Here is a 110,837-nt window from a genome sequence, read left to right on the forward strand (position 1 = left end):
CGTAGGAGGGGTGGATGGGTGGATTGGAAGATGTACTGTACGGCAATGATGAGAAGACTTGTTGGCAATAAGAAAGAGTGATAGCATGAAGGGATAATGAATGGCAACCTTTGTGGGACGAACAATAAAGAAGAAAACATTGAAATCAGACACCAGGACCCTAAAAGTGTTTTCCTACTTGTAGATGTCAATTTTTACATTTTTGTTAATTACGATCAGAATTACCTTTCCCACTCATTGCTCAGTCACATTAGCAGCAAGTCTGTCCTGTGGAAACAATGTGGAGAGAAAGACAGAGATTAAGGAAATTATAAAGTGGAGATTTTATATCACACTCTGAGACAGGCAATGTGGAGATATTATATCACACAGAGAGAGGGGGAATGGGGAGATATTATATCACAGAGAAAGGGAATGAGAAGGTATATCTTAGAGATATTGTATTACCGAGAAAGAGAGGAAATGTGGAGAAATATCAAACAGAGAGAAGGAATGTGTGAAAATATATTATGAGAGAAAGGGAATGAGGAGATATATCACACTCAAATAGAGGGAATGTGGAGACATTATATCATATTGAGAATGAGATAGAGGGAATGAGGAGATATTATACCACATAGAGAGGGCTAATTGGAGATATAATATCACAGAAAGAGAGAGAGAGGGGGAACATGGAGCTATTATATCAGAGAGAGATATATCACTCAGAGAGGGAATGTGGAGATATTATGTCAGAGAGAGAGAGGGAATGTGGAGATGCATCAGAGAGAAAGAGAATGAGGAGTATTATATCACATTGAGAGGGGGAATACGGAAATATATCAAAGTGGAGCTATTATATCACTCAGAGAAAGGGAATGTGGAGATATATTACTCAGAGGGGGAGTGTGGAGATATTATATCTCACAGAGAAAGGAATGAGGAGATATATCACACAGAGTGTGGGAATGTAGAAATATATCACAGACAGTGGGAATGTGGAGATGTATCAGAGAGAAAGAGAATGAGAAGATATTATGTCACACAAAACGAGATTAAGGAAATTATAATGTGGAGATTTTATATCACACTCAGACAGGGAACGTGGAGATATATCACACAGAGAGAGAGCTGAAACACAGAGCGGCAACAATTTAAAGAGCGGGAACACAGCGTGGAGACAGTTGGGAGTTTGGGTGGTGAGGATGGCAGTTAGGGAGTTCAATGATCCTCTTGCAGAATGTGGGAGATAAGGGTCACTATTAGTGACCCTGCTGACTTCATGTGTGGGCGGTGCACCCAGCTCCAGCTCCAGCTTCTCACAGACCGCCTTAGGGAATTGGAGCTGGAACCGGATGAACTTCGGATCATTCAGGACACAGGGGGGTGATAGATAGCAGTTATCAGGAAGTAGTAACACCTAAAAACGAAGCTAGCTGGGTGACCGTCAGGAGAGAGAGGAGGGGAGGAAGCAGTCAGTGCAGGGACCCCCTGTGGTTGTTCCCCTCCAAAATAAGTATACCATTTTGGATACTGTGGGAGGGGATGACCTTCCAGGGGTAAGCCACGGTGACCAGGTCTCTGGCACGGAATCAGGCTCTGTGGCTTAGAAGGGAAAGGAGGAGAATAGGAGAGCAATAGTAGTGGGGAACTCAATGTTAGAGGCACAGACTGGCGGTTCTGTGGGCACAAACAAGACTTCATGATGGTAGTCTGCCTCCCTGGTACCAGGGTCCTGGATGTCTCTGAGTGGGTAGAAAGCATCCTAAAAAATGAGGGGAATCAGATAGACATCATTGTCCACATTGGTACAAATGTTGTAGGCAGAAAGAACAGGGAGGTCCTGCAAGAGCAATTTAGGGAGTTAGGTAGAAGGTTAAAAAGCAGGACCTCTAGGGGAGCAATCTCTGGATTGCTCCCTGTGCCACGTGCTAGTGAGGCTAAGAACAGGGAGATTGTGCAGCTGAACACGTGGCTAAAAGACTGGTGCAGGAGGGAGGGTTTCAGATTCAGATAACTGGGAAGTCTTCCGGGGAAGACTTTGTGCTATACAATAAATGGCAGAATCATCAGGTGTATAGACACACAGAGGGATCTGGGTGTGCAAGTCCTTAAAGATCCTTAAAGGTGGCAGCACAGGTGGAAAAGGTGGTGAAGAAGGCATATGGTATGCTTGTCTTTATTGGATGGGGCATAGAGTATAAAAGTTGGCATGTGATGTTGCAGTTATATAGAACGTTGGTTAGGCCACATCTGGAATACTGTGTCTAGTGCTGGTTGCCACACTACCGGAAGGACGTGGAGGCTTTGGAGAGAGTGCAGAAGAGATTTACCAGGATGTTGCCTGGTATGGAGGGTATTAGCTATGAGGTGAGATTGAACTAGGGTTCAACTAAGGTTGTTCTCCTTGGAAAGATGGAAGTTGAGGGGCGACCTAATAGAAGTTTATAAAATTATGGAGGGCATAGATAGGGTGAACAGTTGGAAGCTTTTTCCCAGCTCAGAAATGACAAATACCAGGGGATCACAAGTTCAAGGTAATGGGGGGCAAGGTTCAATACAGATATGCGGGGGACACATTTTATACAGAAGATGGTGGGGGCCTGGAATGCACTACCAATTAAGGTGGTTGAGGCAGACATGCTAGGATCATTTAAGACTTATTTAGTTAGCCACATGAACAGACTGGGAATAGGGGGATACAAATGGATGGTCTAGTTAAGAACACATGATTGGTGCAGGCTTGGAGGGCCGAAGGGCCTGTTCCTGTGCTGTATTATTCTTTGTTCTTTATATTATATCAGAGAGAGGGAATGTGGAGATATATCAGAGAGAGAGGGAATGAGGAAACTATCACACAGAGTGTGGGAATTGGAGATATTGTATTAGAGAGATAGAGAGAGGGAATGTGGAGATATTATATCACAATGAGAAAGGGGGAATGTGGAGATATTACATCACATTGAGAGAGAGCAAATATGGAGACATTACATCACAGAAAGAGAGCAAATATGGAGACATTACATCACACAGAAAGAGAAGGAATTGGAGAGGGGGAATTGGAGATATTATTATCACAGAGAGAGAGAGGGCATGTGAAGATATTATATCACACTGGGAGAGAGAATGAATGTGCAGATATATCACACTGGGAGAGAGAATGAATGTGCAGATATTATAGCACAGAGAGAGAGTCTGTTGAACCTTTGTTGCATTTCTTCTATAGCAAAGATAACCTTTTCAATCTAAGGGGAGCAAAATTGCACTCTGTGTGGTCTAACCAAGCTTCTCTACAATTGAAGCAAGACTTCACTATTCCTGTATTCAAATCCTCTTGCAATAAAGGCTAACAGTTCATTAGCCTTCCTAATAGCTTGCTACACCTGTATCAGTCTTCAGTGATTTATGGACAAGGACATCCAGGTCTTTTTTGTACATTTACACTTTCTAATTTCTTAAGTTATTAAATGCTCTATACAGCTGTTCCTCTTACCAAAGTGGATTAACTCACATTTTTCCACATTAGGACATCACGGTGGCACAGTAGATAGCACTGTTGCCTCACAGCACCAAGGAACCAGATTCAATTCTGGCCTCAGGTGACTGTGTGGAGTTTGCACATTCTTCCTGGGGGTTTCCTCCCTCACTCCAAAGATGTGTGGGTTAGGTTGATTGGCTATGCTATATTGCCCCTTACTGTTAGGAGAATTTGCCGGGTTACGTGGGTTTATGGGGATAGGGTCTGTGTGGGATTGTTGTTGGTGCAGACTCAATGGGCCATTTGGCCTCCTTTTGCATAGGGTTATTAGTAGACAATTGGGACACTCCAAAACAGGAGGATTGAGGAAAATTTGCCACCATTTATAAGGGGTAAATCATAAATCAAAACTTATCTTTCTGCTAAATGGGTGGAGAATGGAGAAATCTGAGTTATTCTAAATTAACGCCCATCCCATTCCTCTCCAAATCAGTGGCTTCACTTCCCATTCCAGAACCATTAACATTGGAATCCTCCCCATGATTTGGCCTTGGTACCTTCCTATTAGATGTTAACTTTTGACAACATCATCTGCAGATATTGAATCACCTTCTGCAAGTATATTGACAAAACCTGGCTCATCAGAATTGTTCAGTATTCAATTTCCTCCCATCAGACATTGACAAGGCTGATACCACCGCCTTTGATCTTTACCATAATCTCTATTCCACAGCCATCGATACCAAACCCCTCCACAACCTCTGACTCAGTTGAAGCCATGATGTGGAGATGCCGGTGTTGGACTGGGGTAAGCACAATAAGAAGTCTCAACACCAGGTTAAAGCCCAACAGGTTTATTTGGTAAAAGTTTTCAGAGCATCGCCCCTTCATTGTGGCTTGTGCTACCAAATAAACCGGTTGGGCTTTAACCTGGTGTGAGACTCCTTACTCAGGTTGAAGCAGCATGACCACAATTGCAGAACATTCAAACATCTAAGGCTTGGTATATATAGGGTTAATGCAGGTCTGAGTACAGTACTACCCACACAATATGTAAGGCGGGCACATGGCTCAGAGCCAGGGTCAGTTTAAAGGTGGACAGAAAGGGGTGAAGATCTAGGATGTGATTGGGGTGGGGGGTGGAGGAATTGTTCCTGTAAGCAAAACCGGGCTCAGCCCCCCGTCCCAGAGCTGGAGAAGGATTAGACTGGCTGCCTCTTTCCCGACCAGCGCAGACACGATGGGCCAAATACCGCCCGCCACCCCAGGTAGTTCCTATAGATGATGCTCAAGGCGCTACATCAGTGTAGGTGATTGTTGTTGGGGCCGTTTTCTTTTCTTGTAAGAAGGTGCAAGTAGTCCTTACTGCTAATCCCGGTATTTAAAGCGGAGTTGAACCAGTTTGAGGAGGATCTGGGGAGAAGCTGCACAGAACCATCCTGTTGCTGCTGCTGCTGACTTTGAAGCAGTTTTACCCGAAACCTCCCCAGCGGAGCCATCCCCCCGAGCACATCCACACACACACACACAGCGAAATGTTTCAAACTACATCGTGGATCTCTTCTTTCGGCTTTATCCGCAGCCAATTCGGGATCAGCTCACTAACCTGTCCCGGAATCAGCTCCAAATGTTCCCCAGAAACTCCGGCTGCCGATGTGGAAATAAGCTGCTCGGATCAGGAAGTGAAGTACCCAGAGTTGTAAAAACGAAATGGAAGGAGGCAAAGGCTCCTATGAACCTACCAGCGGCCAAGACTGAGTAACAAAGTCATTAAGGAACAGATAAAAGGAAAAGGTGACAGATAGCAAGTAAGAAGTCTGACAACACCAGGTTTAAGTCCAACCGATTTATTTGATAGTAAACTCACAAGCTTTCGAGGTTAACCCTAACTCGAAAGCTTGTGAGTTTACTATCAAATAAATCGGTTGGACTTAAACCTGGTGTTGTGAGACTTCTTACTGTGTTTACCCCAGTCCAACGCCGGCATCTCCACATCATGACTACTACAGATAGCAAGTAACAGAGGTACAGAGTGAGAAAAAAAGAGAGCCAATGTGACAATAACAAAGGAGCAGCGACACGGTGAGTGAAGTGACAGGGAGAGTGACAGTGATAAGGTAAGAACAAGTCTTTAAAATGTATTTATTAGTATCACAAGTAGGTTTACATTTATAACGCAATGAAGTTACTGTGAAAATCCCCTAGTTGCCACACTCCAACGCCTGTTCAGGTACACTGAGGGAGAATTGGCCAATGTACCTAATCAGCACACCTTTCAAACTGTGGGAGGAAACCAGAGCACCCAGAGGAAACCCACGCAGACACAGGGAGAACATGCAGACTCCACACAGTGGGAATCGATCCTGGATCCTTGGCACTGTGAGGCAGCAGTGCCAACCACTGTCACCGTGCTACCGCACAAATGAAGACAGGAATAGATAGGCTGGGCGAATGGGCCAGGAAATGGCAAATGGAATTTAATGTTGGCAAGTGCGAGGTGGTCCACTTTGGTAGGAATAATGGTAGGAAGGATTATTACTTACATGGAGAAAAACTGCAGCAGGCGACGGTGCAGCGGGACCTCGGGGTCCTTGTGCATGAGTCGCAAAAACCCAGCTTGCAGGTGCAGCAGGTGGTCAGGAAGGCGAATGGGATGCTGGCCTTCATCGCGAGGGGGATTGAATATAAAAGTAGGGAGGTCTTGCTGTGGCTGTATAGGGCATTGGTGAGGCCGCAGCTGGAGTACTGTGTGCAGTTTTGGGCGCCGTACTTACGCAAGGATATTGTGGCCTTGGAGGGAGTGCAGAGGAGGTTTACTAGGCTGATGCTGGAGTTGAGGGGGTTGAGCTATGAGGAGAGGCTGAATAGATTAGGCTTGTACTCGTTAGAGTTTAGAAGAATGAGAGGAGATCTCATTGAGACGTATAAGATGATGAATGGGATGGATAGGATAGAGGTGGAGAGACTCTTCCCACTCAGAAAGGATAGTAGGACTAGGGGGCACAGCCTCAAGATAAAGGGCGGGGGGGGGGGCGGTTTAGAAGAGTTGAGGAGGAACTTCTTCACTCAAAGGGTGGTGAATCTCTGGAATTCTCTGCCCGTTGAAGTGGTGGAGGCTGCCTCGCTAAATATTTTTAAGACACGGGTTGATGGGTTTTTGATAAGAGAGGGGATTAAGGGTTATGGGGAGAAGGCGGGAATGTGGAACTGAGCCACGACAGATCAGCCATGATCTTATTAAATGGCGGGGCAGGCTCGAAGGGCTAGTTGGCCTACTCCTACTCCTATTTCTTATGTTCTTATGAATAAGGAAGGAGTGACGAGGCAAGAGTAATAGAGAGACAGAGCAAGAGCGACAAAGGGAGATAGAGTGAAAGTGACAAAGGGGGAAAGAGAGAAACAGAGTCAGAGCAAAAGGGGAAAGACAGAGTGACAGGGAAAGACAGAGTGACAGGGAGAAACAGGAACCCGTAAGCTAACTTGGCATTTACTAGACAAGTAATTTGGTTGAAGTAATAATCAGACCAGCCATGACCATATTGAATGACCAGAGAAGGGTTGAATGACCTATTGCTACTTTGATTTAAGAATATCAGAAATAAAGTTTTACTATTTGTTGTACCGTGGGCTATATTGAGAATTACATTATGCAGAGGTAATGAGTTTGAGAGCAGAAAGTGCATCAAATCTTTGCTGTTGCATTTACCAGTTAATTGCTAAAATGTACTGCGAGCTGTGGCAACATCTTTGGAATCGGTTGCTTTATGGTTGCAGATCTTTCACAATATTATGACCAGAGAGGTTTTGTGGCATAGAGGGTAGCATCCCTACTCGAGTCAGAAACTCAAGGACTCGATTGCCAAGGAAGATGCGTTCGTAATGCGGCCAAACAGTCCAAGTATCAACCTGTAAATCCTTCCAACACATGGCAAGCGATAAGAATGGGCGACATTCCTGGTCAGCTATGTGATGGAAAGAAAGTTGGAGCCTGTACCATCAACATCCATAGCTCCAGGCTACAGCATGCATCTAAAAGTGTATGTTACACAGCAACTCAGATTCCCAGAGAATGAATCAACATCACCACCACATTCACATCATTCACGTGCAATTTCTGATCAAAATTGAATGGTGTGCATTGGAAATTGTTCAGCAAGGCAGGTTAACAATAAAAATAGCAGCAGGAGACAGCCATCCAACCACTCCAGCCTGCACTATTCAGTACAATCACAGCAGAACTTTCACTTCAATTCACTTTCTCGCACTTTTCTCATTTTCCTTTGATCTATTTATTAACATAGAACACTACAACACAAACAGGCCTTTCAGCCCACAAGTTGCGCTGATCACAACTATACCTACCAAGCCATAGAACTATCTGTAACTCCCAATCCCATTAGATCCCATATACTCATCCAGAAGTCTTTTAAAAGACCCCAGCGAGTTCGCCTCTACCACCACCGACGGCAGCCGATTCCACTCACTCAGCACCCTCTGAGTGAAAAACTTACCCCTAACATCTCTGTACTTGCTTTCCAGAACCTTAAACCTGTGTCTTCTCGTAGTGACCATTTCAGCCCTGGGAAATAGCCTCCGAGAATCCACCCTATCTATTCCTCTCAACATTTTATAAATCTCTATCAGATCGCCTCTCAACCTTTGTCTCTCCAGAAGAGACCCAGCTCCCTCAACCTATCTTCATAAGGCATACCTCCCAATCCAGGCAACATCCTTGTAAATCTCCTCTGCACCCTCTCAATAGCTTCCTGTAGTGAGGTGACCAGAACTGCGCACAGTACTCCAAGTGGGGGCTGACAAGGGTCTTATAAAGTTGCAGCATTACCTCCCGACTCCTAAACGCAATCCCTCAGTTAATGAAGGCCAGTACACCATACGCCTTCTTGACCACATCTTCCACCTGCGAGGCCGATTTAAGAGTCCTATGGACCCGGACCCCAAGATCCTTCTGCTCTTCAACATAGCTAAGACTCCTACCCTTGATGTTGTATTCCTTCATCCCATTGGTCCTGCCAAAATGGACCACTACACATTTATCCGCGTTGAAGTCCATCTACCACTTCTCCGCCCAGTCTTGCATCCTATCTATGTCACGCTGCAACTTCTGACATCCCTCCAGACTATCCACAACACCACCAACCTTCGTATCGTCGGCGAACTTACTAACCTATCCCTCCACTTCCTCATCCAGGTCATTTATGAAAATGACAAACAGCAAGGGTCCTAGAACAGATCCATGGAGCACTCCATTGGTGACCGACCTCCATGCAGAAAAAGACCCATCCACAACCATTCTCTGCCTTCTGCAGGCAAGCCAGTTCTGGATCCACAAGGCCAAAGCCCCTTGGATACCATGTCCTCCCACCTTCTCAAGAAGTCTTGCATGGGGGACCTTATCAAACGCCTTGCTGAAGTCCATGTAAACCACATCCACTGCTCTTCCTTCGTCAATGTGTTCAATCATGTTTTCAAAGAACTCAACTCGTAAGGCACGAACTGCCCTTGACAAAGCCGTGCTGACTATTTCTGATCATACTAAGCTTCTCTAAATGCTCATAAATCTTGTCCCTCAGAAGCCTCTCCATCAGCTTACCAACCACTGAGGTCACACTCACCAGTCAGTAATTTCCCAGGCTATTCCTGTTCCCTTTCTTGAAAATAGGAACCACATCCGCAATCCTCCAATCCTCCGGAAACTCTCCCGTCTCCATCAACGAAGCAAAGATCATTGCCAGGGGCTCTGCAATCACTGTTTTGAAAGAAACCCAATAACTGAACATCTGCAGCTCTTTGTGAATCTTTGGAATTCTCTTCCAACATTTGAATTGAAGAAACGTCTCCTCATCTCAGTCCCAAATCGCTGACATGTCAAAAGAATAGAATTTCTGTTCAAAATATCCTTTCCAAACTCCATTCTCAACACCAAAGGAGGCAATCTTTCACACAAAAGTAAGGGAACACAATACCTCAAATTTGCACACAACACTAAGCTGGGTGCCAGTGAGTGTTGGGAGGCTGCGAGGTGACTTGGACAAGTTGATTGAGTGGGCAAATGCAATCTAATGTGGATAAATGTGAGGTTATCTATTTCAGTGGCATAAACAGGAAAGAAGATTTCTTAAAGTGTCACCGCCATTTAGATAAAGAATCAGTCCAACATGGCCTGGGTGTCATGGTGGAACAGTCACTGACAATGCTGTATCATGCAGGTACAGCAGGCAGTGAGAAAAGCTAATGGCATGCTGGCCTTCATAGCAAGAGGATTTGAGGACAGAAGTAAGGATATCTTGCTGCAGTTATACAGGGCCTTGGCGAGGCCACACTTTGAGTATTGTGTGCATTTTTGGTCTCCTAGTCTAAGGAAGGACATTGTTGCTATTGAGGGAGTCCAGTGAAGGTTCACCAGACTAATTCATGGAATGGCATGACTTATTAAGAGAGAGACTGGATCGGCTGGGCTTGTACTCGCTGGAATTTAGAACAAGAAGGGATTTCATAGAAACATAAAATCCTGATGGGACTGGACAGGTTCATTGAATCATAGAAACCTTACAGTGCAGGAGGCCATTCAGCCCATTGAGTCTGCACTGACTATAATCCCACCCAGGCCCTCCTCCCATATGCCTACATATTTACCTGCTAATCCCTCTAACCTGCGCATCTTAGGACTCTAAGGGGCAATTTTTAGTATGGCCAATCAACCTAACCTGCACATCTTTAGATGTGGGAAGAATGTTTCTGATGTTAGAGAAGTCAAGAACTAGGGCTCACAGTATAAGAATGAGTAAGCCTACCAGGACTGAAATGAGGAACAACTTCTTCACTCAGAGTTGTGAACCTGTGGAATTATCTACCACAGAAAGCTGTTGGGGGCTGTTCATTAGATATGTTCAGGAGAGAGCTGGACATAGCCCTTGCGGCTAAAGGAATCAAGGGGTTTGTAAGGGGAAGTGGGATACTGGAAGTGCATGATCAGCTAAGATCATATTCAAAGGTGGTGCAGGCTCAAAGGGCTGAATGACCTACTGCTGCATCTATTTTTTGTGTCTCTATGTTTATGCAAGGCTTGGTCTTTTGGACAAGGTTTTAAACTAAGGTCCCACCTTCTCTTTCAGGTGAATGTAAAAGATCAGTTTTGAAGAGCAGGCAAGGTTTCCCAGATATCCTGGCCAATACTATTACAATGCAATACTCCTGGCCTTCAACACTATTATTCCCACGAAACTCATCTCCAAACTCCATGGCCTGGGCCTCGGCACTTCCCTCTGTGACTGGATCCTGAACTTCCTAACTCTCAGACCACAATCAGTAAGAATTTGCAACAACACCTCTTCCACGATAATCCTCAACACTGGTGCTCCACAAGGTTGTGTTCTCAGTCCCCTACTATACTCCTTGTTCACCTATGACTGTGCAGACAAACTCCCCACCAATTTGATTTTCAAGTTTGCTGACAGCACCACCATAGTGGGTTGGATCTCAAACAATCTGGCGAACTGGTGTGGCAGCAATAAGAACATAACATAAGAACATAAGAAATAGGAGCAGGAGTAGGCCATCTAGCCCTTCGAGCCTGCCCCGCCATTCAATATAACCTCTCCCTCAGATTCTCATCGACTCAAGGAAGTGTAAAGAAGAATATGCCACTGTCTACACCAATGGGGACGAGACAGAAAGGGTCAAGAAGTTCAAGTTTTTAGGTGTCCAGATCACCAACAACCTGTCCTGGTTCCCCAATGCCGACACTATAGCCGAGAAAGCCCACTTATGCCTCTACTTTCTCAGAAGACTAAGGAAATTTGACATGTCAGCTACGACTCACCAGTTTTTACAGATGCACCGTAGAAAGCATTCTTTCTGGTTGTATCACAGCTTGGTATGGCTCCTACTCTGCCCAAGACCACAAGAAACTACAAAAAATCGTGAATGTAGCCCAATCCATCTCACAAACCAGCCTCCCATCCACTGACTCTGTCTACACTTTCCACTGCCTCGGCAAAGCAGCCAACATAATTAAGGACCCCACGCACTCTGGACATTCTCTCTTACACCTTCTTCCTTTGGGAAAAAGATACAAAAGTCTGAGGTACATACCAACCGACTCAAGAACAGCTTCTTCTCTGCTGCTGTCAGACTTTTGAATGGACTTACTTTGCATTAAGTTGATCTTCCTCTACACCCTAGCTATGACTGTAACACTACATTCTGCACTCGCTCGTTTCCTTCTCTGTGAACAGTATGTTTTGTCTATAGGGCGCAAGAAATAATACTTTTTACTGTATGTTAATACGTGATAATAATAAATCAAATCAAAAATCAATATTTAGACCTCAACCACCAATTGTTCGGCCTTGATCACTTGGTTGTTACAGATCCTTGATGTGCAAAATCAGTTCCAGATTTCCTGCAACTGTGAATACACTTCAAAAGTATGCCATTGGCTATAAAATACTTTGGGTCATTCAGAGATCATGAAAGACACTGTCAGCTGTGTGCTTATCCATCTCTGACCCAGGACACAGGCGCTGTTAGCCTGTGTGCTTATCCATCTCCATATTCTTGCAACTCGGCTAACGTTGTCTACCTAATACGCTGCAGGAAAGGATGTCCCGAAGCATGGTACATTGGGGAGACCGTGCAGACGCTACAGCAACGGATGAATGAACATCACTCGTCAATCACCAGGCAAGACTGTTCCCTTCCTGTTGGCGAACACTTCAGTGGTCATGGGCATTTGGCCTCTGATCTTCAGGTAAGCATTCTCCAAGGTGGCCTTCACAACACACAACAGCTCAGAGTCGCTGAACAGAGACTGATAGCCAAGTTCCGCACATGAGGACGGTCTCAACAGGGATCTTGGATTCATGTCACACTATCTGTAACCCCCATGACTTGCCTGGGTTTGCTAAACCTCACTTACTGTCCTGTCTGGAGACAATACACATCTCTTTAACCTGGGCTTAATGCTCCTTCCACTCACATTGTTGGCCACTTTAAGACTTGAATAGCAGGTTAGGTGTAAAGATTCGCATTCTAATCAGTAATCTGTAAACTGTCTGTGTTGTTATATGCTCTGTCTGAGGCCAGAACTCTCCATTCGCCTGACGAGGCAAGCCCCAAAAGCTTGCGAGTTTACTATCAAATAAATCGGTTGGACTTAAACCTGGTGTTGTCAGACTTCTTACTGTGTTCACCCCAGTTCAACGCCAGCATCTCCACATCATGCTAATCCACCTCTGACCCAGGACACAGGCGCTGTTAGCCAGAGTGTTAATCCACCTCTGACTCAGGGCACAGGCATTGTTAGCTTGCATTAATCCCCCTCTGGCCCGTTGTACAGGCGTTGTTAGCCTGTATGTTAATCCACCTCTGAACCAGGGCACAGGCCCTGTTAACTTGTATGTTAATCTACCTCTGACTCTGGATACAGGCACTGTTAGCCTGTGTGCTAATCCACCTCTGATCCAGGGCACATGCTCTGCTAGCTTGTGTGTTAATCCACCTCTGACCCAGGGCAAAGGCAGTTAGTCTGTGTGCTAATCCACCTCTGACCCTGGATACAGACGCTGTTAGTCTGTGTGCTAATCCACCTCTGACCCAGGGGACAGGTCCTGTTAGCCAGAGTGTTAATCCACCTCTGCTCTCAGGGTTGTTTGGATTATAGAAATGCAGTCTCTAGTAATGAAATGCAAAACTTTTATTGTTACGTGATTATAAAGAATAAAAAAACGCCCCAAACTGCAATTATACAGTTGACTTTTCTATTCTGCAGCATGCGACAAACCAGAGTAAAATAAATCCTCAAAACAATTGTTCTTTAAAATACACTCATTCCCAACAGGAAACATTTCAAAGTTTCACAATGCACTGACCTCAGGTCAAAACCCAACTTTCAAGTGCTGACTCCCCAAGACCTGAGCACAGATCAAACTGGAGCAAGACACAGCAAAGTTCAAAAGCACATTTTTAACAAGTTTGCTGTTGTTAAAACCACAAACGGAAGGCATCCCAATTAACTGGAACCTTCCCGTCTGACTCATCTTCTGTGACCCTTGCTGCACCTCAGACATGGTGAACACTCCACTCTGCTAAGGTGCATCTTTTCCAACGTTTGTAGGCCGGATTCTACTGGGCAGCCTGCATGAGGCAGTTCCTCGTGTCCTCACTCACTGAGGCCCTGGTTTCACTGGGGAAGAAAAATAAATTTACATAAAAGGAAAACATTCAACACGGAACAAAGAAAATAACAACCTTACAGGAAATAAAAGTGCAATAAGAACAACTTGCATTTATATAATACCAATAATCCAAGGTGCTACACCAAGTGTGAAATTAAACAAATTTGATACTGGGTCTTATCTGTCTTTTCCTCAATTACTCCACATGCTAGTGAATTCCACATTCTTACCACTGGTTAAAAGATGTTTCTCCTGAATTCTTTACTTAATTTATTAGCAATCATTTTTGATTCAAGATCCCTAGTTTTAGCCACCCAATCCCTCCTTCACACGTGGATACACTTCTACATCTACCCTAAAATACTGTCAACTTTAAAAAGCCTCAACCTTCTCTTTTCTAGAGAAAAAGATGGCAAACTGATCTGTTTTTTCCTGAGTTATAATCTTGGTAATCTTTGTTAATTTTTTGGTACTTTATTCAAGTGCCCTTTTGGGTGAAATGCCTGAAGGAGCTTTGTGGAATCCTGCTCCGATACGAGGCAACGCCTCCATGAGCACTGGCAAAAATAAAAGACCTCAGCAATTTCCACCATCACTTTTTGAACTCATTCATGGGATGTGGGCATCACTAGCTAGACCAGCATTTATTGCGCATCCCCAGTGAGCCGCCTTCTTGAACCACAGAATACTTTCTAATGGTTTGACATAAAGGAGTGTCTAGCTTGGCTATTTCAGAGAGCAGGTAAGTGTCAGCCCCGTCGCCGTGAAGTCACATGCAGGCCATACTGGGTAAAGATGCAGATTTCCTTCCCTAAAGGACATCAGTGAACCAGATGGGTTTTTATGACAATTGAGTCATGGTCATCATTAGATTTTTAATTCCAGATTTTTATTGATTGAATTCAAATTCCACCATCTGCCATGGTGAGATTTGAACCCAGGTCTCCAGATCACTAATTCAGTGGCAATACCACTACACCACCACCTCCCCTCATAACCTTGAATGAAACACAGTTAAAAAAACCTTACCATGAGATCTCTGGCTGCTGAAGCACTTGTTCAGGATTCTGTCAACTTCAGATGCTCTCCTGTCCAATCTCCCATTGTCCCGCCTTTGTAAACTTGAGCTCATCAAATCTCTGCTGCCCGTCACCTCATTCTCCCCAAGTCCTAGCTACCCATCATTTTTATGCTCACTGACCTACTTGGCTCCCAGTCTGACAACGCCTCCACTTTGAAATTTACCCCCATTGTGTTCAAATCCCTCCGTGGTCTCACCCCTCACTATCACTGTCACCTCTTCCTGCCCACAATTGCTGTAATCTTCCAATTCCAATCTCTTCTGCCTCCCTGACTTTATTTTCCCACCATTGCTTACGTTTCTAACTCCCGACACTAACCTATCCCTTTCAGTATGCTTGTTGTCAGTCACCTGACCTATCAGTGACATGGTTGCATCAATTCTTTACCCAATTTTGGCAGGCACCTTTACATATTTTTCCTACCTTAAAGGCACGATGTAAATGTCGTCTGTTGTCAGTGTAGAAGTTAAAACAGAGGACACATATCAAACAAGAACTTTAAACTTTCACTCTTGGGGAAGTGGCTTGTAAAGGTTTGGTTTGGGGCTCTCTATATTAATATTCGACAATATATCCTTGTTGAGGTGCAGGATCCAAAACTGAATACCAACACTCTCAGTAAGATCAATCCAAGACTCTACAGCTGAAGCATAACCTGCAACTCTTTATGTTTCAGCCCTCTTGAAATAAACATACCATTCAAGAAGTGATCAAGAAGGAGAATGGAATGTTGGCCTTCATAACAAGGGGGATAGAATATAAAAGCAGGGAGGTCTTGCTGCAACTGTACAGGGCACTGGTGAGGCCACAGCTGGAGTACTGTGTGCAGTTTTGGTCCCCTTATTTGCGAAAGGATATAATGGCCTTGGAGGGAGTGCAGAGAAGCTTCACCAGGCTGATACCGGAGATGAGGGGGTTGGACTATGAAGAGAGATTGAACAGACTGGGTCTGTACTCGTTGGAGTTTAGAAGGCTGAGGGGGGATCTTATAGAGACGTATAAGATAATGAAGGGGCTAGATAGGGTAGAGGTAGAGAGATTCTTCCTGCTTAGAAAGGATAGCAGGACTAGAGGGCACAGCCTCAAGATAAGGGGAGGGCAGTTTAGAACGGAGTTGAGGAGGAACTTCTTCAAAGGATGGTGAATCTCTGGAATTCTCTGCCCATTGAAGTGGTGGAGGAGGCTACCTTGCTGAATATATTTAAGTCACGGGTAGATAGGTTTCTGATAGACAGGGGAATTAAGGGTTATGGGGAGAAAGTGGGAAAGTGGAACTGATTCACTTCAGATTAGGCACGATCTTACTGAATGGCGGGGCAGGCTTGAGGGGCTAGATGGCCTACTCCTGCTCCTACTTCTTATGTTCTTATTAGCTTCTTCATTGATTTTTGCAACAGCAGCTGTTTCATTTAGAAATGTATGTACTTAGATCTGTAAATCTTTTGGGTCTTCTCAAGTTCCTGGTGATAATGAAACTGGCTCAGTTCTGTTTTCCACATTATAAAAAGTCTCACAGCACCAGGTTAAAGTCCAACAGGTTTATTTGGTAGCTCAAGCTTTCGGAGCACTGCTCCTTCACCTGGTGAGTGAAGAGTTGGGTTCACAAACAGGGGACATATAGGCATAGGCTTAATTGGTTCTGTGCCTATATGTCCCCTGTTTGTGAACCCAACTCTTCACTCACTTGATGAAGGAACAGCGCTCCGAAAGTTTGTGCTACCAAATAAACCTGTTGGACTTCAACTTGGAGTTCAGAGACTTCTTACTGAGTCTACCCCAGTCCAACGCCAACATCTCCACAACATTATAAAAAAGAAAGAGGAAATCATTGGAGAGGGGCAGGAAAGTTTTACTAAAGCCAAAACTAGATGGGAACCACAATTGATTTTTCTCCATTCCAACCATTCCTAAACCTTTTGCACTGCCACCCAGACTACCAGTTAAGAGATTGGAGCAATTCTCTATTTGTTTTGGAACATGAGCATTATTGTCCGGCCAGCAGTTATTGCCCATGTTTTAACTGCCCTTGAGAAGATGGTGGTGAACCACTGCTTTAAACTGCTGCAGGTGTGGGTACACCCACAGTGCTATTAGGGAGGGAGTTCCAGTAACATTAAAGGAATGGCGATATATTTCCAAGTTAGTATGATGAGTGGCTGCTGTCACTGTGTCAGTAATGCAGGAAGTGAATGTTTAAAGTGGATTGGATGGGATGCCAATCCAGCACCTACTTTGTCCTGGATTTTGTCGAGCTTCCTCAGTGTTGTTGGTCAATTCATCCAAGTAAGTGGAGAGTATTCTATCATACACCTTGTGCCTTATGGATGGTGGACAGGCTTTGAGGAGTCAGGGAGTTGATGTTTGAATCTTCCTCGACTCAGGTATACACAAAAAGGTCCATTTAATGGCACTGAACTCCTTAAGTGTCAGCTTGCTCCTTAACTATCATATACTGTCATGTCCTACCGTGTTGGGCACTGATCGTGGAGTGCTTTGGTGATGACCCCTTGCTGATGGCAATGGTCCACAAACTGTTTCAGAGTGCTGTAAGAGTTTGGTACATCTAGACTGATATCCTGAATGGTATCAAACACTCGCATGAATCCCTGTGGAAAACAGAGAGAGAGAGAGAGAAAGTGGAAAGAAAGATGGTGTTTTTAATAAGTCAAACATGGAAAGAGTCCATTTTCAGAATCTCAGGACATTCCAAAGCACTTGACAGCCAATGAAAATTCACTGTTACGATACATAAAATGCAGCAGCCAATTTCTGCAAAGCAAGATCCCACAATCAACAATGTGACTCAATCAGATCATCTGTTCTAATGATGTTGTTTGAAGGATGATAAGGAATACAAGGATAAGGTAAGGGAGAACTTCCCTGCTCTTCTTCAAAGAGGCAGCATACAATATTTTACATCCACCCAAGAGAGCAGATGGCTTAACATCTAATTGATAAGACAGCATCTCCTCAGTACTGCTCCAGCAATGTCCATCTCTGAAAAAGAGCTCTGTCACTTCAGTAGTGGACGCCTCAGCTGTTATTTTCCAACAAGACTAGTCAGGTTTTAAAACCAATCTTAGCTTCAAGAGAAAGTCACCCTGCTTGCCTTTTTTTTATTCATTCGTGAGACATGGGCGTCGCTGGCTGGCCAGCATTTATTGCCTATCCCTTGTTGGGTAGTTGAGAGTCAACCACGTTGCCTTGGCTCTGGAGTCACATGTAGGCCAGACCAGGTAAGGACGGCAGATTTCCTTCCCTTCAGGACATTAATGAACCAGTCAGGTTTTTCCGACAATCGACAGGGGTTTCATGGTCATCAGTAAATTCTTAATTCTAGATTTTTTTTTTATTGAATTCAAATTCCACCATCTGCCATGGCGGGATTCAAACCCGGGTCCCAGAACATGAGCTGAGTTTCTGGATTAATAGTCTAGCGTTAATACCACTAGGCCGTCACCTCCCCTTAACACAACTTGCTGCAGCCAAATATGTTGTCAGGAACCTGCAGGCAGGAGAAAAAAGGAGATCACAAGGTTCACACAGAGAGAAATGAAGATTGAATAGGAGTGTTCAAAGTTATGAAGAGATCAATAGCGAAACTAGGGAGAAACAAAGGACACTATCTAAAAATACAATGGAAGCTGATTCAACCTCCAAACAGAGCTAGATAAATAATTGAAAACAGGAAATATGCCGTAGTATGGAGACAGACCAGGGGAGTGTGGGATTAACTGTAAACTTCTTTAAGAGGAGTACGACTGGCTCAATGTCATCTTCCTGTTTGTATGACTTTGAGGAGGTGGCTCAGAAGATACTTGAATGGTCTTTTGATTTGCAACTGACTTTCCTTCTGATGCTATTCCCCCCGCCAATGTGGGAAGCAGGATCACGAAGTGCTGAGCCGGATTCAGCAAACTCACCCGGTTCATCTGATCGAGGGTTACAAAGCCAGACTCCCAGAAACCCTTCAGGAGTTTTACAATCAGGTGAGAGGTGTTGCTGCTGGTGGATTCAAGAACCATCACCACGGCCTGCAAAGCAGAGTAGAGTTAATACAGTCACAGCGACATGGAGAATGACACAGAGGCACTAGGACTGAGGCAGAGACCATAAATTTCCTACAGTGCAGAAAGAGGTCACCCATCGAGTCTATACCTACTCTCTGAAACAGCATCCCACTCAGACCCTCCGCCCCCCACCCCCCTATCCCCGTAACCCCACGCATTCAGCATGGCCAGTCCACCTGACCCGCACATCTTTGGAGTGTGGGAGGAAACAGGAGCACCCGGAGGAAACCCATGCAGACTCCACACAGTCACCCAAGGCCGGAATTGAACCTGGACTCCTGGCACTGAGAGGCAGCAGTGCTAACCACTGAGCCACCCAAACAATGGCACCCTGCGTAGGCACTCAATGACTCGGAGTCGAGGGTGAGGTACTGGAACAACACATGGCAACCAGCACTCAACAGTAGACAAAATCATGCAGTTATGGAAACAGAAACATGTTCAAAGTAGCAAGGCAGGCAGAATCTGCAAAGAGAGAATCAGAATTTATGTTTCAAGCCAATGGTCTTTTATCATTCTGTAAGTGCTGCCAGACTAACTATTTTCTGAATTTGGTGTTTTTATTCCAGGTTTCTAGTAATTGCACTTTTTGCTTTTATATTTAAATGTGTGAGAGGCTGAGGGAATACAAAGAACAGAGTATTACGGTGCAGTACAGGCCCTTTGGCCCTCGATGTTGCACTGACCTGTGAAACCAATCTAAAGCCCATTTGACCTACACTATTCCAACATCATCCATATGTTTATCCAATGATCATTTAAATGCCCTTAATGTTGGCGAGTCCACTCCTATTGCAGGCAGGGCATTCCACGCAATTACTACTCTCTGAGTAAAGAACCTATCTTTGACACCTGTCCTATATCTATCACCCCTCAATTTAAAGCTATGTCCCCTTGTACTAGCCATCACCATCCGAGGAAAAAGGTTCACACTGTCCACCCTATCACATCCTCTGATCATCTTATATGCCTCTATTAAGTCACCATTTAACCTTCTTCTCTCTAATGAAAACAGCCTCAAGTCCCTCAGCCTTTCCTCATAAAACCTTCCCACCATACCATGCAATATCCTGGTAAATCTGCTCTGCAACCTTTCCAATGCTTCCCCATCCTTCCTTTAATGCAGCGACCAGAACTGTACGCAATACTCCAAGTGCGGCTGCACCAGAGTTTTGTACAGCTGCAACATGGCATCATGGCTCCGAAATTCAATCCCTCTACCAATAAAAGCTAACACACCGTACGCCTTCTTAACAACCCTATCAACCTGGGTGCCAACTTTCAGGGATCCATGCCCACGGACACCGAGATCTCTCTGCTCATCCACACTACCAAGTAACTTATCATTAGCCCAGTACTCTGTATTCCTGTTACTCCTTCCAAAGTGAATCACTTTACACTTTTCTGCATTAAACTCCATTTGCCACCTCTCAGCCCAGCCCTGCAGCTTATCTATGTCCCTCTGTAACCTGCAACATCCTTCCACACTGTCCACAACTCCACCAACTTTAGTGTCATCTGTAAATTTACTAACCCATCCTTCTTTGCCCTCATCCAGGTCATTTATAAAAATGACAAACAACTGTGGCCCCAAAACAGATCCCTGCAGTACACCACTAGTAACTGAACTCCAGGATGAACACGTCCCATCAACCACCACCCCCTGTCTTCTTTCAGCTAACGAATTTCTCATCCAAAGCGCAAAATCATCTTCAATCCCATGCCTCCGTATTTTCTGCAATAGCCCACCATGGGGAACCTTATCAAACGCTTTACTGAAATATACGTACACCACATCAACTACTTTACCCTCATCCACCTCTTTGGTCACCTTCAATGAACTCAGTAAGGTTTCTGAGGCATGACCTACCCTTCACAAAGCCGTGTTGACTATCCCTAATCAAATTGTCCCTTTCTAGATGATTTTAAAGCCTATCACTTATAATCCTTTCCAAAACTTTGCCCACAACAGAAGTAAGGCTCACTGGTCTACAATTATCAGGGTTGTCTCTACTCCTCTTCTTGAAAAAGGGGACATTTGCTATCCTCCAGTCTTCTGACACTATTCCTGTAGACAATGATGACATAAAGATCAAAGCCAAAGGTTCTGCAATTTCCTCCCTAGCTTCCCAGAGAATCCTAGGATAAATTGTTTGTCGGAGCAAGCAGAGAGGAGGAGCGATTTGTGGCGGGAGTGTGAAGGTAAGCGATTGACTTTTTTTCAGCTTTTCACGAGGTTTCTCTTTTTTACATGTTTCTTCCACAATAAAGCAGAAGTGGGCTGTGGGGTGACCTGGGGAGGGTTTTTTTTTAGCACGCGAGATTTAAAAAGCAAGCCGCACTATACAGCGGGCAGCGTCGGTAGCAGGCAGGGAGTGAGCAGGTAGCAGAGTGAGAGCTAAAGGGCTTTGGCTCAATGGGCTTAGACAGAAACGGGCGAGGCAAGGTAGGTTTATTTCTCAGTTCTTTTTCCTGCGGAATTTGAAGAAAGGGGAAATTATGAGCGTGAGGCCAGTTTGTTGTTTTCAGTGTTGGATGTGGGAGGTCCTGGAGTCTCCTGGCCTCCCAGACGTCCACATCTGTGCCAGGTGCATCGAGCTGCGGTTCCTAAGGGACCGTTTTAGGGAACTGGAACTGCTACTCGAAGACCTTCGTCTGGTCAGGAGAACGAGGTGGTGATGGAAAGGAGCTACTGGCAGGTGGTCACACCAGGGCCACGGGAGGCAGGCAGTTGGGTCACAGTTAGGAAGGGGAAAGCTCAGGTGCTACAGACCACCCCAGTGGATGTGCCCCTTCACAATAAGTACTGTTTGGGGGGGACAGCTCACCTGGGGGAAGCAGCAGTGGCCAAGTCTCTGGTGCAGAGACCGGCCCAGTAGCTCAGAAGGGTAAGGAAAGGAGAAGGAAGACAGTATTAATCGGGGACTCTACAGTGAGGGGACGGACAGTCAATTTTGTGGAGGCAGACGAGAAACTCAGATGGTAGTTTGCGTCCCTGGTGCTGGGATCCGGGATGTTTCCGGTCGCGTTCCAGAAACCCTAAAGTGGAAGGGAGAGGAGCCAGAGGTCATGGTACATATTGGTACCGCTGACATCGGTAGGAAAAGGGAAGGGGTCATGAAAAGAGAATATAGGGAGTTAGGTAGACAGTTGAGAAGGAGGACTGCAAAGGTAGTAATCTCGGATTGCTGGCGGGAAGGTTGGCTAAGGCTACTGGAGAGACTTTAATCTAGAATGGTTGGGGGGAGGGAATCGATATGAAGTGACTGGGAGTGAGGAGGTTAGCTCGCAAATAGAGAGGGATTGTCGACAATGTGAGAGGGAGAATAGGTAGGTGATGGAGGAGGAGAGCACTCAGGCCGAAAGTTTGAGATGTGTCTATTTTAACACAAGGAGTGTTGTGAACAAAGCGGGTGAGCTTACAGCGTGGATCACTACTTGGGAAAGTGATGTGGTGGCCATTACAGAGACTTGGATGGTTCAGGGACAGGACTGGATACTTCAAGTGCCAGGTTTCAGATGTTTCAGAAGGGGCAGAAAGGGAGGCAAAAGAGGTGGGGGAGTGGCACTGTTGATCAGGGATAGTGTCATGGCTGTAGAAAAGATGGACGCCGTGGAGGGACTGTCTACAGAGTCTCTGTGGGTGGAAGTTCGGGACAGGAAGGGGTCAATAACTTTACTGGGTGTTTTCTATAGGCCGCCCAATAGTAACAATGATGTTGAGGTGCAGATAGGGAAACAGATCCTGTAGAGATGTAATAATAACAGTTGTCATGATGGGAGACTTTAATTTCCCAAATATCGATTGGAATCTCCCTAGAGTAAGGAGTTTGGATGGGGAGGAGTTTGTTAGGTGTGGTCAGGATGGTTTCTTGACACAGTATATGGCGGCGCGGGCTCGTTGGGCCGAAGGGCCTGTTTCCCGTGCTGGGTTGTTCTTTGTTCTTTCTTTGTATGTGGATAAGCCTACAAGAGGAGAGGCTGTACTTGATTTGGTATTGGGTAATGAACCTGGACAGGTGTCAGATCTCTTGGTGGGAGAGCATTTTGGGGATAGTGATCATAATTCTATCTCCTTTATATTAGCATTGGAGAGAGATAGGATCAGGCAAGCAAGGAAAGTGTTTATCTGGAGTAAGGGGAATTATGAAGCCATCAGGCAGGAAATTAGAGGCATAAATTGGCAGGAGGTTTTCTCAGGGAAATGTACAAATGTAATGTGGCAGATTTTCAAGGAACATTTGTCTGGAGTTCTGCACAACGTTCCGATGAGACAGGGAAGTTTTGGTAGCTCATAGGAACCGTGGTGCACAAAAGCTGTAATGAATTTAGTCAAGAAGAAAAGAAAAGCATACAAAAGGGAGCTAAGTATTGCTAGGGATCTAGAGGAGTATACGACTTGTAGGAAGGAACTTAAGAAGGAAATTAGGAGAGCCAGACGGGGTCATGAGAAGGCCTTGGCAGGTAAGATTAAGGAAAACCCTAAGGTGTTCTACAAGTATGTGAAGAGTAAAAGGATGAGATGTGAAGGAATAGGACCTATCAAATGTGATGGTGGGAAAGTTTGTATAGAACCAGTAGAAATAGCAGAGGTACTCAATGAATACTTTACTTCAGTATTCACAGTGGAAAAGGATCTTGGTGGTTGTAGTGCAGGCTTGCAGTGGACTGAAATGCTTGAGTAAGTGGACATTAAGGAAGAGGATGTGTTGGAGCTTTTGAAAAGCATCAAGTTAGATAAGTTGCTGGGACCGGATGGGATGTACCCCAGGTTACTGTGGGAGGTGAGGGAAGAGATTGCAGAGCCTCTGGCGATGATCTTTACATCATCAATGGAGATGGGAGAGGTTCCGGAGGATTGGAGGATTGCGGATATTGTTCCTTTATTCAAGAAAGGAAGTAGAGATAGCCCAGGAAATTATAGACAGTGATTGGTAAGTTGATGGAGAAGATCCCGACAGGCAGGATTTATGAACATTTGGAGAGGTATAGGATGATCGAAAATAGTCAGCACGGCTTTGCCAAAGGCAGACCATGCCTTATGAGTCTTTTTTGATGACATGAATAAACACATTGACAAAGGAAGAGCAGTAGATGTGGTTTGTATGGACTTCAACAAGGCGTTCAATAAGGTCCCCCATGCAAGGCTTATTGAGAAAGTGAGGGGGCATGGGATCCAAGGGGACATTGCTTTGTGGATCCAGAACTGGCTTGCCCACAGAAGGCAAAGACTGGTTGTAGATGAGTCTTTTTCTGCATGGAGGTTGGTCACCACTGGAGTGCCCCAGGGATCTGTTCTGGGACCCTTGCTGTTTGTGACCTGGATGAGGAAGTGGAGGGATGGCTTGGTAAGTTTGCCGATGACACAAGGGTTGAAGGTGTTGTGGATAGTGTGGAGAGATGTCAGAAGTTGCAACGAGACATCGATAGGATGCAAGACTGGGCGGAGAAGTGGCAGATGGACTTCAACCCAGATAAGTGTGTGATGATTCATTTTGGCAGGTCAAATAAGATGACAGAATATAATATTAAGGGTAAGACTCTTGGCAGTGTGGAAGATCAGAAGGATCTTGGTCCGGGTTCGTAAGACTCTCAAATCAACTTCGCAGGTAGAGGATGTGGTTAAGAAGGCATATGGTGTACTGGCCTTTATCAATCAAGGAATTGAGTTTAGGAGTCGGGAGATAATGCTGCAGCTGTATAAGACCCTGGTCAGACCCCACTTGGAGTACTGTGCTCAGTTCTGGTCACCTCATTACAGGAAGGATGTGGAAACTCAGAAAGGGTTCAGAGGAGATTTACAAGGATGTTGCCTGGATTGGGTGGCATGCCTTATGAGGATAGGTTGAGAGAGCTCAGTCTTTTCTCCTTAGAGAGATGAAGGATGAGAGGTGACCTGATAAGATGATGAGAGGTATTGATCGAGTGGATTCTCAGAGGCTTTTTCCCAGGGCTGAAATGGCTGCCACAAGAGGACACAGGTGTAGGGTGCTGGGGAGTAGGTAGAGAGGAGATGTCAGGGGTAAGTTTTTTACTCAAGAGGGTGGTGGGTGCATGGAATCGGCTGCCGGCGGTGGTGGAGGCGGATTCGATAGGGCCTTTTAAGAGACTTTTGGATCAGTACATGGGACTTAGTAAGATGGAGGGTTATAGGTAAACCTAGTAGGTAGGGACATGTTCGGCACAACACTTGGGCCCAAGGGCCTGTTTGTGCTGTAGTTTTTCTATGTTCTATGTTCTAAATCCCATCCGGCCCCAGGGGACTTATCTATTTTCACACTTTCCAGAATTGCTAACACTTCCTCATGAACCTCAATCCCCTCTAGTCTAATAGCCTGTATCTCAGTATTCTCCTCGACAACACTGCCTTCTTCCTGTGTGAATACTGATGATAAATAATCATTTAGCGCCTCTCCTATCTCTTCAGACTCCACGCACAATTTGCCACTACTGTCCTTGACTGGCCCTAATCTTACCCTAGTCATTTTTTTATTCCTGACATACCTATAGAAAACTTTTGGGTTTTCCTTGTTCCTACCTGCCAAAGACTTCTCATGTCCCCTCCTGGCTCTTCTTAACTCTCTCTTTAGGTTCGTCCCGGTTAACTTGTAACTCTCCAGTGCCCTAACTGAGCCTTCACATCTCATCTTTACATAAGTCTCCTTCTTCCTCTTCACCAGAGATTCAACTTCTTTAGTAAACCACGGTTTCCTCGCTCAACCACGTTCTTCCTATCTGACAGGTACATAGTTCTCAAGGACACGTAAGTAGCTGTTCCTTGAACAAGCTCCACATTTCAATTGTGCCCAACCCCTGCAGATTTCTTCCCCATCCTATGCATCCTAAATCTCGCCTAATCACATCATAAGTTCCTTTCCCCCTGCGGAATATACCTCTCCCTTTCCATCGCTAAAGTAAACGTAACCGAACTGTGGTCACTATCACCAAAGTGCACACCTACCTCCAAATCTAACACCTCGTCTGGTTCATTACCCAGTACCAAATCCAATGTGGCCTCGCCTCTTATTGGCCTATCGACATATTGTGTCAGGAAACCTTCCTGCACACATTGGACAAAAACTAACCCATCTAAAGTACTCGAACTATAGCGTTTCCAGTCAATATTTGTGAAGTTAAAGTCCCCCGTAACAACTACCCTGTTACTTTCGCTCCTATCCAGAATCATCTTTGCAATCCTTTCCTCTACATCTCTGGAACTTTTCGGAGACCTATAGAAAACACCCAACAGGGTAACCTCTCCTTTCCTGTTTCTAACCTCAGCAGACGAGTCCTCATCAAACATCCTTTCTGTCACCATAATACTGTCTCTGACTAACAATGCCACACCTCCTCCTCTTTAACCACCTTCCCTGATCTTACTGAAAGATCCAAACCCTGGAACCCGCAACAACCATTCCTGTCCCTGCTCTATCCATGTCTCTGAAATGGCCACAACATCAAAGTCCCAGATACCAACACACACTGCAAGTTCATCCACCTTATTCCAGATATTCCTGGCGTTGAAGTAGATACACCTCAAAGCTGGAGTACTGTGTGCAGTTTTGGTCACCGCACTTACGCAAGGATATTTTGGCCTTGGAGGGAGTGCAGAGGAGGCTTACTAGGCTGATACCAGAGTTGAGGAGGTTGAACTATGAGGAGAGGCTGAATAAACTAGGCTTGTACTCATTAGAGTTTAGAAGAATGAGGAGAGATCTCATTGAGACATATAAGATGATGAATGGGATGGATAGGATAGAGGTGGAGAGGCTCTTCCCGCTCAGAAAAGACAGTAGGATAAGATAAGGGGGGGTAGTTTAGAACGGAGTTGAGGAGGAACTTCTTCACTCAAAGGGTGGTGAATCTCTGGAATTCTCTGCCCGTTGAAGTGGTGGAGGCTGCCTCGCTAAATATATTTAAGACGCGGGTTGATGGGTTTTTGATAAGCGAGGGGATTAAGGGTTATGGGGAGAAGGCGGGAAAGTGGAACTGAGCCACGACAGATCAGCCATGATCTTATTGAATGGCGGGGCAGGCTCGAAGGGCTAGATGGCCTACTCCTGCTCCTATTTCTTATGTTCTTATGTTATGTTCAAACCTGCTGGTACTCTCCTGCGACCTTGAAACCTTATTCATAACCTCACTACTCACATCCTCCTGTACACTAGAACAATCCAGGTTCCCATTCCCCTGCTGAATTAGTTTAAACCGTCCCAAAGAGCATTAGCAAATCTACCCCCCTAGATACTGGTACATATACAGCTGAACTCTGTGCTGAGACAGGAGATGGGTACACTGTCCAGTGAGGCAAAGGATGACATACCTCATAGACCAGCTCATGATGAAAGTGGGGAACCTCCAGGTGCTGCAGGCAGAGCCCAGCTTCAGCTGTGTCTGTAGACAGCAGATATTCCTTCAGCAACAGGTTCATCTGGTGAAGAGTTTAAAGGGTTACTGCTATTCCACCTCCTTCCGTTAGTGTATACAGCAGAGCTTCCACTTAAAACAGTGCATGCTCTAACAAAAGAAACATTTGCATTTATATAGCACCTTTCCTGACCTCAGAGCATCAAAGAATTTGCTGGTCACACTTGTAATGTAGGGAACATCGCAGCCAATTTGTGCACAGCAAGATCCCACAAACGACGAGACAACAACCTGAACATGTGTTTTGTTGATAGATAAATATTGGCTAGGGGACTGGGGAAAGCTCTCCTGCTTGAGGTTGTGCAATGGGATCTTTCACATTAACATGAAAGGGAAGATGGAACTCTAGATTTAACATCTCATTCTCCGAAATTGTCAGCCTAGATTTTATACTCAATTCCCTGGCGTGAGACTTGAACCCACAATTTCTGACTCAGATAGAATGTCACCAACTGAACCACGACCAACTGTGTACTGTACACAAGTGGGCTGCCATATTTAACCATGTTCCAACTGTAATGTCCTTTCAGTTTTTTTTAAGTTTATTTATTACTATTACATGTAGGCTTACATTAATACTAAAATGAAATTACTGTGAAAATCCCCCAGTCACCACATCCAACGCCTGTTTGGGTACACTGAGGGAAAATGTAGTATGTTTGAATCGTCTAACCAGCATGTCTTTTGGACTGTGGCAGGAAACCGGAGCACTAAGAAACCCACGCAGACTTTGCACAAACAGTGACCCAAATCAGAATCAAACCCAGGTCCCTGGCACTGTGAGGCAGCAGTGCTAACCACTACTTGTTGACCACAAAATGTATTCGTACATCTTTAGCATGTAGAAGCATTATATAAACACAAGACCTTTATTTCTAATGGATTTAACTAGTTACCGATGCAACAGGTTAGTGTGTAAACATTACAAATAACTTCTCTTAAGTTAGCCAATTTGACCCAAGAAGAATTTCTTCATAGAAGTTACCAGGTCGATGAAGTGACAATTGCTGCAGTGAGAAAGTTCCTCCCCCATAGGAAAGATCTGAAAATGGAATCAGAAACCATCAGTGATGGACCCAGCTCCATTGTGAAAAGGACTACTGATAGGTGTCTGGACAGATGCCTGCCACAAGGCCTCTTTTAATTTGGAAATCAGGCTCATGTGATGTAATTAGCACTTCATGTCGAGGTCAGAACATGTGCAGTGCACATTCTGACCATTTCCACTGGTGATGGAGCTCAGGTTAAGTGTTAAGGGTCTGCAAAAGTGTATTATATCTGGGCTGATGACTGATACAGAGGTTATGTAGTGACCTGTTTGATTGCCTTGTTGGAGGCAAAGGTGGGAGAAGCTTCTTTACAGCTGGAAAAGGAAATCCCATGAAGTCACGTCTCGCTACCTTTCCCTCTCCCCTCTGGCAACTCACTGCCTCAACCTTCCCACTTCCACTGACCTCTTACCTCTTTGACGAGCTGCTTCACAGGTCTCAGGCCACCTCCGACCCCCCACACATTGTCCAGACGCACACCTCGTTTCATGTTCAGCAGCAACGTGGCCTTGTCTAGCGCCACGCTAGTGAGAAACAGGCATAGAGATTAGTGTGGGGAAGTGGGGGGGGCGCATGGGAGGCGCAATCAATACTCTTGACTTAGGAGCCAATAATGAATTGTGCAAATGAATCCCTCAATCTCCTTGCTCCTTTACAATCCCTAGTGTTGTCAACATTAACAAACGTCCATTAAACTGAACAAAGAAACTCTCTCGGTTCAGGGTTCTGTATTATTAAATGATGGTACATTTGGAACAAAATAGTGGCGGGGGGTGGGGGGGGGGGGGGGGGGAGGTGGTGATGGGATGACAATACAGGGGTACTGATGGAGGTCTTTAAAATTGTCAAAGGCTTTAATAGGGTAAACGTAGAGAAAATGTTTCTGTCTATTGGTAGTCCAAATGTAATTGGTAGTCCAAATCAGAGTCACAAATGTAAGACAGTCCATAATAAATACAACAAGGATTTGAGGAGAAACACTTCTGTTATGCAAAGAGCGATGAGAATGTGCTATGCACTCTGGCTGAGGAAATTGTGGTGCAGTGGTAAAGTCGCAAGACTACTACACTAACCCAAAAGCCCACGCTAGAGCTCTGGGGACATGGGTTCAAATCCCACCACAGCAGCTGGTGAAATTTAAATTAAACTTTTAAAAAACCTGAAATTGAAAGTTGGTCTCAGTAGTCGTGAACACAAAACTATCAATTGTTGTTAAAAAAAATCATCTATTTCAATGGTGTTTTATAGGGAAGGAAATCTGCCATCCTGATCTTCTCTGGCCTACAGCAATGTGGTTGACTGCCCTCTGAAATGACCTAGTGAGCCACTCAGTTCAAGGCAATTAGTGGTGGGCAATAAATGCTGGCCTTCCAGTGACACACACATCCCATGAAAGAATAAATATATTTTAAAACACATGGTGCAGGTTAGACAAATAGTATAGGTGAATTTATGGGAAAGCTAAATAAATACATGAAAGAGAAAGGAAAAGTTAATAGGGTATAGCTGTGTGTAGATTCATTTTTTTATTACAATTCAATCCAATCAAGTCCAATTCAGAGTCTCAACAAGTTGAGACATTCCCGATCCAAGCGGACAAGAGGTGGAGATGCTGACATTGGACTGGAGTAAACACAGTAAGAAGTCTGACAACACCAGGTTTAAGTCCATTTATTTGAACTCACAAGTTTACTATCAAATAAATCAGTTGGACTCAAACCTGGTGTTGTCAGACTTCTTACCAAGCTGACAAGACAGGGCTCTCACCTCCTGTCTTGTGTTTGATCTACATGATCCAAGCTGATTGGGGTAGGCACAGCTCGTCTTCCAAGGCTTGATTTCATTTGCATCTTAGCTAAAAGGCCGAGATGCTGCTTTTAAAAATTTCTTCAAATGAAGCTAAAATGTAACCTAATGACTTCAACCAAGCACAGCATGTCGATACTACACTTGATCTTAGCCAAAAGGCTGAGAAGCAGCATTAACACCAGCACTGAGCAGTTGGGCCGAATGGCCTGTTTCTGTGCTGCATGTTCGATATATCAGAATGAAAATCTATAGTAAATGTCTGGAGGTCTTTGCTGAACCTCCTCCTATCACTGGAAGTGGGTTTGTGCTGCTGTTACAATGCCCAGCTAACACAAAGCAATCTAATGTAGGCTTCTGTGTTTGGGACTGGAGCCTCCAGTGTGGACAAAAACTCAAAGCTTTGTCCATTAGATCATAAGAAATAGGAGCAACAGGCCATTCAGCCCATTCAGCCTGTACTGTCATTCAATATGATCTTGGCTGATCTGACTATGGGCTTGACTTCACTTTCCTATCTATCCCTCATAATCCATGGCTCCTTTGTTGACCAAAAATCTTCTAACTTGGCCTTGAACACACCTGATGGCCCAGTCTCCACAGCTCTCTGTGGAAGAGAATTCCAAACTGAGTCTTTGAGGCAAGACATTCCTTATCTAACTGGGAGACCACTCGCCTTTAAACTGTGCTCTCAAGATCTAGACTCCTCATAAAGGGAAACTTTCACTTAGCATTTCCTGTGTCAAGCCCACTCAGAAACTTACGTGTTTCAATAAGATTACCTTGCATTAATTTAAACTCTATACCTCAATAGAGTGTAGGCCCAACCTGTTCAACATTTCCTCATGCAGTAATGTCCTCATCCCAGGAATTGGCCTAGAGAACCTTCTCTGAATTGTTTCCAATGCAAGTCTATTCCACTTTAAAAAAGGCAATCCAAACTGTACACAATACTCCAGGTGCAAGTTCACCAATATCCTGTTCAACACTAGCAAAACTTTCCTAGTTTTATAATGCTTCCTTTTGCAATAGCGAACCCCTACAATGCAGAAGGAGGCCATTCGATCCATCGAGCCTGCGCCAACAACAATCCCACTGAGGCCCTATCCCCGCAAACCCACATATCACCCTGCTAATCCCCCCAGCATTAAGCAACAATTTAGCACAGCCAATCAACCGAACCTGCACGTCTTGGGAGTGTGGAAGGAAACCCATGCAAACATGGAGAATGTACAGACAGTGACCCATGCTGGGAATTGAACCAGCTCCATAGCACCGTGAGGCAGCAGCACTAACCACTGTGCTACCATGCTGCTCCAGCCAACATTCCACTTGCCTTCCTAACTGTATTTGCTAACTATTTGAGATTTGTGTAAGACTCTATGCCTGGATCCCCCTTTACCACTTCATTCTGTGGTCTCTGTCCATTTTAATAATAATATTCTGTTTCTCTACTCTTCCAGCCAAAGTGGACACGCTCATTTTCTCATATTATATTTCAAACTCAGTGGCCGAACGAGTCACCACTGAGACTGTTACCCTCAGAAAGGGCAGGAGTGTGGGAGCAGAGGAGGGAGGCAGAAGATATCTACCACTGTCCTCCTCGAGCACATTACTTCCAACACAACGCCAACCCAGCCCCCTCCAACACAACGCCAACCCAGCCCCCTGCAACACAACGCCAACCCAGCCCCCTCCAACACAACGCCAACCCAGCCCCCTCCAACACAACGCCAACCCAGCCCCCTCCAACACAACGCCAACCCAGCCCCCTCCAACACAACGCCAACCCAGCCCCCTCCAACACAACGCCAACCCAGCCCCCTCCAACACGCCAACCCAACCCCCTCCAACACAACACCAACCCAGCCCCCTCCAACACAACACCAACCCAGCCCCCTCCAACACAACGCCAACCCAGCCCCCTCCAACACAACGCCAACCCAGCCCCCTCCAACACAATGCCAACCCAGCCCCCTCCAACACAACGCCAACCCAGCCTCCTCCAACATAACACCAATCCAGCCTCTGAGACTGACAGAAACAGACAGGGTTTCAACAGAAAATTCTGCAACAAGGGTCTTCTGGGTGCATCTGCCGGCCTGTTTGTGCTTACCGAGCCTGCTCGCATTCAACCTTTCCTTTGTAGCTGTTCAGGAAATCAGTAGGCAGGATGTGGTCGGCCATGGCACGAGCTATAAACTGGCCCAACATCTGCACACAAACACAAGCACATTACCCATTAACAAGGAAGGAACGGAGACATTTTCAAACCAACACAGAAACTCGGTACTGAATAAAAACCCAGCGCAACAACACCTCCCCCCTACACAGTATTCTGCGCAACTTTGCTTCCCATGCCTTGCCACCATGGCAAGGGATTCTTCTTCCACAACTTCACCACCCACCACCCCCCAACTCCCAAGCTACCTTTGGGGCTTCACCCAGTGCTGGTAATGAATAAATAAAGCAGGTTTGCCGATGTGCTTACTCTCACTGGGCCAGTGAAGCACACACTGCATCAAGATTCACATGTCATCCGGTTTTTGGCATGTGGATTTTCTTAAACGTTGGAGAAATGCAGAGATTAAAAATACTGACCAGAGTAAAATCATCCCTCTCAAACCAGCAAGAAGCTTTTTTTATTATTATTATCCATGCATGGGACATGGGCATCACTGGCTGGCCAGCATTTACAGCCCATCCCTACTTGCCCTTGAGAAGGCGGTGGTGAGCTGCCTTCTTGAATCACTGCAGTCCGGTGCCATGGGTTGACCCTCAATGCCATTAGGGAGGGAATTCCAGGATTTTGACCCAGCGACTGCAAAGGAATGACAATATATTTCCAAGTCAGGATGGTGAGTGACTTGGAGGGAAACTTGCAGGTGGTGGTGTTCCCATATATCTGTTGCCCTTGTCCTCGATGGAACTGGTTGTGGGTTTGGAAGGTGCTGTCTAAGGAACTTTGGTGAACTGCTGCAGCGAATCTTGTAGACAGTAGCAGCAGTGTCGGTGATGGAGGGAGTGGATGTTTGTAATGTGGTGCCAATCAAGCGGCCTGCTTTGACCTGGATGGTGTCAAGCTTCCTGAGGGTCTCTGCCCTCTCATTGCATGGCTGAGATCTAAATGCCAGCCGGAATGAAAGGAGCACAGATCGGACCTGGTTAAGGCTGGCTGCCTCTTAGGCCCACTAAATGCTCCCATTCCATTTGAGATACAAAGGCAATTTTTAACCAGAGGTTCCATATCACCGATACAGAAGGAAAAACAGAACAGAAAAGCAGCAAAAGCAATTTGAAAAAAGAGTTCCTCGTGCAGCGAGTGGATGTTACCTGAGCGTGTGGAGAACGGAGCTTCAATCAGAGCTTTCAAGTGGGTACTAAACAGTCATCTATAAGGAAGAACATGCAACTTATGGGCCTTATGACTTGTAGTGTGCTATGCTTGTGTACAGATGTTGGGCTAGTTTATAGCCTGTGCCATGGCAGCAGAATGGCACTAATACATTGCTCGTTCGGAGAGCTGTGCAGACATAATGGGCCGAACCTCCCTCTACATGAGTCAACGGCTACATTGGAAGTGCATATTTTCTCTAATTGCGGAGATGCAGAGAGGACCAATTATTGGTACGTACCTGAGGAGCCTCAGGAGTGTCCAGGACGAGGTCTGGCAAATTACGCAGTAGCTGGTCAAAGGCCAAAGCCACGTCTTCAACTGACAACCGCTTTCCTGTCAGGTCAGCCAGGAGACGAGACATCAACTCCCGGTGGCTGGCCTTGCCCTCCAGGGACATGGTCACGGACAGGAATGGGAGTTTGCTCTTTTTGCTGCCGAGGTTCAGCTGAGCCAGGAGGGTCTATGAAAAAAACAACATTGTTTAAAACCAGCACTGCGACCAACAGTGCACCCATTCCCAGAGTGTCAACACGTGATTACCATCTCCGACCCCTACTCATCCCATCTATCTTTCCCAGGTACACCCACTCCTGTCATTACCACAAAAGAATCAGCATCTCCGTCCACTCCTCCTGACTTGTGAAAATTCACCTTGTTTCTGATAGAGACTGTTGAAGAGTCAGGGGAAAACAAATTGGAAGCATGTCCAATAACAATAACGACATGCATTTACAGAAGCATCCCCAGTTCCTGACAGGAACATTACCAACAAAAATTGACACCGAACCATAGAGGTGATCTTAGGACGGTTAACCAAATGTTACGTTTTAGGCAATGACTTAAAACAGCAATCATATGAATATACGAAATAGGAGAATGAGACCATTCTGTCCCTCAAGCCTGCTCCACCATTCGAGAAGATCATGGCCGACTTGGTTATGTTTCAAATTCCATATTCCCATCTACCCCCAATAATCTTTGATTGCCTTGTCGAACAAGAATCTATCAACCTCCCTCTAAAAAGTATCCAATGACTCTGCCTCAGAGGGCAGTACAGGCAGAGAGTTCCAAAGCTGCACAACATTCTGATAAAATAAAAATTCTCCTCATCTCTGTCCTAAAAGGGCAAGCACTAATTTAACAGTGCCCCCTAGTCCTGGACTCTCACACACTCACCCTCTTTCCAAAGAGAACTGAAGGACTGCTGTGTGTTCTTATTTCAGAGAGACTGTGCCCTACAACCAGAGGGCTTCTCAATCCACCAAAAGGACCACACAGCAGCCTCCAGCAAAGCTAGGGGAGGTGAGGGGTCTGCCTTCTAATCAACACCTCTTGGTGCCTAGACATAGCTGCACTGGGTGAGTTTCTGCTCCCCGAACCTAAAATACCTGCTGCTAAAATGTCGCCCTTACAACCTTCTGCAGGAGTTCACCTCTGTTATCCTGACAGCAGTTTACATCCCACCCCATGCAGACATGAAGATTGCGCTGGACAAAATATACACCACCACAAATGGCCTAGTGATAAAACATCCCGCAGCTCATTGTGGCCGGGGACTTCAAACAGGCCAAGCTCAACAGCGTTCTACCAAGATATCACCAACAAGCCTCCTGTTCCACCAGAGGCCCAACCATCTTAGACCCACTGCCACACAAATACCAAACATGCCCATCACTGTATTGCCTACCCACATCTTGGCAAATCAGACCACGAGGCTGTGTTCCTGCCCCCTGCTTACAAGCAAGAACTGAAATGAGAGAATCCGTCAAAGAAAGTCGTGCAATGTTGGTCTGAAGAATCAGATCATCTCCTATGGGACTCTTAGAGTCAGTGGACTGATCAGTATTTAAAAACCCTGCGACCAGCCTGAACAAATACGCCACGGCAGTAACTGACTTCATTAGTAAGTGTGTAGAAGACTGTGTACCAAAGAAGCAAATCCACGTGTTTCCCAAACTGAAACCATGAATGAGCAGGTTATCCATTGCCTGCTGAAGTCCAGGTCTGAGGTGTTCATGTCAGGTGACCCTGATCTATACAAGAAAGCCAGATATGATCTACAGAGATCCATCTGAACTCTCACTGACTATAGCAAGGTCTGCAAGACACTGAAGGCTACAAGATGAAGGCACGTAAAATCGCCAACTCCAACCCACTCCTTCCCGATGAGCTCAACACATTCTGTGCTGTTTTAAGCAAGAGGTCAGCGAGAGCGTACCCTCCACCCTGGAAACCTCAGACGAACCTGTATCTGAGGTCACCATTGCTAATGTCTCCGCCTTCTCAAAAGTCAACCCACGGAAAGCAACTGGTCCAGATGGTGTACCCAGGCGAGCACTCAGGTCCTGTGCGGACCAGCTGGTGGGGATATTCACAGACATCTTCAACCTCTCTTTACAACAATCTGAAGTCCCTACCTGCTTAAAGAAGACAACCAAAGGAAAGATAAGCAGCTTGCCTTAATGACTATCATGCAGTGGCTGTAGTGGTTCGAAAGGTTAGTCATGGCGCAAATCAATTCCTGCCTTCCTGACTGCCTGGATCCACTACACTTGGTCTATCAGCGCAACAGGTCCACAGCAGATGCTATTTCCCTGGTCCTACACTCAACTCTGGAACACCTAGATAACAAAGACACCTATATCAGACACCTATTCACAAACTACAGCCTTTATTCCTACAAGACTCCTCTCCAAACTTCATGGCTGGGAGTTCGGCTCTCCTTTACAACTGGATCCTAGACTTCCTAATCCACAGACTGCAGTCAGTAAGGATAGGCAACAACACCTCCTCTACGATATCCTGAACAACAGCACTCTGCAAGGCTGTGTGTTCAGCCCCTTACTATACTCCTTATACATCTTTGACTGTGTGGCCAAATTCCCCTGTAACTTGATTTTCAAGTTTGCTGATGACACCACCATTGTGGTCGGATCTCAAACAATAACGAGACACAATGTGGAATTGCTGGCATTAGACTGGAGAAGGCAGAGTAAGTAGTCTCACCACACCAGGTTAAAATCCAACAGATTTATTTGGCAGTACGAGCTTTCAGAGCGCTGCTGACTCACCTGATGAAGGAGCATTGCTCCAAAAGCTCATTTTGTGAGTCTACCTACTGTGCTTATCCCAGTCCAATGCCAGCAACTCCACTTCAGGGCTACCACTGACACCGCAAACTGCTGGCTCAAAGTGGAGAGGATCTCCAAGCAGATTGCGCATATCGACACAGACATTCACCTGATGAAGGAGCGGCTCTCCGAAAGCTCGTGCTCCCAAATAAACCTGTTGGACTTTAACCTGGTGTTGTGAGACTTCTTACTGAACAAGACACGGTACAGGAAAGAGGTAGAGAATCTGGTGAACTGGTGTGACGACAATAATCTCTCCCTCAATATCAACAAAACAAAGGGGGTAGTCATCCACTTCAGGAAACGCAGTGGAGGGCATGCCCCTGTTTACACCATTAGGGACAAAGTAGAAATGGTCAAGTTTTTAGTTATCTGGATCGTCAAAAACCTGTCCTGGTCCCTCCAAGCAGACGCTGTAGTTAAGAAAGCCCACTAATGCCTCTACTTTCTCAGGAGACTAAGGAAATTTGGCATGTCCACTACAACTCTTACCAAATTCTACAGACGCACCATACGAAGCATTCTTTCTGGTTGTATCACAGCTTGGTATGGCTGCTGCTCTGTTCAAGACTGCAAAAAACTACAAAGGGTCATGAATGAAGTCCAGTCCATCACTCAAACCAGCCTTCCATCCATTGATTCCATTTACACTTCCTGCTGCTTTGGAAAAGCAGCCAACGAAATCAAAGACCCCACATACCCCAGACATACATACTCATTTCCATCGGGAAAAAGATACAAAAGTCTGAGGACATGTACCAACTGACTAAAGAACAACTTCTTTTCTGCTGCAATCAGACTTTTAAATGGACTTACCTCACATTAAGTTGATCTTTCTCTACACCTTGGCCCCCTCCAACCAACAAAAATACTTTCCTTCCATCTAAACTACCTGATCCCTTTAATACCTCGAAGACTTCAATCAAATCACTCCTCAGCCCTCTAAATTCCAAATCCTAATCTCTGTTAAAATTACTGTTCTATTCACTCAAAAGGCTAAAACATTTGTCCAGAACTGCTCACTGACTTTTGATGTGGCTTAGCCAGGCCTTTGTATACCTGAAACATGACTTCTACCCCCTAGGCCAGTATTAGAGTATTTGAATTGTTTTGTACTTTTTCATGACATTTTAATGATCGACAAACCTGGATCCCTAAGTCTCTTTAGACCGCCAGTATTGTTGGTATTTTTGACTACTTAGAAAGTATTCTATTCTGTTCATTTTTGGATCCAAAGTGGTTGACCTCACATTTGCCTACACTGAAACTTATTTGCTACAGTGCACATTCATTTTGAAAACCTTAACTTTTGTTGTCACAATCGTAGGTCAACATTTGTGCGGTCAGTTGTCACGCTGTGACTGCAGGTTTAGGTCACAACGTGTCTCTGTGGAGGGACGGTGGAAGCAGAGAAATGAAGGAGACAGAAAGGGGAGAGAAAAGGGATAGCAATGGGAATCTCACTTACAGAAACCTCCTTCGTGTCTCCATGCTGGAAGTATTCCTGGATGATTGGCGTCACTGCCTTTTCAAACTCGCAGTCGTCCAGTTCAGGAACAACCGTTTGGTAAACGGTCTCACCCTACAACAAGCCAAACATCAGTCATTGCCAGAGCTGTAAATCCATCACTCTCACAGCACACAAGCAGGCCAAAAGGAGGAATGTACCAAAATGGAGGAACACAGAAACAGGTAGAGGCCATTCAGCCTCTCGAGTCTGTCCCTGCTTTCATTTAAATCATGGCTGTCTGTATTTCAGTTCAATTCTCCCAACTTTACTCCATATCCTTTTATACTGTCAAACCTATTGCGTTCAATCTCAAACATTTCAGTTGAGTCAGAATTCACATCCATTTGGATGACAGTTCCTAATTTCCATTACACTTTGTGTGAAAAAATCCTTCCTGATTTCACTCCCGAGTGGCCTAGCTCGAACATGAAGATTGTGCTCCCTTTGGTGCAAGGCTGAGCACATATAGATTGTTAAACAGAATAAGCCAATAAAAAAGATACCTTTATATAGCACTTTTCACAACCAATAGATATCTCAAAGCACTTTACATCCAACCAAGTACTTTTTGAAGTGTAGTTGCTATTGTAATGTAGGAAACATAGCAGCCAATTTGAGCACAGCAAACTCCCACAAACAGCAAAAAATCTGTTTAACTGATATTAACTACATGATAAAAATCAGTCAGGACATCAGGGGACAGTCTGCGGCTCTTCTTGGGAATACTGCCATGGGATGTTTTTCACCTACCTGAGCAGGCAGATAGAGCCTCAGTTTAACGTCTCATCCAAATGACAGCACCTCCAGCATTGTACTGCTCCCTCGGTACTGCACTGGAGTGAGACGTGAACCTTGAACCTTGTGATTCAGAAGTAAGAGTATTACTAACTGAACCACGTCTATCTAACATGGGCATTATATAATATTGTTAGGTGAAAATGCATTGAATGTGACAGGCTTTTGTGACAGTGTGTAAAGTAGAAATTTCAATTATCAGTGTAGATAGAGGAAAATATGGGAAGAGATAAAGATGTCAAGTGCATATATAAGAAAGAGTAACAGCTAATAAATTAAATGATAATAACTGTGAATAGAATACACATGGGGATGTAGTGACATCATTATGATACATATATTTGTCCTATAGAAAGAAGGTAATGAAATATAAAGTTGCCAAAGTCTGAGATGACTATAGGATCTTGGTGATTTAACCTGAGATTACCACACATCAGGCGAGGGGCAAGGTTGAGAAGGCAACCTCATGAGTAACCTCAGCCAGTATGGGAATTGAAACAGCATTGTTGACACGGCTCTGCATGACAATCCAGCCAACTGAGCTAACTGACCCAATGAACCAACCGACCTAATGAAATATAAGATGACAAATACAGAAGCTCAAAAAAAAGCAAAGGTATTTTCTCCTGGAGTAAGAGAGTATTATTTGTACCTTTGGCCACTACCCATCAACATTACATGTGATGAGTTTATCATCTCATCAGGTTAATTTTATAAATTATCAACTACTCATTTTCAGTGTTCCCTTGTCAACAATTTCTTTAATCAAAGGTAATCTCCCAAAATATCGCTTAGAAGGACAATAGGTAAATATGCAAATGCCCTTTCATATCTCCAAATTATAGCCAGACCCTAAGGGGAATAAGGTTACACAACAATGCCCTGTATAAATCCAGAGTTACAGAGTTCTCTTCCAGGAGGATTGTTTCTCTGACTAGATCAAGTTATTGCAATATTTTAAAGGCTTCAAACAGATCACCCCGTGACTTTCTACATTTAAGAGCAAGCCACAAATACCTGTTTATCATCATCATAGTTGGGATCATGGATGTCAGGCTGCTCCACATCGTACACCTGAGCTGCAGCACCCCAGACGCCTTTGCCGCCAGCACCTCCTTCAAAACACACACAACATCTGCATGAGGTCAGGCCTCACATTCACTGACATGAATCTGTGCCACCTTTCAGCAGACACCATGTGAATGATAGAGAATACACACAGCACCAAAACAGTCCATTCGACGCAACAAGTCCACCTCACTGTTTATGTGCCGCTTAAATTTCTTCCCAGACTCCCTCAGCTTAACAAGTCTTTATTCCTTTCTCCTACAGCTGTTTACATTCTTGTTTTGTTGGTAGAGTATATTTTGCCTGGATTCTGTTCAACATTCTTTTAAATATTTCCTATTGCTGCGCTACATCATTTTCTAATATCGTTGTCCATTTTATTTTCCTCAGCTCTCAAAATATACTTTTCTCCAAAGTATTAATCCGGCCTTCATTATCTTTATCCTTCTCAAATATCTTAAACCATATTTCATATGATCACTGTTTCCTAATTGTTGCACTTTTTTATTCCTATTATTCATTCCCTGTTAAGAGATCCCAACAGCAAAGTCTCCAATGCTGAGTTTATTAAATAATGGATCAGAAAGGAGTCAAACACACATTGTAGAAACTCCATTCTTTTATCCCATTTACCAATCTCTTCAGGGCAATTATATTGTGAAGTCTCACAACACCAGCTTAAAGTCCAATAGGTTTATTTAGAATTACGAACTTTCACAGTGCTGCTCCATCATTCACCTGATGAAGGAGCAGCGCTCTGAAAGCTCGTGATTCCAAGTAAGTCTGTTGAACTTTAACCTGGTGTTGGGAGACTTCTTACTGTGTGCACCCTAGTCTGATGCCAGTATCTCCACCTCACAATTATATTAAGAGTATTTGAAAATCCAGCGTGATTATTATTCTATGCTTTTTACCAATTTCTCTAATTTGTCTGCATATTTTTTTCTTCCATTTCCCTGAATCACTTGCTATGCTGGGTACAGCGAAAGCAGATGCAGTGATTATAATAATATCCCTACAGTGCAGAGGTAGGCCATTTGAGTCTACACCGATAACAATCCCACCCAGGTCCTATTCCCATAACCCACATATTTACTGTTAATCCCTTGACACTAGATTCAATGTAGCGTGGCCAATCAACCAAACCCATACATCTTTGGACTGTGGGAAGAAACCAGAGAACCCAGAGGAAACCCACACAGATATGGGGAGAACATGCAAACTCCGCACAGTGACCCAAGGCCAGAACTGAGCCTTTTGGAAGGGCAGAATCCTTAGATTCCAGAAGTGGATTGGAAAATAGCCAATGTAACATCTTTATTCAAGATAGAAGCCAGCCAGAAAATAGGAAACTACAGGCCAATTAACCTAACATCGCTCAGATGGAAAATGCTAAAATCCACTATAAAGAAGATTATTAACAAGATACTTAGAAAATAATAATGTGATCAGCCAGAGTCAACACTCTAAATTCTCTTTAGTGTACCTGAACAGGCACCAGAATGTGGTGACGAGGGGATTTTCACAGTAACTTCATTGCGGTGTTAATGTAAGCCTACTTGTGACACTAATGAATAAACTTTAAATGTGACTTTGTGAAAGGGAAGTCATGTTTAACTCATTTATTCAAGTGAACTTGCTCAACAACCACAAGGGAGAGCTCCTTTACCCCCTCCTGATGCTTCACTGTTTGTGTGAAATTAACCCATTTGAATTATAAATAAAACAGAAAAGGAGGGATTAGACTGTAATGAAGGACATACATGGCCAGGAATAAATAAATTTTGGTACAAGATTTTCATAAAATGGTTAAAAATACAATGAATGAGACTGCTGTTAAAAATGAGATTAAACAGTTTGCAACGTACATAATGTCTGTCATAATTCAGTGGATTGGAGTTAATAATCCATAAATCTATTTATTCCTGGCTATGTATATCCTTCATTAGAGTCTAATCTGTCCTTCCCTGTTCCATTTATATTTCAAATGGGTTCATTTTACAGAGTGAAGTATCAGGGAAGGGTAAAGAAGCTCCCCCTGGTGGTTGCTTGAGCAAGCTCACCTGAATTGAAATAGTTTGTGCCAAAATGCTCCTGGCATTGGAACAACTTTTTTCTGTTTATATCCAACTCAATCCAATCAAAGTCCAATTCAAAGTTTTAGCAAGTGAGATATTCCAGATCCAAGCTGACAAGACAAGCATCCCACTTCTTGTGGTGGGCTTGATCTACATGATCCAAGCTGATTGGAGTAGGCATTGCACTTTCTCCAAGGCTTGATCTCATTTACTTTTTGGCTAAAAAGCTTAGGTGCCACTTTAAAAAATTGCTTCAAAGAAACTTCATGTAACCTTATGACTTCAACCAAGCGAAGGATGCCAAACCTACACTTGATCTGAGCCAAAAGGCCGAGAAGTGATAACTCCTTGGTTTAATCAAGGCTCCATTTGCACTGCTCCTCCCTATACCTTCACAACACAAGCTGCATTTAGAACCCTTTATGATACACATTTCTACCTCTGCATCCACGTTCATTGTCATTGGCCAAGTTAAGTGTCCAAGTGTAAAGGCCTTTACTAAGTTCTCTGTTAGAATATTGTGTATAGTATTGGACTCCACACCATAGCAAAGACGTTGAATCTTTAGGGTGGGTAAAATTCAGACACTGTGTGGTGCAACAAATAGAAATAGAAATACAAAGACAGACTTACAAGTTGCCCTCAGATTTCAACATCCTGCCCGCCCTTGCCTACCCCGGCCTGAACTCTTCCAATTACCTTTCTTAGGAAGTCCGCGGCCTTTCCCGGATCGTGATTTTTTGTCTCCCATTTTGCCTTTGGAGCCAGGAGCCTCTGCATTGTCAGAGAAGGACTCGCGGCTGGACTCAGAGTCACGCGACGAATTCTTCCTCAGCTTCCTCTTGGCTTTGGCACTGAGACGTGCTACTTGCAACTCCTCCTCTCGTGACACATGGCTCCCATCTTGCTCTGCTTTATTTCCATCTTTGGTCAGAGCGCAGTTGTCAGTTGCTGCAAAACACAACCACAAGAAATTACATTAATATATCATTGATAATGTGACCAAACCTCCCAATATGAAGAAAAATCCTACAGACATAAAGTGTTAACGATGTTTTTCTCTCTCCACAGATGCTGCCAGGATGCTGCGTTTTTCCAGCATTTTCTGCTTTTATCCCAATACGTTCAAAGGAATGTTATTAAGTAGAAGTTGACACTGAGGCAGAGAGAGAAATATTACGACAGGAGAACAAATTTTGGCCAATTAAATAAGCATTCATTTTTAGCACTTTTCAGAATCTTAAGATATCCCAAACTGCTGGATAGCCAATGAGGTACTTGCAAAGTATAGTCGCTATTGTAATCTTGGGAAATTTGCACATGGCAAGTTCCCACAAAAGTAATGTGATAAAAGACTAGGTACTCTGTTTCTGTGATGTTAGCCAAGGCACAAATATTGACTAGGACACAGGGAGATAACCTTCTTATTCTGCTTCACAATGCATCATGAGAAGGAAGACTCAGGTCAACCCCTCATTTAAAAGACAGCATCTTCAACAGAGCAGGACTCCCTCACAGGTTCTTTCCCTTTGAGGGAAAGTTAAGGACCAGGGGACGTAATCTCAGAGTAAGGGGTCACGCATTTAAAACAGAAATGAGGAGGAATTTCTTCTCTGAGAGTAGTAGTAAATCTGTGGAATTCTTCAATGCAGAAGCTAGGTCATTAAGTATGTTTAAGGCTGAGATAGACAGATTTCTAATCAGTAAGGGAATCAAGGGCTGTGGGGATAAGGCAGTAGAGTTGAGGATTATCATATCAGAATAGAGGAGCAGACTTGATGGGTTAAATGGCCTAATTCTGGTCCAACATCTTATGTTTCACCGACTGAAAAACCTGCTTTCATTCATCGTTCAAGCTCACTCTTGAAGGATAATCATATGGGTAACGCCCATGTAACTACATCACCAGAGGTGCAACAAAACTCAGGATGATCCCATACTCAAAGCTATGGTCAGAGTTGAGGCAAGGGAATAACTAAGCCATTGAAGTATGTCACAACTGTTTCTTAAAATTGGGTAACTTCAGGTTACTGTGACAGGCAGAATGTTAGTGGTGCCATATCTCCATAATATCAGCTGCTAAGTGGCATGTGTCAGCTCTGGTTTAGTAACACTCCTGGCTAAGATGCAAATGAGATCAAGCCTTGGAGGACGAACTATGCCTACTCCAATCAGCTTGGGGATCATGTAGATCAAGCCCAAGACAGGAGGTGAGAGCTGTCTTGTCAACTTGGATCGGGAATGTCCCAACTTGTTGGGACTCTGAATTGGATTTGATTTGATTGGATTGAATTGGAATAAAGCTGAAAAAAAACACTCCTGCCTTGTAGTCAGGGACTTTAGCACAGTAATATGGAAGTGCTGCACAGTCGGAGGCACTGACTTTCAGATTAAACATTAAACCGAGACCCTGTTTACATTCTCATGCGGACGTAAAAATTCCCACCACACAATTCAACAAAATGTCATAAAGTACAGCAATGAAATATTTTAAGTGTAAAGTAGGCAAAGTAACCAATTTGCACACATACAGGAACATAGAACTCGAGAGCAGGAGTAGGCCATTCAGTCTTTCGAACCTACTCACATTCAATAAGATTGTGGCTGATCTGGTTATTGTCTCAACACAGCAAGTTCCTACAAGCAGCAAAGAGGCAATGATCAGATACTCTGATTTTGAGTGAAGGTTAAACACCAGTCAGAGCACCATGAGGAACTCCACTTCAAATAACGGCTGAGGTCTTTTATATTCACCTGAAGGGAGACAGGGCCTCAATTTAATATCAAAATCAGGAGACCCAGATAAATCTCCTGGAATCCGATAGGATCATAGGTTCTAGTTTCTGAGATTCAGATAAGTTCAAATAAACGTTCAATGTTTATATTTTATTATAACGCTTTATTATTCTGTGAAAAGTTTGAACAAGAAATTTCATGTCCTTTACAGACAGAGCACAAAAGAGAGATTAAAACAGGATTCAAGAAGGAATTTGAGGAATCCTTCAAATGCCACAAGCAAGAAAGATTTCAGAGGGAGAATCCTGAAAGACAGGACACAGTGACTGAAAAGATGGCCACCAACATGAGGATGTAAAGTGTACAGGGCAGCCTGTGTGCGGGAGCAGCCCTTCTAGATTAAATTCCAGGTCAGACAGCTGCACATTCCCAGCCACTCCTTCACTTCCCTCCCCTCCCCTTCCAGCAGCCAACCCTCTCCTTCCACATCTCCACAAGAGCGACCGGCACACTTGTCACGGTGCTTGACCCTGGCAGATTCATCAAATCACGAGATCAAAACGGTCAGAGAACTTCAAAGCAAATGCAATTTGTGCAACGTGTTTGAGAACGTTTCGATATGATAAACTGCTTTCCAAATAATCTCACAGATTGGGGACGGGCCATGTTGCGGGGAGGGACGAGGGTGGATTCAATTGGATAGGGGCTCAAGCAAGCATCAGAGTTCCACACATCTGAGGAGGTTGCTTTTTGTTGACTAGCAACTGTTGTGTTGTCTGCCTATTGAAGAATGAAGTAAGAATCTCACAACACCAGGTTAAAGTCCAACAGGCTTATTTGGTAGTAACCATCACTAGCTTTTGGAATGCTGTTCCTTCGTCAGGTGAGTGGAGGGTTCTGATCACAAACAGGGCATATAAAGGTACACACAGTTTACAGAATAATCAGCATTCTAATCAGTAGTCTGTAAACTGTGTGTGCCTTTACATGCCCTGTTTGTGATCAGAATCCTCCATTCACCTGACGAAGGAACAGTGTTCCGAAAGCCAGTGGCATTTACTACCACATTGTGGCGGCTCTGGAGTCACATGTTGGACAGAGTAGGTAAGGATGGCAAATTTCCTTCCCTAAACGACATTAGTGAACCACTTGGGTTTTTTCCAACAATTGACAATGGTTTCATGGTCATCAGTAGATTCTTAATTCCAGATATTCTTTATTGAATTCAAATGCAACTATTTGCCAGGGTGGGATTCAAACCCAGGTCCCCAGAACATTAGCTGAGAAAAGCAACTGTTTTTGTTTTTTCAAATTTGCGTCTACGTTTTGAAATCCTCCAATGGCCTAGCCCATCCTTCTGTCAGAAATCTCAAAACCCACAACTCTGAGGATTGCTGTTGTTCCTGTGAAGACCCTTGAGATATTTCATTACATTAGTGGTGCCATATAAACAAAAGGAGGAAATGGTGAGCCAGAAGGAGGTTCCAGTGATAAAAAGAGGTGAGTCATGCATGGATTTGAACACAAAAATGAGAACTTTAAAATCATACCGACTTTTTTTATTCTTTCATGGGATATGGACATCACAGGCTGGAGCAGCATTTGTCGTTCATCCCTAATTTTCCTTGAACTGAGTGGTTGGCTGGACCATTTCAGAGGGCATTTAAGAGTTAACCACATTTCTGTGGGTCTGGAATCACATATAGACCAGACTGGGTAAGGATGGCAGATTTCCTTCCCTAAAGGACATTAGTGAACCAAATGGGTTTTCATGGTCATCATTAAACTTTTAATTCCAGATTTTCTTTTTAATTGAAGTCAAATTTCAGGATCTGCTGTGTTGGGATTTGAATCCAGATATCCCAGAGCTTTACCGTGGGTCTCAGGATTACCAGTTGAGCGACAATACAACCATCTCCGCCTTCCACCTATATAATCAATTCCCACCCCTGCCCCTCAGAACGTAGAAACATACAAATTAGGAACAGGAGAAGGCCATTCGGTCCCTCAAGCCTGCTCCACCATTCAATGGCTGATCTGCTCATAACTTCAATCCGACATTCCCGCCTTCCTGACAAAATCAAGGCACAGGTAGTGGATCAGCAAGCATTCAGATACTGAGTTTTAAAGTGAGTTAGGGTATGAGCAACAGAGCTTTGGGTGAGCTTGAGTTTATGGGGAGTGCATTGGTGACAAATACATGTGCCCATTATATACATTAGACAGTTACTATAAACCCTATAATGATCATATGGGGAACTGAAAGAAAATCCTTTCATACAAACTGATAAATAAACTATCATAACTCAAATGTGATGCACTGAAAACCAGTGTGGCATTTGAATACCACTTCAGACTGTGAAATCATCCATGATAGAATTCCTATGAATCATAGAATCCTGACAGTGCAGACGGAAGCCATTCAGCCCATCAAGTCTGTACTGACTCTGACACAGCTTACACAGGCCTAGCCCCCTGCCATATTGTGGTAACCCTGCATATTTACACCATTAATCCTCCTAACCTACACATCTTGGGACTGAGGGGAGAAACCAGAGCAAATGGCAGAAACCCAAACAGACACAAGGAGAACGTGCAAACTCCACACAGACAGCAATTAATTGAAGAAGAACCTCACTGGTGGCTGAAAACTGCCCCATTCACATAATAGATCACTGGGGTTCACAATTGCTTCAAATATTTTCATGCAGCACAAAAACATGTCGTGCACTAAAGATCCATATGGTTATTTCTGCTCCTTGTGAGGCCCCACGCACCTTACATCATCCACCTCTCCCTATTTAACTACGTGTCAGTTGATACTCACGATGCAGAGATGCCGGCGTTGGACTGGGGTAAACACAGTAATAAGTCTTGTGAGATTACTATCAAGTAAACTGGTTGGACTCTAACCTGGTGTTGTGAGACTTACTCAGTTGATACTAGTCAGGGGTGATTGAGTGTAATAGATAACTACATATTAACAAGATATCAAACACTCACTGTGCATCTCTTTCTACTTACGGGCACTGAGACATTCAGATGCGACATGTCTCAAATGAAAAGCATCAACTCCTTCAAGAATTCTCTCTCATCTTCAACTGAATGAATCAGTTTAACCTGCCTTTTTAAACTGACTGGACGAAACATCACTACTTAAAAGAGATCACAGCCCAAACATTAACAGAGCTGTTGAACATCGCTGACTTTACACAAGTGTAAGAGGAACAGGGTTATTGGCAGGAACGTGAAGAAACACGTTTCTGCCCAGCGACTCAAAGCCTCGCCCCCCCCCATGCCAACTTTCAAAATCTGTTCAACACAACATAACCAAGGCGCAATAAGGGAGGCGCGCTGTTACTTTAAGAAAAACAGAATATTACATTAACTGTACTGAGACCGTTCAATGCCCAAAGGACGAACTCAATGGACTGGCAGCTTTCCTCCCACTCCCTCTTCATTGATTAAATGTTCTGCCCCCGCCGTTTCTTAAATTCTGCAGAGTTTATACTTACCCAAATCTTGTTTCACCTCAGTCGCCATTGGCACCTTTACTTTTTGCTAATTTCTCTCTCCAGTTTTCGGGTTGCAAAAACACCCCCCTCCCTCCCTCCCTCCCTTCCTTCAATTACTCTGCTGTTTACTTTATCTCAGAGGACAATTTGGCTTGAAAACTTTCAGTTCTTCTTTTCGTCTTCACCCAACCTTTTCCTCCCCCTCTCGCCAGCTTTCAAAACAAAACTTAAAAATCTCCCACCCCCCCATTGAAAACTTTCCTTTTTTTCCACGTTTCAAATCACATGACCCTCCAGGCACCAATCCTCACTGGTTCAATGGGAGGGGCGAAGAGTATAGAATATTTTTAAATCAGAAATGTTTACTTGCTGATATTGGGGAGGGTGGGGTTTGGATTGCCTTTAGAGAGCAGGCAAAGTATGTGAGTCAAGGTAGAAGTTCACAGTGAAATGAATGTGGAATTTGCAGGCAGCCCGGGACCACCTTCAGATATAGACAGTCAGTTCATGAAACTGGTGCTATTGGGTGTCTGAAAACTCTCTGGAGAAACTGTAGAATTGTACAGGGTATGAGCTCCTCCCTCTTCATCTCTCACGCCATCCGCACAACCTCTTCTCCCTTATCTATTTTTCTAGTCTGCCCCTTTTAAATGTATGTATGATATTCACCTCAGTTATTGAGTTCCCAATTCTGAAATCAGTGTAAACTACCAGGTTTGGGGGAGGGGGGTGGCAGGCACCACCCCCCGTACTTTACATAGTGATTTGCGCGCACTTACAAATGTACACTTCCTTCTTCTGGTGCTCCGCTCTCATAGGTTGGGCAATACAACGCCCAGCTGCCTTCCAGCTCGCAGAGGGAAACCCCCTACCCCGGTTTTGAGGGCACAACACCTCCCTCCCAGCTCTCAGAAGGCAACCGCCCCCCCACCCCCGCCCTCTGAGAGCGCAACACACTCCCACCACAGCCCTGAGAGCACAACATCTCGGGGGGGGGGGGGGGGGAAAGGAAGGGGGGTGGGGGGAAAGGAAGGGGGGGTGGGGGGGAAAGAAAAGGAAGGGGGGGTGGGGGAGGCGCGGGGAAGGGGGTTCAGTGGTTTACTCTAGCGTGTGTTTTTTTGCTGTTTCTGATAGCAGTTGATTACATTCTACTTCCAGTAACCAATCCTCGGTGTAGTTTTTTTTCAGGGAAGGGTATATGGTTTCGGATGGTCAGCCTACTGCAATTTTATACAAAAAAATTGATATAAAAAATCAAATTGTCAGAGGCATTTGTTCAATTAAACGGCTACAGGGTGAATTCAAGTGAATTGACAGACAGGTTAAGAGGAGGTTAACTGCTGGCAATTAGGTGCCTTATGCTTGCACCCTGTCAGCAGATTGAAAAACAGCAGGACTCAAAATACATTACTGCCACGTGAGAGCTCTTATTACAGCACACTAATACTACAACCATGGTCGCAGCAACAGATAGGGTATTTAAAATGTTATGGGAGGTGGCCTCATGATGGATATCCTATCCTCATTGTGATTATATAGGATGTTAGTGAAATCCCATTTTTCTTTTAGGATTAGCTGATATTCTTTCTCTTCGGTTAACTTCAAATCTGCAGTCATCATCCATCTCTTAAAAATAAAAACTCCATTGTTCCTCCAAACTTCAACCCCTCTTTTCCCATCAAGGCCTTGATTGTTACCTCTCAAACCTGCATCACTCTTTCCCAGAATCCAATACAGGAGTCAAACAGTTCCCAAAGTCATAAATTACATCTTATGTGACTATGACAAAAGTACCCCTCCTCGTCTTTCTCAATGTCTCCACTTTCTCAGGAAATTCGGCATGACCACTACGACTCAACAACTTTTACGGATGGACCATAGAGAACATCCTTTCTGGTTGTATCACAGCTTGGTAGGGCTCCTGTTCTGATCAAGACTGCAAGAAACTTGGGTTGTGAACGAAGCCCCATCCATCACTCAAACCAGCCTCCCATCCATGTTATTTGTCTACACTTCCCACCGCCAGCATAATTAAGGACCTCACACACTCTGGATATTCTCTCTTCCACCTTCTTCCATCGGGAAAAAGATACAAAAGTCTTAGGTCACATATCAAGCTACTCGAGCTTTATCCCTGCTGCCACCAGATCTTTTAATGGATAACTTTATACTGATTTGATCTTTCTCTACATCCTAGCTATGACTGGAACACTACATCCTGCACTCTTCTTTTGTACTTATGAATGGTATGCTTTGTCTGTGTAGTGTGCAAGAAATAACACTTTTCATTGTATACCAACACATGACAATAAATCAAATCAAAAATCAACCTGTCTGCAGTGTTAGCACAGCACATCACTGTCCTCCAATGCTTCATTATCTGGTTGGCTGGGACTTCACTCATCTGATTCCATTTGTGTCTATTTGATCATAACCAAAGAATCACTGCAATGACTTCTCTTCCCTTGCACACTTACCTCTGATGGCTCTCTATTTTTTCATTTACATGCTGACCCTTAGGTGACATCCATTTCCAAATGCACACAGACACCCCCACCACCAATTGTTTCAGCCTGTTGCTGGTTCTAATTTCTTAAGACTCATTGCCTTACATCCAGTACTGGATGAGGATAAATTTTCAATTGGATAACAGAAGACCAAAGCCATATAAATACTGTGGCTACAAGAATAGGTCAGAGGCTGGAATCCTGCAGTAAGTAATTCACCACCTGACTCCCCAGAACCTATCTACAAGGCAGAAGTCAGGAGTGTGTGGGTATATCCCCTTGCCTAGACGAGTGTAGCTCCAACAACACAAGAACTTGACACCATCCAGGACAAAGCAGCCTGCTTGATTGGCACCCCCTCCACAAACATTACCTCCCACACCATCGACGCATAATAGCACCAGTATAAATCTGCAGGATACACAACAGGAACTCACCAAGGCTCCTTCAGCAGCATTTTCCAAACCCACGACAAATACCATCAGGGAAGATAAAGGTAGCATAAATACTGGAACACCTTAATTGGAAGTTCCCCTCCTAAAACGCACCATCCTGACTTAGAAATATATTACTGTCAGTCAGTCAAAATCCTGGAACATGCTCCATAACAGCACTTGGGTGTACCTACAACTCATGGACTGCAGCAGCTCAAAGCAGATCAGCATTACCTTCTCAAGGACAATTAGGGATGGGGAATAAGTGTTGGCCTAACCAGCAACTCCTATATCCAGTGAATGAATAAAAGAAATAAATTTCCCATTTCCCATTCTTCCAGTGTGCCCTTTCTCTTCCAGGTTTGCAGGAACATCTGTTCCCTCAGCTGCATCTCCCGGCACAGTGGGTTGAATGGCAAATGCCAGTGAATACTAGACTTTGAAGGAATTATAGTTTCCTCAAACACTGACTCGTGGCTCCCACAGGAGCCAATATGAAGAGCGGGAGAGAAGACTCTCGAAGATGCAGAGGGAAACAGGCAAGTGACAGGGACCCAGGTTCAATTCTGGCCTCGGGAATTTTCACCTTCTCCCCATGTCTACGTGGGTTTCCTCCAGGTACTCTGTTTTCCTTCCACACTCCAAAAATGTGCGAGTTAGGTGAATTGGCCATGCTAAAATTGTCAAGGGGATTAGCAGGGTAAATATGTGGTGTGATTGTGGTCAGTACAGATTCGATGGGCCAAATAACCTCTTTCTGCACTGCAGGATTCTGTAATACAATGGAACCTTTTCTGTACTTGCTGCTGTCAAGGAAATAGATTTATAAAATTGAGATATTGCTTTTTTGGGTGAGAAAGACTCCAGGCAAAAAGCAGTCATAAATTATTGTTGTTTAATTCTATCAGTAACCAACACACAAAGTTGCTCCTTACATTCCAGTTTACATTATTGTAACTATGTCACATGAATACAACTTGTGCTCTCCCCCAGTGACAGTAAACACCTTCAGATCCCATTATTTAGAATCTTCTATCCACAATCCAATTTGTGAAGCAATTGTGAACCACCCACCACTGAAGGCGCCATCAGGTTAAACGCAAAGCCTCCCTTTCCCACCACAGAATAGTGCAAAATTAAGAACACGTATTAGTTCTTCAAAAGCTGACCAGTCATTGATGGCTGTTGACAGACAAATAAAGCAGCTTGTGTCGATCCATGAAAACAGAGTCATTTTATATCCTTTCAACATAGTCTTGTGATGAGTTAGGATCTGCAGTTTTATTTAGACTGAGGTGATAAACCGAGGCCCACAGTTCACGACCCCACATTGAGGCTAAAAAGAGATGAGGTAAATCAGAAAGCAGTAGTTAGGTGCCAGTTAGGTGTCAGGCAATCATCAGAGAGAAGACTGCAGGAGGTGAGGAGTTCCACAGTTTTGAGGTCCTGGGCAAGGCAAGAGCAGGAGCTGATATGATGAGCCATAATTAGAAGACAGTGATGACGCAGCAAAAAGGAAGAGTGGACAGAAGAGCAGATGGAACTTTAGAAAAGGTACCAAGTTTACAGGAACACTGATATGATTGAGAGAGAGAGAGAAAGAAAAGGACATTTTCAAGAATACACCAAGCCTCGTGCACATCTCTTCCAACCATACCATTTCAAACTTTCCAACAAATAAGCACACAAAACCTCTCAAATCTGAAAGAACCTGCTGCAGTGCCCTAAATCACATACCCGGATCCACCCATATGGCATCTGACAGATTGGCAGGAGTGGTTCACAAATGCAATGAACCCGTCGCATGAGAGACAGCCTGCTTTCAACAGGCAATTCAGAGCTCAGCTGAAGTGAACACAAATCAAAGCAAAATTAAAAATAGAATCTCACAAACTATATCAGCTGCTCTCCAAAGATTGGGGTGCAGCTTGTAGACAGAGACAGAGAGAGACTTGGCAGAGTGTAGGAGAGTCAAAGAAGAGAAATGATGAGAAGTATGGTGTCACTTAAATATATAATCACACAGTATGAAAGAATATAGCATGTTTGAAAACTAGGAGGGTTCCATTAATAGAAGATTCAATTCAAACACGTTCAGCATCTTTAGCAAAATAACAGTTTCAAAATAACAAATTTATATGCATTTTCAACAAATGTATCTGTTTTTTAAAAAAGGAAACATGGCCCCTGTCTGGTACAAAGTGACAGGGGCAGGTGGCTGTGTGATATCCACTCACTCTGCTCCCTACTCATTGTCATCACCAGCCCCACATCATCTCATAGAAATATATGAAAATATTTTTGATCTCTATTCTCCTTCCTGGATATAAACACCTGTGTTGTACAAACCATCATGTAGAAAAAAAAAGCTTCACATTTTAAAGGCTCGATGTGATGGTTTCCATTCAATAAAACCGCTTATTGCGCTCTTGCCGCTTCTGGAAGACGACAGCTCCCACCATGCCGCATACAACGATCCCAAGCAACGCGCAGAGGAGGAGCAGGAAGATTTTCCAGCCTGTCATCGGCCCACTCCGAAAATTTCCCGTCGGATCATCGATGTTATCTAGGCGACAACGGAAAAAAAGGTCAGGATATTAAGTTTTAATACCACCTTTTAATACAGGAAGATGCTCTGAGGGGTGCTCTCTGATGGTAATTGTGCCATAGCTTAAGGAACTATCAGGCATGGGAGGGGGGTGACTCGTGCTTTGATTTGAAGGGGTTGGCTTTAAGAGCAGAAATGGAGCAAGTGGTGAGGACAGTGAAGGAAATTCTAAATGCTGTTAGCATTAGAAAGATAAAAAATGTTTAATTCTTTGGGCGAGGCCCTTCATTCTACTGATGGACCTCAGAACAAAATGCAAACCTAGCACTGAATTGTAGAATCGTACAGTACCTAGGGAGGCCCTTCAGCCCATTGAGTCTGTGTCAAATTTTTTGAAGAGCAACCAGCTGGTTCCCCTCTCTTCAGTCCCCTATTCTGCCATTTCCTCCCTATTTATCAACTCAAGTATTTATCCAATGCCTCACTGAAAGCTATTATGGAATCTGTAGCCAACTCCCTCTCAGGTATTCAGAATTCACTCCCTGCACAAAAAGCTTTTTCTCATGCCACCTCTTGTTTATTTGCTTAACCAGCTTAAACCTCTGCCCTTCAGCCTCTGGAAACAATTTCTCTTTATTGACTCGACCTAAACCCTTCACAATTTTAAACACTTGTATCAAATATCTTGGTCTTCTCTGCTTCAAGGAAAGCAACTGCAGCTTCAGTCTGTCACATAATCATAATCCCTCACCCTGGAACCATTTTAGGAAGTCTCTTTTGTATCCTCCTCAAGATCTTCATGTTCTTCCCAAAGTGCAGAGTCCAGAATCGAACCCGATACCACAGCTGGCACAAGCTAGTATTCTATTCCGAGTTTTTGTATCCTAAGCTTCTACGTATAAAGCCTAGGATCTTCAGACTGATATTAATCACTTCCTAACAGAGTCAAATGGCATGTTGCAAGGGGGATTGGAACTTTGGTCACAATACTGAAGGAAAGATATACTTGCATTGGAGGTGGTACAGTGAAAGTCACTGAAATGAGGAGTTGTCCTATGTTGAGAGGCTGAGTAAATAGAATCTGTATTCTCTGAAGAAGAATGAGGGATGGTCTCACTAAAGCAAACAAGATTCGGAAAGGGCTTAATAGGGTACACACAAGTTGTTTTCATTGGCTGGGGAATCTAGAATGCAAAGTCACATCATCAGGATAAGGAGTTTATTTAGGATCAGGATAAGGCACAATTTCTTCACTCAAAGAGTTGTAAATCTTTGTATTCAATGATGGATCATCCGCAACCCTCTGGGGTAGAGAATTCTATTTAAGGGTGGAATATAGATTTTTGATCCCACAGGGTTATAGAGAGTGGATGGGGAAAATGGAGTTGAAACCCAAGGCCAATCACAATTGTACTAAGTAATGGAGCAGGCTTGACAGATCATGCGGTCTACTCCTGCCCATATCTCGTGTTCTTTTGACACTTCCAAAGATATTAACACAAATACTCCAAGTCTCTGTTTTCTCACTCACTGTACGACTGCACACTTCATTTTATATTTTCTATCCTCATTCCTCCGACCAAAACTCATTGAACTTCATCTGCCATGTAACCATACATTCCAAACCATGAGCATATTTTTTAGCTTTCCTTCCGTTTATGTTGCTTTGTGATTTTTGCACAACAACAACTTGCATTTGGATAGCACCTTTAACATTGTAAAATATCACAAGGTGCTTCACAGGGACAAGAGGGACAAGATATCAGTTTAGGAAGGGGTGAAATCAGAGAGCGATTTGAACACAAGGACAAGTAGTTTAAATTGGAGTTTTGCCAAATTACAAATGTGAGGGAAGGTTGAATTTACCCTGTATTAACTCTTTAAAAGGATTAGCCACTTTCTGCTCTGATGCAGTAACAGGCAATGTATTTCACTATCAAAAAAAGTTTAAAGTTTATTAGTCACAAGTAAGGCTTACATTAACACTGCAATGAAATTCCCCTAGTCGCCTGCTCGGGTCAATGCATCTAACCAGCATGTCGTTCAGAACGTGGGAGGAAACAGGAACACCTGGAGGAAACCCACACAGACACAGGGAGAATGTGCAAACTCCACACAGTGACCCAAGCTGGGAATCGACCCCATGCTCCTAGGATTGTGAAGCAGCAGTGCTAACTACTGTGTTATTGTGCAGAATCCTGATTCAAAGCATGCAAAAGCACCAGAAAATACTTTTCCTTGCACCCAGATATCTTTGGCTTTCAATGCTGTCACCTCAAGGAAAAAAAACTCAGGACAGTTCATGAACCTTTTGGAGATTTCAGGAAACTGACACTGGGCTCAATTTTCGTCCAATCAATGTTCTCGTCTTCTGGTGAGTGTTCCACTGTCAGTTGGTAAAGTTTCATGGAGATAACATCATGGTTGTCTGAAAGAGAACAAACAATGGGAAACATGTATTCAGCGTTCACTGTCAAAGCCCCTCATGCTCGCGTTTCGATAAGATCACCTCTCATTCTATATTCCAATGGTTACAGGACCAACTTGTCTGACCTTTCCACTCAGCATAATCCCACGTCCCTGGAATCAGTCAAGTGAAGCTTTTCTGACCTGCTAATGACGCAGTTATGCCCTTTCTAGAATCGTAACAGTACAGCAGGAGGCCCTTTGGCTCATCGTGCCTGCACCAACAACACTCCCACCCAGGCCCTATATATTTCTGTAACCCCACTTACCTTGTTAATCACCCTATGGGGCAATTAACCGTGGCTAATCAAGCTAACCCGCACATCTTTGGACTCAAGTAAGGAGACCAAAACTGTACATTTTTCTCGATGTGGTCTCACCAAAGCCCTGAACAACTGTAGCAAAACATCCCTCCTTTAATATTCCATTCCACGACAATAAAAGTCAACATTCTATTTTACCTTCCGAATTACTTGCTGTACCTGCATAATAACTTTGTGATTCACGTATCACAACACCCAGATAACACTGTGCCTCCCTCTCCGTTTAAATAATAGATTGCTTCTTTGTTCTTCCTGCCAAAGTGAACGAATACACATTTTCCCACGTTACAATCTGCCAAATTTTTGCCCACTCAATTAATCAATGCTCCTTTGCAGACTTCTGACTTACTTTCCTACATACCACTGTGTCACCAGCAACCATGTATTGGGTCTCTTTATCCAAGTGATTAATATAGATTGTAAACACAAGGGTCCAGCATTTACAGTTGTTCCATCTTGTCGACCCAAAATTAACCCCTTTATGCCTACAAACTGTTATTTCCTACTGGCTAACCACATAGGCCCCACACTATGAGTGCTTATTTTGTGCAGTAACTTTGATGTGGCATCTTGTCAAATGCCATCTGGAAATTTTGGTTCAGCATATCCACAGATTCCCCTTTATACACATGCCAAAAACAGTCAAACACAATTTCTCCATTACAAAACCATGTTTTGATTTAAGATTAAGTACCCTGTTATAACCACAGTAGTAGATTCCAGCATTTTCCCCATGACACGTTTTAATTATGAGCCAAGACTAACAAGCAAAGCACAGGGAAATAAGAGGTATTCACTCTCACCCGACAGGTCTCCAGTTGCTGCAGACGCACCAAAGAAGTAACCAGTGGGAAGTCGGACTCCACTGATGTCAATACACTCTTTCCACTCATTCTTGTCCTCAACATCCGTCATCACCTGACATAACAGAAAGAACTGAGGAAATGGGCCACTTCCATCATACCAGAAGAAAATGTTAATTACTGTTGGGTCTTTGGCTGATAGCACACACTGCACAGGCACTTTGCAACTTTTTTGATTCAGTTTCACAACTGTGCTAGCCACCTACCAGAAAACCAGCTCAAAGGTCACCACCTACCCACTATTCTCCTTCACCCCAAGGGGCTCCTTTGAAGAATAGCAGAAAGTTAAACACATCAACTTCATTTCCACTGTTCTGAGCAAAATATAGCTGCAACAGCTATAGCTTTTGTGTGTCTAAATTTGTATATACATTGGATTTGTGTGTGTGTGTGTGTGTGGGGGGGGGCGCATCCAAACTGGGACAAATCACTTGTTAAGTTTCAAAGCTGCATGTTATTTAAAAGATCTCACCCACTTGCAGCTTGATAAAGCAAAGTTCTTCTCATAAGAACATAAGAAATAGGAGCAGGAGTAGGCCATCTAGCCCTTCGAGCCTGCCCCGCCATTCAACAAGATCATGGCTGATCTGCAGTGGCTCAGTTCCACTTTCCCGCTTTCTCCCCATAACCCTTAATCCCCCTGCCTACCAAAAACCTATCTACCCGCGTCTTAAATATATTTAGCGAGGTAGCCTCAACCACTACAACGGGCAGAGAATTCCAGAGATTCATCACCCTTTGAGTGAAGAAGTTCCTCCTCAACTCTGTTCTAAACTGTCCCCCCCGCTTATCTTGAGGCTGTGCCCCCTAGTCCTGCTGTCCTTTCTGAGAGGGAAGAACCTCTCCACCTCTATCCTATCCATCCCATTCATCATCTTATACATCTCAATGAGATCTCCCCTCATTCTTCTAAACTCTAACGAGGACAAGCCCAGTCCATTCAGCCTCTCCTCATAGCTCAACCCCCTCAACTCCGGTATCAGCCTAAGTGAACCTCCTCTGCACTCCCTCCAAGGCCAAAATATCCTTGCGCAAGTGCGGCAACCAAAACTGCACACAGTACTCCAGCTGCGGCCTCACCAGTGCCCTGTACAGTTGCAGCAAGACCTCCCTACTTTTACATTCAATCCCCCTCGCTATGAAGGCCAGCATCCCATTAGCCTTCCTGACCACCTGCTGCATCTGTAGGCTGGGTTTTTGCGACTCACGCACAAGGACCCCCAGGTCCCTCTGCACCGTAGCATGCTGCAGCTTTTCGCCCTGTAAGTAGTAGTCCTTCCTACCATCATTCCTACCAAAGTGGATAACCTCACACTTGCCAACATTGTATTCCATCTGCCAGGTCCTCGCCCACTCGCTCAGCCTATCTAGATCCCTCTGCAGACTTTCCACACCCTCCGCACAATTTGCCGTTCCACCTATCTTTGTGTCATCAGCAAATTTCGACACCTTACACTCGGTTCCCTCCTCCAGATCATCTATATAAATGGTAAATAGCTGAGGCCCCAGCACCGATCCCTGGGGCACTCCACTAGTCACCAACTGCCAATCCGAATAGCACCCATTGACACCCACTCTCTGCCTCCTATTTGACAGCCAATCCCCTATCCACGCTAACACCCTACCCCCAACTCCATGCCCCCAACCTTCTGCAACAACCTTTTGTGCGGCACCTTATCAAACGCCTTCTGAAAATCGAGAAACACCACATCCACCGGTTCCCCTCTATCCACCGCACTAGACGCATCCTCATAGAATTCCAATAAATTCATCAGACACGACTTCCCCTTAACGAAACCGTGCTGCGTCTGCTCATCTCAGTCGATTACTCAACTTGGGAATAAAGGAAAGGAAGTGAAAGATTACAATTTTCTTTCCTATTTACTCTCCATTGTTTGGATGCTGGATATATAGAAAATCTACCTTGGTAATGACATTACTTTCTTTGCCCTTATTATCCCATACTGCAGAAACTGGCCTTTCAGACTCTCATTAACAGTCATTTGAAGGGGGTATGAAAGGTTCTGTCACAGAACCAAGATTAGGAGATGGTGAATTAACCCATGGGATTTATATAGGCTAGGGATCCAAATATGCAAAAAAATATTGAACCATGGATTTACAAAGAGCATGGAGGACATTTACCAGAATGACACAAGAGATGATGGAATTCAGTTATGTGAGATTGAAGCAGTTAGGATTTGTGACATTAGAGTACAGAAGATTAAGGGGAAATTTAATTGAGTTGTTGAAAACTCAAAATGGAGTAAGACTGTTTTCACTGGCAGTGATCACTAACCAGAGTTCACAGATTTTAAATAATTGGCAATAGAACAAGGGGGAAAATTAGGAGCATGTTTTTTTTTTAAATGCAGCAAGTTGTGATTGGGATGTGCTGCCTGAAAGAGTGATGGAGACAATTTCAACTGTCATTTTTAGAAAGGAACAATTTATATATAGGGGCGGCATGCTGACTAGCACTGCTACCCAACAGCACCAGGGACATGGGTTCAATTACCAGCTCAGGTGACTGTTTGTATGGAGTACTTCTGTTTCCTCCCACAGTCCAAAAAACATGCTGGTTAGGTGTACTGGCAATGCTAAATTCATCCTCAGTGTATCCAAACAGGCGCCAGAGTGTGATGACTAGGGGATTTTCGCAGTAACTTCATTGCAGTGTTAATGTAAGCCTACTTGCAAAAATAAATAATGTATTTGAAAGGAAAACAATTGCAGGGCTACAAGCAAAGAGCTAAAACCTGGGACAAATTGGACAGCTTTTTCAAAAAACTAGCACAGGCATTAAAGGCCAAATGGCCTCTTCCTGTGATATTCGACATCACAGGTGGCAGCCAATTCCTTTGGGACTGTAATATTCCAAGTACCACAATCTGTTACTTACCGTTAACCTTCCTCTAGAGTAACGAATTGCCAAATACGTGTCGTGATCTACATTTCGGAGTTCTGCAGGGCATCCAGAAAGCTCAGAGCTGCGTCCATCTTTGCTGTGGTCATAAGGCACAGTTCCATTGTTGACCATCGCTGAGACATATGGAAAAACCCGCTGCAGAGAGAGAACCAGGAGATTTATAACAGTCACCAGCTTTTATATAGCACCATTAAAGCAGTGAGGGCCAAATTGTGTGACAGGGCAAAGGCAGTCAAAACTTTCCAGCAAAGCAAATCAGAAGACAAGTTAGAGGACAGGTGGCCAAAAAGTTGGTCAAAAATCCTCTTAAAGGAGGAGACAGAAAGAGAGATGGAGGAATTTATGAATAGAATTCCAAAGCCTTGGGCCTATTCATTTGAAGGCATTGCCTTCAAATTGCATTGTATTGCAGTGCTGGAAGGGGCTACAGTGATTAGACTGGTAGTGCAGGGTTGGTGGAGATAAAGTCTGGAAGAATTTGCAAATAAGTAAAAGAACTTTAAAATCAAAGTACTGCGGTACCAAAAGCCAACACAGTTCACCAAACACAGGGATAATGGATGAATAGGACTTGGTCTGTGTTAGCATATGTACAGCAGAGATTTGGATGAGCACAAGTTTATGGGTGATGGAAGATGGGAGGCCTTCAGGAGAGCATTAGAATAGTCAGCTTTGGATTGCACTGAAAAACAAAGAGATCAACTTCAATTACCAAAACATTAAGGGCAGTCTTGTTGCAAGACAACATATTGAGGTGGTGCAATCTGAAGCAGAAATGTCTGTCATGGAGCTCAAACTGAATGTCAATAACTGTAATGCCGTCTGTTTTACATGCTTTGCAACAGCTTTAAATCTGCATTTTTTTTTCAAACGGTAGGCAGATCCTCAAAGCCTGATTCTCGCTGCAGCAAAAACAGCTGTGAAAGGTTAGATGTTTTTTAAACAAAAAAACTCTGCAATTTAAAGACTTTACACCATATTCAGCCTCCCTTCCACACTGGCCTGCTCAGCAGCTGAAGGTCAGGCCTGTTGCTCAAATGTTATACCCCACAAATGTTCAGTCTGGAGTCACATGCTGTCCAGAGCACTAAATTGGGGTCCTGTATGGAAAAAGATTGGGAAGCAACACAAGTAAGGATTTGGATCAAGGAAATACTGAGGTCATGTGATTGAGGTCTTTAAAATTCTGAGGAGTTTGATCGGGTAGATTTGGAGAAGATATTTCTATCTGTGAGATTTCTAAACTAGCACTCAATACAAGACGGTTATAAATTTAATACGGAATTCAAGAGAAACATCTTCGTCCAGAGAATGGTTAGACTATCGAGTGGAGTGACTGAGACAAATTGTATAGATACAGTTAAGTGGAAGCTAGATCAACAAATGGAGGGAGAAAGCAATATAAAATATGTGCTTAGACAAAGAGTGCAAGGGTTCTCAATGGAAGATTTGCAACAAGGTGTTATGGTGTTGTTCCAAAAAATAACCAAAGAATGTGTTAAAAAAAGACTGATGCAAAAATGGATCAATCGTAATTGCAGTCAGGACAAGTGGCAACCGAGATCCTCAACAATCAAAGAATGATATCCAGTGTAGATCAGAGCTGTGGTCTGAAGAGGGATTAGAGGGAGAGGGAGAGGGAGAGAGAGAGAGAGAGGGTGGGGGGGGAGGCTTTAACACAATCCTACATCTAATTTTCCCCAGTGACAAGATTCAGTGTGCCAAATCAGTTAGCAAAATTCCATCTGTCTGTGTTTTGATCATGTTTGATTCCTGTTTAGTTCCATCCCAATGATGATGCCATTGATTTGACACAATAATCCAAATGAAGCCGAACCAATGGATTGTGATGTTTTGCAGAACTTCTACAAGTTTAAGACAATTTGACTAAAGGGCAGGGCATGGAATAAGACAATCAAGTTTGGGTATCACCTGTCACTCACATCAGCACTCTCATCATTGGGGTACGTATCTATGAACAGTCCTAAGCCATGGAACTTATCTTTGCTTCCAAACACAGTGCCTGCAAGAGAAAAATAGTAAAAAGGCATTAGTTACACACTTATCCTCACCACAAATGCCAAAATAGCTTATAATATGGTGTCTTCGTGGTAATCCAAGGGTGAGGCTATTGGAATTTGATGACAGAATTTGAATTCAGTTAATAAGTCTGGAATTGAAAGCCAGTCTCAGTAATGGTGACCATGAAACTAACAACTGTAAAAACCCGCACGGTTCACTAATATCCTTTAAGGACAGAAATACGTGCCATCCTTCTGCAGTCGGGCCTACATGTGGTTGACTCTTCACTGTTCAGCAATTAGGGATAAGCAGCAAATGCTGAACTTGCCAGTGACGCACATATCCCATGAAAGAATAAAGAAAAATAAACACAAACACAAACACCAGTCTTTAGTCAGAAATACTTTGCCCTGCAAAGAAAAGCAAAAATGAGTGAGGTGGGTGGATGGGTTCAAGAAATTGACAGACACAAGTGCACACACATGGCAACAAACAATAGGCTGAGCGACTGGATTCTTGTCACCCAGACTATTAGCTTTATTCTTTCATGTGGAAGGAAGGCTTTACACAATAACTATTTTACATAAAGATGTCATTGAAACCCAGCTGATCATGTGACTACAGGTCACAATGACCAGGCCCAGAAAACAAACTAAAACAACAGCTGAGTAACATTTAAAAGCTAACTGGCTTTCTGGAGTTCATCAAGCACATCATCCACAGAAACAGGCTTAGGGCACATAACCAGGTGAGGCAAGTGGATCATGAGGAAGACGACTGTGGGTTGGGGGTGGGGGGGGTGCACTGGAAGCAATTTAGGGAAGGGGGTTTGGGGCATGAGGTGGTCCAGGAGCAACATAGGGGACATGTAGGGGAATCCTGTGGCAGACCACAGGAGGAATACCAGAGCTTAGAGGTAGATGAAGACAAAGCTGCCAATGATGGAGCAATTAAAATTGGGAATGCTTAAGATGTCATAATTGGAGGAGCGCAGCTATCTTGGAGGGTTGTAGGGCTAGAGGAGATTATAGAAATAGAGAGGAATGATGTGATGAAAGCATTTGAAAACAAAAATGAGAATTTTATGAACCAGAACCTACTTGGTGAGGAAAGGGAAAACAAAAATCATGATTCCTGATTACTTTCCAGTGACCATGTTCCTCCCCACTCAAAATAGCTGGGTGTGGAAGTTCAGTGATCAGGTTAGGCTGGCAAAAATAAGAAACCCTGTCCCTTGTTCAGTTTTGCTCCCACTGAGCACTGATCTTTGTTCCTCTACTAACACATTCTATCTGACTTTTTGCCACTATTCACATTTTTCGGTCTCTAATGAGACCAGTGACATCCCCCTTTGTCTTATGTCCATGTCACAAGGTCGGTAATCTTTCCTTTGCTCCCACCTGCCTGTCTCCCTTTTTTGCTCCATCTCCTCCCTTCTCCAACTATATAATTTATCAGTTCTACCTCTTTCAGTTCTGTAGAAAGGTCACATGAACTCAGTTTCTGGGCGGCACAGTGGTTAGCCCTGCTGTCTCACAGCACCAGGGACTGAGGCGCAATTCTGGCCTTGAATCACTGTGTGGAGTTTGCACATTATTCCTGTGTCTGCATAGATTTCCTCCTGGTGCTCCAGTTTCCTCCCACAGTCCAAAGATGTGCTGGCTAGGTTGATTGGCCATGATAAATTGATCCTTATGACAGGGAGTTAGCAGGGTAAATATGTCAAGTTACAGGAATAGGGCTTGGGTGGGATTGTGATCAGTGCAGACTCAATGAGCCGAACAGCCTCCTTCTGCACTGCAGGGATTCTATGATTCTCCACAGAAGCTGCCACGCCTATTGATTTACCCAGATTTTCTGTGTTCAAGGAAATCTTTTGGTTGCCAGAGAAAATAGACATAAAAAGGATCAAATCCAATACGACCCAATGTGTACTGTCCACATTGTTTGCTTATGCATAGAAAAGATTGAGAAAACTAGAACAAGAGGAAATGACCAAATTAATCAAGATAAACTTGATTAACTTTATTGATTCTAAAACAAATGTGGTGATTTGAGTTTATTAGAAGATAAATAAATAAAATGTTGATTTAATGCTTAAATAAACCTCCCCCGTCAGCTCAGCCAATTCACTCCCTCACCATTTTAAACACCAACAATAACTATGAGACTTTCTTTTTCTGTCCTTCAACTGATAGATTATTGAAATTATTTGATTTTCTGAACTCCATCATTCAGTTACCTTGACCAAAGGTTCATCTCCCACTAACCCAAACAACAGTTCAATTATCTGAACATACTGGCTAAGTGATTCTCTAAAGTGACTGAACAACTGAATTTGCATTTAAATCAAGTCTTCAACACAGTAAAACATCCCAAAGGTTTTCACAGAAGCATCATCAAAGAACATTTGACATCAATCCACAGATGTGGAGATGCCAGCGTTGGACTGGGGTAAACAGAATAAGTAGTCTCACAACACCAGGTTGAAGTCCAACAGGTTTATTTGGTAGCAAAAGCCACTAGCTTTCGGGCCTCTGATCCTTCATCAGGTGAGTGGAGAATTCTGTTTGTGATCAGAATTCTCCACTCACCTGACGAAGAGTCAGAGGCCCAAAAGCTAAATAAACCTGTTGGACTTTAACCTGGTGTTGAGAGACTTTTTTCTGTATCCATCCACAGAAACAGATTTAGGACACATAACCAGGTGAGGCAAATGGATCATGAGGAAGGAGACTGGGAGTGGGGGGTGGGGTGCACTGGAAGCAATGTAGGGAAGGGGGGTTTGGGGCGTGAGGAGGTCCAGGAGCAACATAGGGGACATGCAGGGGGAGTCCCATGGCAGGCTACAGAAGGAATACCAGAGCTTAGAGGTAGATGAAGACAAAGCTGCCAATGATGGAGCAATTAAAACTGGGAATGCTTAAGATGTCATAATTGGAGGAGCGCAGCTATCTTGGAGGGTTGTAGGGCTGGAGGAGATTATAGAAATAGAGAGGAATGATGTGATGAAAGCATTTAAAAACAATAATGAGAATTTTATGATCGAGTCATTGCTTAACCAGGAGCCAATGCAGATCATTCAGCATAGCGTTAATGAATGAGACTTGGTGAGTGTTTTGAATGACCTCATGGAGGTGAAAGATGGGAAGCCAGCCAGGACTGCAGCGTAATGTTCCAATTTAGAGATGACAAATTCAGACAAGACGGGCAGCTTATCAAATACAGAAGCATGCGATCAAGAGTTAAGTCTTCAAGTAAAGCTGTTCACCAGATATTAAGCAGATAGTGATGACTAATGGACTGGGATGCAGTTTTTGTGACTCATCAGTAGAGTGGGCGGCATGGTAGCTAGCACTGCTGCCTCACAGTGCCACAAACATGGGTTCAATTCCGGCCTCGGGCTATTGTCTGTGTGGCGTTTGCACATTATCCCCATGTCTGCGGAGGTTTTCTCCAGGTGCTCCGGTTTTCTCCCACAGTCCAAAAATGTGCAGGTTAGGTTGATCGGCCATGCTAAATTGCCCCTTAGTGTCATAGGGATGAGCATGTGTCAGAATACAGGGGTAGGGCCTGGGTGGGTTTCTTGACGATGCAGGCTTATAGAATCCCTACAGTGCAGAAGGAGGCCATTTGGCTCAAGGATCCTGCACCGACAACAATCCTACCCAGGCTGTATTCCCGTCACCCCACACATCCATTCTGCTAGTACCCTGACACTAAGGGCAATTTAGCATGGCCAATTTACCTAACCTCCACACCTCTGGACTGCGAGAGGAAACCTACGCAGACATGAGGAGAATGTGCAAACTCCACACAGACAATGACCCCCAAGGTCAGAGTCGAACTTGGATCCCTGGCAGTATGAAGCAGCTGCGCCAACCACTGTGACAGTCCCGTCTGATGGGCTGAATGACCTCCCTCTGCACTGTAGGGATTCTATGATAAACTACTATGGTGTTACTAATATACAAGCTTGTCTGAGTTCCCATTGACTGTTACAATCTGTTTTCTAGAGTGACACAAAAAAGGTATCAAAACAACCAGCTGTGATTGAAGTACTTAAAAGTGGGAAAATTTAGTTTAACGTTTAATTCTATCCTGCAAACTCAACACTGCGAAGTGTTGCCAGCACTGAGAAAAACAATGATAATAACTAATAAAGAACATTATAGCCCACGTCAATTCGGTTACATTAACAACTACACACAATACAGGCCAGCTATAGAACTAAATGCAGCACATCACTGATGAACAGCACTCCACAAGACTACTATTAGCCTGCTATTCAAGAAAGGCTGCATAATTCATCACCAAAGGACACTCTTAATCCCGAAGGTCTAGCAATGAAATTCAACTTGCAATTTCAATCTATCAACACTACTGTATTCTGGCCATTAAATACAACTTGACTGTTCTATTAGACAATAGTCAGCTACAGCCAACATCATAGAATCATACAAACAGGAGCAAGCAAGTCATTCAGCCCACCGAAGCCCTCTTTGAAACAGATATTCAACCGTCCTATTCTTCTGTTCATTCCCTAGGGCCCTGAAAATTACTCCTTTTTAAACATCCAATTTGCTTTTCAATGTTGAATCTGCTCTCATCACCCTTTCAGTCTATGCATTCCAGATCACAGAGTGGCACAGTGGTTAGCATTGCTGCCTTACAGCACCAGGCACCCAGGTTCGATTCCCAGCTTGGGTCACTGTCTGTGTGGAGTCTGCATGTTCTCACCGTGTTCACGTGCATTGCCTCCTGGTACTTCTGTTTTTTCTCATGTTCCGAAATGTGCTGGTTCAGTGCATTAGCCATGCTAAATTTTCCCTTGGTGTATCTGAACAGGCGCCACAATGTGGTGACTAGGGGATTTTCACAGTAACTTCATTGCAGTGTTAATGTAAGCTTACTTGTGATATGAGTACAATAAACTTAATATATTTCTCCACATTTTCGCTTTGGTTACTTTGTCAATAATCTTAAATTTGTGCTTTGATGTTACCAACCCTTTAGCCAATTGACAGCTTATTTACATTATCAAAACAGTTAAGCTTTTAAACACCTCCCTCCTCAAACAACGCAAGTCTCTCCAAATAACTGAATTATTTAATCACTGGTACAACCTGAGCAAGTCTTCCTTGCGCTCCCTCCAAGGTCTTGATAGTAGAACATAAATCGATTAAGCATAATGGGCAGGCAAATTTAATATTGACAACAGTGAAGTAATAAATTTAAGAATTTTAGCTGAGAAACACATGAATAATAGTCATAGCGGTTTACAGCAGTTTTCAACCCAACTTGTTCATGCCACCCAGTTTTTACCACTAAGCTCGTCCCAAATGCCTGCATTTGGCCCATGTCCCTCAGTACTTATCCATGTAACTGTCTAAGTGCTTTTTAAAAGACAAAATTGTATCCATCTCTACTATGGATCTCTCTATGGAATGTACCCCAGGATACTGTGGGAGGCGAGGGAAGTGATTGCAGAGCCCCTGGCGATGATCTTTGCGTCGTCAATGGAGACAGGAGAGGTTCCGGATGATTGGAGGATTGCGGATGTAGTTCCTATTTTCAAGAAAGGGAACAGAGATAGCCCAGGAAATTACCGACTGGTGAGTCTGACCTCAGTGGTTGGTAAGCTGATGGAGAGGCTTCTGAGGGACAAGATTTACGAGCATTTGGAGAGGTTTGACATGATCAGAAATAGTCAGCATGGTTTTGTCGAGGGCAGGTCGTGCCTTACGAGCCTAGTTGAGTTCTTCAAAAATGTGACTGAACACATTGACGAAGGAAGTGCAGTGGACGTGGTGTACAGGGACTTCAGCAAGGCGTTTGATAAGGTCCCCCATGCAAGACTTCTTGAGAAGGTGAGAGGGCATGGGATCCAAGGGCCTTTGGCCTTGTGGATCCAGAACTGGCTTGCCTGCAGAAGGCAGAGAATGGTTGTGGATGGGTCTTTTTCGGCATGGAGGTCAGTCACCAGTGGAGTGCCCCAGGGATCTGTTCTAGGACCCTTGATGTTTGTCATTTTCATAAATGACCTAGATGAGGAAGTGGAGGGATGGGTAAGTAAGTTCACTGATGACACGAAGGTCGGTGGTGTTGTGGATGGTCTGGAAGGATGTCAAAAGTTGCAGCAGGACATAAATAGGATGCAGGACTGGGCAGAGAAGTGGCAGATGGACTTCAACACGGATAAATGTGTAGTCGTCCATTTTGGCAGAACCAACGGGATGAACGAGTACACTATCAAGGGCAGGAGTCTTAGTAGTGTTGAAGAAGGATCTTGGCGTCCGGGTCCACAGGACTCTTAAATCGGCCTCGCAGGTGGAGGATGTGGTCAAGAAGGCATATGGTGTACTGGCCTTCATTAATCGAGGGATTGAGTTTAGGAGTCGGGAGGTAATGCTGCAACTTTATAAGACCCTTGTCAGGCCTCATTTGGAGTACTGTGCGCAGTTCTGGTCGCCTCACTACAGGAAGGACGTAGAAGCTATTGAAAGGGTACAGAGGAGATTTACAAGGATGTTGCCTGGACTGGGAGGCATGCCTTATGAAGTTAGGTTGAGGGAGCTGGGACTCTTTTCCCTGGAGAGACGAAGGTTGAGAGGCGACCTGATAGAAGTTTATAAAATGTTGAGAGGAATAAATAGGGTGGATTCTCAGAGGCTATTTCCCTGTGTTGAAATGGTCGCTACGAGAGGACACAGATTTAAGGTGCGGGGAGGTAAGTACAGAAGTGATGTTAGGGGTAAGTTTTTCACTCAGAGGGTGGTGAGTGAATGGAATCGGCTGCCGTCAGTGGTGGTGGAGGCGAACTCGCTGGGGTCTTTTAAAAGACTTCTGGATGAGTATATGGGGTTTAATGGGATTGGGGGTTATAGATAGGTCTATAGATTGGTAGGTGTTGATGTGATCGGCGCAACTCGTGGGCCGAAGGGCCTGTTTGTGCTGTAGTGTTCTATGTTCTATGTACTACCTCTGGCAGCTCGTTCCAGACACACACCACCTTGAGTGAAGAAACGGCCCCCTGGATCCTTTCGTATCTCTCCTCTCTCACCTTAAATCTATGGCCTCTTGTTTTAGACTCCCCTACCTTTGGGGAAAGATATTGACTATCTATCTTGTCTAATAGAATAGTAGTTCTAAGACGTGTACAAGAAAGAGGAACCTAGGGTTAATGTCCATAAGGTCTTTGAAAGTGACAGGACATATGGATAGAGTGGTTAGCAAAGCATGATGTAGAGATGCCGGGGTTGGACTGGGGTAAATACAGTAAGAAGTCTCACAACACCTGGTTAAATTCCAACAGGTTTATTTGGTAGCACAAGCTTTCGGAGCGCTGCCCCTTCATCAGGTGAGCGGGAGATCTGTTCACAAACAGAGCATATAAAGACACAAACTCAATTTACAAAATAATGATTGGAATGTGAGTCTTTACAGGTAATCAAGTCTTAAAGGTACAGAATGTGAGTGGAGAGAGCATTAAGCACAGGTTAAAGAGATGTGCATTGTCTCCAGCCAGGACAGTTAGAGAGATTTTGCAAGCCCAGGCAAGTCGTGAAGGTTACAGATAGTGTGACATGAACGCAAAATCCCGGTTGAGGCCATCCTCATGCGTGCGGAACTTGATTGTCAACCTCTGCTCAACGACTCTGTGTTGTAGTATGTCATGAAGGCCGCCTTGGAGAATGCTTATCCGAAGATCAGAGGCCGAATGCCCATGACAGCTGAACAGGAAGAGAACACTCTTGCCTGGTAATTGTTGAGCAGTGTTCATTCATCCGTTAACGTAGCGTCTACGTGGTCTCCACAATGTACCATGCCTCGGGACATCCTTTCCTACAATCTATCAGGTAGACAACGTTGGTCAAGATGCAAGTGTACGTACCGTATACCTGGTGGATGGTGTTCTCACATGAGATGATGGTATCTGTGTCGATGATCCAGCACATCTTGCAGAGGTTGCTGTGGCAGGGTTGTGTGGTGTCGTGGTCACTGTTCTCCTGAAAGCTGGACAGTTTGCTGCGAACAATGGTCTGTTTGAGATTGTGCTGTTGTTTGAAGGCAAGAAGTGGGGATGGCCTTGGCAAGATGTTCGCCTTCATCAATGACATGTTGAAGGTTCCAGAGATGATGTCGTAGCTTCTCCGCTCCGAGTAAATACTGGACAACAAAGGGTACTCTGTCCGTCGAGTCCTGTGTTTGTCTTCTGAGGAGGTCAATGCAGTTTTTTGCTGTGGCGCGTTGGAACTGTCAATCGATGAGTTGAGCGCCATATCCTGTTCTTATGGGGGCATCTTTCAGTGTCTGGAGGTTCCTGTTGTGTTCTTCCGCATCTGAGCAGATCCTGTGAATGCAGAGGGCTTGTCCAGAGGGGATGGCTTCTTTAACGTGTTTAGGGTGGAAGCTGGAGAAGTGGAGCATTGTGAGGTTATCCGCGAGCTTGCAGTAAAGTGCTGAGGTGACTATCCTTGATGGAGATGCATGTGTCCAAGAATGTCCTGAGGAATGGTACATTGGGGAGTCCATGCAGACGCTACAACAATGGATGAATGAACACCACTTGACAATCACCAGGCAAGTGGGTTCTCTTCCTGTTGGGAACACTTCAGCGGTCACAGGCATTTGTCCTCTGATGTTCAGGTAAGCATTCTCCAAGACAGCCTTCAGAACACATGACAACGCAGAGTCACTGAGCAGAGACTGATAGCCAAGTTCCCCACACGAGGATGGCCTCAACCAGGATCTTGGGTTCATGTCATACTATCTGTAACCTCCATGACTTGCCTGGGCTTGCAAAATCTCACTAACTGTCCTGGCTGGAGACAATACACATCTCTTTAACCTGTGCTTACCCCTGTCTCCACTCACATTGTCTGTTCCTTTAAGACTTGATTACCTGTAAAGACTCACATTCCAACCAATATTTTGTAAATTGAGTGTGTCTTTATATACCCTGTTTGCGAACAGAACTCCCACTCACCTGATGAAGGGGCAGTGCTCCAAAAGCTAGTGGCTTGTGCTACCAAATAAACCTGTTGGACTTGGTGTTGTGAGACATCTCGATAACAAAGATATGATGTCACCTATTTATTGACTACAACTCAACCATCAACACCATTATTCCCATGAAACTCAGCTCCAAACTCCGTGATCTGGGCCGTGGCTCTTCCCTCTGCGACTGGATCCCGAACTTCCTAACGCACAGACTGCAATCATAAGGACAGGCAACATCTCCACGATCATCCTCAACATCGATGCCCACAAGGTGGTGTTCTCAGCCCCCTACTATACTTCTTATACAGCTATGACTGTGTGGCCAAATTCCCCTCTAATTCGATTTTCAAGTTTGCTGACGACACCACCATAGTGGGTCGGATCTCAAACAACAATGAGACTGGGTACAGAAATTAGATAAAGAATCTGGTGAACTGGTGCGGCGACAATAATCTCTCCCTCAATGTCAACAAAATGAAGCAGACTGTCATCGACTTCAGGAAGCATGAAGGAGAATATGATCCTGTCTACATCAACAGGGATAAATAAAAGGGGTCAAAAGCTTCACACTTTTAGGTGCCCTATTGCCTACAACCTGTCCAGGTCCCCCCCGTGCCGACACTACAGTAAAGAAAGCCCACCAAATTCTCTACTTTCTCAGAAGACTAAGAAAATTTGGCATATCAGCTACGACTCAGCAACTTTCACAGATGCACCATAGAAAGCATTCTTTCTGGTTGTATCAGTTTGGTATGGCTCCTGCTCTGACTAATATTGCAAGAAACTACAGTCATGAATGTAACCTAATCTAGCAAACAAACCAGCCTCCCATCCATTGACTCTGCCTACACTTCCAGCTGCCTCGGCAAAGCAACCTGCATAATTAAGGACCCCACACACACCAGACTTTCTCTCTTCCACCTTCTTCCGTCGAGAAAAAGATACAAACATCTGTGGTCATGTACCAACCAACTCAAGAACAGCTTCTTCCTTGCTGTGGTCAGAATTTTGAACGTATCTACCTCACACTAAGTTGATCTTTCTCTACATCCTATCTATAACCGTAACACTACATTCTACACTCTCGTTTCCTTTTCTATGAATGGTATGCTTTGTCTGTGTAGCGTGCAAGAAGCAATACTTTTCACTGTATGCTAATGTGACAGTAATAAATCAAATATCGAATGGTGGAAGAAGAGATGGTGAATGATTTTGAAAGGAAATAGATGAACAGTTAAGGAAAATAAACTTGCACGTCATGGGGTTAGAATGGGGGAATGAGACTGATTGCACTGTTCCATAGGCACTTAATGGGATGAATGACTTCCATGACTATCCTATCCTTCCTCAAGTATAGTGCAGAGAATTGGTCACAGCATTTTAGCTGATTCCTAACTAATCTTGATAAACATTAAGCTTAATTTCCATGGTTTAGTACTGCATCAGTTCCAATACATTGGTATGGAGTATTTCATGTCTAGGTATTCTGTAAAGCCTATTGTTTTGAGTGCTAGTTACTTGCCTATTTACAATTATCACATTAAGATCAAGCCTGTCCTCACCCAACACGCAGACAAGATGCAATTTTCAGCTGATCAAAATCCTAGCTAATGTTTTTCTTCTCCCTACCACACAAACATATGTTAAAATAGGTAACTTATGCAGAATTATTTATGGTCTCAGGACATCCCAAATTGTCTTCCAGAAAATTAACTACATCCAAAGGATAATCATTGTTGTAAGATGCAGCAGCAAGATCCTACAGGCACCAATAGCAAAATAATTTATTTTTTGTAATGCTGAGGAATAAATATTGGTATAAGACCATAAGACATAGGAGCAGAAGTAAGCCATTAAGTTTGCTCTACTATTCAATGAGATCGTGATGGAACGGGCATAAGAATCCTCAACTCCACTTTCATTCCTTACCCAACAACCCTTGAGTTCCTTATTAAAAATCTCAGCCTTGAACATACCTAATGGTTGAGCTTCTACAACACTCTGGTGTGAAGAATTCTACATCCACAACCTCTCAGAAGAAATTCTTCCTCATCCCTGTCTTAAATGGGTAACCCCTTACTCTGAGGTTATGCTCTCTGTTCCTGGACCCTTCCCCAAGGTGAAACAACGTCTCAACATCCGCCCTGTCAAGCTCCAGAGAATCCTGTGTCTCAATAAGGTCACCTCTAAACAGCAATGAATAGAGGCCCAAACTTCCCCTCCAAGAAAATCCCTCCATATCCAGGATCAACCAAGTGAACCTTTTTTGTACTGCCTTCAATGCTATTATATTTCCTCAGCACAGGAGACCAAAAGTATGGAGTTTCTAGGTGTGCTTTAATAGTTTCAGCAACTTCCCCAGTTGGACCCCATGCACACTGGACATACTCTCTTCCACCTTCTTCTCTTGGGAAAAAGATACAAAAGTCTGAGGACATGTACCAAACGATTCAAGAACAGTTTCTTCCCTGCTGCTATCAGACTTCTGAATGGACCGACCCCATATTAAACTAATCTTTCTCTACACTCCAGCAATGACTGTAACACTACATTCTGCATTCTTTCCTTTCCTGTCCGGTATGCTTTGTCTGTTTAGCATGCAAGAAACAATATTTTTCACTACGTTGATACATGTTTTTATACTCGATTCCCTTTGAAGTAAAGGCCAACATTCTATTTGTCTTTCCTATTAGCTGTCAAACTTGCATGTTAGTGTTTTGTGATTTATGCACAAGGATGTCCAAATCCTTCTGTACTGCAACTTTCTGCGGTTCTTTTTCATTTAAATGATACTCAGCTCCCTTATTCTTCCTAATAAAATCCATAACTTCAAACTTTCCTACATTATATTTCATCTGCCAAGTTTTTGGTAGATGTTTAATGTTAAGAGAACTTGAGAACAAAAAGAGGAGCAGATCAAGTCAGATCCATCAGTCAATACAATCATGGCTGATCTTGGGCTTCAACTCCACTTTCCTGTCTGCTCCCATATCCCTTCATTCCCAAGAGAACAAAAGTCCATCGTGCTCAGTCTTGAATATACTCAAAATGGACAATGCACATCTCTCCGGGGAGACAATTCCAAAGCAGGCCACAGAGATTGTGGATAAAGCAGAAAAACGATGAGGAGAAAGAGCAAACGAACTATGCAGGACAATAATTTAGTCAATTGCAGTGGACAGTATTTTGGCACTATTTTCACACCAATGCATGCTGAGGCTGAAATCCAGACCAATTGCTGTAAAACCGGGGAAAGGGTGGAGATTTGCATGACAATAGTCAAACCCACTTACAGGTCACTGCTCACTTCACCTTATGCTGCCACTGGGACCAACTAAAAGTGTAGGACAGTCCTTTACAATCATTCCAGTGGGATGCTCAGCTCCCTGCTGCTGTCAGATTAAGCACATAACCCACTCACAGGCAAGATTCTATATAAGGTTACATCATGAAGGAGCAGCACTCCAAAGCTTATGATTCTAAATAAACCTGTTTGACTTTAACCTGGTGTTGTGAGATTTCTTATTGTACCCACTCCAGTCCAATGCCTGCATCTCCACATCATATTTATACAAGGTTAGGCAAGCTCAGTCAGATCATGTTTGTATAGGTTTGACTTGTGTCTTGTCAAAAATGGACCTGAACTGACATCCAAATAGGTACAAGATGGAGCTTGAGCATAGTGTCTGCACTTCTCACCACACTGGATTTCCTCCCAAAACTCATGGTTAATGGCCCATAGGTGACATTTTTAAAAGTATTCATTGAACTGTACTAGTCCGGCAAGGAGCTGAAGACAACTTTAAATAAAACATGAATAGGATAACCTGCAATAACGATGAGTTACTTCCCAACTCTCAATTTCCATCAGGTAGAAGTACAAGGTCAGCAGACTTCCAGGAACACCATTACCTCCAGGTTTCCCTCCAAGCAACACCGTCATGACATGCAATGACATTGCCAGCTATTCCTTGATTGCCATTGCCTCAAAAGCTAGATCTTCTTTCAGAATTTGGAATCATCTTCAACACAACAGGCATTAGTTCAAGAAGAAATCTCACAGGCATCTTGGGATGGGTACTAAATGCCAATAATGACCACATCCTAAGAATGTAAAAATAGATCGAGCTGTTGCAGGATTGGGTATAAACATGGGAGTTTGTTTTGATTTGGCAGTGCTTTGCATCAATTGCTTCTGGACTGCAACCTGCCCATCAGTGCAAAACCACATGTTCATAACAACACACTACCTTACAATACATTTCTACTATTGGATCCACATCCAAGTTGGCTTAGCACTAGACTCAAGGGTGCAGCAGAAGATCAGCAAGGCAAGACTATGTCTGGAAAAAAGCATGGCAATTAACAGGCTCATTGCTATTTTGCAATCAAGAGGTTTTTGGGGTCAAGGCCTGAAATCTAGACCAATGCTCCACTGCAAAACTGAGGGACTGAAATTTAAATTAAAGCCCCGTGATGAATGTAAAAGATTCTCACACACTCTTTGACACTGGTAGGGGAAATCCTGTCAGTGATCTAGCCAAAATTTACCCTTCACCCAAAGCTGATTTCCTGACAATTATCTAACTGGTGTTTGTAGGAGCTTGCTGTACACAAACTGGCTGCTGTGTTTCTTATATTAGAACAGCTACAGTATTCAAAAAATACTTCACTGGCTATGAAGCATTTTAGGGAGTCAGAGATATACAGCGCAGAAACAGGCCCTTCAGCCCAACTGGTCCATACTGACCAGGTTTCCCAAACTGATCTTGTCCCATTTGTATGTGTTTGGTCCATATCCCTCTAAATCTTTCCCATCCATGTACCTGTCTTTTACTTGTTATTCTTGTATCCGCCTCTACCACCTTCTTTGACAGCTCATTCCATATATGCAGACCCTCTGTGTGAAAATGTTGCCCCTTAGGCCCCTTCTAAATCTTTCCCCTCTCACCTTAAACCTATGCTCTCTAGTATTGGACTCCCCTACCCCAGAGAGGAAAACCATTGCTATTCACCTCATCTATGCTCATGATTTTATAGACCTCTAAGATCACCCCCCATCCTCCTACACTCCAGACAAAAAAAAACCACCTATCTAGCCTCTCCTTCCAATTCAAACCTTCCAGTTCCAGTAATATTCTTGTACATCTTTTTTGCACCCTTTCCTGATACGTAGAATTACAAATTATTTCTTTAAAGGTGCCTCAGGATTGTACCTGCAATAAAGGAGGATTTCTGACAAGTCTATTTCTTCCTCACTTTTCATGAGCATGCAAACACATTCTGGAGCTGAAGGGGTATCAGCCACATTGCTAGTATTGACCCACTTTCTATCCACTAGTCTTACAAATGTTGTCTAATTTTCTCATTTCCGTATACAAATAATATCACAAATCATCGAATTTTTTTTAGTGGCTACTTCGGCTTCTTCGATTTTCAATCATGGGATAACAGAGGATGCAGTACCGTACCAGGGCTTAAACGATCCTTTGTGTACCAGATAGCTAACCCGTCACCATGGAGATTCTTTTTTCCAGTTCCATGAACTTTGAACTGGACGTGGAGCTCCCAATCTTTCAGGTAGCATGGCTGCAAAGACAGAGACAACACTGGTTGGAGTCTTAAAGAAATAGCAATCACATACAGAGCAAAGGACGTTTAGAGTTAAAGAGATACACAAGTTTTTTTAAACACTCAGCATTTGTGGACAGAGTAAATGAATTCTGGAAGAGTCCACACCCAAAACATTTGGTCAACCTGATCTTGCAGTTGCTGTTCAAACAGCACTTTCTGTAACCTTTCAGATTTCCAACAACTGAAAATTTTTATTTAGCCTTTTCCCTGACATTAGTCTGAACCCAGGCAGTTGACAGTTAAAAAGGAATGACATGACAGCGCATCTTTTCCCAGTTTCTTCCTGTCTTCCTTCTCAGTCTGAAGGTTTGGATTCCTGCTGGGGATAGGGATCTACATAAATAAAAGCAACAGCATCATCAACACTATCAGTAACCTCTCCAAAGCGTGAGTCTAGAGTGAATGAACCAGGCTACTTGTCTGTTGGAAATCACAGTAGCTGAGCCTTATTTTACACATGCACACACATTTCTGAGCATTTAAGAGGGCCTTAATTAGGAGTGGGATACATTTCCCAGGCTCAGAACAACAATAGCACAAACAGCAGAAAGGTTTTTCTTTAATACCTTTAGTACTAGATTCAGTTTGTTTTGGTAGTGATAGCGGAAGCTATTTATTCTTCTAATCATTTTCCACATTAAATATTACATGGTATGGTGCCAGTTTAGACTCAATTTAAACTATTGTGGGGTGGTTGGGTGGGGTTGGGGTTTAATAACTCAAGGGCATTACCAATCCACTGCTTATGCTGATGATCTTTTAAAGAATCTGCAGCACTACTCCCAGCAAGAGGCACACTCTGCAGCCCTCATGGTCAACATTCTTCCCACATCCAGAACTAAATAATCACTTTCAACAAGGAAAGATCTTACACAAAAAACATTCTGTGAAATCCATCAACTTTCTTACAAAATTCTCCTGACCAGTTTGGCAACAAGGAATCAAAGTGCATATAAATGAAATGAATGATTCCCTTTGTCAAACCAATTGCCTACTTTCCCCAATCACTCGCTTACATTTGGGTAGCTTTCCACAGAACATAAGAACAATAACATAAGAAATAGGAGCAGGGGTAGGCCATCTAGCCCCTCGAGCCTGCCCGGCCATTCAATAAGATCATGGCTGATCTGTCGTGGCTCAGTTCCACATTCCCGCCCTCTCCCCATAACCCTTAATCCCCTTGCCTATCAAAAACCTATCAACCCGCGTCTTAAAAATATTTAGCGAGGCAGCCTCCACCACTTCAACGGGCAGAGAATTCCAGACATTCACCACCCTTTGAGTGAAGAAGTTCCTCCTCAACTCCGTTCTAAACCGCCCCCCCTTTATCTTGAGGCTGTGCCCTCTAGTCCTACTGTCCTTTCTGAGCGGGAAGAGCCTCTCCACCTCTATCCTATCCATCCCATTCATCATCTTATATGTCTCAGTGAGATCTCCCCTCATTCTTCTAAACGCTAACGAGTACAAGCCTAGTTTATCCAGCCTCTCCTCATAGCTCAACCCCCTCAACTCCGGTATCAGCCTAGTAAACCTCCTCTGCACTCCCTCCAAGGCCAAAATATCCTTGCGTAAGTGCGGTGACCAAAGCTGCACACAGTACTCCAGCTGCGGCCTCACCAGTGCCCTATACAGCTGCAGCAAGACCTCCCTACTTTTATATTCAATCCCCCTCGCTATGAAGGCCAGCATCCCATTTGCTTTCCTGACCACCTGCTGCACCTGTAGGCTGGGTTTTTGTGACTCATGCACAAGGACCCCGAGGTCCCACAGAACCATCTTTAGCTGCTTATTTAATGACCTTTTCTCCAACATAAGGTCAGAAATGGGGATAACTGCTGATGACTGCAATATGTTTAGTATCATCTGAAACTCCTCACTTACTGAAGCAGTCCTATCCATATGTAGCAAGACCTGAACAACATTGACAAGTGGCAAATAACATTCACACCACACAAATACCAAGCAGTGACTATAAGGGCGAAACTAACCATTTCCCCGTGACATTTAATTGCATTACCATCATTGAATCTCTCAACATCAACACTAACCATTACTTGCTAGGCCAACCAGAAAATCTGTGGCTGCAAGAGCAGTCTGAGGCTGGGTTTTCTCCTGCTCAGACTGGGATCTGCTACAAGGAACAATTGTGGCAAATTGCTGTACTTAATAGAAGCTAGACATTCTCTTCCTTTCTCCCTCATGCACACGTTACAAGTTCAAGATGAAGTGGGAGATGGCTGATGTGGAATATAAACAACAGCATATATCTGCTAGGTTGAATAGTCTGCTTCCACATTGTAAAATTCTCCGTCACTCTACAGATGGGCGTAAGCAAAACCAATGAGGCAAAACCTTGTTCAACATTTTTGCAGTGGAAGTTTCGGCTGGTCTTCAGGAAGACAAATAACTGGAGTAAAGTGTTCAGTTCAACTAAAGTCGGTGCAATAATTTCACACCCAGTATCGTTTATCAGCAACCTTTTAACAGCAGTGTACTGTTCACTATTACCGCCACACACACACTTACCACTCGGTTCCAGATTGATCCTATTTTACTGCGCTCATCGGGTGTTAGGCGGATGTAATGACCCGTCAACATGGTGCTCCCACCAAAATCCCATAGAGGCATAGAACTCGAGCCCACTCCTGTAGAAAGAAGCAAAACAAGTGTTAGACAAAGGAAATAATACAAAGTTTCCAACAAAGAATATGTCACTCATCTTGACCGGGGTAACTGTAAGAGTAGTTGCATATTGACCTTCAGAGCACTGCTGAATAGAAGAAACACGGTTAATGTTTTAAATTGAATACAACTATTCTGCAGTGCTGCTCTGAAAAAGTCTTATTGAACTCAAAAGTGTTAACTCTTTCCAGAGATGCTACCAGACTGACTGAGTTTTTCCAGCATTTTCTGTTTCTATTCTCAGATTTCGAGCATCTGCAGCATTTTGCTTAATTTGAGCCTAAGAAATTGAGCCAAATCTTTCAGAATAAAACACTTCCAAATGCAACAGGTGGTAGACATTTGGAACTCTCTTCCACGATGGCAATTGATGCGAGGTTAATCATGACTTAGTTTATTAATTTTAATTAACAAAAATTAAGGGATTTGGAATAAAGGCAGATAAATGGGGCTAGGTTGCAGAAGAGCCATTATCTCTGACTAACAGAACAGGCACATACGGTTAAATGGTTACTCCCTCTCCTACTTAAAGCCTTAAAGTCTCCAAAAAGAGGTGATCTGAGTTATATTTATTATGATGCAAGGTGTATCCCCAGAGAAAACAATACACCATGTTACATCTCGCTCAGATGCTGCTGGACCTGCCTAGTTTTTCCAGTGTTTCTGTTTTTATTTCAGATTTAGAGCATCTGCAGTATTTTGCCTAAAAATTAGTTGCTGGAGGGCAGTGGGTCCCTGCAGAACTGCAGCACAAGATCAGCCCATGCATTAGTACAGAGAATTTTCACTTATGTAATATCTTTCACATCCTTAGGATGTCCCAGATGCATTTCACAATTTTGACTTGTGAGGCAGCATGATGGCACAGTGGTTGGCACTGCTGCCTCTCAGCGCCAGGGACCCAGGTTCAATTCCGGCCTCAGGTGACCGTCTGTGCAGAGTTTGCACATTCTCCCCATGTCTGCATGGATTTCCTATGGGTGTTCCAGTTTCCTCCCACAGTCCAAAGATGTGTGGGTTAGGTTGATTGGCCATGCTAAATTAATCCTAGTGTTAGAGGATTTGCAGGGTATATTTGAAGGGTTACAGGAATAGGGCCTAGGTGGGATTGTAGTCGGTTCAGTCTCAATGGGCCTAATGGCCTCCTTCCGCACTGTCGGGATTCTATGATGATTACTTCTTCAATTGATAAAGACAACAGCCAGTCTGTACTGAGCAATATCCCAGTTTATCTATTATTGATGGAGTTGGTTAAGAATGTAAGAAAAATGAGCTGCAGTAGGTAATTTGGCTCTATCACAATTCCACCTTTTTGCACCATACCTATTGCTTTTAAGTTCCTTACCACCAAAAAGACTTTGAATATACTCACCAACTGAGCATCCACAATCCTCTGGTTAGTGAATTCCAAAGATTCACAAACTTTTCAGTGAATAAACTTCTCACTCGGTCCTAAATGGCCAACCCCTTAATCTGAAATGGTGTCCCCCTGGTTCCAGACATCTCAGCCAAGAGAAACTTCTGCATCTACCTTGAAAAGTTTTCAATATTTAAATGCAAACATCTCTCATTCTTCTAAATTTTTAGAGAACACAGACCCAGTCTCTTCAACGTCTCCTCCCAAATGGGCAGCATAGCTGCCTCATAGCTTCAGGGACCTGGGTTTGATTCCCAACTTGGGTCACTGTCTGCGCAGAGTCTGCACGTTCTCCCCGTGTCTGCATAAGTTTCCTCCCACAGTCCAAAAGACATGTGGTTAGTTGCATAGGCCATGCTAATTTCTCCCTCAGTGTACCCGAACAGGTGCCAGAGTGTAGCAACTAAGATATTGTCATAGTAATTTCATTGCAGTGCTAATGTAAGCCTACTTGTGACCAATAAATTAATAAATAAACTTCAAGGATCAATCTGGTGAGCCTTTTCTGCAAAGATTAAGGCTCATGGGATACAAGGCCAGATATCTAGATGGGTTGAGAACTGGCTTGCTAAGAGGAGACACATAGTAGTAGTGGAGGGGTCCTTTTCTAGCTGGAGGTCCGTCACTAGTGGTGTGCCGCAGGGCTCAGTACTGGGACCTCTTCTCTTTGTAGTATATATAAATGACTTGGAAGAGGGAGTACGTGATGTGATTAGAAAATTTGCAGATGACACTAAGGTGGCTGGATTGGCGGGCAGTGTCTGGCAATACAACGGGATATTGATAGGCTGGTATATTGGGCAGATATATGGCAAATGGAGTTTAATCCTGATAAATGTGAGGTGATGCATTTTGGCCAGAATAATGTGGGGGGGAGTTATATGATAAAGGGTAAGCCTACAGAGTATAGAAACGCAGCAGGACCTGGGAGTGCAAGTGCACAAGTCTTTGAAGGCGGCAGTACAAGTGGAGAAGGTTGTGAAGAAAGCCTATGGTATGTTAGCCTTTATAGGAAGGGGTATAGAATATAAGAGCTGTAGTCTAATGTTGCAGTTGTATAGAACGTTGGTTAGGCCGCATTTAGAGTACTGCGTCCAGTTCTGGTCGCCTTACTACCGGAAGGACGTGGAGACTCTGGAGAGAGTGCAGAGGAGGTTTACCAGGATGTTGCCTGGTATGGAAGGACTGGGTTATGAGGAAAGATTGAGCAAATTGGGGCTGTTTTCCCTTGAAAGACGGCGACTGAGGGGGGATCTAATAGAGGTATATAAGATTGAAGGGTATAGATAGAGTAAACAGAGGTAAGCTATTTCCTACGTTAGAGACACACAGTACGAGGGGCCACGGGCATAGGGTGAGGGGGGAGAGGTATAACACAGACATTAGAGGGAGGTGTTTCACAGAGGGTAGTGGGGGTATGGAACGCTCTGCCAAGTAAGGTGGTGGAGGCAGGCATGCTGGAGTCGTTTAAGAGTAACTTAGACAGGCACATGAGTGGGTAGGAGATGGGAGGATATAGGAGATTGTTTTAAATAAGGTTCATTAGCATTGGGACATCCCTGGTAATGTAAAAGGATGTGATATGATACTGATGTTTTTGTCTTTTAATTCACAGGTTTTAAGTCGGTCCGCCTTGTTGTCCAACGAGGGGCATACATGCGATGGGTCGTACTTGGGCTTGAATGTTCGAGAGTAACCTAGTGCTTCATGTCGTTAGTGTGTGCTTAAACTGGACCAGATGCTGGGCAACACGACAGCTCAGTGACTATCACTGTTTGCTGTGCAGACACACGGATTTGGGCCAGTGTCTGTGGGAGTTTGCGCATTCTCCCCATGCTTGCATGGGTTTTCTCCGGGTACTCCGGTTTCCTCCCACACCCAAAGATGTGCTATTAGGCTGACTGGAGGTAATAAATTGTCCCTAAATTAGTTTCCCTCAATGTGGAATGCCATAAACAATAGATAAGGGTCATGGGTGGAGGGGGGGACTGGTAATGTTAAAATGGCGGCGTGGACTCGTTGGGCCGAAGGGCCTGTTTCCCAGGCAGTTTTTGTTCTTTGTTCTTTATCTCTCTATAGTCAAGATATCCTTCCTTAAATAAGGGGAGCAAAACTGCACACAGTGCTCTAGAGGTTCTCTCACCAAGGCTCTACACAATTACAGCAAAGCATCTTTACTCCCATACTCAAACCCACTTGCAGGCTGCAGCATAATGCGTATCCCTACCTCACAGCGAGTGGTCTGTGGCTCAAGAATAGAAAGTTTCAATTACTGTATTTCAAAAGCAGACATTAAGCATTTTCCCGATGTTGGTGCTTAAAATTGGTTCTCACTTATATTGGTTAAAAGTAGTACAACATGAGCCATCTGCATGACTGTCAATTTCAAAGAAACTGCTGACAACATCCTAACTGCTCAGTTACTTTGGGCAGTAACAATCACAATAGCAAATTTTCTTCTGCTTCTTTGTAGACTGAAAGATTTCAATAACAGCAGATGTTACAAACAGACGTTCCTAAAATTGAGTACTTTCAATACCATAAGTACTTCTCAGTGGCAATGACATTTGTGAACTTAGGTGAAAATTGCAATACATTGGAAATCATTCAGCACTGCAACTTAATACATGGCTAAAATGTTGAAGATCTCAGTTCATTTATGTTATGTGGCAATCAGATAAAATAATTCAGATAAATTTTATTCTTCAGCTGATCCACAGAAAAGGAGTGATATAGAAAAAAGAGAGACTTGTATTCACATACTATCTTTCACAACTAGAGACCACAAAGGACTTTACAACAAGCAACTACTCTTTTGAAGTTTTGTCACTGCTGTAATGTAAGCTCATGTCACTCACTTCAACTTCCATATTACTTGCCTTTCTATTTGGTTTCTTTATTTTGTAAATATAAATTGCTTCATTTTGGTTAATTTCTGTTGCAACTGCCCTTCAAAATGAACATTTCGTACAATAATACACTGCACATTTTTCATTGTATTGTCCCTGCAGACTGCACTGACTCTGTTCTTTGCTTAAGAATGAAAAAAGTAGCAATAGAAATATCATTCAAACATTTGCACATAATGCTCATGGGGGGGGGGGGAAAGAAATCCAAAAATTATCAATTAATATCTATCTTAAAATAGTATTACAAAAATGACACAAAACTAGAAAAAATCAAAATGGACATTTGAGATCAATGAAGATCATTGTCAAACTATCCAAACGTCAAGCTATGGTTCCAGATGGATTGCATCCAAGCATACTTAAAGGAACACAGCAGAAGCTATATGGATAAATAATAGCATTCCTATGCTTAAAAGAGTAAGATAGAACAAAGTCCAGGAAATTACCTTATCTGTGGCAGGAAAGATATTGGAATTTTTAGACAAAGATTTTAACAGGAAAACATCCAGAAACTAAAAATATAATTAAAGTAATCAGATCTGATTTCAAATGGGAAAGTCAAGCTTGAGCGACCTCACTAAACTTAGAACATAAGAAATAGGAGCAGGAGTAGGCCATCTAGCCCTTCGAGCCTGCCCCGCCATTCAATAAGATCATGGCTGATCTGTCGTGGCTCAGTTCCACATTCCCACCCTCTCCCCATAACCCTTAATCCCCTCGCTTATCAAAAATCCATCAACCCGTGTCTTAAAAATATTTAGCGAGGCAGCCTCCACCACTTCCAACGGGCAGAGAATTCCAGACATTCACCACCCTTTGAGTGAAGAAGTTCCTCCTCAACTCCGCTCGAAACTGCCCCCCCTTTATCTTGAGGCTGTGCCCCCTAGTCCTACTGTCCTTTCTGAGCGGGAAGAGTCTCTCCACCTCTATCCTATACATCCCATTCATCATCTTATATGTCTCAATGAGATCTCCCCTCATTCTTCTAAACTCTAACGAGTACAAGCCTAGTTTATTCAGCCTCTCCTCATAGCTCAACCCCCTCAACTCCGGTATCAGCCTAGTAAACCTCCTCTGCACTCCCTCCAAGGCCAAAATATCCTTGCGTAAGTGCGGCGACCAAAACTGCACACAGTACTCCAGCTGCGGCCTCACCAATGCCCTATACAGCCGCAGCAAGACCTCCCTACTTTTATATTCAATCCCCCTCGCTATGAAGGCCAGCATCCCATTAGCCTTCCTGACCACCTGCTGCACCTGCAGGCTGGGTTTTTGCGACTCATGCACAAGGACCCCGAGGTCCCTCTGCACCGTCGCCTGCTGCAGTTTTTCGCCACGTAAGTAATAGTCCTTCCTACCATTATTCCTACCAAAGTGGACCACCTCGCACTTGCCAACATTAAATTCCATTTGCCAGTTCCTGGCCCATTCGCCCAGCTTATCTAGATCCTTCTGCAGACTCTCCACACCCTCCGCGCAATTTGCTGTTCCACAATCTTGGTGTCATCAGCAAATTTCGACACCATACACTCGGTTCCCTCCTCCAGATCATCTATATAAATGGTAAATAGCTGAGGCCCCAGCACCGACCCCTGGGGCACTCCACTAGTCACCAACCGCCAATCCGAATAGCACCCATTAACCCCCACTCTCTGCCTCCTATTTGACAACCAATCCTCTATCCACGCTAACACCCTATCCCCAACTCCGTGCCCCCTTACCTTCTGCAATAACCTCTTGTGAACGAACCTGGGAAGGGAATGTACAATGAACGTTAGGACACTAGAAAGTACAGAGGACTAAAGGGACATTGGGGTGCATAATCCCTGGAGGTAGCAGGACAGGTAGATAAGGTGTTCAGAAGGCATATGAGATCCTTTACTAATCAAGGCATAGAATACAAGAGCAGGAAGGTTATGATGGAGCTGTATAAATGCCCATTAGGCAACAGCTAGAGTACCAAGTGCAGTTATGGTCACTACACTATAGGAAGGATATGATTGCACTAGAAAGGGTACAGAGGAGATTCACCAAGATGTTGCCTGGGCTGGAGTGTTTCAACTATGAAGAGAGGCTGGTTAGGCTGAGATTGCTTTCCTTAGAGCAGAGAAGATTGAGGTGGGACCTGATCGAAGAGTACAAAATGGAGGGACATAGATAGGAAGGAACTATTCCCCTTCGTCGAGGGGTCAATATATTTAAGGTATGGTTCGCAGATATAAAGGGGATTTGAGTAAAAGCTTTTCCAACAAGAGGGTGTGAAAATCTGCAACTCACTGCCTGAAAGGGGGGTAGAGGCAGGAACCCTTACAATATTAAGAAGCATTTAGATGAGCACCTGAAATGCCATAATTTACAAGCTGCATACCAAATGCTGGAAAATGGGATTAGAATAGATAGGTGTCTGATGGCCAGTGCAGACACAATGAACTGAAAGACCTCTTTTTCTGCTGATAAACTCTGTCAAGATAATGCACTGTGTAAGATATTTGGAATTTCAAGAAGTGTTTATAAATGAACTGCATAATGGAATTTTGACCATGGTCATAACACATGCGTCAAATAACAGAATGGGGAGCAAAGTGATAACAATACAGAAAACTTAAAGTTAAAGTAGTTACTCAAGTTTGTCAAAAGTGGAAATGATTTTCTACAGGAGTCAATGCTGGAGCCACCATTATTTGCATAACTGAATTGGGCTCAAATAAAAATTAGCAAACTACGACAAATTGTGCAGCGCAGTTAAATAAGAGATTGCAGCAAAATACAAAAAGACATTAATGGCAAAATGATCTTCAATATAGGTGCATGTAAGGTGGTAGGAATAATAAAGAAAATAAGAATCTGAGTAGAGATGGTAAACGACCTAGAGATGCAGATATGGGCTAGTTAAAAGAAGCAATGTGGTTAACATCGTTATAAAAGTAGTACAAAGTCCTCAAACATAATTCAAAAGCAGAGTTTGTTAAACACCTCAGGTCACTGGCGGGGGGCGGCAGTCGTGGATTGTAGATAGATTACGAGCAGCAATTTTGATGAAAGGGTATTGATCTGAAACATGAACTCCCGTTTCCAGGGAGGCCATCAGACTTGCTGAGAGGTTCCAGCACTTTCTATTCCTAACTCGGATTTCCGGGAACTCAGTATCAGGGTTTGCGGAGACTCTTCTGCGCGTTTGACTCTGATCACGGGAGACTCAGACTCCAGCCCTGGGGTGGAGTCCAGCTCCCTGTGCCTCCTGCACTCACCCTGATACGGCTTTATCAGACTGTGCTCCCGCTTCAGGTGCTCGTTGTTGCCGTCCGTCATGTCAGCCGCGGCCGGAGCCAGGCCCAGGCACGGAATGAGGAGCAGCGCCCAGCTGCCGAGTACAGGCCGCCCCGCGCCCGAGGCCCGCTCTCCCCGCCTGTCCCAGTTCCTCCTCCCGCTCCCTGTGCCACACCGAACCGCCGCCATCGCCTCCCCAGTCACTTCCGGTGAGTCCGCCGTTACCAGGGACCCCCGGAAAGCAGTGTCGAGGAGGGAGAGAATGGGGAAGGAGATTGGAGGGACACGCTTCCTCTCTGCCGGAGCCTGTATTCTCGGGCTTTGATGTGGAGATTCCGGCGTTGGACTGGGGTAAACACAGTAAGAAGTCTCACAACACCAGGAGAACCTTCCACCCACCTGACGAAGGAACACCGTTTCCGAAAGCTTGTGAGATTACTATCAAATAAACTGGTTGGGGTCTAACCTGGTGTTGTGAGATTTCTTACTGTGTTGTCAGGTTTCCTCAGAGCTGTTCCCAAGGCTGAGGATCTATACCCAAAGCTGGGAACTGTACCGTCTGTGAACGTTGTGATGGTGGCAGATCCTGTAAATGGCTGCCCAGAGGATGGTACTGTTATTGTAGATAGCTGTTAAATATTTTTAAGACACGGGTTGATGGGTTTTTGATAAGAGAGGGGATTAAGGGTTATGGGGAGAGGGCGGGAAAGTGGAACTGAACCACGACAGATCAGCCATGATCTTATTGAATGGCGGGGCAGGCTCGAAGGGCTGGATGGCCTACTCCTGCTCCTATTTCTTATGTTTCCACTCACTGTTGCTTTTTCCACTCACACTGTCGGCATCTTTAAGACTTGAACAGCAGGTTAGTTGTAAAGACTCACATTCTAATCAGTAATCTGTAAATTGTGTGCGCTGTTATATGCTTTGTCTGAGGCCAGAACTCTCCATTCACCTGACGAAGGGGCAAACCCCAAAAGTTTATGAGTTTACTATCAAGTAAATTGGTTGGACTTTAACCTGGTGTGGTGAGACTTCTTACTGTGTTTGCCCGGATGATCAACAGGGCTGCACTCGGGCCAACCAAACAGCGGAGAGCAGCTCAGGTCTGGTTAAATACCACAGGGTAACCCCCGAGCTCAGATCAAAGGTCAGAACTTACACTGTCCATGGACAGTATGAACAGCACAATGCATATGGGGCAGTGTGTTACTGTGTACAGCACACTGTACATGGGCAGTGTGTCAATGTACACGGATAGTGTGTACAGCACAATGTACAAAGTATGTTCGTGTATAGAGCACGCTACACATGGAGAATGTGTACAGAACAATGCACATAGAATAGAATACAATGCAAAAAGAGGCCTTTTGGCCAATCGAGCCGGCACCGTCAACCATCTCACCCAGGCCCTTTCCGTATAAGCTGTACCACCATGCTGTACCACTGTACCACCATGCTGCCACTGTGTGTATAGCACAATACACAGCATTTTGTACTTGGACAGTGTGGTGATCCTCCACACTATAAATCACCACCAGTCAGCTCTCTCCCTCAAAAGGGAAAGCAGCCTATTGTCATCTGAGACTATGGCGACTTTGCCTTTACAGCACAATGCACATGGATAGTGTGTACAGCACAATGTACATGGCCAGTGTGTTAGCATATAATGCGCAATGTATGTATGTCAGCATAAACAGCACAATATACATGGACAGTGTATCCAGCACAATGTACATGACTCTGTGAAGTACAATATATATAGACAGTGTGTCAGTGTGTAGAGCAAAATATACATGGACAATGTGCCAGTGTATGCAGCACAATGTACATGGACAGTGTATCACTGTATACAGCATAATGTATATGGACAGTTGCAGGAATTTTACTGCCTTGCCTGCCATGGGAATCGGAGCAGGCAAGTGGCAGGCCATGGAAAGGTCCATTGACCTCAGATGGGACATTACAGTTTTGGGACAAGTGAGGCCATAAAATCACGCCCAGTGTGTACAGCACAATGTGTACATGGACAGTTTGTACTACACAATATATTTGGACAGTGACATACATAAGTTTGTACAACGGCAATGTGTCAGTATATGCACAAAACCTACTTAAACAGTATGTCAGTGTATATACCACAATATACTTGGACTGCATGTTGGTGTATACAGCACAATGTCTCTGGGCAGTGTTACAGCACAATATACAGGGGACAGTCTGTTGTGTATACAGCACAATGTACATGGGACAGTAGGTCAGGACAATCACAAGAATATCAACGTCAGTGGAAAGAACCATTTTATACTTTTCCATGGCAACACCTTTACAGATCAAAGTCGACTGACCAGCCAATCAGATGCAAGGGAACACCACCACCTGCAAGTTCTCCATCAAGCCACACATCAGTCTGACTTAATTAGAAGTATATCGCTGTTCCTTCACTGTTGCTGGATCAAACTCTGGAAGTTCCTCCCTACTGTACAGTAGGTATACCTACATCACATGAACTTCAGCAGTTCAAAAAAGCAGCTCACCACCACCTTAGGGTGATAAATGCTGGCCTAGCCAGCAACACTCACATGGCATAAAAGTACAATTTCTTAAAAATTACAATGCATTTCATGATACATAATATATATGTGTGTAGCTCTTAATCTTTTGAGCAGTCACTTAAGGCTGTTGGAGATTTCAACTATGACCTGCAGATCTGAATGTGCTTGGGGAATGGTCATGTGTTTGACAAATGATGATTAACTAAAGTGTGGAGTTGCTCATATGGTCTGGTTAAATATTAACAAACACGCACCCTGAAAGGAGAAAATTACTGTCAATGGCAAAATAAATAAACAAATCTGGGTGTTTTAATGGATAATTCTCTAAAGTTCCATTATGTTATTTTATGAAGTTGTAACTGAAGGATACAGAATTCTACAATATATTCACACGGGAAATCATAATAAAACAAAACACCTTGTATGCTCTAGTTTTCATTCCAGTGCTATATTTAGCCTCCATTGAACTAAGAGTTATATTCCTGAGCCAAGGACATCAGGGTTGGCTTCAGTGTTTCACCAAGAACTGCATCTATGAATACAATTTCTAACCTGGGCTCAGTGATTGCTGGTTATAGGTTTCGAACCTCACTTCAGTCATCTGAATTTTTAAATTTTTTTAAAACTTTATTCCAATTCAATCCAAATCCAATTCAGAGTCCCAACAAGTTGGGACATTCCCGATCCAAGCTGACAAGACAGGGCTCTCATGTCCTGTCTTGGGCTTGATCTACATGATCCAAGCTGATTGGAGTAGGTATAGCTCCTCCTCCAAGGCTAGATCTCACTTGCATCTTAGCCAAAAGTCCGAGATGCCGCTTTAAAAAATTGCTTCAAATGAAGCTGAAATATAACCTAATGACTTCAACCAAGTGTAGCATGTTGATACTGCACTTGATCTCAAGGTTAGTGTTATCATCCCTACGCTAAACTGACATCCAAGTGCAGTGACAAGGGAGTGCAGGACTGTCTGGAATGTCTCCTGCTGAATGCGCTGTTAAACTGAGGCTGAGTCCGCCCTCACAGGTAGTTATAAAAAGATCCCATGGAACTATTGAATAACGGGTGGGAATTACTCCCCCAGCTCAACCAGCATCTGATCCTTTATCTCATTTCTGTTTGTTGGATCATGCTGACTTCACATTGACTGCTGCATTTCCCTACATTACAGCAGTGGAAAGCACGTCAATGCATTTGGGAGATACTTATATTGTGCCAGGTGTTGTAAATATAAATTATTTTTGCAAGTAATTATTTGAGTTGTTACACTGAGTGTTGGTAAGTGCAGAATTGAACTTTTCTGAGAACAATTTTGTCCTCATCTAACATTCATACACGTGTACATTCTAGTTAGAGTCACAGTGTAGTTTTCAGGAGCAAACATCGTAGCTTCTTCCCTGGGTCAGTGAGATGATTAACCTCCTCGAACAGAGATGTTATCCATGCCTTTCTCCTGGATTAATCTCATTTACTGCTGATAACCATAATTTACCTTATCACTGACTTAACAATCACCTCCCCCCTCTCTCCTGTCAGAGCTGTGGTTTGCTTTTTCCTTCAATGCATCCAGCTGTCTATAAGTTTGTTTTTATTCATTCTCAGCCTGCAGGTGTGACTGACAATGCCCAACATTCATTACTCATCCCCTTGTTGCCTTCTATCTACTCGATCCAGTGATCAAGAATGGACATTAAGTTTCTTGAGCACAAATCTTTAATCTTTGCAAATGTTTGACTAAGTATAACTAAATGTTTGACTATAACTGTGCCATTTTGGTATACTGAGGCTTGATACAAAACATTAACTTTCTTTAATCCACAATGAGGTGAACATACAGAACAAAAATTAGATGTAACAGTAACAACAGTGCATTTCATTTAAATAGTGCCTTCAACATAGCAATAGAACCAACGAATTTTGCAAGAAACAAAATTTGGCATATAACCATTCACAGTGATATTAGGACAAGTGAATAAAAGTTTGGAATCATTTTAAAGAGCATCTTAAAGAAGGAGAACAATAGAGGAAGGGGGAAGTTCTGGTAGGAACATAGGAGCAGGAATAGGCCATTCAGCCCTTTGAACTTACTCCAATATTCAGCTAGATCATGGCTGATAATCTACCTCAATGCCATTTTCTGATGCCATACCCATATCCCCTGACACCATTAGTATCCAGAAATCTATTGATCTGATTTGAACATACTCAATGACTGAGCTTCCATAATCTTCTGAAGTAAAGAATTTCAAAGATGCCCCATCTTTTAAGTGAATAAATCCCTCTTTCTCTCAGTCCTAAATGGCTTGTCCCTTATTCAGAGGTGTTCCCTGGATCTCAACTCCCCAGTCAAGAAAAACATCATTTCTGCATCTAGCCCTTTAAGAATTTTGTAAATTTCAGGAGCAATCACCTCTCCTTCTAAACACTCGAGAACACAAGCCCAGTCTCTTCAATCTTTCCTCATAGGGCAATCCCAAAATCCCACCAGGAATTCGGGAGGGAATTCTAGAGTTAAAATCTAAACAGTTGAAGGCACAGCAGCTAAGTGCAGTCATGGAAATCAGGAATGTGCAAAAGGCCAGAATTGGAGGAATGCAGAGATTTCAGAGGATTGTACGTCTTACAGAGTTTACAGAGATAAAAGTTCATTCAATTCAACTGTTAAATCTTATCTCTGCCTATTGTTGTACAAATAATGAACATGCTACTGCACCCCACTTCCATGGGGTCTGGACATAAAGATAATGTTAGCCCCTGTCTCTGGTATTATCATTCCTGCTCACTGCTTTTCAGCCTTTGATCTCTTTAATTAAATCTGACAGCTCACATATGAGGCTTTGTTCATGACTTCACTGTTTGTATTCATTGACCTACATTGGCTTCCAGTCAAGCAATGTCTTGTTTTAAAAGTCTTATCTTTTTTAAATCTCTCCATGGCCTTGGCACTCCCTACCTCTTTAATCTCCTCCAGCCCCACAATCCTCTGAGTTATCCATCTAATTCTGGACTCCTTTGCAACTCCAAATCTAATTGCTCCACCATTGGTACCTGAGTCTTCGACCATAGGCTCCAAGCCGTGGAATGCAATCTCTCTACCTCTATACCTTGCTTTCCTCCTTTAGGACAGTCCTTCAAGCTCTTTGAACAAGTTTCCTTCATTGGACCTAAAATTTCTTCACATGGCTCAGTGTCCAACTTTACTTTATAACGGTCCTGTGAAGAACCTTGTGACATTTCACTCAGGCACAGTGTAAATATGAGACATTGTTTCTTATTCCCACAGGAAACTGTGACTTGGTTCATGGGGTCACCTCCTGACTAAAGGTTGATTTCTGAGAAGAGCTCCTAATGAAGACTTCAGCCATGCTCCCTCTCTTTGAAACTTATTTCATGTAAATCACAGAGGTAACATATCATTCCTTTCACAGTGTTAATGTTGCTGGCAGCCCCGGATTATAAAAACGTCATCTGCCCTTTGCTGTTTTTGTGATGTTTGTTGAAGATAAATATTGGCACTAATGTTTAGAAGAATATTCCTTTTTGAATAGAACTCTGGGGTGAGTAGACGGAACGTCAGGGTTAATGTCTCATCCAAAAGAGTCAACTTCTAACAGTACAATACTCCGTCAGTACTGCATTTTGAAACAATGTAATTCTTTCATAGTATGTGAGTGTTGCTGGCAAGGCCAGCATTTGTTATCCATTCCTAATTGCCCTTCAACTGAGTGACTTTGAAGGCCATTTCAGAGAACATTTAAGAGTCGACCACATTGCTGTGGGTCTGCAGTCACAGAAAGATAGAAAATTGGAGCAGGAGGAGGCCATTCGGCCATTTAAGCCTGCTTCACCATTCATTATGATCATGGCTGATTATCAAACTTTCCTGATCCAACTTTCCCCCTCAAATCCTTTGATCCCCTTCATCCCAAGTGCTGTTTCTAAGCGCTTCTTGAAAACATACAATGTTTTGGCCTCAACTACTTTCTGTTATAGCAAATTCCACGGGCTGATCACTCCTTGGATGAATAAATTTCTCCTCACCTCTGTCCTAAACTGTTCACCCTGTTTCTTCAGACTGTGAATTCTGCTACTGGACACCCCCACCATCTGGAACATCCTTCTTGGATCTAACCTGTCTAGTCTTGTTAGGACTTTATAGGTTTCTATTTGATCTCCCCTCATTCTTCTGAACTCTAATGAATACAATCATAACTGACTCAATCTCTCCTCATACATTAGTCCTGCCATCCCAGGAATCAGTCTGGTAAACCTTCTCTGCACTCCCTCTAGAGCAAGAACATCCTTCCTCAGATGAGGAGACCAAAGCTGCATTCCAGGTGTGGCCTCACCAAGACCTTGTATAATTTCAGCAAAACGCCTCTGCTCTTGCTGCGAAGATGTGGCGATGCCGGCGTTGGACTGGGGTAAACACAGTAAGAAGTCTCACAACACCAGGTTAAAGTCCAACAAGTTTATTTGATAGCAAACCCACATGCTTTTGGAACACTGTTCCTTCACCAGGTGAGTGGAAAGCTCTGATCATAAGCAGGGCATATAAAGGCACACACAGTTTGCAGAATACTGATTAGAATGCGAGTCTTTACAGCTAATCTGCTATTCAAGTCTTAAAGGTGCAGACAATGTGAGCGGAGACAGCATTAAGAATAGGTTAAAGAGATCTATAGATAGGATAGTAAGTGAGATATTGCAAATTCAGCTAAGTCATGGGGGTTACAGATAGTGTGACATGAACCCAAGATCCTGGTTGAGGCCGTCCTCATGTGTGTGGAAGTTGGCTATCAGTCTCTGCTCAGTGACTCTGTGCTGTCGTGTGTCGTGAAGGCCGCCTTGGAGAATGCTTACCCAATGAACAGAGGCCGAATGCCCATGACCACTGAAGTGCTCGCCAACAGGAAGGGAACAGTCTTGCCTGGTGATTGTCAAGCGGTGTCCGTTCATCCGTTGTTGTAGCATCTGCATGGTCTCCCCAATGTACCATGCTTCGGGACATCCTTTCCTGCAGTGTATTAGGTAGACAATGTTGGCCGAGTTGCAAGAATATGTGCTGTATATCTGGTGGATGGTGTTCTCACGTGAGATGATGTCATCCATGTCGATGATCTGGCATGTCTTGCAGAGGTTGCTGTGGCAGGGTTGTGTAGTGTTAGAACATAGTACACAGAGAAACTACAGCACAAACAGGTCCTTTGGCCCATAAGTTGCGCCAAACATGTCCCTACCTACTAGGCTTACCTATAACCCTCTATCTGACTAAGTCCCGTATACTTATCCAAAAGTCTCTTAAAAGACCCTATAGAATCCGCCTCCACCACCACTGCTGGCAGCCAATTCCACTCACCCACCACCCTCTGAGTGAAAAACTTACCCCTGACTTCTCGTCTGTACCTACTCTCCAGCACCCTCAACCTGTGTCCTCTTGTGGCAGCCATTTCAGTCCTGGGAAAAAGTCTCTGAAAATCCACTTGATCAATACTTCTCAACATCTTATATACCTCTACCAGGTCACCTCTCATCCTTCATCTCTCCATGTGTGGTGTTCTGGTCACTGTTCTCCTGAAAGCCCTTCATATACCCAGGATCTGCTCAGATGAGGAGGATCGCAACAGGCACCTCCAGACGCTGAAAGATGCCCTCATAAGAACAGGATATGGCACTCGACTCATTGATCGACAGTTCCGACGCGCCACAGCAAAAAACCACACTGACCTCCTCAGAAGACAAACACGGGACACGGTGGATAGATTACCCTTTATCGTCCAATACTTCTCTGGAGCAGAGAAGCTACAACATCTTCTCTGGAGTCTTCAACATATCATTGATGAAGATGAACATCTTGCCAGGGCCATCCCAACACCCCCACTTTTTGACTTCAAATAACTGCACAACCTCAAACAGACCAATGTTCACAGCAAACTACCCAGCCTTCAGGAGAACAGTGATCGCAACACCACACAACCCTGCCACAGCAACCTCTGCCCGGATCATCGACATGGATGACATCATCCCACGTGAGAACACCATCCACCAGATATACGGCACATACTCTTGCAACTCGGCCAACATTGTCTACCTAATACGCTGCAGGAAAGGATGTCCTGAAGCATGGTACATTGGGGAGACCATACAGACGCTATGACAACGGATGAATGAACACTGCTTGACAATCATCAGGCAAGCCTGTTCCCTTCCTGTTGGTGAACACTTCAGCGGTCATGGGCATTCAGCCTCTGATCTTTGGGTAAATGTTCTCCAAGGCGGTCTTCACAACACACGACAGCGCAGAGTCTCTGAGCAGAGACTGATAGCCAAGTTCCACATACGTGAGGACGGTGTCAACTGGGACCTTGGGTTCATGTCACACTATCTGTAATCCCCATGCCTTACCTGAACTTGCAACATCTCACTTACTGTCCTGTCTGAAGACAATACACATCTCTTTAACCTATGTTGACTTCTATCTCCACTCACATTGTCTGCACCTTTAAGACTTGAATAGCAGATTAGCTGTAAAGACTCGCATTCTAATCAGTATTCTGTAAACTGTGTGTGCCTTTTTTGCCCTGTTTCTGATCAGAACTTTCCACTCACCTGACAAAGGAACAGTGTTCTGAAAGCTTGTGGGTTTTCTATCAGATAATCTTGTTGGACTTTAACCTGGTGTTGTGAGACTTCTTACTTGCTGTGAAGGCCAGCATACTATTTTACTTTTGCTGCACCTGCATGCTTACCTTCAGTGACTGGTTGTATGAGGACATCCAGATCTTGTTGCACATTCCCTCTCCTAATGTTTGGCTATTCAGATAGTAATCTGCCTTCCTGTTTTTGCTACTGAAGTGGATAACCTCACATTTATCCAAATTATACTACATCTGCATTCATTTGCCCACTCAATCAACTTGTTAAAATCATGCTAAAGCAGCTCTGCATCCTCCTCACAGCTTACCCTCCCACCCAGCCCCTCTACCGCGGCTACGTTCGTAGCCAGGTGTCCCTGGAGAGGGAGCATGCGGTGTCTGTGGGCACAGTTGACGCCTTCCATGCCCTTTGAGAACCACAGGAGCTGAGGTACGTTATAGACCTCGACAATCACAGTTTGATTTGATGTATCTTAAGTTTCCTTTGTACTTTTTGTTTTTGTTCGGGCTGTTCCCCTTCCCTTTGGGGAGCTGCCCCTTTTACTTTGTCCTAATGTAATTTGAGTTTGTTTACTTGGTTTGACCTAAAAGAAGCCCTCCCACCCAGCTTTGTGTCATCTGAAAATCTGGAGATATTTCATTTAGACCAGACTAGGTAAGGATAGCAGGTTTCCTTTCCATTAATAATCCAGGTGAGTTTTTACGATAATCGGTCATAGTTTGATTGTTACCATTATTGAGGCTAGATTTCAATTTAAATTCCAACAGATGCCATGGTGGGATTTGAACTGATGTCCTCAGAGGATCAGACTGGACATCTGGACATGGATTAATATTCCAGTGACATTACCGCTATGCCACCATCTCCTCGGGAATGAGAGTCTGGATCATGCGCTTTTGCCTCCATAATGGACTGTAAGCCTTTTGACCTAGATATATGAATGGTAGTACTTATATAGGGCATTCCTTTGGGTGACCTAAAGTGGGATACATAGAACCACAGAATTATAGAACCACAGAATAAAATCCCTACAGTGCAGAAGGAGGCTATTCGGCCCATCGAGTCTGCACAGGCAACAATCCCACCCAGGCCCTATCCCTCTAACCCCATATATTTACCCTGCTAATCCCCCTTTAAAATAAAGTTAAAGTTTATTTATTAAGCAAGGCTAACATTAACACTATTTATTAACATCCAATTAATTACTTTTAAAGTGCTGCTATGAAAGCATTAATGGATCTAATTATTTCATCCCTTTACTTAATAGATTATTGACTCTGGAATTGATGTACAATTGGTACCAACTTGTTTTGCATCCTATTTGGTGTGATTTGAACTTTTGACCCCATAACTTCTCCATCTCAGAAACTACCTACTTCCACTTCCAAAGCAATAGCTGCCTCTGGCCCTACCCTAACCTATCTGATGGTGAAGCTCTCAAGTATATCTATTTCACTTCCAGACTTGCCAATTCCAATGCTGTCCAAAAGAGCCTCTTATTATTTTCCATGCTCTGTAAACATCAGTCAACCCTTCTGACTGCAAACTCATGTGCAACTCTCACTCTCCATTTGCTACACCATCAGCAGATACGCCTTCAGCTACCCACATCTCATCACCTCCAGGGTTTCCCTTCCCAACCCTCTCTGCAACACTTCCCTCCTGTAACTTCATCTTTTTGACCAAGTTTTTGGTCACTTGTCCCAGTTGTTTGTTCTTCACTTCAGCATCCAATTTTATCTGATTATGAGCTTGTGAAGTGCATTGGGCCATTTCTCTCCAATAACAACTACATATAAAATGCAAATTGTTTTGACTGTTATGATATTAATACAATATGAAGATATTAAACGAAATGAAGATGAGGTAAGATTTGCTTGCACTTTTCTCATTGACCTTTACTTTTCTGAACAGGTATTCAGTTCCCTCTTAATAAACTCCTGCTGCCAATCATTTGACAGTATTATTCTGTGGAGATGATATCACAATCTGTCACAATTTACACTGACATCTTACACTGGCATATAACAAGACATCCCCCATCACTGTTATAAATGTAAGGGTGGACAGTGAGAGCAGCAAACGTCACCAATGACAACGCAATTCTGTGAAGTTCCACTTTTATGTTTGAAGGGGATCAGCTGTGGATTGACTGAACACAACATCAACTGGAGCAGCAAGTTAAATTAGCTCACTGCTAATTAGTTTGACATACAGCAAAGCTCAATTTCAATTGATAAGAGATTTTCAAAGCGATTAAGATTTTTGGGGAGGTGAGTACCAGGGAAACATGTTGTGTCACTAATGGGTGAACTGAGGGTATTTTGTGGAGTGATGACATCAGAATGGGCACTGTGAGGTGATGACTTAAGGAGCAGCAGTGAGCTCCTTCACTGGGTAAAGGGGACGGGGAGAGACATGAGGGTGGAGTTGGGAACACCTGATATACTACTGACAATATAAAGTTCAGAATCATGCTTGGTTAGCTGATCTCAGTTAGGTCACAACTTCAGCACCTTTGGAGTAGGAGGGAGAGATACAGCCAGGGTTGCTGAATCTGACTACAATCCAATATCTCTGGCACCCGAATGGAAAATTCTCTGGTTGAACTTGATTGTTTGTACCTTTCTATTGTGTGCCTGAGCTGCTGAATCAATACCTATTCCACCACAAAATCAACTCACGTAAAGCTGCACCACACTTTCAGCCTATTTGTTTCTGAAATCCTGTCATATTTGGTGTTCAGTTCTTTATTTCCAGATTTTCTGAACCAAACTCAGATTCTTCCAGATGCCATGGTGAGGTTTGAATTCACATTCTTCTGGATTACGAGTCCATTAAAACAACAATTGTATTTATATATTACCTTTAATGTAGTACAAATGTCCAAATAAGCATCACAGCAACAATTCCAGACAGGAATTGACATTGAACCACTTCAATGGATTTTGGGATAAAGAGACCAAAAGCTTAGTCAAAGATGTAAGTTTGAAGCAGCATCTTGAAGTGGGGGAGACAGAGAAGTGTAGAGGTGGAACTGTCTAGGCAAGGAATTTGCAACCTTTGGGCCTGTGAAGCTGAAGACTGTCAATGGTGAAATCGGGAAGAAGTAGAGAAGGGTAGACATTTTGGAAAGGCTTTGGGCTGGAGAATAATACGGAGATAGGAGGGTGAGGCCACAGAATGTTTTGAAAACCAGAATGAGATTTTAAAATTTAGCGGTTGCCAAAGCAGGAGTTAATGTTCGTTGGTGAGCAGAGAGCTGATGGATGAACGCTACAGTGCCAGCAGCCCACCCACCTGAGATCGAGCATCCCCTGACAGCAATGGTATTGATACCTTGTCCACCCTGTTCCTCCAACACATCTGTTTAGTTCTGTAAACATTTCCCTTTGGATTAAATAGATTAATAAAGGAAATGGAATGAAGGGTTGTGGGAACAGAATGGATAAAAATAATTCAGACTCTTACACTTTTTCATTGAAGCTCAGCGTAAGCTCAAGAACCAGCATCTATGACTTCCGTTATGCACATTATGCCTTCTAGACTCCAGGTTTAATTCAACAATTTCAAATCGTAAGTACTGTGCCTGCTTTTTTTCATACAACAGCAGATGATTCAGCTCTTCCCATTTACACTTCCTCTAGATTTATCTTTTGTTTGTTTACTTGTTCCATGATCATTTCTTTAGCTTGCACTATCATTCTTATCGTCACCACCCAACTGCTCTGCCCTCACCTGTCCTGCCTCTCCACTGCACTTGTTTGAAACTTATTAACTTCAACCATTTCTGGAAGGGTCACTGACTTGAAATGTTAACTTGCTTCCTCCCCCCAGAGGTTCTGCCTGACCTGCTGAGTGTTTCCAGAATTATCTGTTTTGTGATTATCAGAACTATTTGCTGTCATAGAGACATAAAAGGACGTAAATCCTATATAATTAATTTTTACTGAGATTTTTTAATCAGTCAGTTCCCTCCTCAAGCACTTCCTAGAGCTGTCAACATCAGGGAGCGTTGACAGTGACACAAAAGACGAAGAGATTGAAAATACACTTTTCTCTTCCCCGCTCTGATATTCCACCATCCCTTCTGTCACAGTGCAGCCCAATGTGTGTCATTCAACCTTCGGCACCTTGCTTAACGTCTATTCCTCATTTGTGAGTTGAGATGGCAGGTTACTCAGCCACAGGAGGCACCTGTCCCTTTCCCTTCCTTGATAAAGACCCAAATGTTAGAATGGCCACAGGGGATCATCAATAGATTTCCCCATCGACCTTATAGAGAGTACGAGCTCCTCTAATGGCGAGTGGAAGCTCACCCATTAGAGAGGGAGCAGTGAGAGATGGGGGTGGGAGATGGTGTGGTGATGTTAAAAATCAGCTGGCTCCACTCAAGCCAGAGGTCGAAGGACTCCAGGACTTGACCTATATGTACACTGTAGCTGCTGAGCGGCACTTTATGTACATTATAAATAAAGGGTGATGGTGATAGAAGACTGGCCTTGGTGAGATTATTACTGTAAATATTGCTGATTTTCTTAGTAATATAAAAGCAAAATAAAACAAAATGCTGGAAAAACTCAGAAGGCCTGACAGCATCTGTGGAGACAGAAACAGAGTTAATATAGAGTCCAATATGATTCTTCTTCAAAAATGGTTTATTTTCAATACTGACATATATTAAGATAAGACGTGTTTTAAACTAAAATCTATATTTGCTAAATGTGAGGATAAAGATTGAACCAGAGCCAGTTTTCTGGTTTGTGATTAAGGGAATGCAAAGGCTGTAGGCCAGGGTTGTGGAGGGAATGTAAACTGGAATGTAACACTGTGGGGTGCAGTGCCACTGCCCTCATCCACCTCTTTGGAGGTGGGCAGGGGATGGGCACAATTGAAATGTGGAGCTTGTTCAAGGAACAGCTACTGTGTGTCCTTGATAAATATGGACTTGTCAGGCAGGGAGGAAGTGGTCGAGTGAGGGAACCATGGTTTACTAAAGAAGTTGAATCGCTTGTGAAGAGGAAGAAGGAGACTTATGTCATGAGATGTGAAGGCTCAGTTAGGGCGTTTGAGAGTTACAAGTTAGCCAAGAAGGACCTAAAGAGAGAGTTAAGAAGAGTGAGGAGGGGACATGAGAAGTCTTTGGCAGGTAGACTCAAGGAAAACCCTAAAGCTTTCTATAGGTATGTCAGGAATAAAAGAATGACTGGAATAAGATTAGGGCCAGTCAAGGACAGTAGTGGGAAGTTGTGCATGGAGTCCGAAGAGATAGGAGAGGTGCTAAATGATTATTTTTCATCACACAGGAAGAAGACAACGTTGTTGAGGAGAATACTGAGATACAGGCTATTAGACTAGACGGGATTGAGGTTCATAAGGAGGAGATGTTAGCAATTCTGGAATGTATGAAAATAGTTAAGTCCCCTGGGCCGGATGGGATTTATCCTAGGATTCTCTGGGAAGCTAGGGAGGAGATTACAGAACCTTTGGCTTTGATCTTTATGTCATCATTGTCTACACGAATAGTGCCAGAAGACTGGAGGACAGCAAATGTTGTCCCCTTGTTCAAGAAGGGGAGTAGAGACAACCCTGGTAATTATAGACCAGTGAGCCTTACTTCTGTTGTGGGCAAAGTTTTGGAAAGGATTATAAGTGATAGGCTTTAAAATCATCTAGAAAGGGACAATTTGATTAGGGATAGTCAATACTGTTTTGTGAAGGGTAGATCGTGCCTCACAAACCTTATTGAGTTCTTTGAGAAGGTGACCAAAGAGGTGAATGAGGGTAAAGCAGTTGATGTGGTGAACATGGATTTCAGTAAAGCATTTGATAAGGTTCCCCACAGTAAGCTATTGCAGAAGATACAGAGGCAAGGGATTGAGGGTGAGTTAGTGGTTTGGATCAGAAATTGGCTAGCTGCAAGAAGACAGAGTGTGGTTGTTGATGGGAAATGTTCACCCTGGAGTTCAGTTAGTAGTGTACCGCAAAGATCTGTTTTGGGGCCACTGCTGTTTGTCATTTTTATAAATGACCTGGATGAGGGCGTAGAAGGATGGGTTAGTAAATTTGCTGATGACAATAAAGTCGGTGGAGTTGTGGACAGTGTGGAAGGATGTTGCAGGTTACAGAGGGACATAGATAAGCTGCAGGGCTGGGCTGAGAGGTGGCAAATGGAGTTTAATGCAGAAAAGTGTAAAGTGATTCACTTTGGAAGGAGTAACAGGAATACAGAGTACTAGGCTAATGATAAGTTACTTGGTAGCATGGTTGAGCAGAGAGATCTCAGTGTCCATGTGTGTAGATCCCTGAAAGTTGGCACCCAGGTTGATAGGATTGTTAAGAAGGCGTATGGTGTGTTAGCTTTTATTGGTAGAGGGATTGAGTGTCAGAGCCATGAGGTCATGTTGCAGCTATATAAAACTCTGGTGCGGCCACACTTGGAAAATTGCATATAGTTCTGGTCGCCGCATTATAGGAGGGATGGAGAAGCATTGGAAAAGTTGCAGAGGAGATTTACCAGGATGTTGCCTGGTATGGTGAGAAAGTCTTATGAGGAAAGGCTGAGGGAATTGAGGCTGTTTTTGTTACAGAGAAGAAGGTTAAGAGGTGATTTAATAGAGGCATATAAGGTGATCACAGGATTAGATAGGGTGGACAGTGAGAGCCTTTTTCCTCGGATGGAGATGGCTAGCATGAGGGGACATAGCTTAAATTGAGGGGTGATAGATATAGGACAGATGTCAGAGGTAGGTTCTTTACTCAGAGTAGTAAGAGCATGGAATGCCCTTCGTGCAACAGTACTGGATTCACCAACATTAAGGGCACTTAAATGGTCATTGGATAAACATATAGATGATATTGGAATAGCGTAGGTTAGATGGGCTTTAGATTGGTTTCACAGATTGACGCAACATCGAGGGCCGAAGAGCCTGTACTGCGCTGTAATGTTCTATGTTCTATGTTCGAACTACTGTTAAGAGAATTGAAAGGTGGGCATAAAAATGGTATAAATATAAATTTTGGAGCTTAAAATAGTAACCTAGTGTGACATCTGGTTATGATGGAAATAGCAACAGCGTGATAAATTGCAACATAGACTTTAATTTGTATAGCACCTTTCACAAACTCAGACATACCAAAGTATGATCAACTTATATATCACTTTTGAAATATAGTTACTGCTTGACAAACTGAACATAAACAGGAGACAAATAGGTAATCACAAAAACATCTCATGCAAATTCCGGCACTTTAGAGAACAAGGACTCCCTGTCTTGAAAGCAGCTAAGAAATATGCTTATCTCATTACTTAGCATATTTTTCTTCAAATAAAATAAATGAACAGTTTATGATGATCCAAAGTCACTCAGGGTTTAATGCAGCTCCCCTACCTGCAGCAGATTTTATTCTACTACATGTCATTTATCAGCACTTTGCTGACTCTTCACCCTCATAAAATTTCCTTCACATTGGAAGCATTTTCCCCCATCCTTAGTTTTCTCCACTCTCTTCTGCTGCTGTAAGTGTTCACCTGGGTGACCAGGTTTCCAAAAGTCAAAACCAGGAGAAACGGAAAGGCTCACACTGGAGGTCTTGAATCACAGTGGATAGTGTCCTTACCTCTGGACTTAAAACTCTGGGTTCAAGTTCAACATCAGGACTTGTTGGCCATAGAAGGAATGTTCATAGTGCAGCTCAATGGGCTGATAATCAGCTGGGGAATCCTTTCTCCACTCTTCTTCAAAGTGACTAAACAGTGTGGTTCTGAAGATATTAGAAAAGCTTGGGAATTTGGGGCTGTGAGACGATTGACATTTTGGGTGACCAGTACCAGGAGGAAGGTGGTAGGAGGTCATGTGATGAAATCTCCCAGAATCTTTGCAGCCAGAATTCGCAACACAATTCAGACACTCAGATACTGAAGACAGCAGCTACAAACCACAGACATTTATTTCAAAGATATTTTTCTGCATTTTCTTTGAAAAAAACTGAACAAAGGCTTTGTTTGTCACAAGATCAAGCCAACAATCTCTATTCTGATTGAACATGACAGTGCATTGCACAAAGTAAAACCAATCTCCATTTGGAGATTGAGGTTACTTTCATTTGCACACTGTGTTTTCTGCCAGAATCTGAATTTTAAACCAGCAAACATGGAATTTTTTTTTGAACCCTGAGCCATAAGCAGAAAAATGTGTGGTATTTCAATGAGAAGTTTGGTTGAATGTGCCATGATTCAACCAAATTTGCCTGCCACTTTCCTCAGCGCTGATTGGTGGTTTACCAATGGGCACATCTGACTACCAGTTCAAGTGCAGTTGGGAATTGGCAGACTCTGCTCGTAATCTTTTGTCATCACTCAGAGGCTGATTTCTTCCTGGCTGCAAGGTGGTCACGGAGTTAATTTATAGGAGTTCATGAGCATAAATCACCCCATGACCTCTTATTAAATCACACCTAGTAATTTTGTAAACTACCCCCATTAACTCGTGTAAATTATCTCCAGTGTTTCCCATAAATCTGCACATCCCCTGCTCTCTGCTGCTGGCCTCCAGCCCTCCACAGCACTGGCTTCCTGTGTGGGAATCTCTGATTAATCAGTTGTTTAAAGTTTATTCATTAGTGTCACAAGTAGGCTTACATTAACAATGTAATAAAGTTACTGTGAAAATCCCCGAGTTGCCACATTCCAGTGCCTGTTCGAGTACAGCGAGAGAAAGTTTAGATTGGAACGTTCTGACAGAATGGCCAATCAGGGCAAACCAACCAAGACAGCAAAAAGCGGTCCCATTGATAACCAGTCCATTTTGGGGGGAGAAATATTTGCCCCGGTGCTGGTCCTGGATGCCAGTGGAAAGGATTTCTGCTTTGGCACAACTGTTTAATGGTCAGTGAGCAGTAAATGGACTATTAAATTGAGCATTACATAAAGGGGACAGAAGAGGAAAATAAGGGATAATGATGCTGTTTGAAAAGATGAAGTGTTGACAAAAATCTTTGATGTCGTTCATGTTCAGAGGGAAAATCTGAAAACTGGGACATTTGAGCAAAATTTCAGGACACGGGAACTTTTATCCAATTTGTAAGAGTTCTTTAAAGGAGTCACATGTGCTGTGGATAAAGGGGAATTGATGGATGTATTTCATATTTCCAGAAGGTATTCAATAAGGTGCCACATCAAAAGTTATTATGGAAAATAAAAGCTCATGGTGTAAGGGGTAACATAGTGGCACAGACAGAACAAGTCCCCAGGACCGGATGGAATGCATCCGAGGGTTCTGAAAGAAATGGCGGAGGTTATAGTGGATGCCTTGGTGGTTATTTTCCAGACGTCGCTGGATTCCGAGGAAGTGCCGGAAGATTGGAAAACGGCTAATGTTACGCCGTTGTTTAAGAAGGGTGCCAGGCAAAAGGCGGGGAATTATAGGCCGGTTAGTTTAACGTCTGTGATAGGTAAAATGTTAGAATCCGTCATCAAGGAGGAAATTGCGAGGCATCTTGAAGGGAATTGCTTGATAGGGCAGACGCAACACGGTTTCATTAAAGGGAAGTCGTGTCTGACAAATTTACTGGAGTTCTATGAGGATGTGTCTAGGGCAGTGGATAGAGGAGAGCCGGTGGATGTGGTCTTTCTGGATTTTCAGAAGGCGTTTGACAAGGTACCTCACAAGAGGTTATTGCAGAAGGTCAGGGGACATGGAGTTGGGGGTAGGGTGTTAGCGTGGATAGAGGATTGGTTGTCAAATAGGAGGCAGAGAGTGGGGGTCAATGGGTGCTATTCGGATTGGCGGTTGGTGACTAGTGGGGTGCCCCAGGGGTCGGTGCTGGGGCCTCAGCTATTTACCATTTATATAGATGATCTGGAGGAGGGAACCGAGTGTAGGGTGTCGAAATTTGCTGATGACACCAAGATTGGGGGAAAGGCAAATTGTGCGGAGGGTGTGGAGAGTCTGCAGAAGGATCTAGATAGGCTGGGCGAATGGGCCAGGAAATGGCAAATGGAATTTAATGTTGGCAAGTGTGAGGTGGTCCACTTTGGTAGGAAGAATGGTAGGAAGGACTATTACTTACGTGGCGAAAAACTGCAGCAGGCGACGGTGCAGAGGGACCTCGGGGTCCTTGTGCATGAGTCGCAAAAACCCAGCTTGCAGGTGCAGCAGGTGGTCAGGAAGGCGAATGGGATGCTGGCCTTCATAGCGAGGGGGATTGAATATAAAAGTAGGGAGGTCTTGCTGCAGCTGTATAGGGCATTGGTGAGGCCGCAGCTGGAGTACTGTGTGCAGTTTTGGGCGCCGCACCTGCGCAAGGATATTTTGGCCTTGGAGGGAGTGCAGAGGAGGTTTACTAGGCTGATACCGGAGTTGAGGGGGTTGAGCTATGAGGAGAGGCTGAATAAACTAGGCTTGTACTCGTTAGAGTTTAGAAGAATGAGGGGAGATCTCATTGAGACGTATAAGATGATGAATGGGATGGATAGGATAGAGGTGGAGAGACTCTTCCCGCTCAAAAAAGACAGTAGGACTAGGGGGCACAGCATCAAGATAAAGGGGAGGCGGTTTAGAATGGAGTTGAGGAGGAACTTCTTCACTCAAAGGGTGGTGAATCTCTGGAATTCTCTGCCCATTGAAGTGATGGAGGCTGCCTCGCTAAATATTTTTAAGAAGCGGGTTGATGGGTTCTTGATAAGAGAGGGTATTAAGGGTTATGGGGAGAGGGCGGGAAAGTGGAACTGAGCCACGACAGATCAGCCATGATCTTATTGAATGGCGGGGCAGGCTCGAAGGGCTAGATGGCCTACTCCTGTTCCTATTTCTTATGTTCTTATGTTCTTAAGATTGGGTAGCTAACAGGAAACAGAAAATAGGCATAAATGGTTCTTTTTCTGGTTGACAGGCTAAGAGGAGACAGTGGCATAGTGATATTGTCACAGGACTAGTAATCCAGAGACATGGACAGGATCCAAGGCAGATGGTGAAATTTGAATTCAATGAAAAACAAGTCTAATGATGACCATGAAACTATTGTTGATTGTTGTCCATCTGATTCACCAATGTCCTTTACCTTGTCTGGCATATAGTGACTCCAGATCCAGCAATGTTGTTGACTTTCCCATCCTCAGAGTGAATATAAAAAAGGATGTAATGAGGCATGTGCCACAAAGATCAGTGCTGGTTCCTGAACTTTTTACAATTTATATAAATGACTAGGATGAAAGGACTGAAGTTATGGTTGCTAAATTTGCTGATGACACAAATATAGGTTGGAAAGTAAGCTGTGAAGTGGACATAAGAAGGTGACAAAGGAATATGGATAGGTTATGTGAGTGGGAAAAGATCTCGCAAATGGAGTATAATGTGGGCAAATTTGAAATTGTCCATTTTGATAGGAAGGATAAAAAGAAAGCATATTATCTAAATGATGAGAGATTCAGAGGGATCTGAGCATCCGAGTGTATGAATCACAAAAGGCTAGTTTGCAGGTATAGCAAGTAATCAGGAAGGCTAGCAGAATGTTATAATTTATTGTACGGTGAATTGAACATAAAAGTAGGGAGGTTATGCTTCATTTATACAGGGCCTTAATGAAAACACATCTGCAGTACCATTTACAGTATAAGTCTCCTTATTTAAGGAAGGATGTAAATATACTAGAAGCAGTTCAGGCTTACACTTGGAATGGACACATTTTCTTATGAGGAAACATTGGACAGGTAGAGTAATGTTGATTTATTCATTAGTCACAAGTAGGCTTACATTAACACTACAATGAAGTTACAATCCCCTTGTTGCCATCTCTGGCATCTGTTTGGGTACATGGTGAGAGAATTTAGCATAGCCAATCCACCTAACTAAGCCAGGCTTTTATCTACTGCTGTTTAGAAGAATAAGAGATGACTTGATTGAAACTTTTATGATGCTGAGGGGTATTGACAGGGTGAATGTGAAAAGGATATTTGCTTTTGTAGGATAATCTAAAATTAGGTGTCACTGTTAAAAATAAGGATCACCTATCTTAGATGGAGGGGAGGAGAATATTTTTCTCTCAAAGGGGATCTTTGGAATTCACTTCTTCAAAAGGGAGTGGAAGGCAAAGGTAGTTAGATTTTTCATAAACAAGGGGATGAAAAGTTATTGGGATATGAGGAAGGTTACAATCAGGTCAGCTATGATCTCATTGAATGATGGAGCAAACCTGAGGGTCCAAATGGCCACTTTTCTAATTGGCATGTTAATGAAAGAACCAGGACAACTGGTCACCATTTCATCGTCATCATTTCAATGGCATGGTTGATTTGCTTTTCATCTACTACCTTCTATACCTTGTTCAATTCGCCGTTATTCATGTGTGAACAGTAAAAGAACATGCAATTTATGTGATTGTGAAGGATTGTAGCATCTCACCTCACCTTGTGCCCTCATGTACACCCAAGTTATAAGACCATAGGATATAGGAGCAGAATTAGGCCATTAGGTCCATCGAGTCTGCCCCAATCATGGCTGGTATGATTCACATCCCCATTCTCCTGCCTTCTCCCCATAATCCTTGATCCCCTTATTGATCAAGAACCTATCTATCTCTGTTTTAAAGGCACTCACTGGCTTGGCCTCCACAGCCATCTGTGGCTATGAGTTCCACAGATTCACCACCCTCTGACTGAAGAAATTCATCCTCATCTCTGCTTTAAAGGAGTGTCCCTTCACTCTGAGGTTGTGTCCTCAAGTTCTAGTCTCTCCCACTAAAGGAAACATCTTCTCCATGTTCACTTTATCTAAGCCACTCAGAATTCTGTAAGTTTCAATTAGATCCCCCTTCATCCTTCTAAGCTCCTTTGAGTATAGACCCAGATTCGTCAAGTGACAAACCCCTTCATTCCTGGGATCATTCTTGTGAATCTCCTTTGGACCCCCTCCAAGGCCATCACATCCTTCCTAGGAATTGGGACCAAAATTGCTCACAATATTCTAAATGGCGTCCGACCAGATCCTTATACAGCCTCAGCAGTACATCATTGCTCTTGTATTCTAGCCCTCTAGAAATTATTGCTAACATTGAATTTGCCTTCCTAACTGCCAACTGAACTGCATGTTAACCTTAAGAGAGTCCTGAACCAGGACTCCCAAGTCCTTTGTGCCTCAGATTTCTGAAGCTCTTCCCCATTTAGAAAATAGTCAACACCTCTATTCTTCCTACCAAAGTTTTTAATCTCACATTTTCCCATCTGCCATGCCTTTGCCCACTCTCCCGGCCTGCCCAAGTAATTATGCAGTCTCCCACTTCCTCAACACTATCTGTCCCTCTATATATTTTTGTATCATCCGCAAATTTAGTAACCATGCCTTCAGTTCCATCTTCCAGATCAATAATGTATGGAGTGAAAAGTTTGATCCCAACACTGACCCCTTTGGAACACCACTAATCATTGGCTGCCATCCTGAAAATGACCCCTTTATCCCCATCCTCTGTCTTCTGTCTGTCAGCCAATCTTTCATCCATGTTAGTAACTTATCTCTAAAAGCTCTGGATCTTAGCTTATTTAGCAGCCCCTATAAGGCACCTTGTCAAAGGCTTTCTGGAAATCCAAATAAATCCATTTGTTCTCCTTTGTCTAACTTCTTTGTTACTTCCTCAGGAATTCTAACAGATTTGTCAGACGTGACTTCCTTTTGACAAAGCTATGCCGACTCAGCCTATTTTATCATGCATTTCTAAGTACTCTGCAATTTCATCCTTAATAATGGACTTCAAGATGTTACCCTCGATGGAGATCAGGTTAACTGGCTGATAATTTCCTATCTTCTTCCTCCCTCCCTTCTTAAACAGGGGTGTTATATTAGTCTTTCTCTAGTCCTTTTGGATCTTCCCTGACTCCAGTGATTCCTGAAAGATCACCAAGAATGCCTCCACAATCTCCTCAGCTACCTCCTTCATAACCCTGGGTGTAGTCCATCTGGTTGAGGTGTTTTATCCAACTTTAGATCTTTCAGCTTCCCTAGCACCTTCTCCTTAGCGATGGCCACTACATTTACCACCGCCCCCGACTCTCTTGAAGTTCTGGCATGTTACTGGATGTTTTCCATCGTGAAGACTGATACAAAGTATCCATTCAGTTTCTCTGATTTCTTTGTCCCTCATAACTACTTCTCCAGTCACATTTTGCAGTGGTCCAAAGTCTATCCTTGCCTCTCTCTTACCTTCAACATATCAAAAAAACTCTTGCTTTTTTTTATATTACTAGCTAGCTTACCCTCATATTTCATGGCAGCACAGTGGTTAGCACTGCAGCCTCACAGTGCCAAGGAACCA

At 43.6% G+C, this 110,837-nt stretch overlaps 2 protein-coding genes, 1 long non-coding RNA gene, 1 other non-coding gene and 1 pseudogene across 6 annotated transcripts; 1 reads left to right on the forward strand and 4 right to left on the reverse strand.

Annotated features, from left to right (window-relative positions):
* Positions 1–13,525: 13,525 nt before the first annotated feature.
* LOC145351958 (programmed cell death protein 4-like) lies at positions 13,526–49,196 on the reverse strand. 3 transcript variants are annotated; one of them, XM_080201789.1, is made up of 11 exons: positions 49,097–49,196; positions 42,766–43,017; positions 39,938–40,035; positions 38,084–38,197; positions 33,723–33,944; positions 32,204–32,301; positions 28,694–28,805; positions 27,129–27,236; positions 18,659–18,769; positions 17,202–17,341; positions 13,526–13,661 (listed from the first exon to the last, which is right to left on the reverse strand). In XM_080201789.1, the coding sequence occupies exons 1-11, from the start codon at positions 49,131–49,133 to the stop codon at positions 13,601–13,603; spliced, it is 1,353 nt and encodes a 450-aa protein (XP_080057915.1). In that variant the 5' UTR covers positions 49,134–49,196; the 3' UTR covers positions 13,526–13,600. The 3 variants fall into 3 exon arrangements, with proteins under 3 accessions (XP_080057915.1, XP_080057918.1, XP_080057916.1); XM_080201792.1 differs by lacking the exon at positions 49,097–49,196 and adding an exon at positions 48,987–49,003; XM_080201790.1 differs by lacking the exon at positions 49,097–49,196 and adding an exon at positions 48,318–48,680.
* On the reverse strand, positions 30,086–30,261 carry LOC145352055 (U2 spliceosomal RNA; annotated as a pseudogene).
* On the reverse strand, positions 42,219–42,408 carry LOC145352058 (U2 spliceosomal RNA). The gene has a single exon (XR_013888508.1). It is a non-coding gene; the product is annotated as a U2 spliceosomal RNA (small nuclear RNA).
* A 2,943-nt stretch (positions 49,197–52,139) lies between the features above and the next one.
* Positions 52,140–87,529, reverse strand: lman2 (lectin, mannose-binding 2). Its single transcript, XM_080201793.1, has 8 exons — positions 87,303–87,529; positions 79,573–79,691; positions 76,884–77,001; positions 62,331–62,410; positions 60,361–60,522; positions 57,399–57,513; positions 56,115–56,234; positions 52,140–53,824 (listed from the first exon to the last, which is right to left on the reverse strand). Exons 1-8 carry the CDS (start codon positions 87,508–87,510, stop codon positions 53,664–53,666), a joined length of 1,083 nt encoding a protein of 360 aa, XP_080057919.1. The 5' UTR covers positions 87,511–87,529; the 3' UTR covers positions 52,140–53,663.
* Positions 87,530–88,123: 594 nt separating this feature from the next.
* Positions 88,124–93,270, forward strand: LOC145351563 (uncharacterized). Its single transcript, XR_013888430.1, has 3 exons — positions 88,124–88,186; positions 89,654–89,807; positions 93,160–93,270. It is a non-coding gene; the product is annotated as an uncharacterized LOC145351563 (long non-coding RNA).
* The last annotated feature ends 17,567 nt before the right edge of the window (positions 93,271–110,837 follow it).

The sequence above is a fragment of the Carcharhinus amblyrhynchos genome, chromosome 13, assembly GCF_965287045.1.
Source record: "Carcharhinus amblyrhynchos chromosome 13, sCarAmb.v2.hapA, whole genome shotgun sequence".
Taxonomy (NCBI): domain Eukaryota; kingdom Metazoa; phylum Chordata; class Chondrichthyes; order Carcharhiniformes; family Carcharhinidae; genus Carcharhinus; species Carcharhinus amblyrhynchos.

Excerpts from the sequence above, each read along its gene's own strand:
- LOC145351958 (XM_080201789.1), bottom strand. The coding sequence starts at position 49,133 with ATGAGAGCGGAGCACCAGAAGAAGGAAGTGTACATTT. Across the intron at positions 32,302-33,722 it reads ACACTCCTGAGGCTCCTCAG|ATGTTGGGCCAGTTTATAGC; the intron begins GTACGTACCAAT and ends GTTTGTGTGCAG. Across the intron at positions 13,662-17,201 it reads CACGATCAGTGCCCAACACG|TGAAACCAGGGCCTCAGTGA; the intron begins GTAGGACATGAC and ends TTTCTTCCCCAG.
- lman2 (XM_080201793.1), bottom strand. The coding sequence starts at position 87,510 with ATGGCGGCGGTTCGGTGTGGCACAGGGAGCGGGAGGAGGAACTGGGAC. Across the intron at positions 62,411-76,883 it reads AAAGGATCGTTTAAGCCCTG|GCACTGTGTTTGGAAGCAAA; the intron begins GTACGGTACTGC and ends TTTCTCTTGCAG. Across the intron at positions 57,514-60,360 it reads ACTCTAGAGGAAGGTTAACG|GTGATGACGGATGTTGAGGA; the intron begins GTAAGTAACAGA and ends CTGTTATGTCAG.